At 45.1% G+C, this 144,179-nt stretch overlaps 1 protein-coding gene across 2 annotated transcripts; it reads left to right on the top strand.

The window, feature by feature from the left end:
- Positions 1-40,178: 40,178 nt before the first annotated feature.
- Positions 40,179-136,610, top strand: SELPLG (selectin P ligand). Of its 2 annotated transcripts, none has more exons than XM_085633461.1 (2): positions 40,179-40,547; positions 133,780-136,610. In XM_085633461.1, exon 2 carries the CDS (start codon positions 133,785-133,787, stop codon positions 134,856-134,858), a length of 1,074 nt encoding a protein of 357 aa, XP_085489587.1. In that variant the 5' UTR covers positions 40,179-40,547; positions 133,780-133,784; the 3' UTR covers positions 134,859-136,610. The 2 variants fall into 2 exon arrangements, with proteins under 2 accessions (XP_085489587.1, XP_085489588.1); XM_085633462.1 differs by having other exon boundaries at positions 40,333-40,552.
- The last annotated feature ends 7,569 nt before the right edge of the window (positions 136,611-144,179 follow it).

The following is a 144,179-nucleotide window of genomic DNA, read 5'->3' as shown; positions in this document are numbered from 1 at the left end:
ACGATTTTCACACTTTATAAGTCTATATTGGATTTCTTTCTTTCCTCATGTTGCATTGCTGCCTATTGTGAGAGTATTTTTGGTTTTTATTCTAATATACCTCTCGTCAGAGTGCCGCCAATGCCTTTATATGGTGCTTTTATGCTCTATGACTCCCTGCTTCTTGGTTGTTTCTTGGTGTCGAAAGACGTCCTCTTGGTACCTGCAGGGCATGGTATTTTTGTGATGAGATTCTTCTCCTTTGCCATGTAAGCCCGCCATTATTATTGTCCTGTTCTGGTTGCTGAAAGTGCGCTCTCCATTTTTTGCTCGTTTCCTTATTGCACATTGAGTATATCTGCATCCTCTGGTGTTTCCTTCCCTTAATTTATCTGAAGTGGTGTATTTTGCTCCCGCTGAGGTTGTGTGCTCTATGGCTGTGAATATGGGCCTGTCACCAAATGCTAAAGACGCAAAGGACTCTAAAGCTTCTCTTAAGAGGTCCAAACAGGGGTCTCCTACACCTGAGACTGCTCAAAAAGACACCAACTCCACTCTTGAGACTATTCTGACGCGCCTTAATGAGGTGCATGACATTGCGCAGTCTACCAAGACTAACACAGATTTACTGCAAGTGGAGGTGTCAGCCATCAGAAATGATTTCAAGGCTCTTTCCCTTCGTGTTTCAGACACAGAAGCACGTATCAGTGGTGCAGAAGATACCATGCAAAAGCAATCTAGATCTCTTTGCCAGTTAGAGCGCTCAATGGCAGCATTGCGGAAAGACCTCACTGAACAAGAGGATCGTAACCGCAGATCTAATCTGCGCATTTTTGGTCTTCCGGAGGATGTTGGGAAAGATGCATCTTCTATGATTGATTTCCTTTATCAATGGATTCCTTCTACGCTGCAAATTTCTTTCCAAAGAGATTTTGAGTTGGAACGTGCACACCGTGTTCCCACCTTTCGCCCTAAGTCGGCCACGCAACCAAAAGCGATAATTTTTAAGCCACTGCGCCATCAACATACGGAACAAATTTTGGCTCATATGCAGAAGGTTAAAGCTGTCTCATGGAATGGCCATCGCATTTCAATTTCTCAAGACTTTGCCAGAGACACGGTAATAAGGAGGAAAGGCTTTCTTAATCTCCGGAAGCGTCTCTCTGAGATGAATATCCCCTTCTCTTTTGCTGGCCCTTCAAAATTCTGCATTACTTTCAAATGCCGTTCCAGAATCTTCGATGAACCTGCTGATTTGGCCTCGTTTTTGGACAATCAGATGGAGCTGCAGATGGAACTTCAAATGGATGCCTCGCTTGATCCTGGTCCCTCTGGCACCTGATGCGGTTATATATAACTGCAATGAGTTTTTCTCTTTTCCAGATCTATTAAGTTTGTCTTTTTTAGATCTGCGTGGTGGTCTTATTGTCCACTGTTCTTGGTGTGCTTTTGTCGTTATTTTGTGCTCCCTTCATATCTTTATGGTGTAGTGGTCTATTATCGTCGTTGGATCTACTGTATGTATCTTATAATCTTTCGTGGTATTGTTTCTTGATAGTTTGGCTTCACTTCTGCTCGCTTTTGTCGTCCTTATCACTCTTTTTCTTCCTAGCTTGTTTCTGTCCATATCAGGTCCTGGTTCTTTTCTTATCCCACTTTATGGCTTCTTTTATTTCCTTAGAATTTTTGTGTGTGACTTGGTCTTATCTCTCTTTGTATTTGGTCTTTTTGCGTGATGGTCGTCTTTTGTTGTCTTGTCTCTATGGAGTACGCCATTGTTTATTAACTGTATTGTTGTATAGATTGGTTACATAAATTGATTCATAGATGCTTATTAGATGCTTATTAATTGCTATAAATAGAGTTAATTCTATTTTCTGTATAGTTAGTTTTTATATCTATTTCATTGTTATATCATTGTTTGGTTTGTTTACTTATTATTATTAAGTGTCTCTTTCGACTAGGTCTAAATTTCTATATCTATATTGCACTTTATAGGCTTATGTTTTTTACTTCTATGTATATATATTTAAGATATTCTTGCCTCTTTTAATTAAATTGAGTATATCGAGTTCTATATATTTGTGGACTGTTATCTCCAAGCCTATCTTTAGATTTTACATATTTATATATATATACTCGTTTCTTTTATTTATCTGCCATAGGGCTTCATTGATTGTTATACTGATCTGTTACTTCATGCCTTTCTCTACTATGTCTCATTTATTTTCTTCATAATGTACCATATAGTCTGCTTTGGAATGTATCTCTTTCTCTTTATTCTTTCTTGCTCTTCATGGTGTCTGCTTCGGTTTCGCTCCACCTAATATTAGTGATAGTTTTTAGCTTATTTTTCATCAGTTCTCATTGGTTGCATTAGTTATCTTTCTCTCTTCTGCTTTTTCCACTGTTTTATGATATATTATATGTGTTACCTATTTATCAACTTGGTTAAAACATGTCGCCTTTATAGACTTACATGATGAATTGTTTTTGGAATACTATAATTAATTCTAGTTCATATTTTCAGTTATTTCCACTTCTTAATTACGCATAATCAGCTATGTACTGTTTTGGGGCTATTTATGCTGATTGTTTTTATTCCTCATGTTGGTCCCCTTGATCATTTTCCCATGTTCCCCCTTGTATGAATTTGATCTTTTTCAGACCTTCCTTGTGGGCTCTTCTCTCTCTTCTTCTGTTTACTTTCTTGCTTTCTTTTTCCTCTTCTTTCTCTTTTTCTCTTCGGATTTCCTCCTTGGATTCTCCCTGTTTCGTGTTGGTGTCTAGTGTCTGGTGGCGAGTTTTTATGGATGTTGTAGATCCTATATCATATATGAAATATCATTTTCTCCTGTTAATGGCTCTATGTCTGGATTGAATATACTTTCCCTTAATGTTAAAGGGTTAAATCACCCAGTTAAAAGGTCAAAGATATTAGACTACTGCAAATCGCTTTCTTCGGATCTGGTCCTTTTTCAAGAGACAAAGGTCTCTGCCAGGGAGGCGTTATTTCTGAAGAAAGAGTGGGTTTCTGATGTTGCTTGTTCAGATGCTTGTGGTAAAAGAAATGGGGTAATTACTTTAGTTTCTAAACATTCTGGTTTGTCTATCGTTTCCTCTGAACAGGATACAGAGGGACGTTGGTTATTATCTAAGTTGTCTGATGGTAATACTGATCTCTTTGTCATGAATATTTATGCCCCTAACAAGGATGATCCATCTTTTTGGAAAGTAATCGCCAAAAAGCTAAATGACACACCTCATGCTGGTAATCTTATTGTAGGTGGAGACTTTAATTTACCAATGGATCCTATCCTAGATAGGAATTCTGCCTTTAATTTTCGTCCCCCTCAATCACATAAACAAATGATTAATATGTGCTCTCTTATCCATCTTCAGGATGTCTGGCGTCTTCATAATCCCACTGGCAGTGACTTCTCCTTTTTTTCTTCCCCCCATTCGTCTTTTTCACGCATTGATTATCTTTTGGTTCACTCCTCTCTTGTTCAATCTTCCTCATCTCCGCTTATTCATCCTATTTTGATTTCAGACCATGCCGCGGTGACTTTCACACTTTTGTCTTTTGCTCCTAGGGCGAGATCTCGATCTTGGAGACTAAACACAGAAATCTTACATGATGATTCCCAGGTTCAAGAGTTTTCCAATGATATTGAGACGTTTTTCCTTGAGAATGTTGATTCAGTCAACTCCCCTGTTGTTCTCTGGGACTCTTTTAAATGCACTTTCCGTGGTCAGGTCATCAAATGTATGTCAAGGAGAAACGCTGCCATTAAAAAGGAGCTCACGGACTTAGCAGCTGAGATTAAAAGTCAGGAATCTCTTTTTCGGCATTCTAAGGATAAGTCATGCCTACAATCTATTAAGAATTTAAAATATACATACAATACTATAGTCACTAAGAGAGCTCATATAGGTCTTCAGGCTCAGAAATCTAAGAAGTTGTTGTTAAAAAACCGTGCTGGCAAGATTCTTGCGGCTACATTAAAGTTCCAGGAATCTTCTTTTAAATCTTCCCAAATCTCTTCTATTAATGACCCTCTTGGTAAGAAAAAATTTCTGACTGAAGAAATTCTTGAGGTCTTTCGTGATGTCTATAATAATTTATATACCCCCTCTAATCAATCTTCTTTTGAACAATGCCAAGAGTTCTTAAAGACAGTTCCTGTGAAAACTGTATCGGAGGAAGATAATAACTCTTTGAATGGCCCGATTACCTCTGGCGAAATTGTTTCTGCAATTAAAGCTACTCGCTCCGGTAAAGCTCCAGGTCCTGATGGATATCCTATTTTGTTTTATAAAACCTTTATTTCTGTGATTGTTCCGAAACTTCAATCCGTCTTTGATGCTTTTATTAAAGATGGGTCTGTGTCTGGTTCTGCTGCTGATGCTACTATTGTAGTAATCCCCAAAGAAGGGAAAGATCATTCGGACCCCAAAAATTTTCGTCCTATTTCCCTTCTTAACATGGAAGCTAAGATTTTTGCTAAAATCTTAGCTAAACGCTTAGAATCCTTTATTCCTCAATTGGTTCATCCTTCCCAAACAGGTTTTGTAAAGGGTCGTCTTGCACGTGATAATATCCGTACTTTTTGTCACATTCTCGGTTCAGCCAAGCGATCCAATTTTCCGGCGGCAGCCTTGGCCCTTGATGCTGAAAAGGCCTTTGATAAGGTCTCTTGGCCTTTTCTACGAGCTGTTTTATGTGCACACAATCTTGGTGATTCCTTTATCCGTATGGTTATGTCTCTTTACTCCCGACCTAGAGCTAACATAAGAGTAAATGGAGCTACGTCGTCCTTTTTTAACCTTCGCCAGGGTACTAGGCAAGGATGTCTCTTGTCTCCTCTTTTATTTTTGTTGTCCATCGATCCTCTTCTTAGAATGATTGATTTACATCCAGACATTAAGGGGTTCTCTTTTGGGTCTCATCAGATAAAAACAGCTGCTTATGCGGATGATGTTCTTATTTTCTCTGATGATATTGCTATCTCTGATACGATTTCTATTTTCTCAAAGGTTTCAGGATATACCCTGAACAAAGATAAGACAGAGATGTTCCCCTTAAATGCTTACTGTTTCTCTTCTCATATGGGCTCGGTGGGTTTTAAGTGGCAATCTAAACAACTAAAATATCTGGGTATTTATTTTTGTTCCACCCTTTATGCTACGGTTACTTATAATGAATCTCAAACTATTCTTAAGGTGCGACGTCTTTTAGAAACTTGGTCTCCGAAGCATATTTCCTGGTGGGGTCGACTCCAGACTCTTAAAATGATGATAACACCTATTATTAAATTTTGTTTCTTCTATGCTTCCGGTAAAGCTCTCTGATTCCTTTTTTCACGAACTTGACTTACTTACTTCCAAATTTTTATGGAATGACAAAAGGGCTAGAATTACTTATAAATTCTTGCGGAAATCTTACGATATGGGAGGATGTAATCTTCCTGATTGGGGGAAATATCAATCTGCTTTTCTGGCGTCTCAGGGTGCGCTCTGGTTTTCTTCTCCCTCTATTCATGTTTCAGCTTGGTTGTTAATAGAACAAGAATTGGCCTCCCCTCTTCCGACTGCCTCTTTTTTAACCACGAATACCCTTTCTATTCCATTCTCTCGATCTATTATTTTAGACACTATTGCTGCAGTTCGCAAGGTTGATAAGAAAGTGGCAATTCCACTGCATAAAACTAGATGGTCGTCTATTTGGCGGAACTCTAAAATCAAAATTAATATTGATCCAGAGTTGATGTCTTATTGGTCTGGGAAAGGTATCTCACTTGTTAAACATCTTTATGATTCCAACAATGATCCTCTCCCTTTCTCTTCCGTGGCTCAACAATTTTCTTTATCTAACTTAGATTTTTATACCTTTCTTAAGATAAAGGTAGCACTTGCTAAAGTGCACCTTCCTCCTTCTTCCCCTACGATTACGCTTTTTCAATTATGGATCAGGACTGGTCATGTAGCATCTAGGATTTACAAATTTTTGTCGTCTTCTACACTTCCTTCCCAAACTGTCGTGCAGCAAAAATGGCTACATCATTTCGATCATAGTGTTACCGATCATATCTCTTCAGACACATGGCAAGATATTGGTAAGCTTTCTCTTCGTAACAAAATCACCCCCTCATTAATGCAATCTAAGTTTTTCTCTATTAATCTTCTTCACTGGACTCCCATTCGTTTATATTCGTTAAATCTCAAAGAAGACAATCGGTGTTGGAGTTGTGGTCTTGCATCAGGCGATTTTCAACATATGTTCTTTGATTGCTCTCTCCTCCAACCCTTTTGGGATTTAATTCACAAACACCTCATGATTATCTTTACTATCAAGTTTCAACTTTCTATTCCATTAATTCTTTTAGGCCCGTTGGCGGCCCCGGTCCCTTTGCCTTTATATTCCATGGAATTACAATTGTTGGATCTTTTACTAACTATTGCAGTCAAAGTAATTCTCATGGAGTGGAAATCCTTTTCTTCAGTTTCTTACCATACTTGGTGGGCTTGGGTTTCCTTTTTACGAAGTGCTCATACGTCAGTTGATCACTCTCATCTCTCTCCTTCTATATATAATGGTGTGTGGAAAGCCCTAGATACGTACATGGAGATGGCCTCAGAGGGGTTGGTGGAACAATATCCTTTTGATTTGTCTGGTTAATGTTGTCCTGTGTGTTGGGTGAATCCTCTGGAAATCTTCTCCTCTTCTTTCACTCCGTCTTGTCTTTCTTCATCTCTCTCCTACTTTTTCCGTCTTTTCTTTCTTCCTTTCTTTTTTCCTCTCATCCCTAAGTTAATATCTGATGGTGATACTTTTGATAATCACTTCTGCCGGCTATCAATTGTTTCTTCTCTAATTAACTTATTTATCTGATATCTGCTGATTAATGAATGTTAAGGAGGTGTTTTTTATTGTTTATATCAATCTACCATATTGTGTGTTTTTATCTGATATCAATTGTATCACTTTTGCTTGTATCCTACGTCCTGATTTGCTCCTTTAAAATAATAAAATTCTTTTGAAATGAAAAAAGAAATATCAAATAACAAAACAAAACACAACATACTAAGTAATGGGGCAGATCTGACCATGCCGTAAAAGTTGGGTCTGAACAGCCATAATGGTCCTCATTATGCTTAACATATTGTGTGCACGTGTGGTCTAATAGAGCCTACGTCTGGTGCTTGGCCTTCCCAGGGCTCAGGAGCCAGCAGACCCCCGTTTCTGAATCCTGAGGGAGCTTAGACCCCCGTTTCTGAATCCTGAGGGAGCTTCGACCCCCGTTTCTGAATCCTGAGGGAGGTTCGACCCCCGTTTCTGAATCCTGAGGAAGCTTAGACCCCCGTTTCTGAATCCTGAGGGAGCTTGGACCCCCGATAACATTCTAGCTATACATTCAGTTTCACATTCTGGCTATCCTTCACAAAATAGTGGCTTATCCTTGACATAACGTGGGCACTCAGGATTTCTCAAGCACGTTAATTCCCCATTCTTGACGTATGTGGGCATTATTAGTGATTGTCTGGCTATCCCTTGCATAATAGGATCCTGTCCATTACATGTTGTGAGCCATAACAGTCACCTATTCTTGACATAATATGGGCATTTTTGAAGACTGGTGGCATAAAAGTGGCCCATACTTGATATATTAAGTCAATTCTTGTATCAAATAGGTGCTATCTCAGCTGTAATGGTGTTTCATCCTTGACATAATGTGGGCAAGAATGTGTTGCACAGTAGTGACCCTGACACAATGGTGGCCATAGTTGACATTGTGGGAGTGTTACTGAATATTCTGGCATAATAATAATGATGAACGTTCATGCAAATTGATGGACATCCTTGGTATTTGATTATGATGTTGATAAATAGACACTGTGCCATTAGTACACGTGAATGCTTGATGAAAATGACACACCAACGTTTGGAAATCAAACATGCATTTGCAAAAAAAAGAAAATCTTCTTTCTTCAATTCGGACAAAATAAGCTTATTTAAGCAAAAAGATGTTTTTTATTTCTTGGTGTAATCTGTATTTTAAGAAACGGTCAGGCTGATGTTTTCAGACAAAATGATTACCTACCCGTACCCCTCTGTCAAAATCTTCCCTAGCCACTAACCCTGTCCATATAGAACCAATCACCTCATCGCAGACCCCACCAGTGAGGCAACTAACCCTTGCTTGCTAATATATGCATCCCAGTAGGGGAACAGTAGCACCATGGCCAACGAGGTGATGTGGTCCGTTCTGCCTCCTAGGTCAGATTTCTGTCCTCAGTCAGGGTAAGCTCTACTCAAAAGGCTAACAACCAACAGAGGCCGCTGACAGTTATCAGCGTCCAGAACCTGGCCCCTGGCCATACAGTTTCAGGTGAGGCTCCAATCTGGGGCCCTAGGTAGGCTTCACTTCCAGCTGTTGACTGGCAAGAAGTCCCCTGCGAGCGTCAGAGATCCCTTTTGCCTCTTAGGTTTCCCAGAATGGAGGGCTAAAACCTCAGGTTGCAGACACCCTGATTTCACTCTAACTTCCACCATCTTATGGGTGATGCTCTGAGATTGGCTCCTCACGTCAAGCTCTGAACTCCAAGACTGAACTTATACCTGGCAGTTCAGGGCTTCCTAGGTTGACACACAGACACCCTCAAGGGTGACACATTCTGGTGGTGTCATGTAGGGGGTCTGCCTGGTGCACATCTCCTGTCCCCCATCTTTGAGACAGCACAGCTAGCGCCCCCAGGTGAAAAGTGGCCTCCTCAGGGTTAGTCTTGGGGTGCTCACCTCTCAGAGCAGATAACCCCTGACCTACTTCTCCTTCTACTGTGCCTCCTCCTACCCCTTACACTTCATCTGGACCTCGGTACCCCCTGTTAAGGAACACTAACCTTATTGCAAATGGCCCTTTTTGCAGGGTTATCCCCAAACTTTTTGCTTCGTCCTTCTATTTTTTCCTGACCTATTTGTGTTTGTTTTAGGACTCTGGGCACTTTACCACTGCTAATCAGTGCTAAAGTGCATATGCTCTCTGTGTAAATTGTGTTATGGATTGGTGTTTCCATGATTGGATATTTGATTTACTTGTTAGTCCCTAGTAAAGTGCATTGAGTGTGCAAGGGTCGGTAAATCAAACGCTACTAGTGGGCTTGCAGCACTGATTGTGCCACCAACGTGAGTAGCCCTGAAAAGGAACCTCAGACCTGCCATTGCAGATTCTGCACGCAGTTTGTAACTGCCATGTCGACTTGGCCAGTGCATACACTTGCCAGTCCGTAACCTTCCCTTTTCTTACATGTCAGGCACTACTAAGGTAGGCCCAATGTACCCCTGTGGGCAGGGTGCAGTGTATGTGAAAGTTAAGACATGCCCTGATGTGTGTGGCATGTCCTGATAGTGAATTACAGCCAATTTCGTTTTTCACTATTGCAAGGCTACCTGTTCCCCATTGGACAGAATGGGAAGTTTGTTTATAACATCTTATAGACAAAACTGTCCCGGGGAATTAGCTAGGAAAATAAAGTTCAGTATGCCTGAACTCAGAATCTAAAGATGCATCTTTTAGTGAAAGTGATTTTTACATTCTGTGTTTGAAAATACCACTTTTAGAAAGTGGGTTGTTTCTTGCTTAGTTATCCCGTGTGCCTCTGCTGTAATGTGGATTGCCTGTCTGGGCTTTGGATGACAGAAGGCTGGGGAGCTGGAGTGGCTCCAGATAGTCTAGGTAGGTCAGGAAAGGGCTCAATAGACCTGGGCTGTGATGGGAGAAGGGGGAGGAGATATCCTTGCACCTCAAAGGGCCTGGTCTGCCTCTGACAATGCTGTCTCCACCTCCTGCCAGGAAATCACACCAGAGAAGGCAGAACTGGTGCTGGCTGGGCACAGACACTCTCTATCTAAGAGATCAAAAGATTTTGGGATATAAATATTGGTGCCCAGACCCCTGAACTTCAGAACTCTTTTGGATCAAGAAGACTGCCAAGAAGAAGAGCTAGAGAAGCTGTGATGAGGAACTACCACTTTGCTATGTGCTTTGCTGTGTTGGCCTGCAGTGGCTGCTTCTGACTTGGGCAGTTAAAGGACTGGACTGAACTTTCTGCAATCTACTTTGTGAGTTTCTCCAAGGGCTTGAGGTAGAGCTTGCCCCCTGTTCAAGAAGTCTCAGGAACATCAAAGACTTCAAGCTCTTCTGCTCTCAGCACTGGGGACTGTTTGTTTTGTGCTGCAACAGAAGAAAAGCAGCCCGACTACGTCTACGACCGCTCTGCCGATGCCGACTCCGTGGCACCGCAGAGGGCACCACCGCAATGCCGCACCGCGGCCCTGGTCTCACCAGCACCACCTGCTGACGCCGCCACCGAGCCGCTGCTCGCTCCGCGACCTGTGGACACCGCTCTCCGCACAGCCTCGCTTCACGACGATGCCTTGGCCCCGCAGAACGATACCAAAGGGGATGATGGACGGAGCGCTTGAGCAAATCAAACACTCACCCCCAGTCAACTGATCTGGGTTTAATCCTTCATCATTCTTTAGCAGAGGGCACCACCGCAACACCGCACCGCTACCCTGGTCTCACTGATGCCGCCTGCTGATGCCGCCACGGAGCCGTTGCTTGCACCGCCACCTCTGGGCACCACACTGTGCACCACCTCGCTTCACGCCAACGCAATGGTATCCTTGATGACGCAGCTCCATGGCGAAATCGACGCCGCTGCTTGCACTGTGGTTCGAGGGCACCGCTCGTAAAGTTACGCGACGCACCACCCTCATCCCGCAGCCTTGGCCTATCGACGCCGGCGCCATCGACTCCAGTTCATCAGCCGACGACTGCGCTTCAGCAACAACGCCGCCGCCGCTGCTTGCACCGTGACCTGCCAGCACCGTGACGAGAACCGCCTTCATCTCGCACCGCGACCCTGGTCTCACCGACGATGCCCTCCGACGCCACAACTGAGCCGCTGCTCGTACTGCGACCTGGGGGCACCGCACACCTCACCGCAGCACACGACGCCTGCCAATGTTAGCGCTCCTTACTCCAACAAAGAGAAGATCGACCTGCAACACGTGTGACTTCGAGGACTCCGACGACTCCTGCTCCGACCTCCGGAACTGACGCCTGCGGACGCCGTGCTCTCAGAAGCTCAACGAGAGGTCGCAGATGCCCTGCATTTCTAAAAGGTACTGTTTGCGGGTCTTCCCGACACCGTAGCTGGCCCGCGACGCCGCGGCCAGCCAGACCTCTTTGGATTGTTTGCTTACTACGCCGTGATAGCCCAGGACAGAGCTATCGACGTCAAGAAACTATTTTTAAAGCTTTTGAAGTACTGTATTGTGAATTTTTATCATTTTTGGTCTTGTCTTAAGTATATAAAAATATTGGATATTTTTCTAAACTGGTGTGGTGTCCTTTTGTAGTGCTTACACTGTGTTACTGTTGGTTAAGTGCAAATGCTTTACACACTGCCTCTAAGATAAGCCTGACTGCTCGTGCCAAGCTACCAAGGGGGTGGTCAGGGGTAATTTTCGGAGTGTAACTCCCTTATCCAGAGTGGTGGTTTCTGCCGGGCTTTGGCACATGCCCTAGCCTGCCAAAAATCCCATTTTTTTAAAAAGCCCTAGGATACTTTATTTTTCGGGCACCCTGGACAGCAGCCCCTCTCAGGTCTTTTGTTGCTGGTGGGAGCTCATCACCATCATTGGGCCCTTGCACAAGTACCTGCTCCCTGTCTTAGGACATCATGGCCACAGGATAGGCATACTGCTGCCCAAAGGCCTGTGTTTCCCTACAGACCTGTCGTGGCAGATACTATTCTCGGAAAACCAGCCTAGCTACCACCAAGGTCTGGCTGGAAAAAGTATCCCACAGAGCAATGACAGGGACCCCATTCACTCTGACCTGCTGGAAGTGATGTTTTCCACCCTCAGGGATCACCAGCTTACTTTCTTCAACCACCTCCCAGCTAAGGTATACTAGGGCATGCTCTAGCCTCTCCTCCTGAGAATTATCTATTGCAAGGGCTACACTACTCTCCCCACATGAGCGCACACCTATGGGTGGCATCCAGATACATACAGTGTGCCCACTCTTGTGCCCTGTCTGTAGACATCCATTACACTGGTCCTGTTAATATGGCACCATGGGCTTCTTCCCACCAAAACGACCCTCTTTCTGCTCGGATGTGGTGTGGGAATCCCTCCTCTTAAAACTCTTTTGAACTCCTTTGTGGAATGTCCCTGTATTATCCTAGGTCATCCTCTTCCCTCTGTGGCTGGGAACCTGAACCACTCTTTTTGTGGGCACTCTCAGGTTTCTTTTTGGCACTCTGGTGCTGATCCAGAGATCCACATCCTTCCCAAGCTCTCTGACTACAGTGAGCTTGGAGTCTCCCAGGTGCTGATGTAACTCTGTAAAGCAATTACTCAACATGTGCTCCTTCATAAACAAATTGTACAACCTATCATAATCCTTTACATTACTGCCCTTCGCCCAACCTTCCAGTGCCTTACTAGACAAGTTTACAAAATTCACCATAGAATGGTTCTGAAGCTCTGTCTAGCCCTGAACTTCAGGCGATGCTTCTCTGGGGTTAGACCAAATTTGGTTTTGATGGCCTCTTTCAAGGGGCCATACGTAATTTAGTCACCTAAATCTAGGACCAATAGGGTTATCCCTCCCAGCAGTGGCCATGTGCTTCCATTGGGACCTACGTGCAAATTAAGTCTCACCTTGATGAAGCGGTGGTCGAATACACCTACCAGGTTTGCCCCATTACCAGAGTTTACCTTCTGACTTGGGGCTTCATTTACATGTTGGCAGTAAGTATACTCCATTGTGATGAAGTATACATATTCCAATATAATAGTATGCCCACCAAATTTAGATGAGGGCGGACCTTTGGTTTAATCATGGTGAGATTATTCCATCTCTGCTGTGATTAAACCCCTCCGACTGCTCTGTGGTGTAAGGGTTATTGGACGGAGACCTCTAATTCCACACTCCTAATTTTGATGGGTGAAATGAGAGGTCAGTTTTCACTGCTCGTCACTGCCAGGGAAAGCCTGGTAGTGAGGGGCAGTGAAAAAGAAAATCCTGCTTTGGGATTTTTTTTAAGAATAAAAGAAGAAAACAGTTTGGTGCAGGGCTCCATCATGTAGATGGAGCCCTAAATCAAACTGCAAAAAAGCTCTGCCATGACGGTGGTTTCTGGCAATGCTTTAGCAATGACCACCTACTTGACAGTCATTCCTTAATCTGCCAGGGCGACAGAGTAATTTACTCTGTCGATCTAGTGGAGAAATGGGCTGTCCACCTGGAATTAAATTAGGCCCTTAGTCTTTTGTGTTCCGGTCCACCACAGGAGTACACTTCTAAAGCCCCCCATTCTCCCCGCCACCCCCCCGAGGCGTGGCATGTAGAGACTCGCAGGGTGCCAGGCAGATGCCAACAGCAAGGTCCAGTCCAGGTCCATTTGCCACTGGTCAGCTAGGTACTTCCAGAAAATCGCTTCTTGAAGCTTGTTGTCTCCCTACAGGATGTCAGCCAACTGGGTACAAGAGTGAGCAGGTCATGTCCTTAAGGGCTTCTCTCTGGTCATAGGCAGCAGGTTCAGCTTTCCTCTAAGTGTTCTGAAGTGGGTGCCTGGAGATGCCACATATACGACTGTAACCAGCTAGGAGGTTGGGGTTACTCCAGGGCATGCCCTAAGTTCATGATGCCAGTCCTACCCACTGTTTCAGTAGTTACTGTTTGCCTTATTGCAAACAGACAGACCCAGAATGCCATGTGTCTGAGTATTTTCAAATAGTGAAAGTCTTCAGACACACTTAACTTGGCCTTTGAGGACTGGGTGTGTGTGTGTGTGGGGGGTGTACTATGGTAATCCCATTGTCCTCCCACATTTAACACCAAAATCCAGTTTGAGACAGGCACTGGTCTCACAATACACCCAGAGACAGGGTCTGGTTGGACAAGTCCTTCAGCAACCAGACAGGGGATACACAAGATTTGTCTTGCCTTCCAGTTCTCTCTGTTTCATGTGTGCCCCATGTGTTATATGTGAACCCAGAATACCTGTCAAGTAGGATTTGACACAGTAGTATCAAAAAGATGCACACAGACCCCACTTTGCATATTATGTAGTGTAGTGTTTAGGGTAGTTATATTGCCATAGTCAGGGCAGCTTATTGTTTGCTCCCGAGAGTAATTTCACACATTTTTCACACCTATTCAAGGCTAAACACTGGCTGGTGGAAGTTGGAGAGCCAATGCCAATTAGCCTCCGAGAACTTCAGTCATAGAAAGGGTAACTTTCTAACAGTCACTTGCCCCTACTATTTATTAAAAATCCAACTTCAAAATGTTATTGGATTTTTTGTAACGATTAAACATACATGTTTAAATGTTTTTCTAGCGTGTCCCATTCTCGAGATACAGTATTAATATTGTAATCTACACCCTTGTTTTCTACAAATGACAGCCAGGTCCGCAACAGTGAAAATAGTGTTTTGGGCCTTGTCAATGTAGAGGCATGGTACATTTCTACATGTTTCAAGATTAAATACCATGCACCCTGACTTGTGGGTTACAAGGCTAACATAGGGGAAATGTATTAATGTTTAACAAGGAGGTTTTCTACTGTCAAAAAAAGGTCATTTTGACAGGTCAGATTGCAGGTTTAAAACAGCAGCAGTCAGGTTAGAATGGAAGTCCTGAAGCCATGTTTGCATGCCACTGAAGAGGTTAGCACAATAGCTGCTGCAGTCCACTAGTAGCATTTCACTTCCAGGCCATGTGTACAGCTTGCACCAAATACTAGGTACTTATAGATAAGTTAAACATACTAATTAGGAATATGCCTGTTTGACCATGTTTAAAGGAGGAGCCCAGGCATTTTACTACTGGTTAGCAGGGACAAACTGTTTGAAGGCCAGCATAAATACAGGTTCCATCAAAGGTGAAAAATCCAAGGTCACCACACATAAAAGACAGATTTCCTACAGTTAGCCTAGTTCAAACTGTTAGGCCACACCCCACTGACCGGGAACTCAAGTAACCTTGGTCCGGTTTTAGCCTTTGTTGCGCCTGATCATTAAGGCAGAGTTTAAGATCTATGGCACAGTGAGCTCGGAACCACATCTGGGCATTCCCCTCTAGCTTAGGGAGACTCACATAGTAGAAGGAGTGATGCTTAGAATCAATATGTGAATACATCTCAGCCACTGGTAATCACTCTGGCTGCTTTCAAATCCATTCTTTTTAGCTTGTCTTTGGTATTACAGACAAAGTTCATTATCACAGCACTAGTGAACGAGGCGCTTTATTACACTTTCAAATCTCCTAACAAATGTACCTAACAGAATTTACATATCTGCATGGATGGCATAGCAAAGTACAAAGGCACTCCACAGTTCATATGGACAGTATTCCAACTATCAGGAAACAGCTATGTGTCATGTCTATTAGCAATTGATGATTCCTGTCTTGTGATTTTATGGCAATTTAATTGAATAATTCTGCATATCTTGGCAAAAACATGATGTAGTGAAATAATTTAAGAAAGAAGGAGAGGCTATTCGAAACTGCTAGAGGAAATATGGTAATACTACCTCCTCCACATCTTCCTGAGACTCATATGCTACTCAGCTATTGTAAGAAAGCAGGATATGCTTTTATGGTTACCCCCACTTTTTGCTTGATGTAATACTGTTTCTGACTAGTTTGACTGGGATCCTGCTAATCAGGACCCCAGTCTCTGTGCTTTCTCCACTAAATTGGTATGGTAAGTACTAGGGTACATCCCTGATTGGACACTGGTGTACACTTATCTGTTCGTAGTATATGGTACTTAGGTACCCAGGGCATAGGTACCAGGGGCCCCCCTTGGGCTGAAGCATGTTTTATGCCACCCATGGGAGACCACTCCATTTGTAACTACAGGCCTGCCATTGAAGCCTGTGTAAGCTGGTACTAGCACCACTTATGAAAGATATAGGTTTTCCTATATCTAAGGTCACTGCACTTAAAACCTTTAAGTACCCCTAGGGCAGGCCTTACAATCCTGAAGGCAGGGTGATCGGTTCTAAGTATGAGGGTGCCCCTGCATGAGCGGGACACCCCTACAGCCTACGGAGTCCATTCTCCCGGGTTGTAAGTGAGACAGCCATATAACATATAGAGGGGCACCGCGTCGTTATGTGATGACCATCTCAAAACTGGCTGTAACATACCCTATCATGTTTGGAATCAAACATGTTGGAATCATACCTTCCACACCATAAACTGTGAGAGGTATGATTCCATGCACTGTAAAGCTCCTCCGGGAGGCCCTCAGTGATCCTGGTACCAGTCTTCTAGACCCGGACAGCACAAAATGGATGCTGCCGACCAGAGACCCGATTCTGCTCTCCTGCTGCAGAGCCAAGCTCAAGCAGGGGTAGGCAGAACAATAGGTATCCTGTCACAGGGAGATGTGACCACCTCTCAGATAGGTTTTAGTGTATTGGGGCCGGGTGGGAGCGCTTGCTAGCGCCACTCAGTCTGCTTGAAGGGCACACTTGGTGCCCTCCTTGCATAGTTCAGTTCAAACCAGCCGCTCTGGCGCGAAACTGGACAAAGGACATGGGAGTATGCTCCCCACTGTCCGACCCCTCCCCTGGGAGGGAACCTTGAATCATCCCAACCCTTTCCTTAGGGTATTTAAGGGCTTACCTTAGGGTGGGTCGCTAGATTCGTCGGGAGACAATATTCATTTCCAGACACCACTTCTTCTACCGTCAGGGCACTCTGGACTTCGCTCTGGGCATCAAGGCTGCAACTGGGGAGACTCCTGATGCTCCTGATCTCGTCGCCCTGCTCGTATGCTGCAACGTCCATGCCTGCACTCCATACAGGAACCTTACAAGGCATGTGGGCATCCAAGACACCAGAAGGAATCTCCCTTGAAGTGAAGTAGTCATGTCCCTGCATCTCAACTAAGATGACCAGTCTGCTGATCCTGAGCTCCCACGGACTCCGAAAGGCTTAGCAACACAGGTGGTGGTTTTTCACATCCACTGAGGCCTTCCCTGTCCTCATACCAAGTTTGAGGCCAGTATCCCTCGTCGGAGCCGCAGTAACTGAACCCCTGTGCACCGCGTTGACTTGCAGTAGCAAAGGCTTGTTGGCTTTCTTCCACCAGGATCTTTGGGCTCCAAGTAGCCCCCACCTTAAGCATCCCCTGTGGCCAAGGTCTTTTTTCCTCACGGCATCACTTGCATCATGGGCTTGCATCGTTGGTGAGCTGCTTGAGGTTGTCTCGCGACTCCAGTGACTCCAGCCTGTGGGTCCTCTTGAGGGTCATCTTTGAATTCTTTGGGCTCCCCTGATTGCTCGGGCCCTGCCTTGACTCCCCTGGATGTGGTGAGTCACCTGGACCTTGCTGGTCCCAACATTGCACCTTCTTTGCTTTCCACGATGTTTGCAGTTGCCAAGACTTGTTGGTGCTCCCGCCGGACACCGACCCCTTAACTCTCGACATCCGATGTGGGGCAGTTTGTGAAAGGCTCCTGGTCTACCACAGCATCGCCTGGTCCTCACAGCTGCAGCTCCAAGGTCACCGTCAACTCTTCTGCAACACCCAACTTCAGTGGGCATTCGCCTGGTCACCTCCAAGTGGCCAAGACTCTGTCCCCTCTGCTTGCAGGTATTTCTTGACTTGAATCCTCCTTTGGGTTCCACTGGACACTTTCACCCTCTCCAGCAGCGGTATCTACCTGAAGACCTCCATTGAGTTTGACGATGGTTTTCGACGCTAATTCACACCTATGCACCCGGCTTCCCTGTTGCAGCTATCCCGGTTCCTAAGGTATCCACTGGTGGGGTGAATCTCCAATATTCTGTCTTTCACAGGGTTTGTTCAGGGTCCACTGGGAAGGGTCCTTCTTCTCTTTAAAATTGCAACCGCGACTTACCCATTGACTTGCAATGAACTCACGGTCGTGTTCCCACTCTGCACGCGACCTCCCTGGGGCTCCTGCTTACTTACCTTGGGTGGTTCCTTGGGTCTCCGGCACTTCTACGTCTTCTGGATATAGTTTCGAGTCGTGGTTCGCATACCACTATTTTAGTATATGGTTTGGTCTCCCCCTGGCGACCACTCTGTATTACGTGCAACTTACCTGTTTCTATTGAAAACTATTGTGTATATCTCTGGCTAGGGGACATCTGTATGTGTTAGTGAGTGTCCTATAATAAATACATATTTTTATAAATACACTTTGAGGTTCTTTTTCACTTAATCTCTACCTTTAAGATTATGTTCTGGTAAAACAAGCTGCGTTACACTCCTTCTGGACTAAGCCTGAAGGCTGCTCTCCACAGCTACCACGTAGAGAGCTTTCTAAGATTGTTTAAGACCACTAAAATCACCATAAGGGTTGTCTGGATTGGTGCAAGGTGCCCACTTACATAAGTGTACACCATATACCAAGCCAGCTTCTCACAGCTATCAACTCCCTAGGCAGCACAAAAACAACCACCTTCCCTGGCTTAAGCCGTCGCATTCTCTGTACCAATTTTATAAACCCTAATGGAAGGCGAGGGAAACCCAACGTATTATATGTGCTTGTAGATGGGTTAATGCTGACCCCATTTCAATGTGCCCCATATCTTTCAACAGGGTACACTGGTGAGAAAGAAAGAAAGGTAAGGATATAGACATCACTTAGACTGATGCAAACAATGCAGTTGCCAGGGACACAAAATCAAAACAAGAAGTAGATTGGCTAACAGGAAGTTGCTCAAATGCATCAAGAGAAGGAAGGACAATGAGTCAAATAAAAAATGAAGCGATCGCATGTAGCAGAGAGAGAGCAAATAAAGAAGGTGGCTAAAGGAGAAGAGCAAATGCTAGCCAATCACCTTACATACTGGATCTAAATAAAGAATCCCTGCTACCAACATAAAAATGTGTAAATGAATAACAGACAAAATGACAGGTTGTCTGGTCGATATCCTCTTCCTCATTTTGGCAGAATTAAGTCCTTTCTACATTAGTGGTGGTAAATCTGCCACATTTCCTCACCAAAGAGGCTTTTTCTGCTTTGGGTGGGTCGCGGAGGGTGGCAATTAGGGTCAAAATCCGGCGATGATGGGAGTTACTGCCACCAAATGTGGGCACTAAAAACTTACCCCTGAAGTAGCTCATCATGGCATGATCATATGTATATTTACTAACGTATTTCAGTATACTTCCCAGCATGCTAAGGACAGTAAATTACCTTTATGAGTCGTGACGTGACAGACAGAGGCCGTGTATAGGGGTGCTTTCAGATGAAATGGGGAAAAAAACGAGGTACAACGGAATGCTGAGAGAGTACTAGGTTGTGGGGTGAGTTTCATGGAAGGAAGTCTACGGAGGGGTGACTGGGAAAGTAAAAAAAGGGGAGGGTGAAACAGTATGGATTGGATACAAATGGAACGAGGAGCATGCGGAGTAACTGGGGGACATGGGAGTGGGGGGAGGGGGCTGAGAAAATACTGGTGGAGAGAGATAAAAGGGCGTCACCACTAGTACAGTAAATGGGGTCCCCGGGCAAGGGCACATGTGTGACAAGGAGGGAAGGTGTAAGGTCTGTGCCACGAATTCACGGTGGGACACGAGGCACCCCTGCAGACACAGTACAGAGTGACGGCAGATCTGACGGACATGCCCCTCCCCCTTGTCCTTGGGAGCGTGGCACCCTGTCCTGGGGTGACACCATGAGTTACCGCACTGGGTGACACCAACCCTAGTGACGCCGCTGGCACAGAGGGGTATTTAGTTCTGCCCAATTAAATGCACCTCTTCCTGGGTTTTAGAATTTAGGCCCAGATGTATGAAAACTTTTCTATAATCAGAATGTCTGTGCTGCTCATATAGGTAGGCTTTGCGATTGCAACAACCCACAGAGCAATGTACTAAACGGACACTGTGCATCCCGAAAAGATACCTATGCAACTTGCAGTGCCAACTTTGCAAGTTCTTGAAAGGTCAGATAAAGTAGAGAGGGGCCCTACTTGCCCAATGCGACATAGCACCGTATCAGACTATTCAGTCAATATCAAACTCCCACTGGGTTTATATATACACAAGCTTAAACTCTTACAATACTCCCACTTCAGTTTCATTTAGTCTTTCCTAAACATCCTCAATAACATTAAGGTGTGAACTTCACACCAATATTTCGATGTAAAAATAGTGTATTCTCTTAGCTTTTTATTTATATTTCGAAACTCATACTTAGACTGATAAGAAAACCGTATATCAATACACAATAAAAAAGTCTAAAAACCTATTTAAAAACTCCTTGTTCACAAATTCCTTAGGAAGGGAAAAGTGGGCCTGTTATGTCCTCTTACTATTGTTAAGTACTTTTACTATTATTATTTATTATCGAATACTGTGTTGGCTCCACATTCCATGGAACGTGAAGCCTGTGTCCGGTGTTGGGACAGTTACAGCTGAGGGCAGGTGACTGCCACATAGTTTGTGCTGCTTCTCTGTACCTGCCTGTCTTTTATGGAATAAAGTTACCTTGAAGACAAATCCTCGCAGTGTCCTTCGTAACAAAGAATGGCTGCGAGGGTGGGATCCTCAAGAACCAATGAAGGAGGACGCAACTGGATATTTTGTGTAACTTTAACTCAGAGGAGCAGAGTTGACGCGACGGCAGAGTGACACTTTATTGGCACATTTACTGGTCACCCATCCGCAGTGTGGGAAATCAACGCGGCAACGCTGGTGAGCTACTGTTAGAATTATCCATCAGGCTTTAAACGGTATCTTTCTCTTACCGTTTCAACGTTGGAACTCTCGTAGTTTAAACGGTAGTCACCTAGCAACGTGTCTTTGTGCCAAAAGCTCGTGAACCTGCAATGCGCTGTTCCCTGCTCCCTTGCGACTCACTGGAGTGTTCTATTCGCGCCTCAGACGTCATTACAGATTAGATTTTAAATTGGGAGACTGCCAGAATACATCGATTTTTGTGACTAAAAAAGATTTAAAGCGAAGCGGACGCCAAGGATCATAAAGTCTCGAGATCCATTTCTGCCGCTTCAGGCAGCAATGTACTTCTTCAGGTGATTTTTTTTTTGCAATTTCTTTATTGAAAGTTTTATTTATCTCTCTAAGCACAAGTACACTGTGGTGAAGAAAGGACAGTGTCAAGCTCGTTTTTCACACTGAACAATTCCACATTTTCTTCTGATCTGATTTTACTGGGAAAGCGTTTTTAGGAACAATGAGTCAACAAACCTTTACTTTGTCCTACGCAAGTATTTTGGCCTGGTGCATCTGAACCAGGTATTAAATGGACAGAATGGAAAGAATATTTTTTAAATTATATTTAAACTGTAGACTCTGATGGCAAAATGTCTGCTCAGCACAAGAAACACACCTTATTACATTCTTTAGGCCCTCAAGAACTTAAAACATACAATCAAATGAACAAACCTGTTGCTGGTGGTAGTGATAGTAATGTTTAGGTCTCGCCTAGACAGCGCTTGCGCTGTCTCTCCGAGACATGCAGTATACACTTTAGTGTGGAAGCTTCGAGGAAGCTCTGCCCACTCTCCACCCATCTTTTTCATTGGCTTAGGTCAGTAAATGCTGCCTTCCGATTGGTTCATGGCTTGTTCGTCCCTCCTCATGACGATTATGTCGTCATTTGTATCCTTCCAAGGCTACTGACCCCTTTACTCGCGCACTTTCTTCTGGTGCACGGCCTAATCACAACAGCTGCATGCGATGAGTGCTCTCTTCCTGGCCGGTGTTTTGTCGTTTCCAGCTCACCGTCTGTAAGCACTCCCCCGCGTGTGTGCGCATGCCCATCAGGCTACGCAAGCGCATTCTGCACTTTTAAACCCATGGGGGAGCACATCTAGTTAGAAAACCGGCAAAACGCATTTAAAAACAAGCAATTATAGACTCTGCTGGAGCACGCACTCAGTAATCCCCCAGGGGCACAAGCAGGCATCCACTTCGGTGCTGCCTCGTAGAAAGTACACAGCTTGGTTCCCTCCCACCTTGCTGCTTCACACCCACACGGCGCTTGTTTTACATTAAGAGCGCTTTTCACAAAACATGCGTGACATGCCCCTTACGCTGCAGGTAGTTGCCTGGAGCGAGCGCAATTTGAAGGACGACAGAACAAAAGTTTTCCCCAGTGTGCGGTCACATCTATGGGGACGCGCCAACTCACAATGCTGCTGGCCAGAGGGCAGGCGGTATCACATCTCAGCTCCAGGGCTTTTGCAGACACAGGCAGCCTGTCCTGCGATTGTCAAAAGCTGCCGGATGCTCTTGTGGTAATCACGGCCCCCCAACCAGCAGGGTGCAGGGGCTGCTACCTCCGGGGAATACCAGGCCTGGAAGAGGGTCTTGTGCACCTGCTGCCCCACTCCTTTCCTCACTGCTGGTGGGTTGGTGCTAAGACTGGTACGGTAATGCGGGGTTAGCAGCTCATAGCAGTCCCAGTTGCTGCTGAGATGGGGAGCAAACGGACGGCTACAGACGCACTGTGGATTGTGTGGATTCTGCACATCTTTATTAATTTCTCTGTAGCCTCCCTCCCACCCTTCTCTCTTCAGCATGGCTCACTCTCTTTTCCTCTTTGTCGCCCGTCTCTCCCCAACACCTAGCTGACTGGTGCGTCTTTCCACTCATTTGCCCCATTGTTGCTTGTTTTGTTTTATCACAATGGCGCCTGCTTCACCGGCCACCATGCACATAATTGGACGCCGCACTTAACATTTTAGCATGGTGCCCGCTTATTTTAATTTAATTGTTTCCTGCCTCGGTTTTTTTCTGGCAAAGCGCATTTAAAAACAAGCAATTATAGACTCCGCTGGAGCACGCACTCGGCAGTCCCCCTGGGGCACAAGCAGGCATCCACTTCGGTGCTGCCTCGTAGAAAGCACACAGCTTGGTTCCCTCCCCCCTTGCTGCTTCCCACCCACACGGCGCTTGTTTTACATTAAGAGCGCTTTTCACAAAACATGCGTGACATGCCCCTTTTACGCTGCAGGTAGTTGCCTGGAGCGAGCGCAATTTGAAGGACGACAGAACAAAAGTTTGCCCCAGTGTGCGGTCACATCTAGGGGGACGCGCCAACTCACAATGCTGCTGGCCAGAGCCGGAGAGGGCAGGCGGTATAACATCTCAGCTCCAGGGTTTTTGCAGACACAGGCAGCCTGTCCTGCGGTTGTCAAAAGCTGCCCGGATGCTCTTGTGGTAATCACGGCCCCCCAACCAGCAGGGTGCAGGGGCTGCTCGCTCCGGGGGAAAGCAGGCCTGGAAGAGGGTCTTGTGCACCTGCTGCCCCACTCCTTTCCTCACTGCTGGTGGGTATTTGTGCTATTTCACTGAGGCTGACATCCTTTGGTTCCCTGTAAGATGTTTACATGTATTAAAGTACACGCACACAAATCCCCTGAACTGCAGTACTTGTAATTACTAATTTGCAGCACACAAAAACACGCTTTTATTTTTTATTTTTGCAAAGTTGGTGGCTGTGTTAGCGTCCGTTTTGGTGGAGCTGCAGTCAAACAGTTCAGAGGTCTCCTTTTGATTATATGCTTCCGGAGTGCAAACAAACATATAATTACAAATTTGCTGCTTGGCTTGGTGTTAATGCTGCACCCAAGTACTTCACAGGTCTTCTTGAAATCGTGTGCTTCACGGCCAGAAAGCAACAAATTACTTCAAAGGAGCTGCCTGGCTTCACGTCCCTCTTCTTGGAACCGCAGATAATTACTTCACAGATTTATAAAACACCATGCATATGTTAACAAGCATTGGCAATGCCAATCGGTCTCGCTATTGGGATCTTATATGTATTTAGCTATGCAGCACATTAGCGGAGGGGGAGCGCGACACTCGGCATTTTAGCTAATGTCTTCGGAGAGCTTCTGCTGCCTCAAAAAGCACCTTCTTTATTGATACGCACTTACCCTGACTTCTAGTGGGAAAGTGATTCAGCACCCATGCTAATGTGCGGCATTGCTAAATACATATAAGATCCCAATGGCGGGACCGATTGGCATTGCCAATGCTTGTTTTAGTGTTGCTCTTGCTAATCTTGATAAGTACTTTGCTCCCAAAGTGTGTATAGGTATCACACGCTACAATTCTTTTCAAAGTAAACAGCTCAAAGCAGAATCCATAGATGATTACGTGAACGAGTTAAAGAAATTAGCCTCTGATTGTGCGTTTGGTGGGTTATAAGAAAATTTTGTTCGGGACCAGGTGGTTATGCATGCTTTTAATCCTGCTATTCAGGAGCGTTTATGGATGAATGGGGATGCTTGCTTGGATGACATTCTTGCTATAGTTTGTAAGGCCGAAACATCTAGTAGATGTGCCAACGCTTTGAAAACAGAGGCAATGGCAAGTGATAGTTGATCAATTTCCATTGCCCAAAATCAATGTAATGTTGACTTTATTAGAGGGAGCGAAGCGGTTCGCTACTATTGACATCTGCTGCATATCATCAGATTCCCCTTTCTAAGAGCAGCTAGAAATGTACAGCTTTTATCACACCACAGGGTTGTTTTCAATTTAAAAGGATGCCTTTTGATTCGGCGTCAGCTGCAGCTGTTTTTCAACGGTTAATGCACCAATTATTTCCCAAGGTCCAACATACAGAAAAAAATCAGGACGATATACTGGTTTTTGGGAAAAACAAAATTGAACATGATAAATCATTGGAGGATGTTTTAACCATTTTGGAATTGAATAGATTAACCATTGAATACTCCAAATGTACTTTTGCAAGCAATAATATCACTTATTTAGGACCTGTTATTGATTGAGATGGTATCAGACAAAAGCCCAACCTAATTGATGCTATTAAGTGTTCACCTGCTCCCAAATGCAAAGATGATGTCAGATCTTTCATTGGTATTGCTGATTTCTGTCCTAAATATATCCCAAATTTTGCCTCAAGAACATATAATATTAGGCAGTTATTAAAGAACAGAAACAAATTTCAGTGGTCATCAGAATGTGAACAAGATTTTTTGCAATATTAAGGATTGCATTGCAAAAATCACACCTTTGAAGAGTTTTGACCCCGATGCTCAAAGTGTAATAACAACAGATGCGGGTATAAAAGGTTTGGGTGCTGTTCTTACGCACGTTGGTGTGGATGGTAAAGAACATTTTTATAGCTTATGCTTCGAGATCCGTGTCACCCACTGAGGAGAAGTACTCAGTAATTGAGAAGGAGACGGTGCCTGTGTTTAGGCTGTTGATCATTTCCTGGCATTTATATGGGGTAAACTGTTCAAATTACGTTGTGATCACAAACCTTTACTGGAAGTACTCACTACTGAAGGCACTATTAACACATCTGCACACGTTGCTAGATTATCTTTCCGATTTCAAGGTTATTGTTATAAAATGGAATTTGTTCCTGGTAAAAAGAATTGTATGGCTAATTTCCTTTCTAGAATGCCAAAACAACTTGACAAATGTGACGATGAAGTATGGAACTCTTATTAGGTTGCTTATGTACAGGATTCTGGTGGCAGTGGCATTCTTAAGGATAAATGGGAAGAGGAATACAAAAAAGTATTGTGCAAAGTTAAATTGCATCTTAAACAGTCATGGCCAAGGAAGTTGGAGATATATGAAAACCGTTTTGGGAATTTAGATTTGATCTGTGTGTTCGAAGTGAGAATATTTGGAGAGATGAAAGAGTAATTCCTCCGAAGAGTTTGCATACCTCCATAATTGCTTAATGTGATGAAGGGCATTTTGGCATAGTCAGTTATAAACAAACTGTAAAAACTTCATTTTGGTGGCCTGGAATGAATGGTGACATTAAAGCATTTGTACGCAATTGTGAGCTGTATAAAGTGGCTGATAAATCCTTAGTCACAATCAAACCACCTTTAGGTGAAATGACCAAACCCATGTCACCCTGGGAATGTATTGCTATTCAGATCATGGGCCCCATTGGGAAAGAGCAGAAATACATTTTGGTACTCTTGGATATGTTTTCTAGATGGCCTTTTGTCAAAGTGGAAGGTAGGGCAGACACTGATTCTGTTCTTCAATTTTTAGACCAGGCATCCCAAATGGAAGGCATTCCCACCATTTTTTTAAGCGATAATGATGTACAGTTTACGTAAAATAGAGCTAGAGAATATTTCTGTAAACTGGGAATCAAACATAGAACAACTTCACTGTACAATCCGAGCAGCAATGGCATGGTGGAGCGCTTTAATAGAGTTATAAAAAACACTATCCAGATGACCACTAAGCAAGGTGATTGGGAAACTCATGTGTTAAAAATGGTTTGGGCCTCAAGGGTATCAATTTGTGAAGCTACTGAATATCCACCTTTCGTTCTCATGCGTGGTAGGAATCTTAGAACAAAATTTACACCTGGTTGGTTATTTAAGTCTAACATTGTGCACTAGTCTGAAGACTCTGTAAGAAAAAGAGAAACATGGTGTGTAGGATTCTGTAAAAAAACATGGGAAGGTTTCTAAAGAGGAAATTCATTTTTTTTTACCTTTGCAGGTTGCTGAAGTTTTGTACAATGCAGTACGTCACACTGATGGTAAAGTTTGGAACCTTAAGAGAATATCTAAATGTTCTGAACCTTCTTGTACTAATTTGATTCCCAATATATTTAATTTTGATGATAATTCTGATGTCAGTAATTGTGTAAGTTCACCAGCAATCGTACAAGATAATATTCCAAATGATTCACATCATCTGAGGTCACGTAATTCTAAATGTGAAGTTGAGAGTCTCCTGATTCAGGTTTAGAGGAAACTGTCTCTGACTCCGAGCATTCCAAGCGAGAAAAAAGACCTCCTGTTTGGTTAAAAGATTATATTTCTGAGAATTTTCCATTGTAATATAAACTTTTCATTAATTTGTATTTGTGACAATGTTTATGCATTTGCGGTGTTCTACATTCCATGGTTTTCATGTGAAATGTAAATATTTTTGTTTGTGTGTTTTTTTCCATCGTTAAAAAAAAGGGGAGGGAGATGTGTTATGTCCTCTTAATATTGTTATGTCCTTTTACTATTATTATTTAATATTGAATACTGTGTTGGCTTCACGTTCCATGGAACATGGAACGTGAAGCCTGTGTCCGGTGTTGGGACAGTTACAGCTGAGGGGAGCTGAATGCCGCATACTTCCTGCTGCTTCTCTGTACCTGCCTGTCTTTTATGGAATAAAGTTACCTTGAAGACAAATCCTCGCAGTGTCCTTCGTAACGGGACCCTATTTTACAATAAAATATAATCCATTACAGAACACAAACATAGACGGGGAGAATACAATAAACTACAGTGTATATTTTTCTTCTCACCAATCTTCTTGATTCAATATATACATCAAAAAATGTCACCAAATCATTATCTACAGTGTACTTTCAATGCCCTTCAGATTTGCTATCAAGTTTCTGCATCGATGCGTTTTGGTGGGTACCCTGGATATTAGGCCACCTTCTTCAGGACAAATAAATTCTCTCCCACAATTTTAACAAAGAAAAATTCTCCTAAACAAAAAACAATCAGAATCTAGTTTGCTTTTACATATGAATTTGCATTGTAGACATATAGTTTAAATAGAGAAAGGGAATGCTAATTCCTATTTTTGTCACATGGGTCCAATCTAACATGTTTTCCTATACATGCTAATTATCGCAAAACATCCCCCTTCTCTAGAATGATATCCCCTACCCCCAAATACTTAGAATAAATTTACAAATTAGACATTTGGCATTATACGTGTTAGTCTGAAGACACAAGCACACTATTGCGCAACGTGACGCGAGTGTGCTGAAAAAAGGTATGTGAAGCAAGTATATACCAACCTATAAAATGCGCAAAATATGCGAGTACATGCAGAACTAAGGAAAATGTAGCACCGGTAATATGCCAATAAGGGCTATTTAAAGACCATCATACTATAACTAAATATAGAGCATCAACTCTATCAAATAAGAAAATAAAATAAAACAAGTTTCTTATTGATACTACAAATGAGCATGAAAATGAATTTAAACAGAACATGGTGAATGAAGTATGGATACAAGAGAGATTAAATGTGAATGAGATGACAAACCAAAGAGATGAAGGTGGGGACATTAAGCACAGTCTGTGAAATAAATGGTGGTACAGGATATAATTCTAGAGAAGGTACAGAAGGGGGTGGTTTTGGAACTCACTGTTTGGGATCAAAAAACAAAACCAACTGCCAGCTACACCATGTCATGTGACCCAGGATACAGGTTGCACGCACCAAATGGTTAGAACAAGAAAATGTCAACTTTCTAAAAGTGGCATTTTCAGAATTGTGACTTTAAATCCAAGTTTACTATTAAAGAGGGATTTAAAATACAATTCCCTAGATACCAAATTCAATATCCCTACCTGCTCCCAGTTAAAGGTTAGCACTTACTGAATGTAATAAGGTAACTCAATCTTATCCCATGGAAGAATTAGGCATTGGAGTAGTGGGAAACTAATTTAAGAGTCTTTCACTACCGGGACATGTAAAAGATAAACATACATGTCCAACTTTTTAAATACACCGCACCCTGCCATTTGGGCTGTTTATGGCCTACCCTAGAGGTGACCAATATGTATTTAAAAGTAAGGTTTAGGCTTGGCAAAAGGTTTATTTTGTTATGTCGAAATGGCAGTTTAAACTGCACACACAGGCTGCAATGACATGCCTGAGACATGTTGAAAGGGATACTTAACCCCTTGGATGCTCATGACGGAGCGGTTCCGTCATGAGCATCGGTTGGGCTGTGCTCATGACGGAACCGCTCCGTCATGGCACACAGGGGGATGGCAGCGTAAGAGCTTATGCTGCCACCCCTGACCCCCCCCCCCACCCCCTCGGCGATCCTGTGACGTCAGCGCGCACAGCGCGCGCCAACGTCATCAGGAAGCGCTGGGACACCTGGAAGGCATGTGCTTCCAGGTGTCCGGAGGAGAGGGTGAGTGTTTGGGTCCTCCGGTGGGGCGGGAGGGGGATTTGGAGACACATTGAGGCATCGGGGGAGAGGAAAGAGTATTTCCTCTCCCCTGATGTCTCAATGCAGGGCATTCCTGCTTCACGATCGCGCACAGCGTTGCGATCGTGCAGCAAGAATGCCCCACTAGACACCAGGGATGTCCTTTTTTGTTAAAAGGAAGTGACCCCTTGGGCAAGGGTCGCTTCCTATGGGGGCAAATTGTTTTAAAGACAGATCGGCCGTTTTTTGGCCGTTTCTGGGCCTGTGGGGGGGGGGGGGGGCAGAAAAGCCCACTAGACCCAGGGATTATTTTTAAATGTAAATGGAAGTGACCTCTTGGGCAAGGGTCGCTTCCAGGGGGCCAATTTGCTTAGTTTGGGAATTCTGCCCCCATGGGGCAGATCACCCCTTTTTTGGGGCAGAAACCCCCACTAGACACCAGGGAATTATTTTCAATATAAAAGTAAGCGACCCCTTGGGCAAGGCTCGCTTCCAGAGTGCAATTTATTTTTAATGTGTATTCTGGCCCCCCGGGGGCAGATCGGCTTTTTTATTGGGCCTTTCTGCCCCCGGGGGAGAGCAGAAAACCCCACTAGACACCAGGGACTCATTTTAAAAATGAAATGGAAGTGACCCCTTGGGCAAGGGTCGCTTCTAGGGGGCATATTGTTTTTGTATGTGTATTCTGCCCCCCCGGGGGCAGATTGGCCTGTTTTGTTTGCCTTTCTGCCCGGGGGTGGGGGGCAGAAAACCCCACTGGACACCAGGGACTTATTTTAAATTAAAATGGAAACAACCCCTTGGCCAAGGGTCGCTTCCAGGGGGCAGATTTCTTTATATGTGTATTCTGCCCACCCCTGGGGACAGATCATCCCATTTTGTTTCCCCTTTCTGCCACCCGGGGGGGGGGCAGAAACCCCCACTAGGCACCAGGGATTTTGTTTTGTGTGTAATGGAAGCGACATGGTTGCTTCCTGGGGACAGATCTGCCCCTTTTTTGGCCTTTCTGCCTTAGGCGGGAGGGGGGGAGGCAGAAAACCCTACTAGGCACTAGGGATTTATTACTTTTGCAAGGGGGGCACATTTCTGTCTGCTGTTTTCTGCCCCACCTGGGGGACCGATTGGCCTGGCAGACAACCTCACCCGATCCCTTGGGCAAGATCACCCCCCCCCATTTTTCTCAGCCCTATTTGAAGGCCCATCTGGCCGATTGACCATTTGGGTAGTGACATAGCGTGTTATAATGTTTTTTTTTTTAAAAAAATTCTTTTTATTGGCATTTGTTAATATAAGCATACAGACATCACATTCCGTACAGGTGACTGTGATATATCAGTAGCAGAGTAGACCAACATCAATATAGAGAGTACGTTTGCATCTTATTCTGCGTAAATACGGCCTGTGTTGTAGCAGGTCTTCGCCAGTAAGAAAAACTGGGGGGGGAGAACTAAACTGGGAGGTGCCATGGGGTTCTTAGTAGTTGGGCCAGGCGTATGCTGTGAGTCCGCTAATGCCTACTCGACAGTGCAGCTGCCTCTCGCTTAGGAGGGGGTGGGTGCGCGGGTTGGTGTGGGGGGCCGTTTAGTATGTCAGGCGAGCGAGGGCGAACCCGATGGGTCTAGGGGTGGCGCGGAGATTCGGGGGGGGATCCCCTGCCCTGGGAGCACGTACAGCATGTGGCTGTGCGGTGTCGGGGGTATGTATGTCGGTGACCGGGATCTTCGAGGTCTGGGATTGTCTGAATTGGTGCAATAGAAGCGCCCATTCTAGGGAGATTGGGACTTTGCGGATACCTTTAGCTTCTTCCTCACGTATTGCATCCTCCTCAGCTGCAGCCCATTTAAGAACCGCCCCCACCCATGCCGCAATCGGAGGGCCCGACGGGGACCGCCAGTGCATGGCTATACAGCGTTTGGCCAGCAGGTGGGCTAGGAAAACAAAGCGCATTGGTATTTTGTGTCGCTTTCTCCGTCCGAGTATGCCCAACGCGCAACCCTCCCAGGTAGTCAAGTGGGTCAGCCCGGTGAGATCTCTGAGTGTCGAGTGGATAGATGACCAATAGTTCTGAATGCCCGGGCAGGTCCAGAACATGTGGGAAAAGGCTGCATCCCCCGCTTGACAACGAGGACAGAGGAAGGTCGTGTCGGGGTAGAAGCGCTGTAGGCGCGCTGGCGTTGGGTAGGCCCTATGTAGGATGTGAAACTGTATGTTCTTAAATCGGGCGTTCCTGGATACTTTTTTGGGGAATTCTATCGCTCTTTCCCACTCGCTATCGTGAAATGGTCGTCCTGCTTCCTCCTCCCAGAGGGACCGTAGGGATGCTAGCAGTGGGGGTGTCAGTTCCCTAATCGATTTGTACAGCCATGTGGTAAGGTGGCGACCCAGTCCCATTCGTAATATTGTGTGAAGAACTGGGTGTGTGGGAGGTTCCCCCAATGTGAGGTCAGAATATGGTCGGTAGTGGCTGAGGAGTTGGCGGTGAAGCAGGAACTGGCCTGGGGGCAGGTCATAGTCGTCCATAAGCTGCCGGTACGACCTGAGCTGTCCCTCTTCAAACAGTATTTCTGCCTCTGCAATGTCTCTAGACGTCCATTCCCGAAGCATGGCAGAAGTGAAAATCCCCCGTGTCTAGGCCAGCCGACTAATGGTAGAGTAATGGTGTGTATGGGGGACAATTTGGTGCCATGCTGTGTATACGCTGGACGCACTTCCGGGCAATGTCCACTTGAAGGGGTAGGTTCGCGTGGGGCGGGATCCCGGTAGGAGTAGGCGACGCAACTCTGGTATGGGCATACGACCCGTGGCAGTACATGTTTCGAGTGTGTATTTGTCTGCTGTCCAATATGAAAGCCACTGGAGCTGCGCCGTCAGGAAGTAGGCTTCAAATGATGGCGCGCCAAGCCCCCCCTCTGTTGTGGGTAGTTAGCTTTGCTAGCGCGATCCTGTGCCACCCCTTACCCCATATTAGAGAGCTAAGGAGTGTGTCTAAATCTTTGAAAAAGGAGCGGGGTGGGATTACTGGGAGATTGATGAAGTAATATAAAAGCCGCGGGACCAGTATCATCTTTGCAAGAGCTACCCGACCAATCGGGGCCAACGGGAGGCTCCGCCAGAACCCAATTGTGGATCGTATACCGTAACTCCATCAGGGCGGTCTCGAGTATGGTGAGATCCGCTGTTCTATCCCGTATGTGTATGAGGAGGTCGTCTGCGTACATGGATACGCAGTGCGTGACGTCCGCGAGTGGAATACCCCAGGCTTGCCCGTCCCAGCGGAGCCGGATAGCTAAGGGTTCCACCGCAAGCGCGAATAATAAGGGCGAGAGGGGGCACCCTTGTCGTGTGCCCCTGTGTATTGCGAATTCCAGGGAGATGTAGCGACCAAGGCGGACCCGGGATGTAAGGTTGGTGTAGAGCAGGCGAGTGTAGGCTATGAGTGTGGGGCCTAGTCCCACCCGTCCGAGGACGGCAAAGAGGAACTGCCATGTTAGAGTGTCAAACGCCTTCTCAAGGTCCAAGATCAGACACGCCGCCCGAGGGAATCGATCGCCAATCTGATCCTGGATGTGAAAGAGGCGCCGGATATTGTGAGAAGTATTTCTCCCCGGGACAAAACCGCATTGGTCTGGATGTACTAACAGGCGTATAATTTGTGAGTATCTATCCGCTAAGATTTTCCCCAGGATTTTGCAGTCGGCCGTGAGTAGTGTGATGGGGCGATAGGAGGCTAGGAGTTGGGGGTCCCGGTCGGGTTTTGGGAATGTCACAATCACCGACGCTCTCATGGAGCTAGGCAGTTCGCCGATTCGGAGCGCCGAGTCCAGCACTGTTGATAAGCGAGGAGTCAACTGAGGGGCAAAGGTGGCGTAGTATTCGAGTGGAAACCCATCAAGGCCTGGGGCCGTACCACGGGCCAGTGCTCGTATAGCGCCTGTAATCTCAGTGGTTTGTATCTTTGCGTCCAACCCCTTCTTGTCCTCAGCAGATATCTGGGGGAGGGGGAGAGGGTCTAGGAAGTGGTCGACGGCCCCCGGATCGAGGGATGAGGGGACAGTGTAGACTGCTGAATAATGTTGATAGAATGCCTGGAGGTTCTCATCCTGAGATTGTACCAGGGTGCCCTGGGGATTTATAATTGTGGTGATGGGCCGAACTTCAGTATCTTGTTTAGCGAGCCATGCCAGGAGTGTTCCCGTTTTATCACGGTCCTTGTGCATTCGGGTCTCATAAGTCCGAAAATCGTGACGCCGAAGGTCCATGCACGCCGCTTGATATTCTGATTTGGCGTGGGCGACTTGGGTCGCCGTCGCTACCGACTGGGCCAGTCCCTGTTCCGCCTTCTCAAGGGCCTGCTCCAAGGTCTGTCTTACCCCGACTCTCTGCTGAATACATTCCCCACGGACTACCACCTTGAAGCCGTCCCACTCGACCAGGGTTGACGATGCGGTCCCTGTATTATGAGTAAAGTATTCTTGAATGCTGCGTTGGTGTTCGTGTGTAAAAACCTGGTCTGTGAGGCAGTCCCGCGATAATCGCCATGTGGGGACAGGGGGGTGCGGGGGTCTCCACTGGAGGCTGAGAAGGTGTGCGTCGTGGTCTGAAACGACTCTGCCTAGATAATCTGAGTGGCATATTTGCGGGAGAAGCGTTGCGGTGCATAAGAATCGGTCGAGCCGGACTCGCAGGTTGTGAGGGATGGAGTGGAAAGAGTAAATGCGGGCCTGGGGGTGGTGCAGTCTCCATGCGTCTGTGAGTGACCAGTGTGCGACCCATGCTATGAATCGTTTAGTTTGTCTGTGGGTAGGGGAGTGCGGGAGTGGGGGGTGCGATCGGTCCAGTCTCGGATCCAGGATACAATTGTAGTCCCCGCCTAGTATCCAGGGTACATGTGTGAATTGGGCCAGAGAGTTTGTGAGTCGATCCCAGAATTTATCCTGATCGACATTCGGGGCGTACACACTTCCCAAGAGGATAGCCCTCCCATCTAAAAGTCCCTCCAGTAGGGCGAATCTGCCTTCTTCGTCCACCACCCGTCTAAGTTCCCGGAATGGGGTTCCTGGGCGGATCCATATCAGTGCCCCACGGGCAAACGAGGAGTAGGTTGTGGCGCAGATAAATCCGCGCCATTTTACTCGCAGTTTGCCCACTTCGGTTGAGTTAAGGTGGGTTTCCTGTAGGCAGAGGATAGACGCTTTCTGTCGCTTCGCGTAGGCGTATATCGCATAGCGCTTACGTGGGGTGTGTAGACCGCGTGTATTGAGCGTGAGTATGTTAATGTCTGCGTTTTTCGTCAGCTTCGCCATGAGTAGCCAATGCTGTGTGTGGGTTGGGTGAGGTGCCCATTAGATAAATCATTTAGTGGTCTCCTAGAGATGCGCTGCACCTGGGGGGAGTAGGCGGAGGGGGAGCCTGGCCACTCGAATATTCTGTGGTGTGAAGCTCCATGGCGGAGTGGGACATGTATGAACCGGGGTATAAACAACGTGTGGGGGTGCGGGAAACTGTCCCAATACATAGGACTCATCGTTTAGGAAACGGTGTGTCCAAACTTCCTCCCGTAACACGAGGGGGGATAACTGCTCTATGTGATAGGGGGTGGCGACATGCAAGTGCGAGGCCTCCCGCTGAGTGGGCATGTAGAAGGAGCAATGCACGTCATGTGCAGGGTGTCAGTCCCCGTTTTTGAGACAATGGGTGTGAGGCGAACATTACATATAAGGATACAGTGTGGCAGTCTGTATGCCTGAGTTGCCTCAGGGCGAGGTAGGAGAGGTCGGTCCGTCCTGCAGTCCATCTGCAGTTTGTGGAGTGGCATGGGGAAGGGCCGCCAGGTCTGCCCCCGAGACGGTGCCATCGCTGTCGTTTTCGCCTTCTGATGAGAACAGGTGCGGGGGTCGATCTATGGGTTCCGAGGGTTGTGTGGAGCGCAGATCGATTGCTGCTTGCAGAGCTTTGCATCTCTCTCGCATAATCTGTTCAAGATCGGGCGAGTCGTGGGAGCCGCTCGTTGTTCTTGACTCGATGTTGCGGAGTTTCGTGGGGCGTTTCCGAGTGCGGAAAGTTTTGAGAGGCGAGCCCCTTTGGGGATGAGGATTGAGTGCCCGCGAGCAATGTTGATCTGCCCAGTCCTGTGCGGCTTCCGCAGATGTGAAGAAAAGGGAAGACACGTTGTGGAGGATCTTGAGGCGGGCTGGGAAGAGCAGAGCATATTGATTCTTATTGTCCCGTAGTCTCCGCTTTACGTCCAGGAAGGACGATCTTTGCTGTTGTACTGCTCGGGCATAATCCGGGAAGATCATTATTTGGTTGTTTTCCACCCGTAGTGGCGCCGCCAGTCCCGCCGCCCGGAGCACCGCATCTCGATCCCGGAAGTGTAGGAACTTAGCAAGGAGTGGCTGAGGAGCCGCACCAGGCGGGGGTTTTCGGGCTGGCACTCGGTGAGCTCGTTCTATGGAGAAGAATGCTGTACGGTCTGATGTTGGGGTAAAGGATTTCAGCCATGTGTCCATATAGTCTATGGGGTTTCCACCCTCGACACCCTCCGGTAGTCCCAGCACTCGGATGTTGCAGCGTCTCGAGCGGCCTTCCAAGTCTTGTGCGCGCTCCTCCACCGCGGTTAGACGAGTGAGGACCCACTGGAGCGTCATCTGGTGTTCCTTTAGCATTGGCTGTATTTCCTCTAGTGTCCGTTCCTCTGTGCGCACCCGGTCAGCTAATTTACGGTGATAATCTCGGAGAAGGTTGACGTCTGTCGCCAGGGTGCTCGATGGCGGCGAGGACCTTATCCAGTTTATCCGAGATTGATAGATCTGTGGAGGGTGCCGTACTGGGGGACCAGGTCGAGGTCTTTGACATGTTCTCCGGGGCTGTTTCCGGGACCGCGTGGTGCTGCGCGGGCCTTGATTTCCCCATCTTGACCCCACGTGGGATGGAAGGGCCGGTGCCGTCGGTCAGGTCTCAAGAGCCCTCAGTGGCGCCAGGGGTCCGCGAAAGGAGGAAGGCGCGGGTCCCCACGGTGGTGATGGACGGCGGGAGAGCGGCACCGGAGGACAGCAGCCAGGGCCGGTATTCTGGGTCTCCCTCTGCAGGCAGGGTACAGGAGTCGCCTATGTCAGGCACGAGAAGCCACAGGCAGGGTGCTCCCAGTAGTAGGCCACCCACACGGAGACCACGTCTGCATCCGATGCTATGGGTGGGAAATCACTTGCGTCATCCCCGTGGATTAGGGGGCGCACTCCACAGAATTCGATAGCTATCTTTGCGGTTGCCGCATAGACCAAGCCCCCTTCAGGAGCCCACAGCGGAGGCGAGACCCCCGTAGTCCTTCAGTATGGAGTCGACGAGGTCCTGTTGTGAGTGGTGGGGGAGCTCGGGCTCGCGTCGCACCCTCCAAGAGCCACTGTCCTCTCCGAGTTTCCCCGTGTGTCCACCGCACCCGGTATCTGGGGTACCCCTCTTGTCGCCACCTCACGCCGGCGTGGCCTGTTGCGCCGGCCCTCGCTGTTCCCCGGGGTCCCCCGGGGCACCAGGGGGCTCTCAAGCGGTCCGCTGTGGGTAGGCGATGGGTGGGCCAGCTGGGGGCGTATCGACCCTCTCGGATGCCGCTGGGGAGGCTGTCGCTGTGGTGGCCATGGAGGTAGGGGCCTCACCGGTGGTGCATGGAAGGGTCCGGTGTCCTCCGGGCGGCCATGTTAGAGTCAGGCAGGATCTGCGTGAAAGGGTCGGAGGACCTCCAGGCTGCGCCGCCCCCACCGGGACCCAACGCTCCCCCTCGGTCTCCCCAGGGGTCATTTTTCACTGTGAAATTGTGGTATGTCCATGTTGCGTTTTGCTTCGTTTCCTGTCACGGGCACTAGGCCTACCCACACAAGTGAGGTACCATTTTTCTCAGAAGACTTTGGGGAATGCGGGTGAGTGGAAATTTGTGGATCCACGCAGATTCCAGAACTTTCCAACACAGAAATGTGAGGAAAATATATTTTTGGGGAATATTTTTTAGATTTGCAAGGGATTCTGGGTAACAGAACCTGGTGAGAGGCAGTCAAGTCACCCCATCCCGGATTCCCCTGGGTGTCTAGTTTTAAAAAATGTATAGGTTTGCTAGGTTTCCCTAGGTGCCGGCAGAAGAAATGGTTCAAAACCTACAGCTAGACACTTTGCCAAAAAAGGGTCATTTTTCACTGTGAAATTGGGGTGTGTCCACGTTGCGTTTTGCGCCGTTTCCTGTTGTGGGCACTAGGCCTACCCACACAAGTGAGGTACCATTTTTCTCGGAAAACTTTGGGGAACGCGGGGTGGGTGGAAATTTGTGGATCCACGCAAATTCCAGAACTTTCCACCACAGATGTGAGGAAAATGTGGTTTTTATGACAATTTTTTAGGTTTGCAAGGGATTCTGGGTAACAGAACCTGGTGGGAGCCAGTCAAGTCACCCCATCCTGGATTCCCCTGGGTGTCTAGTTTTCATAAATGTATAGGTTTGCTAGGTTTCCCTAGGTGCCGGCAGAGCTAGGGTTCAAAAACTACAGCCAGGCACTTTGCCAAAAAAGGGTCATTTTTCACTGTGAAATTGGGGTGTGTCCACGTTACTTTCGATGCATTTCTGCCTTCCAAATGAAAGACAATGTGTAAAAAAGAAGTCATCTTGAAAAATGACCGATAATTCTCATGCTAGTATGAGTATTCCCAATTTCGGAAATGTGCAAATATATACTGCTTCTAAACTCTACATTTTGTTCCCATTTCAAAAATACATAGGAGTCTTTCATACCGAATTTTCCATGCATACATTTTCCCAGAATAATTGCTATATACCCGGTACATAATACAAAACCATTGCAAGACGCTGCTCAGTTTTTGGCTCTGGGTTCGTCGGGTTCTTGGTGAACCTAAAAGTCCTATATATCCCCACAACCAGTAAGGTCCAGTGGATGTAACGGTATATTACTTTTAAAGAGCTGTCATAATTAGAAGAAGTTACAGGTGGAAACGTTGACACAAAAGGCTGTTTTTTCAACTAATTTTCAATTTTTTCTATATTTCACTGTTAGTTTCTATAAAGAAACCTTGATGGATTTACCCAAATGACCCCTTGCTGAATTCAGCATTTTGTCTACTTTTCTAAAATGTATAGCTTTCCAGGATCCATTATTGCTTTCATACTCATTTCTACCATTAGCTGGAAGGAGGTTGAAAGCACAAAACATAACAAAAATAGGCTATGTCCCAAAACAATGCCAACACTGTGTAAACATTTTTGGTTTCCCGAGAAAAGTCTGTCATTTCCTAAAAGCTGGGAAAATGGTAATTTCAGCCCCACAAACCATTTTTTGATACCATTTGCAGGAAAAAAAACAGACGCTTTCATTTGCAGCACTTTTTTCCCCAAAAAACTAAATGTAGTTGTATTTTGGCTAATTTCTGGGACCCCTCCAGGGAAATCCACAAACCCTGGGTACCTTTAGAATCCCCATGATGTTGGAAGAAAAGGACGCAAATTTGGCGTGGATACCTTATGTGGTCAAAAAGTTACAGGGGCCTAAGAGCAAACTACCCTAAATAGCCCAAAAAAGGCTTAGCACGGGGGGGAAAGGCCTAGCAGCGAAGGGGTTAAGTGGGTGGAACTATCAATGCTGCAGGCTCACTAGTAGTATTTAATTTACAGGTCCTGGTTACATGTAGTACCACTTTATCAGGGACTTACAGGTAACTTAAATTGGCCAACTGGGTGTAAGCCATTGTTACAATATTTAAATAAGAGAGCGCAAGCACTTTAGCACTGGTTAGCAGTGGTGAAGTGTGTAGAGTCCTAAAGCCAGAAAAAACAGGAGATGGAAGGCAAAAAGCTGGGGGAAACCCACACCAAGGATGTCAGGTACAACCCCTCGCAACAGACAGTGCATGTACTATCTAGTAGAATCAATCTATAAATGCTCTTGTAAAGCGCTTCTATGCTCTTAGGTGCTAGATTGGTGATATGTCCATTGATGAGAAAAAAGGTCTTCAAAGACCAGCTCTCCATAGTTGACATTCTACGATAGACCGGTGCAGCTGCAGGTTAGTGTATTCACACCATCCACAAGAGGGGAAGCCCACTCAATAGAGAGAGGGGTGGGGGTACCTACTTACACTGTTCATGACAGTTCTTCCTGTTTCTAAAACTCAGTTCCTTTATCAAAAAGATCATCTCGTATCGTGTTTAGAAACTATTTAGCGCATTTTCACCATACTCTGTGTTCAAGGCCACTCTATGTGTGTATTAGTTTCACCATGAATGCACTTTATGAATTATTTTAGACATTTTTGCTATATACAATTCATGTTTATTTAATTTCACAACATCAAAAGATTAGAGTAGGCTCAAGCATCAATCCACATCTGAGCAATAAAAAGTGACACATAATTAGTGCTCAATATATACATGTAAAACAGCTACAACTACCATAGTTCATCTACTCCTCCCCACACGTCCATTCGTATCACACTCTAGGGTTTTCAAAGGCTGCATGTTACATCTTTAAAGTCTATAAACTTGGCTAATGTGAGACGCTTGGTCCATCTAGGTTTTCATGTTGTTTTCAGATCATAGATATAGCTGTAAATCTCAATTATCTATGGGCAGGGCTAGTGGAATTATGTAGCAATAGAGTACCGAGTTATGCGGCAAGAAAAACGCAAATATGCTGATAAATTGCTAAATTCTATAGCAGTTTAGTTCTGTATTTTAACTCACAATAATACTGACTGGCAACGTTTTCACCTCATTAGTAACAGTTTAACACCCTAAGATGTCAACAATCAGCAACTGAAAGTTCACATTTAAACCTTTACAAGCAGTGTGCCACTGCGCGCTGCGAAGAATGGCGCTTTCTATTCCAACAACTTTTTATCACTTTGTCTTAGAAACCATGTTTGTTTTGCAGATGGTGAGTTATGCGGCAACTGCGTTGAATACATAATTATGCGGCCACATAATTGCATCCGTTCTGTGACAGTCTATAGGGACCTGTAAGGAAATCTCAGTCTAATAGGTAAAACAACACACCTTGAAACTCGTCTCCCATTCTTAAAGACACTCGACCCTGCTGTGGGTGTGGCGACATGCTACAAACGAACGTGCAAGCCCGGGCCGAGCCGGCCTCGAATTCTGCCGCATGTAGTATCACGCCCAGCCAGATAAGTGCAGCGCAGCGTGCCAGAAGAATGCAGCCTTCTCTTGGCTCGCACTTCCGGCCCCCCAAACACAAGTTTTTTCTGAGTGACGAAGCTGCAACATCATATGTGCCCTACAGCAAATCTTCAAACCACAGCCTCTCTTCCTTTTTTGTGTTCTTTCACATACATTTCCTGTGCTGCTTCAGGTAGCGCCACGAGCCGGCCAGGCTTGACTGAACATCCTTGGAGTATCACTTCGAAGCGAGGAACACTTTGCTTTCCTTACAAGAAGGCCTCCGGCAGTGGATACGATTTGGGGAATCTCTTTGCGGAGCCCAGGGGTCGGGCCAGAGGCACAGACATTTACTCGGCTTCCTTACAGCAACTGGTAAGGTAAAAAGTTTACATTTTCCACTTTTGAAGTTCACAAGTCAGTGAGAGGGTTGGGATCATTCGAGTGTATCTGGTACAGAAACTGTGTGAGTGATGTAATGGGGGTATTGGACGAGGTATACAGCAAACTGCACTACAACCCCCCCCCCCCCCCCCCACACTACTTGAGTGCAAATACTTACAGAGGAAAGAAAGCTGGAAAGATTTTCTTGCAGTCCCATGGGCAATCTGTGTTCAATGGTTGCAAATTTGTTGATGTCCGTCCCAACAACAACCAATGTGTGTATTGCTAAACGCCACGTTTGACACCTGCGTGCCGCTGCGGTATTGCCAATGCAAGATTTTACGACAAAGCTTTCACTACACAATTCTCTTAGTTGTACATCTCTATATGTTCTGTCTGGGAATATAGAAGCCCACACATTTATGATAGTACCTGCACTGTCCTTACATTTTATGTCTAGTAGATGGTTGTTAGTCAGGAAAATGTATTTTATTTCGTTATTTGTGGCATTATATAGTGAGCACTGGGCCCTGAGGGTGTGAGGGCGCTTCATCTGAAACAAAGTCATACATAAGGACATTTTGCAGGATGGTCCAAAACTAGATTACCAATCTAGTAAGGTAAAGTGCAGTAAAAAGTTAGGCGCATATATACGAAAAGTAAGAAATAATAGAGCAAAATATAGAATATAGAAACGCATAGCCAGACCATGTTGCAGATGCACAATTTGACGACACACAGGCCAGGACTAGGAGCCGGAGAATGGCAAAGTCCCAGTTGAGTTTCATCAAGTGTCATGATTGAAGATGATGTTCGAAAAAAAGACCTCAAAGTTGAATTTTTCTCATCCATGTGTCCTTAATGAAATGCACAATCCCTGCGACCGGTGTCATAGTTTGGATGACACTGCATCAAACCAGAACGCACAGGACTGTGGTATCCAGAACCCACAGAAATTGTAAGGTGGAGTAAGACAAAGGCTTAGATCAATTTCCTGTTAAAAGGCTTTTGTTAGAGGTGGTCCCTAAGGTGACGGGTTCTTGTGCCAAATCCCACCAGGGTCTGGGGCAATCCTCGTATATAGATGGTCTGTTTACCTCCACCACCTGAAGTCTAAACGAAACAGTTTCTAAAGTAAAAAAGAATTGCAATACAGTGAAATGATTCCCTTTAAAAGGATAATTGAAAATTGAAATGGACATTTCTATCAAATTCTCCAATATGTGAATGTTGAGCGGTTGTGTATGAGTTGACTTGAAACAAGTAACACAGTCGGCAACTATGCAAAAAAGTATGTGTTTTTCAGATGAAAGTTATTACTAAAGTTCATTCCCTGAAAGTGTCTAATCTCAAAATAATGCAGACATACTTATCCTCAAGTTAACCACCTGAGTCCAGAGCATGATGACCCTAGGAGGTCAGACCTGATTTTATTTTGTCTACACTCTACCGTATTCTCTGTATTGTTTTCATATTGTCCAGCTTGTCAATTCAAACAATAATTGCGGAAATCACATTTCTATTGGAGGGAGTTTAAAATACAGAACTGTGGTACAGTGACATGATGACTAATCAGATATTGAGGTGTGGTGTCTCTTTAAAGGTAAGCCAGATGATGAGCAGTTGTCATCTTCTGGGCAGGCACGCCCACTCTGATGCAGTAGCAGCAAGGAGCCGGTGGCTGTGATCCTGAAGGTGGTCTTCACGGTGTGAGAGGATGGACTGCCATGGGTGGGGGTCTGATGTTAGATGATTAAAACTAATGAAGAAAGCAATGTTAAGGTTGCAATTGTGCATGGTCTAGTTGTAGTTCCAAATTAGGATCGTTCTTATAACCTCATCCCTGTTTCTCTCTCTGTCCCGCGTTGCACTGGATGTGGGATAATAGTGATTTCTGCTGACTTATGTGAAAAGGACGTGAAGCATTGGCTGAATAGAACACCCTCCAAATGTATTTATTTGAAGAGTTTTATATAGCGCTGGCTAGACCCGGAGGCATCAGAGCGCTTTACATGAGGATCAGTGAGATAACAAGTTACAAAGTTACAGTAGTTATGAAGATTAATGTAGGTGCTGGGTATAGTGTAAACGGCCAAACAAACGCTTCACGGTTGCTGCGGTGCGTGAACCAGTAGTAAATCTGCCTTGTAGTGTCAGAGTAGTAGAAACAGTTACTCCACAAAAACCCTGCGGAAATCATGTCCACCTCAGCTGCCCGTCAGTCTTGTGGCTGACAGCACCTTATGCTTCTAGGGCTGCAGAGGATAGTCCAAGGATGGAGGGCCGAAGGGCGTGTGACGGCACGAGGTTGAGAATTCTGGCGATTCGCAACTCTTCAAAAGTATTTTTATTAAACCTTCACACAAAGTGTGAAGTATGCAAAGCTTTTCTTTCTTAAGATAACAGGAGATAGCTCCTTCCTCAGAAAGTAAAATAACATCAGACAAACATGAAGGCCTCTCGCAAGCCACAACACCCTCTTTCCCCACAAATCTCTCTGTTCTCCTCAAACCACGGCACATCTCGCCCCTGATAAAAAATTTTTTTTAAAAAGCTGTGCTTGTGGTTTGAGATCCTCTACTTCATGTATACTCAGGGCCGGCTTTAGAGCTCGTGGCGCCTGGTGCGACAATCATTTTTGGCGCTAATGACTGCCTCCTTGGATTCTCTCACTACCACCAGGCAAAAGTGCCCCTCATCTCTCCAGTCATCCATTATTGCTAAACACAGTGCCCCCCCTCCACAGTGCGGCTGCACCAGTCGCACTGCCCTAAAGCCGGCTCTGTGTCTACTGCTCTCTGTTATTTTATGTATTAACTGTCTCAATTCAGAGCTATTTAGGAAATAATGTGGATTTTTTTTCACCTATCAATATATTTATTCCAGGACCAGCAGGTTTACATCTTTATTAGATGGACAACAAAATCAGATTACAAGCTCACACCTCCCACCATCACAACCTTTTACCCCCTGGGCAGCGGTCTGACCATAAAGCTGTTCTCTCGCTAGTGTTTTCTGCCTGTGAGAGTCTTTTCTCTTCCATCCTTATTATTTGCACACAGTTTGTGTTTGTCATTTCATATAGTCAGGCGTCTGAATATAAGAAATCAAAGAGCCAACTTCCCAATTACTGCTCAATACTTACTCTTATTCTGGGAGTGTATCTTATTCGTTCTTTTGATTAGTTCAAAATGGAGGCACCTTCGGGCGGCTAATTTAATATATACCCAAGGACTGTCATCAACATATCTTAAGCAAAATGTTGCTAGTTAACTGTTACAAATTTAGACCCACTCAATGTGATGCCATTTATCCTGTAGCGTTAGGTGCCAATATGTGGTCAACAGGAGGTACCTCAGAAAACCCTGGTTCCAAGGGAGCAGTCACTCAGACTCCGCCTGGTTTAGAAGTACATTCTGAAGAACCCACAGAAGAAAGTGTGTGTCTGCTGAAAAAGCCAATTGTTCTGCTAAATTGCCCAATTTTATCTGCAGTCATTGCTACTCCCTTGCAGTTATCACCACCATTTATAATCACCAGATAGTTTTCGTGGCTGTGGTTGGCATGTGGAGGAACCTTTCAAAATGGCCTCTCGTGACATTGTTGCTTTTTCTTCTTCACCCCCTCCGCCCGCCACCCCAACCTGCCGTGTAAGAAGGCTCCAATGAGCACAGTCCTGCGGGGCTCAGCACCGAGTGCACACCCTGAGCAAGTTCACCGTGCACTGCTTTGCAATCCTGTTATATCCTCAGTATTACATTTACATGTGAACCAGCCTAGGTCCTCCTAGCTGCTCAGCCAGAGTGTGAGTTGGTTACGGAATGTTGGTGTGACCGTGATGCGTGGAATGCCTGGGTGCCTGAGTGGATGAGTGGTGACAGTTGGAGATGGGCTGAGCAGCTAGGCAGGCTGCTCCAGGTGGGGCTGGTACTTGACCAGAGCTGGCTGGACTAAGAAAGATGTTAACTGGACATGGAACCAATAAAGAAGACTTGGAAATACTACAAGGTTACCTGTGTCTCTTTGTACAGGGTACAACAAATCCCTTTTCACTCGCTCTTGTTGCCCACTTGTACGTCAGTCAGTGTGCGTGTCCCATTTCTAAGCATTTGACTTCTGCAAAGCTCACTCCTCTTGCAGCCGGCGGGCACCTTATACGTTAGTGCTACTTCCTATTGAATGGAGGGTGACAGATGCTGAGGTAGCTGGTTAGCTGACAGATATTCAGAAGAAGCCCCAGGGTAGACAGCTCCCACCTAAATTGTTCTGCTATTTTCAAGCAACGAAGACCAATTGCTGATGTTGCATGTGCTCCACTGCTTTCTTGGCCAGCCAGCCTTCAGTGCAGCAATTACATTTGAGCGCAGGAAGTGCAGTAGCAGGGTTTCACATGGCAGAGTGGTCAGAGGGGTAGCAGCACTGCCAAAACCTTCACCACGACCCACATTCTGAATTGTAGTTGTCACAGTTTTACACGTAGAGAAACCGACAAGAAACCGCTTTTCTACAAGAGCCACTTTTCCATGGAACATAATTTAAGTTTATTTCTAAGCTAAAACATACAGGGATTGACTTCTTACATTTCATAGTTAACTTTTTTCGTATTGCTACTTTAAATGTTTTATCAGAGCTGTTCTTTTCACTTAGAAAATGCATTAATAATTGAAGAGACTGTTCCAATCTAGAATACGCAGCCAGCCTTCTAAGTCTCTGCACAGTCCCATGTGGGCCTAAAGTTCTTGGGTCCTGGATGAACGCAGGACCATTTTGAAAAATATATTTTTATTCAATTTATACCATTGACATAGAGAAAAAACAAATTATTGCACTACTCTTATAGGACGTACACCGGTGGTACAGAGCATCATAAAATAGCAAATAGAATTGTCATAAAAACAATATCAGTGCTTTTCAACAGATAACAAAGAATTGGAAGGATACATCTAAACTATCATATTTAACTTGGTGGTATGCTGTTTGTCATAATCACAGATTGAATACAACCTTTGTATATCCTATATTCCTTGCTAAGAAACGTCTACAACTATGGTCTCCTGTCATGCAGTTTTTAGATAGTAGTGCAAAAAATCCTTTTCTCCCAAAACCTTGGTACAAGAAGTTGTTCAGCCTCCCTGACTTCCTTTACATTGAGAATGACATTGTTTAATATGTTATTTCTGTATTCTTCTTAAGATTACATCTCTCTTGTATATCAAGTCCTTCTTCTTTTATTAAGACTTCCAGGAACCAGCTCTTTGCATTTCTTAAAGTATTTTGTTTCTCTCTCCCAAACAGAATATGTAATGTTTGTGTTATTTCCTATGTAATTTTTGATGTTTAATTGTATGAAGTATTGATGTTTACTCAATTTCTTCCAATAAACTTATTTCTTTGAAACTTAAAAAAAAAACAATATCAGTGATGTAATAGTGGTGAAAAGCCATTGTCTTACAAGTATGACAACCTATCTTATTAGACATTTCTAAGATGCTCCAACGCACGGGGTCTGTGGCCAGGGAGTTCAAGTCTCCCCTTTCAGGGGTCTGTCAGACATTTCATACTATTCTTCTATATCATCAAGTACCATTTTTATTCGTATTTCGTCAGCTAGTAACCATTCACGGGTATCTTTATATCGCAACTATATTGAGGGACCCTGCAGCTGCATCCAGTGTATCATTATTCTTGTTTGGCTAGCAACACCAGCGCCTGTATACCATCACAGGTGACGAGTAGCACTCTCTACAAATCTACTGATTGATTGATTAAAAGAGATAATTGTATAGCAAATTTGACTCTTTTTAGGTTTTGGGGTGTAAGCTCAGTAAAGAGTGTGTCAGAGAGCAATCAACCTTTATCACCAGTATCGTAGTCAAAGCAGTTATCACCCTGTTCCAGCAATCGCCAACCACAGAGCATAACCATACCATTCAACAAAAGTCCGCTGCAACATGGCGGCATCTAGGAGAGTCACCCTACTGTGCTGGGTAGATATTGCTAAAGAATTTGAAGGGTAAGGTAGGCCCGATTTAACATTTTGAATCAGGGGAAACCTGGTATCCCTTGGTACCCATTTATGATACACCAGCGCCCTATTCCACTGTGGGTCAGTAAACGGACTATTGATATCCTGTTTCCATCCTGGTATTATTTTCATGAGTTCATGCACCAGGTCTTGCAGCATTGCTTTTTAAATTAAAAAAATATGTCTTCCCCCCATCCTGAAGTCCCACAACAGCATTCACTGTAAATGATTCTTTGGGGCGTCGCGAAAAACCATTCCAACATTTTCATGCTGCCGCAGTCATTTTAGCAAATGTTAAAAATTGACCAAGGCTAATCAGTAAACTACTTTTGGCCTCTTTGAATGTAATAAATGCTTTCCCTTCATTTAGGATCCCTAGCTCTCTGCATCCTCCCTCTATCCATCCCACTGCCTCTGAGGTTTGCTTCAATTTACAAAAGCCTGGGTGAGTCCATGTACCTTCACCACGTTTTTAGCCAGGACCTTTTCTAAAGTTGGAGCTCTCTCTGCAGGTGTGTGTGTTCCTGCCTTCAAGGGCAGGGACTGGGGCAGTACTGGAGTGCATGTATCTTTCTCTAGAACAGTGAGCAAATAGAACAGCCCCGCTCAGATTTGCCTCGGCTGGGAGGAGACGGGTAGAGCCTTTTGTCCAGGCTCAAGTGTAGTGGAAGCATTAGCAATCCCACTGGCCTGGCTTTAGCCAAGGGTATGATGACAGACTGCTCACCTGAGAGAGATTCAATCAATCAATCAATCAATGATTTAATACAGCACAGCAAATCACCCGTGAGGGTCTCAAGACATTGGAGTTGTTAGCTGCTTCATGGTGATCTGTTCGTTCAAACAGCCAGGTCTTGAGTCCTTTCCTGAATTTCTGGAGTGAGTCCTTTTCTGAATTCCCAGAGTGATGGGGTGGTCCTGATGTGCAGGGGAAGGTTATTACCAGCTTTTGCCACCAGGCGAGAGAAGGAGCATCCACAGCTATTGCTTTGTCAGATCTGGGGGGTGTTTATGAGGAAGAGGGACTGGGAGGCGGATCATAGGTGTCTGGTCAGTTAGTGGAAGGTTATGAGTTTGTTGATGTATTGCTGCCAAGGTTTGAGATTGCTATGTGTGAAATGTTCACCATTTCAGTGTAATTATGAGTGACATTTCAGTGACTATAAGTGACACTTTCTCGTGAGCAAATTGAGACAGTGCTCTAAGTCTACCCAAAACCAGTTAGACCGGCCATGTCACGAATCTTCCAAGACATTGAGCACAGCCAACCTCCTCTAAATCCCCATGGCAGGTCTGCTCTTCCTTGTGTTTAGTGTTCCACCCTTGTTAGGCCCTGCTCTCTTTTTAAAGCACCAGGTTCCAGATCCAGGCCACAATCTGCCGTTCCCTTTCAACTGCTTTAACGCACATAAAAACAGTCTCTCAATTCAATTCAAATTTTTATTGTTTGATTACTAAAAATCATAACAAAATGTTAAAACCATATGACTCAGGTAAACATGTACAAATTTAAAAAAGGAGCGAAAAAAGGACTTTAGTTAGTGCAACAACAGTGCAATAGCCTAACAATAAAAATGGATACAATTTAAAAATTGTCCGAATATGCGTAGGTCTTTTACAGATCAAGCTTGTTAAGTAACCTGACAGTCACGGAGTGGTTTTAAGAAAGTCTAAAAAGGGGGACAAGTATGTATGACAGCTGGTTTTAAAATGCTGAACACAGTGTCCATGTGGGCCTTGCAGAAGGGGGCCAGCGGCTGCTAGAGTTTTTGTTGCAGGGAGGTAGCTGGGTCATCCGGCGAAAGAATTGCTGCCTTTTCTTTCCCCAGCATTTTTGCAACTCTGGCAACGAATTTGGTGAACCGGATGTTCAGCTTTATATTTTCTTGGTTCATAGCTGCCATTATGGCTTGAAGACATGTGCGAGCGCCTAGTTTAATCCACTCCGCTCTCAGTAAGGTCCTTCTGTCATGTAGCAGAGCTGGGCATGCGCAGGCTATGTGCTCCAAACATTCGGAGTAGTAGCCGCATTCCCTGCATTTGATTTTGTGACTAAGGTGCCGCCATTGTGGTAAGTACTTTAAAAAGGACCATTTGCCTAGCCTTTGGGCCATAAATTTGACCTACCAGAAGAGTGAATAAGTACTTGATAGGAAGGACGACTCAACTCCCGGTTTGTAATCAGAGACAACGGCCCAAGCGTGCTTCCTTCTGGATAAATTTGCTCTGTCGAAGTGGAAAGACCAGAGCCGAACGCTTCACATGAATACGCTCTTCAATGCTTGTTGTGGTGAATTTGTTCCCCAATATTCCGAAACTCCGAGGATCTATAGGGATTGATCCAAGTGGTGCCGATGTTTTTGGCTAGATGCGCTGGTCGATATTTCGTTCCAGAGTTTGATCTCAAGACTGTCGTCCCGGGAGTTGCGCAGTCTGTTGCAAAATTTAATAAAGCACCAGCCTCGACACCATTGTGATCTAGCAGGCCGAGTTCTAGTCTGACTTGTGCCGGGGATGAAGACCTCGGCAGACGCCATGCTCGGTTGAAGATTCTGGTGGTTAATTTATTTAGTAAGATGTTTGTTGAGCCCATCATAATCTCGTGGCCATATGATAGGGAATTTGTGATCTTGGCCTTCATCACCATGAGCAGAGGAGTTAGGCTTGGTCCTAGTAGGTGTTTTGAGAGTTTTGCCGACGCAACCTCCAGCGACAGTACCTTAGCCTTGATGGCGTCTTTTTGTTTGGTAAAAGAAGCTCTGGAGTCAAAGAAAATTCCCAAATATTTGTAGTGTGGCACTGTGTCGATGCTTTTGTTGTTAAAAAAACACCTGCTTTTCCGCAGCTTCTGTTTGCTAAAATGAATTATTTTTGTTTTTGACAGGTTCAATACGAGGGCGTTTTCAAATGTGTAAGGAAGAAGTTCGTCAAAAAGCCTCTGCAAACCAACCTTTGTGTGGCTCAATAACACAAGTTTGTCAGCGTATAGCAGGTTGCTGATGCGGGTCCCGTCCAGTTGGGGTGGATGGGAGTTGACCTTGTGAAGTATGGAGGATAGGTCAGAAATAAACAAGTTAAAAAGAAGGGGCGCCAAGACGCAGCCTTGTTTAACGCCGCTTCCTGTTTGGATCTTTTTTGAGACATGGGACCCGTCGCCCAACTTTATCCTTATCCAGGTCTGTGTGTGGAGTTGGATGATGGCTTGTAAGAGAGCTCGGGGTATACCCCAGCAGACCAATTTTTGCCATAGGTGGCCGCGTGGCACTCGATCAAAAGCCGCCTTGAAATCAACGAAGCAGCAATATAGTTGCATTCGGCGGACGTCAGCCTTCTCCATCAATACGGCTAATGCAAATAGGCTACTGGTTGTGCCTGGCTCGGCTACGAAGCCGGCCTGGTTGAAGGGAAGACGCTGTGTTGATTCAACCCAGGATGTCAGTTCTTCTAGAAAGATGCTGGCATAGTATTTGGATTCAATGTAAAGGAGGGCTATCATTCTATAATTTTTTGGGTCGTCTCTTTTACCAGTTTTATCGATGGTATGAATGATGGCACCTTTCCAAGAATCCGGGATGTAGTTGTTGAGCCTGCAGTGTAAGAACAGTGGTGCGAGGAGACCTGACCACAACGTTTCGTCTGATTTAAACAAGGCCTGAGGTAGTCCGTTGGGACCGGGTGCTCCATCTGACCTGCCCTTCCTGATAATCCGGGCAATGGTGTTTATTAAAGTTCCGTGTGTCATCAGCGTCCCTGGGGTGGAGTTGTTTTGTGGCTCCTCGAGTATGGGTATATCCGAGACTCCTTCAACCTTTGTAGTAGGCCCAGTGTTTCCTATGGAATGGTCATCGGTGGGTAGAAGCCGGGATTTGAATGTCGAATGGAGACTAGGGGGCTGTTGCCCGCTTGAGTTTTCTCTAAAATGATTGAATAGAAACTTAGTCCAGTCGTCAGCACTTATGTTTGCGGTGATATGTCCTCTGCCTCCTAGTGGGCCGCTGTTCACAAGTGCCCAAAATAACTTTGTGTTGGACTTTTTGCCGGCATGGACTAATTTCAGCCAGAACTGGTCTGATGCTGATTGTTTGTCTCTATGTACGGATGCCTTGAAAGCTTTTTGTGTGTTCAAAGACTGTTGCAAAAGTACTTAATCACAATTGTACACCCACACATAAAAACCATTAATTTGGGAAACACAAAATGATTTTCCTTTTCACTGTATTTGAATACACATAAATATTACTACAATACAGGACTGACCAAAAAACAATAAATTAAACCACAGAATGCTCAGTGACTAATAGTGCATAATGACATAACAATCAAAGCAAAACAAAATTGACTTCAAAACTACATATATATGCATTGAACAAAAATACACTTTAAACACAGATGATCCAAAATCAATAGCATATAACACCACAACATATATCCTTCAATGTTCAAATGGTGGAATTGCATGGATCAATCAGACAGGTAACGTCGACGTTTCAACCATAAGATGACGTGTAGATTTATACGCATCGAGGACGGGTCTTCATCAGGACAATAAAATATATGTCAGCCTGCAATTACAAAAGATATAATCAAAAACTATGTGCGTGTATTTATATTTTAACTAAAGTAGGTGTGGGACTAATGCTCACCTGAGGACTAGGAAAAGGTGAATTATCCTTGGGTCGCATACGGTGAAATCAGTCAAATTCTCACTCAGTCAGATCAATATATTCTGTAATAAACAATGCAGATTCACAATTGTGTATGGTCTACCATGTAATGATTACCGGTATCGTGAAGCAACACTGTCAGACACATACCTTGAGATGTGTTTAATCCATGCACGGAGGACGGTGCCGTCAAAGCGATCACCGAAATCTATAAACGAAACAGACCAAAGCCTGTCATACTGAATCTTTACATTCGTTAAAAGACCTGACTTGCATAAGATAACCAACGTGTGAATTGATTAATTTTAGGCGCCCATATCCACAAGCCTTAAATCAATGTATCTAAATTATGTCTGGGAACTAACATCCATAACCAATTATTACTTAATTCTAGCCAAGCTCCCACAGGAGGGCTAATGCAAACGTCTGTACTACCCCTTGAATATGAAGAGCACATGTGCCATTCTCGTTAGTACATAGTGACCTCAAATAATGGTTTAAAACATAATGATGATACTTTCAAATTCAAACTTGATGAGCAAACACTAGCAGTGAGGCAACAATTCATACCGCTATTTTGTATTAGCACACACGAGAAAAACTGGAACTACTTAAGAACTAATCTGAATTCGATAGCCCGGTGTCATAGGGACCCTAACTAAGAACAAATCAGGAAGTATCTAAACGAAAAGCTTGAAACACCGCAATGAGTCCAAAGCATACATTTAACGCCTACATGCGGATCTAAACGGTCCTCTCAATTACTTACTTGGAGCGTATTGAATGTGCTTCCAATTTCACATAAGCCGGACAAACAATGACCAAACGCGGGAAATGCAGTCAGCTATTTTATGTAAGCGCGCGCGAAATTGACAACGGCTACTTGGAAAACAAGACATGGATTTTAGTCAGTGCACGAGACACTGACGAAAACTACTTGTAAAACAAGAACTGGATTAAGTATTACCATAGCCCTGAAAACTTAACTTCAGAGTCTCACAGACCCCGGCGGTATCTGAACAGGAGATTCAAGAGATGTGTAACTTACATTGTAAACAAACGGACAAAAAGGTATTTGCAAACCACTCAAGGCCCGCATAAAGCACAGCCTAAACAAAAGTTCACATGGACGAGGAGAGGTAGGCCGTAAAATTGCACATCGGTATTCCTTTCCCGATTAATGACCCAACATTGAGTCATTCACAGGGGAGATTCACAGTAAGGCGAATCTCGAAGTGTACGTAATAGCAGCGATATTTATGCATATTTTTATGTACCCAGACAGTGTCAAAAAATGCGAAAAAAGGAGCTTTAAACCTTATTCGCTCAAAATGAGGCATGGTATTGTTAAACCCCAATGACAAACACAAACAACATGACAAAGCCAACCACAATACGTGGGCGAGGACCTCAACCAAAGAGAAGCCTTTAAAGTGGGGCAGAAAGACACAGGGAAACATCCCAGCCTTGCTCGCATAGTACCCCAAGTCATCCTACTGTACCGGTGGAGAAATTGGATGGTGGGGAAACTCATCCCCAATAAGTAACGAAAACGTTATCAGTCAGAATCAATCCATGCTTACACTAATGTATTGGTATGATGTAATGAATATGTTATGATGACATACCACGCTATCATGCTATAATGACATAGAGTCTTAGATATTCACAATGGTAATAGTAACCATATTAAAGATCATTAGGTATAGCTTGAACATACCAATTGTTGGATTAAAAACAAATGCACAGCTGTATTAGGCAAGGCACGAGTACAGGAACAGTTTATAGATGGAATATCTATATCAAATATACATATTCAGTAGCCTTATTACAGTTCAAACTGATCACAGACTAAAAGGGTATACACTTACAATTTACTCATTTGAATACAGGTCTCCTCATGTTCATTGAGGCCATGATTAACCGCCTCAAGGACATGTATCCAACGGCATTCCTTATAGCTAAGGGAGCTAACAACATTGCCGCCTCTTTGATGTACAACAATTGTTTCAATAACCCACCATTCGACTTGTTCATGAGTGTGACCCAACCTAGTGTAGTGTTCCACAAGGGGAGCTCCTTGTGTCCTATATTTTATTCTACTTAGATGCTGAAGGATTCTGTTCTTAACTTTTTGGGTCGTTTGTCCTACATAAATCAGTGGACATGGGCAATGAGGATGTCGGTTTCCTTGAAATAGTCCCCTCTCCTGCTGCAATTACGACGTAAGCGCAAGAATTGTCCATACGGAAGGTTATCCCTGAGGTTCCTAGGGTGATGTGAGCCAAGCCAAGTTAAGAACGACAAATTCTTATGTATTTTGGGAATAGTATAGATTGTAGGAATCCTCGGATTAGTTTTATTGAGGAACTTACATTCAGGGTCCAAAAGAATCATTTTGAGGATAAGAACATCTACTCAGATCAGAATCCATACATCAACAATATATCAGCTTGGAAGCGATATATTGACGACATTGTCATGTTGTGGGCGGGCACTGTGAATCAATTGATGTCGTTCTAAACTTGGCTTAACTCCTGTAGTACTGACATCCAATTTACCATAACTCACAATAAGGATTCAATTCCGTTTTTGGATTTGACTTTGGAAGAAGAGAATGGCAAAATAGTTATGAATCTATACAAAAAACCTACTGACAGGAACACCTTGTTACAATACAACTCACATCACCCTAGGAACCTCAGGGATAACCTTCCGTATGGACAATTCTTGCGCTTACGTCGTAATTGTAGCAGGAGAGGGGACTATTTCAAGAAACCGACATCCTCATTGCCAAACTAAGGGAGAGGGGATACCCAAAGGGACTCCTCAATAGAGCCAGAAAAAGAGCCTGGTATAGACCAAGGGAAACTTTGCTTGAAATACAACCAAAGATTTAAGAAATGGATAAGTTGGTTTGTGTCACCACCTTTAACACCCGTAGCAAAGAGATAAAAAGGGTTATTAGAAAGTATTGGAATTTAGTTGGTTCCGAAATCAACATGCCTGAGCCACCTTTATTTGCATTTAAACGTGCTAAAAATGTCAAAGATCATGTGGTGTCTTCGTATTTAGAGCCACCTTCCCAACCCGACATCAGATCACAACTTAGTTTACCACCCATAACTGGTCATCATAGGTGTAGCCACTGTAAAGCATGCCGATATACAGTATCTGGAAATAGCTTTGTCCATCAGGGGAAAACATATGGTCTTGATCAATTTACGAACTGCAATAGCCAAAATGTCATCTATGCAATCAGATGCCCATGTCCACTGATTTATGTAGGACAAACGACCTAAAAAGTTAAGAACAGAATCCTTCAGCATCTAAGTAGAATAACATGTAGGACAAAAGGAGCTCCCCTTGTGGAACACTACACTAGGTTGGGTCACACTCATGAACAAGTCGAATGGTGGGTTATTGAAAAAATTGTTGTACATCAAAGAGGCGGCAATGTTGTTAGCTCCCTTAACTATAAGGAATGCCGTTGGATACATATCCTTGAGGCGGTTAATCATGGCCTCAATGAACATGAGGAGACCTGTATTCAAATGAGTAAATTGTAAGTGTATACCCTTTTAGTCTGTGATCAGTTTGAACTGTAATAAGGCTACTGAATATGTATATTTGATATAGATATTCCATCTATAAACTGTTCCTGTACTCGTGCCTTGCCTAATACAGCTATGCATTTGTTTTTAATCCAACAATTGGTATGTTCAAGCTATACCTAATGATCTTTAATATGGTTACTATTACCATTGTGAATATCTAAGACTCTATGTCATTATAGCATGATAGCGTGGTATGTCATCATAACATATTCATTACATCATACCAATACATTAGTGTAAGCATGGATTGATTCTGACTGATAACGTTTTCGTTACTTATTGGGGATGAGTTTCCCCACCATCCAATTTCTCCACCGGTACAGTAGGATGACTTGGGGTACTATGCGAGCAAGGCTGGGATGTTTCCCTGTGTCTTTCTGCCCCACTTTAAAGGCTTCTCTTTGGTTGAGGTCCTCGCCCACGTATTGTGGTTGGCTTTGTCATGTTGTTTGTGTTTGTGATTGGGGTTTAACAATACCATGCCTCATTTTGAGCGAATAAGGTTTAAAGCTCCTTTTTTCGCATTTTTTGACACTGTCTGGGTACATAAAAATATGCATAAATATCGCTGCTATTACGTACACTTCGAGATTCGCCTTACTGTGAATCTCCCCTGTGAATGACTCAATGTTGGGTCATTAATCGGGAAAGGAATACCGATGTGCAATTTTACGGCCTGCCTCTCCTCGTCCATGTGAACTTTTGTTTGGGCTGTGCTTTATGCGGGCCTTGAGTGGTTTGCAAATACCTTTTCGCCCGTTTGTTTACAATGTAAGTTACACATCTCTTGAATCTCCTGTTCAGATACCGCCGGGGTCTGTGAGACTCTGAAGTTAAGTTTTCAGGGCTATGGTAATACTTAATCCAGTTCTTGTTTTACAAGTAGTTTTCGTCAGTGTCTTGTGCACTGACTAAAATCCATGTCTTGTTTTCCAAGTAGCCGTTGTCAATTTCGCGCGCGCTTACATAAAATAGCTGACTGCATTTCCCGCGTTTGGTCATTGTTTGTCCGGCTTATGTGAAATTGGAAGCACATTCAATGCGCTCCAAGTAAGTAATTGAGAGGACCGTTTAGATCCGCATGTAGGCGTTAAATGTATGCTTTGGACTCATTGTGGTGTTTCAAGCTTTTCGTTTAGATACTTCCTGATTTGTTCTTAGTTAGGGTCCCTATGACACGGGGCTATCGAATTCAGATTAGTTCTTAAGTAGTTCCAGTTTTTCTCATGTGTGCTAATACAAAATAGCGGTATGAATTGTTGCCTCACTGCTAGTGTTTGCTCATCAAGTTTGAATTTGAAAGTATCATCATTATGTTTTAAACCATTATTTGAGGTCACTATGTACTAACGAGAATGGCACATGTGCTCTTCATATTCAAGGGGTAGTGCAGACGTTTGCATTAGCCCTCCTGTGGGAGCTTGGCTAGAATTAAGTAATAATTGGTTATGGATGTTAGTTCCCAGACATAATTTAGATACATTGATTTAAGGCTTGTGGATATGGGCGCCTAAAATTAATCAATTCACACGTTGGTTATCTTATGCAAGTCAGGTCTTTTAACGAATGTAAAGATTCAGTATGACAGGCTTTGGTCTGTTTCGTTTATAGATTTCGGTGATCGCTTTGACGGCACCGTCCTCCGTGCAGGGATTAAACACATCTCAAGATATGTGTCTGACAGTGTTGCTTCATGATACCGGTAATGATTACATGGTAGACCATACACGATTGTGAATCTGCATTGTTTATTACAGAATATATTGATCTGACTGAGTGAGAATTTGACTGATTTCACCGTATGCGACCCAAGGATAATTCACCTTTTCCTAGTCCTCAGGTGAGCATTAGTCCCACACCTACTTTAGTTAAAATATAAATACACGCACATAGCTTTTGATTATATCTTTTGTAATTGCAGGCTGACATATATTTTATTGTCCTGATGAAGACCCGTCCTCGATGCGTATAAATCTACATGTCATCTTAGGGCCGAAACGTAGACGTTACCTGTCTGATTGATCCATGCAATTCCACCATTTGAACATTGAAGGATATATGTTGTGGTGTTATATGCTATTGATTTTGGATCATCTGTGTTTAAAGTGTATTTTTGTTCAATGCATATATATGTAGTTTTGATGTCAATTTTGTTTTGTTTTGATTGTTATGTCATTATGCACTATTAGTCACTGAGCATTCTGTGGTTTAATTTATTGTTTTTTGGTCAGTCCTGTATTGTAGTAATATTTATGTGTATTCAAATACAGTGAAAAAGAAAATCATTTTGTGTTTCCCAAATTAATGTTTTTTATGTGTGGGTGTACAATTGTGATTAAGTACTTTTGCAACAGTCTTTGAACACATGTAGTGTTGTTTAAACTAAGCATATTCCCAACAGAACCAATATTTCTGCTCTATGTACTTACCCAGGTTCTGAGGGTTACTGGGTTCCCCCATTATTTCTAATGGTTGAAAGCTTTTTGAGCTTGCTTGTAATAGTTAAATAAAATTACGTTTCCTGGGCTTTTTCTGGTCCGGCGCAGAGCAGCGTTTCTTAGTTGTTTTTGGCGTTTTTGTTGCAGGAAAAATCCGAGGTTGAGGAGGATCTGGCCGGGAATGAGATTTGGTCGGAAATTCGTTTATTAAACTGTTCACAAGCGCTTCCCATCCGTTGATAATAGGCACGTCTTTTTCACCTTGTGAACGTAGAAGATGACAACATTTCTCCATAACAGTGGAACAACGTTTGTAGACCATTTAATTCATCTTAGATTCTCCGTGTGACTGTCTGATATCGTGTGAGCAAGTGCGTGATGGTAAGAGATATCGAAGGATAATATTATTTGGGTTCGATTATCACTATTTTCTTGTTTTTGGAAAATATTCCCCCCATCTTGCACTGCACAACACGGACCCTCACAGATTTCAATAAAAACCTGGCCTGCTTGTGTCCTAAGGCAGCTGACGACCGTGCCACACGCTAAGCAGAAGAGCTATCATTTATAAAGCACATTGAAGGAGAGTGAGAGATCCGTCACTCCAGGCACTGACTCACTTACTTTGTGAGGCGAGCAGCAATTCGGTATGGGCCAACTCGTGCCCGCAAAGACTCATATGGCAAATCAACACTACCCGGGCATGAGAGACTCTCAGGCTTAGCAGAACTGCACAGACAGTGGTGTGCTAGGGGCTCCATGGCCGCCACGGTCCATAAGTTCGGGTCGGGACTGGTCGGGGTCACTAGGATCGTTCGTTTTGATACTCTATAAACTGCAGTGCGAGCAGCGATGCCATTGCCACTGCAGCCTCCCACAACTTTATCTCATGAACTCAAGTGCAGCCACTCTGTCACCTTGCTGATGGTTCGGTAGTAGCCATTGGGCACTGCCTCTCCTGATGTCAGTCATGAATGTAATCAGTAATGCCGACATGGTGAGGGAACGGTTGTTACATTGTAGCAGCTAGAGCTGCAAAGCAGCTCAGCCAGCACTTCCCAGCCTGCTGGGAGTAGCACACATGGCGCCTGGCCACTCCAGCTTTAGCATTGGTGCATGATTAGTACTGCTAAGTACAGCTTGACAGCCGAGGAGGCACTATGCCTATTATGTGGAGAAGTCCGAAGTCCTCATTATGAGATCCACTCCCTCAGCGTGGGATGACTCCCGGTGGCCCGCCGCATTGGGAACCCCACCATCCTCATGGATCACACACAAAACCTCATACTGGACTTCTCGCTCACAATGAATCGCCAGATCAACACTATATCCTCATCACGCTTCCACACCCTTCGCCTGCTTCAAAAGACATTCAAATGGATCCCCACCAAATCCAGAAAGATGGTCACCCAAGCACTCATCAGCAGCAGGCTCGACTACGGCAAAGCACTGTACTCCGGCGCCACCCAGAAACTCCTCAGGAAACTACAGAATGTTCAAAATGCAGCAGCCAGACTGGTCCTCAAAATCCCCCGCCGCAGCCACATCACCAACCACCTTCGAGAACTCCACTGGCTCCCAGTCAACAAAAGAATCACCTTTAAGCTCCTCACTCACGCCTACAAAGCCCTCCACGATGCAGGGCCAGCATTTCCGAACCATCGCCTCTCATTCCACTTACCCACCATACACCTCCCCTCTGCCCAACTGACCCTGGCCACCGTCCCACAGATCCACAAGACTAGAACCGGAGGAAGATCCTTCTCCTACCTCGTCGCCAGGACCTGGAATACCCTGCCTCTCCACCTCAGCCAATCCCCATCGCTGACCCAATTCAAGAAGGATCTCAAGGCCTGGCTCTTCGACTGAACCCCAGCACCCAGACGGATCAGCAGCTCCCCACCCCCACTAGCCGTGCAATACAAACCCTTGATTGATTGATTATGCATGATTTTGCATTTTATTGTGGTGAGATGGCCCACCACATTGAAATTCGTTAGTCTAGTGCCCGATGCATGGTACTTTATCAGGGCTGTCTTCGTTATGCAGGGCTTTGTATGCGTGGGTCAACATCCTGAACCTGCATCTTTTTTGGAACTGGTGCCAGTGTAGCTTCTTGAGGTGCAGTGTGATGTGAGTCCATTTAGGGAGATGGAGGAGTCGTCCTGCAGCTGAGTTCTGCATTGACTGTAGTCTCTTTAAGAAACGTGCAGTGATTACTACTTAGAGTGTGTTCCCATAGTCCAGCCTGCTGGTGATGAGGGCCTGAGTGGCGGCCCTTCTGATGTTGACTCGGAGCCACCTGAAGAGGTTGCGGAGCATGTGTATGGTGTGGATGCAGGCAGGTCAGACTGCATATAACTGTTTCTTCATAGATAGCTTGCAGTCCAAGATGATGCTGAGGTTGCGGGCGTGGTCTGTCGGGCGGGGATGGGCAGAGTTCAGCAGGTCACCATGCGTTGTTCCATGGCGAGGTGTCGTTCCCGAAGATAAGGACTTCTGTTCTGTCTTGTCTGGACTCTAGTCAGTCCATAGAGACCAGAAGACCCTGTATCCTCCTATTTATGGCCCACCTTACAAAAGTATTGCAACCTCGAGAACCTCCTATAGTTCCATAACCCGAGATAGCTGAGGGTTACCCAGGTCTTTCCGATGGGAACCTTGATTGTAAGACTGTTTTTGTTTGCAGAAGTTAACGTGATGCAATTCGGAACCTTTCAAAACAAATGCAACTTCCACTTGAACAATGTTGTGTGTACAAAGAGCTGTGATAATCAGGCTGCAAGAAATTGAATGTGACGCAAGATGTCCTTGTTACACATACTTCAAACCCCTTAGTCTTCCGATGGGCACTTTGCTTTGGAGCAATTTTAATTAACAAAGATTTCGTTGTACACTATATAAAAATATATATTTAGCATACGGTTGCATTGTTCCCCTCACATTGTCCCTTCTTCCTGCACTCACACACCAGGCATCAAAACGATAAAGGACACTGTGATGAGGCTAAACGAGGAAATATTCAATAGGGAAGGAAAGCATAATATTGAAAGTGTGGCCAGAGAGAGAATATACACAGGAAGAGGATGAACCAACATACAGTCTTTAGAATGCAGAAGTCAACAAACAGAACCTACCCTGCAGCTTTGAAGACGGGCCAGAAAATGATCTTACCTCTTTGTAAGAAATAATAGAATAACGCTCCATGCTAACCAGCTGACCAAAACAACACTAGTGAGTTTCAAACTACAAGAGAAGTAAAAAGCATTGATGTAATAGAAATTGACTAACATCTATATTCACGTAAAGTGAAAACATCAAACAAGGATTTACAAATACAATAGGTGTTACCTTTCTCAACCATCTGTCTAAACCATGGGCATTAACATATCTGTTCATGTGTTTCTAGAGAAGATGGGCCAATGGCCTACACCAGCATACAGGTTAAATATGTTCACATGCAGTTGTTTCCTCTCTTCTCTAAGCATGTTCGAACTTTAATATGTTCAAATGTGTATATTAATTCCTGGGCGCCATAGTACCATTGATCAACATAATATACCAGGAAATACCCCCATTAAGTAAACACCAGCATTAAGTCAACACCAGTGGTATACCATGGTGGGCATGGTCATGCCATGCGTGCCTACAATATGTCATGAATTGCATTGGAAAGCAGAAGCCAGACTGGAAGCAGATTTGGATACCATGGATGCCCACAACTTAGCACAGAAAGCCCTGTGACATAAGCATTGGAGAGATGAGTTGAAGGCAGGCTTAGAATGTTGAGTTTTGTCTTACATGCAGCAGAATTAAGACACGTAAAATTACTCTCCATGTGTGGTGTGGCTATTGGCGAGTACCTGGGCTGGCAGGATGCTACAACTGGCAACGAGATAGGGACTATGTAGTTCATACACTGAAAGCGCTCTTCCAGAAAGTTTGCCGTGGTCCAGCAAAGAGCTTGTGCATGTCACATGTGCCGCAGTCTTAGTGCAGAATCGACACTGGCACCGGTGAAGTCTCAGCACAATGCCAGCCTGTATAAAATGCTTGAAGATAAAGAAAGTGACGTTGAAAATCTATGTGGCATTGGCCAGGAATTGAATGAAATGGTCGCAAATAAAAGGTGCTGTGCCATTATGCAAATTATATATAGAGTAAGAACGCTAAAGGCTGATGCAAGCAAGTTACAAGAGCAGCGCACAGCAAAATTTAAGTACAAATCAAATTGAAATTCATATGCTACGAAGAAGAGATTAACCAGGTGTTTGTGAAGAAACATTCAAGACTAATGCTATCTGCTTTCATGGATTTGTAGTGTACAAACATTTATCTACTTATTGAAACCATTAACGAATCATTGTGCCACAACGTGCTGCAGAGGACCCAGAAAAGGTGTCAGAGGGGTTGTGCTTGCAGAGCTGTTCCTAGATGAAGCGGCCCACCACTAAAGCTGCCACATAGGGGCCCAGAACAACTCCACAGACCACCATCAAGTAAAGAGATCCAATGGAGAGCCAGGGCAAGATCCAAGCTCCAAAAATCATTAAGGTTGACCTCAAAGCCAGCACGTCACAAGGCGCCAAAGAAGCTCTGTCTGATCAAGATCCACAGGAAGCGCCTGAGAGACCACTGCTGTCCACCAATGTTTATACAGCTGTTGAATTCTTAAAACCACTATCTGCATTTAATACTGCCAATAACACTATATTGGCAATAGATGGGCGGCATGCATAGAGACTTTTGAAGATTTCATAGATGAAAAAGATTATAAAAAGATTATAAAGTATCTGAAGAACATGGCTGGTAAAGGAGTAAAAGAAGCCATGAAAAAGATACCACAAGATGGTGGTCACGTATTATCAAATCAAAACAGCCTTGAAAATAAAATGAAATCCAGTGCAAAATCTGGAATATGAAAGATACATATTCCATCAAGAATGCTAGAAACCTGGTGAAATCATCGTTGAGTTCGTTAAGAGACTGGATGTTCTGGTGAGGTACTGCAAGTTCAATTAATTTAACGACGAGGAAGCTACCTGCCTCAGAGTAAGCAATGGACGTCTGTCAGATTCCTTTTGAGGACGAATGTTGAAGGAAATGCTGAGCTTAGAACAAGTCCTCAAGGCTGCTCATGCTGAAGAGCATGCACATCATTAAGCTACTGACATGGAGGCCAGAGGCACTGAAGGTGCGTCAGCCATGAGCATAAAAAGTAAGCCACGATACAAGGCCAAGGGACACAAAGAGATGTCTCCGCAGAAAAAGTTGTTTTGACACAAAAGTAAATGTCCCGCCATTGGACAGATATGCATCAGCTGTGGTAACGCGAACCATTTGGTTACGAATTGCAAGGCGTAGAGAAAAGTAAGTGCATCACAGGGTGAAGACAAAATGACGAACCGAACGCTACCTCAGCGATGTTTGACGTGATCCCCCAAGGCCAAGAAGTCTCATCAACTGAGGCAAACCGACATCAAACGAAGTCATTGTCATCTAAATCATCGACAAAGAGTTCCTCAGTATCAGTTTCCAGTGAAAGGGACAATGACAATTGTGCAATGTCGGTGTTTACTTCAGAAAGGCATGCACATGTTGGACTAGTCAAATGTGAGGAAAAACTCAAGTTGAAGAAAAATCAACATGAAAAAGCCCCAAAATCATTAAAACATTGTCCAAAGGCATAAACAAATGTTCAATAGCATTCATAATTGCCAGCGGTGTGTTGATAAATATCATGCCTGAGGAGAAGTATTAAGAAGTATCTCCATTACCACAAATAATGAAGTCAAAGACTAAAGTATACACATGGGCTGCCCGAACGCCCTTAAAAAGTCAAGGTTTGTTTGTAGCCACAATGAAACATATGAAAACTGCGGTACAAGCGCCTATTTATGGACTTCAAGGAACAGCTTCAAGTGCCTGTTTGCTGAGGTTCAACACTGCTGCTGATATGGGACTGATATCAGTGAACTAAAATATGAATGCTTATCATGATATTGTAAGTCAATTTCCTTCATTAGTTCATGGGTTAGGAAAACTCAAAACAATGAAAGTAGAGTTCCAGATAAATTAGGATGTTTGCCCTGTTGCTCAAAGGCACAAACAAGTTTTGTTTCACTTGCAAGAAGCTATTGAAAAGGAACTTAATTTGATGCTTAAACATGATATCATTGAACGCTCCACTGGTCCGACACCATGGGTTTCTCCCATTGTAATAGTGTCTAAAAGAAACAGCGAAGGAGTTTTAAACATATGCATTGACATGCATCAGGCCAACAAGGCAACTGAGCGAGAGTGACATCCCGGTCCGCACATTGCTCCCATGATAAATCAATTGAATGGATGCATATATGCAGCCACGTCCCACCATACTTAGGTATACCGGTCGCAAACGGGCCATTCGCAGAATCGGCCCATTTGCGACTGGTAAAAAGCCATTCCTGATGCATCAAACCTCAATGCATTCGCAAAATAGGTAATCGCAATTTTTGTGATTACCTATTTTGCGAATGCATTTAAGAAATCGCAATTTGCGGATCCCTAAATACAATACATTAAGCATTTTAAAATGTGCGACTTTGCATTAAGGATTCGCAAATTACAATTAACTTCAAGTTGATGGTAATTTGCAAATCCTTAGAAAAATACACAAAATTGCATTTTTCATAGTGCGATGTGGTGCATACACATGCCCTTAGGGCATGTGTGTGTGCCACATGTGCACACTTACCTTTTTTGGGGGGTGCTAGCACCCTTGCAATTGCATTTGCAATTTGCTATTACCTATTTGGTAATCGCAAATTGCGAATGCTTACCTATTCATTCCTATGTGCCTCTAGGCCCATGGGAATGCATTCCCTAATGGCGAATCACAATTTGCGATTAGCTATTAGGGAATGTGTAGGAATCACTATTTATTTTGCGATCCCTACATGTATAAGGAATTGAGACTCCTAAATAGCGATTCCTTAAAAATCGCTATTAAGGAATCACAATTCCTTATCTTGATGCATGTGCCTCATAGTACTGAATCCCTACAAAGGTGCAACAGAGGACTTGCACGTACAGGTAGATCTTTCACTGAGCCAGAGCTGAGTTCAAACATACATAGCGCTGAGACCCTGGACGGACAGAGCAGAACTTGTGCAAGTATGCAGCTGAGCTCCATTGTAAACAGAGCTGAGATCCTGCACAGACACAGACATAGACTCAGGTGACATAATTCATGTTCAGAGTTGAGCTCTTTCAGCATTCATTCCTATAATGTAAAAGCTGAGGATCTATGGGCAATAAGAAATGCAGGCCACCTAATTTTTTGTGGGAGTATCATACATCTCTCACGGGAAACATTGTTTACATCGCGGTGTTTACACCGCAATACCTTTACAACGCGAGTATTACAACGCAAGTCATTACAATGACTTGCGCTGGATGGCGCTCCAACCTAAGGAATAGTATGATTTACTATTCAAACACCTTCCCTACTGTACGTAGACTGGAGTTGGAATAGTAAATCATACTATTCCTAAGTCCAGCGTCCTCCAGCGCAAGTCGTTGTAACAACTTGTGTTGTAATGCCTGCTTTGTAAAGGTATCGTGGTGTAAACACCACAATGTAACGTCGTATATTCACCTCTCACCCAGGTCAATCTTGCACACGGCCTGTTTCTGGTATTGAGTGAAGAGAAGGTGGAAGGGAGGATGACAGTGAGAGAGAGGGGATTGAGAGCAGAGATTGGAGAGAGAGAGGCACGGTAGACACTAGTGAAGGAGAAGTGATAATTTGTGACATAATATGAAGTGAAAGGTGAGAGAGGAATAATGGACTGAGATGGGAAAGAATAGACACCGAAGGGCCAATTACGATGTGGCCTGTATCGTAATCGCCCGCTGATTTACTTCCTGACCGCCGCATACAATGCTGGCGGTTGGGAAGTAAACCAGCCGGTCATTCAGGCTGGCTTACAACAGGCTCATGGAGCCCATTGGCCAGTCGGAGCCGGCTCGTAATCCCAAAGGAGGGGCCTTTTCGCCCTTGGGATTACGATGGACACATAACAGATTCAGGCAGATATGTTTTAGAAGTGTACATGGTGGTCTAGTCAATTGTGAAATTGTCATTTCATGTGACGCATCCAACATAAACCCTTGACATATTGAGGGACTTTGCCATTTTATATATACACCTTGCTGGGCTTGGCTGAAGCAGGCATGAGTGGATGGAAGAGTGAAACATAATGACTGTAAGAGCAGCCCAACGTCAAGGGTACAGTAGGAGGGATTTCTTGCAGAAGCCTCAGTTGGTGCATGTGCAAACATATTGAATGTATTGCTTGGGGGCACCACAAAGTGGAGGGTTCCAACCATGGGGTCTCAGTGGACAACAGCTTAGCACACTCCTCTATGTTGGTAACTATACCTTCCATCTTCCTACAAGAAAGCACCAGGCATCTGTTCAGGCAAGAAACATGAGCTCCACATTGGCCAGGGTGCGTCGTTGTGCACAAGCTTGATCTACATGTGAGCCCAGTGAGAGGATTGTAGCAAGGTTATGGATATGCACACACTTTCCTACATGCATGGGTCTACACACAGGTCTTCTTCTGGCTATCTCAATCTAATCCTACAGAACTGTTTCATGCTGTTGATGCTCAACATAACAAGAATATATCTAATTTTTACTTGTCTTCAACTCTTCCACTAACATGGCTGCCAAGAATACTTCCCAAGATGTAGTTCTGGTGTAACGTACGTGCTTTTAAATCTGTGCATCTGTGTTCAACTTCTTTAATTTGGAGAGAAATAATTGGGACTAATAGCAAGTTTGACTTAGGCGTAAGTGTGTATTTAAACAAATAAAATAAACCTAGCGCTAACAAAATGGGAACTGGCTTTATAGTTGTAATTTACGATATTGCCTCATTCCTCTCACAGCAGTGCGAAGCCATTTGAAGAGTGTATTGCAGGCCCAAAAACTGAAAAAAGATTCATACACTACTTAAGATGGCTGAAAATACCACATTAAAAAGGTTCTTATCTCCAACACAATCTCTGCTCCACACTGATGGGTGCCATGGCAAAGAGGTTGCATCTTAAAGAGAAAAATGCATATATTACATGTTTTGTTGCTTTTATTATATAAAAAGGTGTGGTATAAAAACAATGCACAAGGAACCATGAAATAAGGAAAATATTTAATGGTTGTTTGTGAAATACAGATTTTGTCATCACGATACTCCCCAAACCACTCTGCAGAGATTAAACATTGTCAGGGTTAATAGGATTATGAAGTGTGGACAACCAAGGTTATCAAAAGTATGTGGCAAGAAATGCAGGTTATGTGACACATTGCCTGGCAGCATTATTTTCATCCATTTGAGTTAGAAACAACATTTTGGTCAGAATCTGAAAAGTTTGGAAAATGTTGTTGCAAGCGATAGGGCAATTCAGGAAATCCATAATTATGCAGTAAAGTCTCCAGCCAAAGATGTGCATACATTCACTAACCTCACCATTACACATAGTTTTATCAAGAATTTATTTGTGACAGGTAAACAAAACCTATACATTCTAATTTCAATTAATGTCCATTGTTAGCTGCACTTTGGACAAAACTGCTTCTAAAATACAAAATACAGAAAAGGGTGCCTGGTCATTGTCATCTTTAGGGTCTGGTGACATTTATGAACAAACAAAACACAAAGAGATGATGGACGAAGTGCTAAAACTTTTCAGACATTCACTCCAAAACACAGATCTGTGTTGAATCCATCATCGTTCCTTAGGTCACTTCACCACCCCAGTTCAGCCCGAACTGCCAAGCCAGGTCTTCTCTGGACCGAAAACAAGCATCCTGGGACCGGTTTCGGGGTAACACCCCTCATCAGCCAGGCTAGCTTGAATCCAGTGGCAAAGTGAGCAAGGGACTCACGTCTGGGCATACCCTGCCAACTTAGGGCAAACAAAGCAAACACAAGAAGATGATGGACAGAGCATGGAAACTATTCAGACACTCACCCCCAGTCACAGATCTGGGTTGAATACATCACCGTTCTTTAGCTCACTTTGTCACCCCAGTTCAGACCCATCCATATGCAAATCAGCCTTGAACCTGTTCCTCATGGGAAGAGTCCAAACTGCCAAGCCAGGTCTTCCCTGGACCAGTAACAAGCATCCTAGAGCCGGTTTTGGGGTAGCACCCCATATCAGCCAGGCTAGCTTGAATCCAGTGGCAAAGTGAGCAAGGGCCCACGACTGGACATAACCTGCCTACTTGGGGCGAAAAAAGCAAACACAGGAGATGATGGACGGAGCGCTGAAATTTTAAGACACTCACCCCCAGTCACAGTTGAATCCTTCATTGTTCTTTAGCTCACTTCGCCACCCCAGTTCAGACCCAGCAATATGCATATCAGTACTGACCCTGTTCCTTATGGGACATTTATGATCTACCGGGCCAAAGAGATCACCAAAACCCCTCAATGACAATACTGCACCAAATTACATAGTTACCCATTATGTATCCTGTAAATGTACTCATAACTTTAAGCTATTGTGCATTTGTAAATAGACAAACCTGAACCCCTCCTCCCCCTATGATATATACATTTTGGCATCCTTTTCAATCGCCTTCCATAATGTGCAACTCTCTTGCTCTCCGGCTAGGGCTGTGCTATGTAAATACCAACACATGAATGTATTTACATTGTGACCAGGTATCCAGCTAATTATTCTTTGTGGATATCCATTCCTTTTTGAGCTCTTCGTGACCTTCAAACCCTCATTTGGTGGCATCCAGATCGAAGCACCCCATGTTTTCCTTTATCCCAATTTATTCTTCACCCCACAATGGAGACTACTCAATGTCTGGGGAGCACTTTTTCAAGCACATTTGGAGATTCCCCCCACACAAATCATCTTGTACCTTGAAAACATTTATTCATTATGCAGCTTGTGTTGCTTTTATTAAGAAAAGACATCTTTCCAGCATATTTTTTGTGTGTCACACATACACAGTACCAGTGCTTAATTTATAAAAAGAAAGAATAAGTGCCAGGGCCCTCGTCAGATGCCACTTCAGCTCGCACCACCGATAGCCCATGCCACCTCTGCCAGTAACAATACAAATACAACTTCTAACTATCGCACTCCTACAAGTGTGAAAATTCAGACTATTCCAGGCCCCCAGAGCTATTACAATGGCTTGGATATTGGGTATTAGTCATTTTTAACATATATTCAATTTATAAACATTTATTAATGAGTTGTTGTGTTCATTTCTAAATAAAATAAAAAAGCACGACCATGTGGCAGACTGGCATAGGTGCCGGTGTTGAGAATTATGTGCTGGTGTCAAGCACCAGAAACCACAGGCTCAAATTAAGCACTGCAAAGTACTAACCATCTTGCAGACATAGGATACTCGCAGGTCTGGCGGACAATCTGTGAACTCCAACAGTGCTCAGTATCCCATTGGAATGCATTGACAAAGCCAAGAGATCTGACTTTAATGTGCTACAGCATGAACGAACAGCAATGTATTTATGCTGTTTGCATGCGCTAGCACATTAAAGTCAAGCCGATTGAATTTTCCAATGTGTATTCTAATACTGGCTTTGAGGATGTCTCGCCCTGACTGTGTCAAATGTTAGCCTCACCACCACTGCTTCAAGTATTAGCTGTCCAACCCCCAGACGTCGGGTCCAGTTGCAGCCCTGCTACCTCGGCATTTTCTAGGCAAGTGTATTCGAGCAAGATTTCCTTCAGTAGTTAAAAGTCACATGTGAGCAAAAGCTACACAAGGAGTTACTGGTGTGCAACAGTTTCACACTACTCTTGCAGAAAAAGCACATCCGGTTTCAACAGAACTCTGGGAGCAAGTTCACAAACTAAACAATGGCCAATAATTGGGGAGTGGACACCATGGGGCATATGCAGAAGCCCCTATCGCCACCACAATGTCATCTATAGTGACGTTGTGGTGGTGATAGGGGCTGAGCCTTATTTACAAGGCAGCGTTAAGCCACATTAATGTGGCTTAACGCTGCCTTGTAAATAAGGCTTCCTTTCACGCTATGGTTAGCATGAAAAGCGTGGGCAGTGGGTGTTGCGGTGGCGTTCCACAGCAAAACCCATTCATTTTGACGCTGCCCCCTATGTACAAGGGTGGCGTACATAGGAGGCAGCGCCAAAATTAAGACCAGGTAAAACATGGTCTTAAGTTGGTGAAACGAGGAGAGATGCATTATTTCTCCTCGTTTTTGCTATGTCCATGTGTGCTGCATGGAAAAGGCAAAATACCTTGGATTGTTTATGTACAGGAAGGTTCCCCTTCCTGTACATAAACAATCCTTTCAAAAAAATCCCATTTTGAGACTTTCATGTGTGCTGCATGAAGCAGCATGCATGAAAGTTACAGAAAGGCATTGTGGGATTGTTTATGGGCAGGAAGGGACACCTTCCTACACATAAACAATCCTCCCCTGCACGCAGACACCCTTGCACTATGGTGCAAGGGTGCCTGCATTGGCGCCAAGTTGCTAAACTTAGCGCCATCGCAGGGGGAAACGCGAGGCTGCTCCATATTCTTGTAAATATGGTGCAGCCTTGCGTTTCCGAAGTGGTGGAGATAGGTGTTAAGCCAGGAATTCTAACGACTCTCTCCGCCACTTCCTTGTACATATTCCCCCATGAATCTTCACTTGTGGAATAAAAACTGCGCAAACCCACTCCAACCATGCCCAGGCTCCTACGACATCACGTAACCCCAATTAGTTTAATTGGAACCTAGCCTATATTGCCTTTGGCATTGAAAAAGCACATCAGTCTTACAGTAGGATGACATAAAATGTTGCTGACTTGTGGCTTGACTTTACAAACCCTGCTTACAAAAAACAAATCGATTCAGGAAAGTAATGTTGAAAGTATATTCCTGTACGTTTGCTGTTTACCGGCAAACTGTGAAATGTGGACAGATTTGTACTTGGCAAAATTAGTTGCGAAATGGTGACTCACTTCTTGCTATTTCAGGAATGTGCTGCTACCTGAGAACCTCTGTTCTGACTGGCAGTGACAGCTCGTCATCGCCCTGAGGGAGAGGCGAGTCTTTTCACGCTCTTTATATCACTGCGTCACAGACCAGAGCTCAGCTCTCCGAAGAGAAGCCAAGGATTGTTGACAGATGATGGAATATGGACAAAATAGATCTCCTTTAGTTTATTAGGATTTTATTTTACCCTTAAAATGAAAATATTTGAGCACACATATATAGGGAAAAAAAAAGAGTGAACTTGAATTCTTTATTCAGATCGGCCTCTCGATTCTGAAGACTTAAAATAATGTGTGTATTGTTCAGTACTGGGTACAGCACTTCTGCTGCGTCTAAGCACTGTAAATGTTTACTGATCTCGAAAGGATGGAAGGCTAAACTGGCCAACATCACTGATTTATAGGCCAATGCCGACCTCAATCATATGCATTAATTTCAATCACCAGCTGCATATCAAGGCCCACATTTCAAGTGCTAACTGTACCACTAGAAGTCTACAGACAGAGATTACAAATCTTTAAAAAAGAAAAAGGGCAGAATTGTCAGATGGTTGCAGATTAGAGGTGGCAAAAACAGAAACAGCCCATGGACAGCACCATAGGATTAATTCGAATCTGGTCTGCAGCAATTCTCTATAATAATGGATATTGCATTCAGCATATGATCTTGGCCACTGGATTTATGCAGCAGGAGAGCACCAAATTATGTGACAGGGATGACTAAATTATGCGGCAAGCAAAGGAAAACTATGCAGCATAGTGCAGCACATTTTGTGTCAGTATTATTTTATTATTTCGTCATTTTTAACCATGTTAACAGTGCCTTAGCAAAGGCTTCACCTCTTAGTACCAACTTAACACCAAAATACAGACATATGCTACTGTAAAATGACAAATCAACTTTTGTGAATGGCCTTCCACTGCGCAGCAACACATGTAGTTTATTTTCTAGTAGCTTGTGATGCGTTTGAGTTGGAAACAAATTGTTTTGTTGCACATCTCCAAATTATGCAGCAGATGATGGATTATGTGTCAGATTCGGCAAATCCATAGTTATGCGGAAATCGCTGTGGCCGCAGGATCACATTATTCCAGTGGCCCTGCATTTAATCAGGGCCACTGCTTAGTTTGTGAATTTTTATAAAACAATTGCTTCTGACGGATCAAATACACAAAGCACCATACATGGTGCTGTGTAGTGGCAACCCCATTACAAAGATTAACTGGGTACCTTTCAGTTGTTAAATGCTGTGTTCAAGTCTTAAAATAGTATTATTGATGTGACACTTTTGCCTCAACATTATTAATGCATGCTAAAAAGGCAAACTAGTGAAATAATTCTGCCACATAATTGTTTGTCATGTTCTTCATAAATTGCGTTTTCTTACAGAACTATTTAGTCAACTCTGCCACATAATTAGCACCTCCACGGCACATTATTCCAAGGCCCAACCTGTGAGCAGTGTATCGTATTGCAATTGTAGCAAACCAAGGGGCACTTTTATCAACAATTTGCGCTGGTTCAAAGTCACAAAAAGTGACGGAATCTGTAAGTATTTACTTTACAGATTTGCACTGCAGATTAGCCGTAAACGTTACACAAAAAGCTCTTTGTACCGCTTTGCGTCACTTTGCAAAAGGATACCACCCATGGTGTTTGACACAAAGCCATAGCTACTATAATTGGTACAGGACTGTGCTCCAAAAATAAGCATCCTTGAGGCAGGTGCTAACAAGGAGAAATGCTTTTATTTCTTGCACACATTTCAGGTGTAGTTCCCTGTACAGCACACGTACAATGTGGGACTCGTTTTAAAGTATGTCTTATCAGAGTATTTTGCACTGGAAGGGTATCACGCGTAAACCTTAGCACTATGGTGCAAGCGTGTGATTGGCGCTAGGAAGCCTGAGAGTGCCAGTCCTGGGCAAGAGAGCACCAGTACTGTGTCTCAGTGGATATGATGTGGCGCTAGGAAGCCTGAGAGTGCCAGTGCTGGGCAAGAGAGCACCAGTACTGTGTCTCAGTGGCTATGATGTGGCGCTAGGAAGCCTGAGAGTGCCAGTGCTGGGCAAGAGAGCACCAGTACTGTGTCTCAGTGGCTATGATGTGGCGCTAGGAAGCCTGAGAGTGCCAGTGCTGGGCAAGAGAGCACCAGTACTGTGTCTCAGTGGCTATGATGTGGCGCTAGGAAGCCTGAGAGTGCCAGTGCTGGGCAAGAGAGCACCAGTACTGTGTCTCAGTGGCTATGATGTGGCGCTAGGAAGCCTGAGAGTGCCAGTGCTGGGCAAGAGAGCACCAGTACTGTGTCTCAGTGGCTATGATGTGGCGCTAGGAAGCCTGAGAGTGCCAGTGCTGGGCAAGAGAGCACCAGTACTGTGTCTCAGTGGCTATGATGTGGCGCTAGGAAGCCTGAGAGTGCCAGTGCTGGGCAAGAGAGCACCAGTACTGTGTCTCAGTGGCTATGATGTGGCGCTAGGAAGCCTGAGAGTGTGCCAGTGCTGGGCAAGAGAGCACCAGTACTGTGTCTCAGTGGCTATGATGTGGCGCTAGGAAGCCTGAGAGTGCCAGTGCTGGGCAAGAGAGCACCAGTACTGTGTCTCAGTGGCTATGATGTGGCGCTAGGAAGCCTGAGAGTGTGCCAGTGCTGGGCAAGAGAGCACCAGTACTGTGTCTCAGTGGCTATGATGTGGCGCTAGGAAGCCTGAGAGTGCCAGTGCTGGGCAAGAGAGCACCAGTACTGTGTCTCAGTGGCTATGATGTGGCGCTAGGAAGCCTGAGAGTGCCAGTGCTGGGCAAGAGAGCACCAGTACTGTGTCTCAGTGGATATGATGTGGCGCTAGGAAGCCTGAGAGTGCCAGTGCTGGGCAAGAGAGCACCAGTACTGTGTCTCAGTGGCTATGATGTGGCGCTAGGAAGCCTGAGAGTGCCAGTGCTGGGCAAGAGAGCACCAGTACTGTGTCTCAGTGGCTATGATGTGGCGCTAGGAAGCCTGAGAGTGCCAGTGCTAGGCAAGAGAGCACCAGTACTGTGTCTCAGTGGCTATGATGTGGCGCTAGGAAGCCTGAGAGTGCCAGTGCTGGGCAAGAGAGCACCAGTACTGTGTCTCAGTGGCTATGATGTGGCGCTAGGAAGCCTGAGAGTGCCAGTGCTGGGCAAGAGAGCACCAGTACTGTGTCTCAGTGGCTATGATGTGGCGCTAGGAAGCCTGAGAGTGTGCCAGTGCTGGGCAAGAGAGCACCAGTACTGTGTCTCAGTGGCTATGATGTGGCGCTAGGAAGCCTGAGAGTGCCAGTGCTGGGCAAGAGAGCACCAGTACTGTGTCTCAGTGGCTATGATGTGGCGCTAGGAAGCCTGAGAGTGCCAGTGCTGGGCAAGAGAGCACCAGTACTGTGTCTCAGTGGCTATGATGTGGCGCTAGGAAGCCTGAGAGTGCCAGTGCTGGGCAAGAGAGCACCAGTACTGTGTCTCAGTGGATATGATGTGGCGCTAGGAAGCCTGAGAGTGCCAGTGCTGGGCAAGAGAGCACCAGTACTGTGTCTCAGTGGATATGATGTGGCACTAGGAAGCCTGAGAGTGCCAGTGCTGGGCAAGAGAGCACCAGTACTGTGTCTCAGTGGCTATGATGTGGCGCTAGGAAGCCTGAGAGTGCCAGTGCTGGGCAAGAGAGCACCAGTACTGTGTCTCAGTGGCTATGATGTGGCGCTAGGAAGCCTGAGAGTGCCAGTGCTGGGCAAGAGAGCACCAGTACTGTGTCTCAGTGGCTATGATGTGGCGCTAGGAAGCCTGAGAGTGCCAGTGCTGGGCAAGAGAGCACCAGTACTGTGTCTCAGTGGCTATGATGTGGCGCTAGGAAGCCTGAGAGTGCCAGTGCTGGGCAAGAGAGCACCAGTACTGTGTCTCAGTGGCTATGATGTGGCGCTAGGAAGCCTGAGAGTGCCAGTGCTGGGCAAGAGAGCACCAGTACTGTGTCTCAGTGGCTATGATGCGGCGCTAGGAAGCCTGAGAGTGCCAGTGCTGGGCAAGAGAGCACCAGTACTGTGTCTCAGTGGCTATGATGTGGCGCTAGGAAGCCTGAGAGTGCCAGTGCTGGGCAAGAGAGCACCAGTACTGTGTCTCAGTGGATATGATGTGGCGCTAGGAAGCCTGAGAGTGCCAGTGCTGGGCAAGAGAGCACCAGTACTGTGTCTCAGTGGCTAAGATGTGGCGCTAGGAAGCCTGAGAGTGCCAGTGCTGGGCAAGAGAGCACCAGTACTGTGTCTCAGTGGCTATGATGTGGCGCTAGGAAGCCTGAGAGTGCCAGTGCTGGGCAAGAGAGCACCAGTACTGTGTCTCAGTGGCTATGATGTGGCGCTAGGAAGCCTGAGAGTGCCAGTGCTGGGCAAGAGAGCACCAGTACTGTGTCTCAGTGGCTATGATGTGGCGCTAGGAAGCCTGAGAGTGCCAGTGCTGGGCAAAAGAGCACCAGTACTGTGTCTCAGTGGCTATGATGTGGCGCTAGGAAGCCCGAGAGAGCGCCAGTGCTGGGCAAGAGAGCACCAGTACTGTGTCTCAGTGGCTATGATGTGGCGCTAGGAAGCCTGAGAGTGCCAGTGCTGGGCAAGAGAGCACCAGTACTGTGTCTCAGTGGCTATGATGTGGCGCTAGGAAGCCCGAGAGAGCGCCAGTGCTGGGCAAGAGAGCACCAGTACTGTGTCTCAGTGGCTATGATGTGGCGCTAGGAAGCCTGAGAGTGCCAGTGCTGGGCAAGAGAGCACCAGTACTGTGTCTCAGTGGCTATGATGTGGCGCTAGGAAGCCTGAGAGTGCCAGTGCTGGGCAAGAGAGCACCAGTACTGTGTCTCAGTGGATATGATGTGGCACTAGGAAGCCTGAGAGTGCCAGTGCTGGGCAAGAGAGCACCAGTACTGTGTCTCAGTGGCTAAGATGTGGCGCTAGGAAGCCTGAGAGTGCCAGTGCTGGGCAAGAGAGCACCAGTACAGTGTCTCAGTGGCTATGATGTGGCGCTAGGAAGCCTGAGAGTGCCAGTGCTGGGCAAGAGAGCACCAGTACTGTGTCTCAGTGGCTATGATGTGGCGCTAGGAAGCCTGAGAGTGCCAGTGCTGGGCAAAAGAGCACCAGTACTGTGTCTCAGTGGCTATGATGTGGCGCTAGGAAGCCCGAGAGAGCGCCAGTGCTAGGCAAGAGAGCACCAGTACTGTGTCTCAGTGGCTATGATGTGGCGCTAGGAAGCCTGAGAGTGCCAGTTCTGGGCAAGAGAGCACCAGTACTGTGTCTCAGTGGCTATGATGTGGCGCTAGGAAGCCCGAGAGAGCGCCAGTGCTGGGCAAGAGAGCACCAGTACTGTGTCTCAGTGGCTATGATGTGGCGCTAGGAAGCCTGAGAGTGCCAGTGCTGGGCAAGAGAGCACCAGTACTGTGTCTCAGTGGCTATGATGTGGCGCTAGGAAGCCCGAGAGAGCGCCAGTGCTGGGCAAGAGAGCACCAGTACTGTGTCTCAGTGGCTATGATGTGGCGCTAGGAAGCCTGAGAGTGCCAGTGCTGGGCAAGAGAGCACCAGTACTGTGTCTCAGTGGATATGATGTGGCACTAGGAAGCCTGAGAGTGCCAGTGCTGGGCAAGAGAGCACCAGTACTGTGTCTCAGTGGCTATGATGTGGCGCTAGGAAGCCTGAGAGTGCCAGTGCTGGGCAAGAGAGCACCAGTACTGTGTCTCAGTGGATATGATGTGGCACTAGGAAGCCTGAGAGTGCCAGTGCTGGGCAAGAGAGCACCAGTACTGTGTCTCAGTGGCTAAGATGTGGCGCTAGGAAGCCTGAGAGTGCCAGTGCTGGGCAAGAGAGCACCAGTACTGTGTCTCAGTGGCTATTATGTGGCGCTAGGAAGCCTGAGAGTGCCAGTGCTGGGCAAGAGAGCACCAGTACTGTGTCTCAGTGGCTATGATGTGGCGCTAGGAAGCCTGAGAGTGCCAGTGCTGGGCAAGAGAGCACCAGTACTGTGTCTCAGTGGCTATGATGTGGCGCTAGGAAGCCTGAGAGTGCCAGTGCTGGGCAAAAGAGCACCAGTACTGTGTCTCAGTGGCTATGATGTGGCGCTAGGAAGCCCGAGAGAGCGCCAGTGCTAGGCAAGAGAGCACCAGTACTGTGTCTCAGTGGCTATGATGTGGCGCTAGGAAGCCTGAGAGTGCCAGTTCTGGGCAAGAGAGCACCAGTACTGTGTCTCAGTGGCTATGATGTGGCGCTAGGAAGCCCGAGAGAGCGCCAGTGCTGGGCAAGAGAGCACCAGTACTGTGTCTCAGTGGCTATGATGTGGCGCTAGGAAGCCTGAGAGTGCCAGTGCTGGGCAAGAGAGCACCAGTACTGTGTCTCAGTGGCTATGATGTGGCGCTAGGAAGCCCGAGAGAGCGCCAGTGCTGGGCAAGAGAGCACCAGTACTGTGTCTCAGTGGCTATGATGTGGCGCTAGGAAGCCTGAGAGTGCCAGTGCTGGGCAAGAGAGCACCAGTACTGTGTCTCAGTGGATATGATGTGGCACTAGGAAGCCTGAGAGTGCCAGTGCTGGGCAAGAGAGCACCAGTACTGTGTCTCAGTGGCTAAGATGTGGCGCTAGGAAGCCTGAGAGTGCCAGTGCTGGGCAAGAGAGCACCAGTACTGTGTCTCAGTGGCTATGATGTGGCGCTAGGAAGCCTGAGAGTGCCAGTGCTGGGCAAGAGAGCACCAGTACTGTGTCTCAGTGGCTATGATGTGGCGCTAGGAAGCCTGAGAGTGCCAGTGCTGGGCAAGAGAGCACCAGTACTGTGTCTCAGTGGCTATGATGTGGCGCTAGGAAGCCTGAGAGTGCCAGTGCTGGGCAAAAGAGCACCAGTACTGTGTCTCAGTGGCTATGATGTGGCGCTAGGAAGCCCGAGAGAGCGCCAGTGCTAGGCAAGAGAGCACCAGTACTGTGTCTCAGTGGCTATGATGTGGCGCTAGGAAGCCCGAGAGAGCGCCAGTGCTAGGCAAGAGAGCACCAGTACTGTGTCTCAGTGGCTATGATGTGGCGCTAGGAAGCCTGAGAGTGCCAGTTCTGGGCAAGAGAGCACCAGTACTGTGTCTCAGTGGCTATGATGTGGCGCTAGGAAGCCCGAGAGAGCGCCAGTGCTGGGCAAGAGAGCACCAGTACTGTGTCTCAGTGGCTATGATGTGGCGCTAGGAAGCCCGAGAGAGCGCCAGTGCTGGGCAAGAGAGCACCAGTACTGTGTCTCAGTGGCTATGATGTGGCGCTAGGAAGCCTGAGAGTGCCAGTGCTGGGCAAGAGAGCACCAGTACTGTGTCTCAGTGGCTATGATGTGGCGCTAGGAAGCCTGAGAGTGCCAGTGCTGGGCAAGAGAGCACCAGTACTGTGTCTCAGTGGATATGATGTGGCACTAGGAAGCCTGAGAGTGCCAGTGCTGGGCAAGAGAGCACCAGTACTGTGTCTCAGTGGCTAAGATGTGGCGCTAGGAAGCCTGAGAGTGCCAGTGCTGGGCAAGAGAGCACCAGTACTGTGTCTCAGTGGCTATGATGTGGCGCTAGGAAGCCTGAGAGTGCCAGTGCTGGGCAAGAGAGCACCAGTACTGTGTCTCAGTGGCTATGATGTGGCGCTAGGAAGCCTGAGAGTGCCAGTGCTGGGCAAGAGAGCACCAGTACTGTGTCTCAGTGGCTATGATGTGGCGCTAGGAAGCCTGAGAGTGCCAGTGCTGGGCAAAAGAGCACCAGTACTGTGTCTCAGTGGCTATGATGTGGCGCTAGGAAGCCCGAGAGAGCGCCAGTGCTAGGCAAGAGAGCACCAGTACTGTGTCTCAGTGGCTATGATGTGGCGCTAGGAAGCCTGAGAGTGCCAGTTCTGGGCAAGAGAGCACCAGTACTGTGTCTCAGTGGCTATGATGTGGCGCTAGGAAGCCCGAGAGAGCGCCAGTGCTGGGCAAGAGAGCACCAGTACTGTGTCTCAGTGGCTATGATGTGGCGCTAGGAAGCCTGAGAGTGCCAGTGCTGGGCAAGAGAGCACCAGTACTGTGTCTCAGTGGCTATGATGTGGCGCTAGGAAGCCCGAGAGAGCGCCAGTGCTGGGCAAGAGAGCACCAGTACTGTGTCTCAGTGGCTATGATGTGGCGCTAGGAAGCCTGAGAGTGCCAGTGCTGGGCAAGAGAGCACCAGTACTGTGTCTCAGTGGCTATGATGTGGCGCTAGGAAGCCTGAGAGAGTGCCAGTGCTGGGCAAGAGAGCACCAGTACTGTGTCTCAGTGGCTATGATGCTGCCCCGCTCTCCTCCAAGCACAACACAGCAACTTTAGTGGATTCTGTTGGTTGTGTTATGAATGAGTAAATCTCCCCCTAAGTTCTCAACAACTCTGACTAAAACCTTTAGTGAAACCAAAACTGCTAGAACAATGATTTTTGTAATGATTTATGAAAATATTTAGAGGTTATTATTTTAAGGGTTGATCGTGCGGTCCTTTTTCTCCAGTGAACTGTTAACCCACTGACCTGCTTTGGAGAATACTGAGGAGCAAATCTACTAAATTGTAGCACAAGGTAGCACAGCAGCCAAAGTTAAACTTAATATTTGCTGAATATGGACTGCTGCTGCTTACTTCCTCTGAGCTGGTGCAAAAACAGGCTGTCCAGCACCATGTACGCACCTTTGCACCATGGTTTCCTGGCTTGCCATTTAAGGGGTAAATATTTTTGAGTATATAACCACATGCATATAGTCACTTGGCTAATGAAAGCGAGGGGTGTGTGAAGTTCCCTAGAATTGTTTTGAAACCTTCACGAAGTTCTATGGAAAGATTGGAGACTTCATGATGGTGGCAACAATTTTCACCCTACCACTTGTGCACAGAAAAACTCTACAAAAGAAGGAACTTGCAGAGGAAAAAATGGGAGCATATGCCATTCTTGTATAGCGAACAATTGCATGAGGGTACAGTTAGAGTGAAAAGTGTGTTTCTGTAGGGTGAGAGCGACCATGCAACACAGAAAAAAAGCTTGCAAGTGCCAAGGTAAACCTGAAAACTGTGTACCCTTCAGAAAAGAGGAAAATATAAAACTTTCCAAAATTTGCTGTTGGGGAAAAAAGAAAAAAACCTTTTATACCATTAATGAAAAGACAGCGTTTTAATGTATCTTGGCCCACCAGCCATTCATCCCTGATGATGGAAAGAGAAATTCTTTCCTGGAACTGTCCCAGACTTGAACACTCCAAACAGTGACACCACTCTCAGCCTTGAGTCACAGGCCAATGCCCACAACCATTGTGCTGCCTTCTCTGTCCCTTTTCTGTCTCTAATCTTGGGCCAAAATTGACATAGATTTCAGCCGACCCAGCAGTACATCCAAAATTGCATTGCAGCATTGTGTGAAAAGGCAAGCACAGCTTGTATTGTGCTATTGTGCTTACCTGAGTGATTGGAGGCTGATGGGGACTTCTTCGCTTCGGACTTAGGCCTTCGTCTAGGCTTGGCGCGGTGCCTGCTTGAGGTTGAGTGTATCCCACTGCGTCCTGTGGCCTCCAAACCATCCCGGACATCACCAAAGCCTATGCCCTGGCTGCATTTAAAGTGCTTCTTGTCTGAACCTGAGCACCTGTTATTACTACTGTGCTTCCCTGAGTGATTGAAAACAGCTGGGGACTTCTTGGATCCAGACTTTGGGCTTCATCTCGGATTGGAGCGATGCCAGCGTGGCGTTCTGAGTCTCTCCAATGACGTCCCGTGGCTTCCCGCCAATCCATAGCATCAGCTGAGCCCACCCTTGACTACCTAAGGAGTGTTTCTCACCTGACGCCGACCACTGTTTTTTAGTGTTGTGCTTACCCGAGTATTTGACGACAGCTGAAGACTTCTTGGCTCTAGACTAGAAACTTTTTCCAGGCCTGGTGCCGTATGTGAGGTTCTGAGTCCCTCCAACTCTCACCTGCCCATAGTTGATATAATTTGACCACATCCGTGGCTACTTGCCAAGTGCTTCTTGCCTGATGTGGAGCATCACTGTGCCGCCGATGGACGACCGACAGGACAACATGCGAAGGCGAAAGGCCAGGAATTATACATCTTTCAGGCGAGGCATAATAATCCAACTATTTGCTGGATTTGTTAGCTACATACTATAGAATGTATGCCTTTAAGAACTGGTAAATTACTAAGGAGCAGGTACAGGAATCAAGAATTAACTATTCTTTCATCAAGTTCCATCTTGCCAAAGGATGTGGGAAAAACAACGCTAATTTTAGCCCCTCCCTATAAGCAGCATCAACGGACCTCCAAAGATACAAAATCCCAAACCTCATTAGCCTAATTCTGACTGTTTTATACAACATTCTTTGGTTGGCTGAGTGTTATCTGTTATCAGAGACTGACTTCCTGTTCTAGTACGGGGTCTAGTCCCATGGTCTCACATGATTCTTGAGTGGGATACTGAACGGCCCTCATTCAGCTCTGATTATACTCGCAATCCCCATACGTCACAAAGTTAAATGTTGCAGATACAGAGCTACAGTCCTCTCATAAAGCTATATATATAGATTTGGATGAGTGGATTAAGAACATTACTTGCACTACTTCATTGTTAACATGCATGCTGTTCCTCCAAAACACTGTGAAGGGTATTCTGGATACATCAATTATTGATAATAATCAATATTCACCAAGAGCGGTCTTAGTGTGTATGCATGATGGCCTGCAGGCAATACATAATACATTGCCAGAGGACGCTAGTGAACCAAAAATAAATAGGAATCACGTAGCGGATGAGAAATCTGGGACCTCTTGTAATACATATACCGTGTATCTCTCCAGATGGCTTTCTAAAGTGTTAAGGATCCACCAGAGGGACAGTTATTATAATGACCTACATTTTAAAGACCTGGCTTCAGACAAAAATAAAAGTAATCTTATGTTCAGGTAGAGCAACACTAAAACACACACAAAAATCCAAACATTTGAAAAACCCCATCTAAAATAGAGTGAATCCTCGATATGCCTACTCCAAAGCTTCAAAAGCTTCCAGCAGCAAAAGGTCAATGTGAGATAAGAACTTACTAGTAAAAAAAGTGAATAGTGATCAATGGACTCTAGTTAATGCCCTCTTGTACAAGTGCATTTCTTTGGTGAAACAGAGCAGTAATGCCAGGTATAGGTCACTTGAAAAATAGTCAAATCTGCCTTGCGTAAACTACGATTTATGTTAACACTGCAAGAACGGGGAAGCTTTCAACCATATTTTGATGCAGTTTACCTATCTTCCCAATTTAAAATCTATTGTGTCTTCCAACATCAAATGTGTAGGATTTTTGAGATCTCCAGAGGGTAAAGAAATCACTAAAGTCGAAGTTTGTAAGAAAAGGGTGAAACTACCAAATATGAGGTTATTCTTGGTGGGTGAAGGGAATATACAACACAAGTTTGTTCCAACTTTAGGAGGAAAAATACGCTGCCAAAGGCTCTTTTTCTAATCAGGTTATTGATATGCAACACATATTTGCACTAATTCCGGGAGCAAAAATACGTTGCCAAGGCATTTTTTCTAATTACATCATTAAAGTTTTTCTATGAATAAAGGGTGTTTAAAAAAAAAAAAAGAAAATAGTTCAAACTGATGTAAATGTGCGCAATCCATTTAACACATTCGACTTGAATATTCCCCCTCTTCTAAATTCCAATCCAATTTGCCACCTAGGAATAAAACCTTTGCACCGTATTGGAATTGTGGGCGGACCATTGCATTAAAGGCTGATAGAATTGGCGGCAGGGAAGGGCCTCCATACTTCTGCTTACATTGTTTAAGGCCCCATACTGAAAATAGAGCCTTTGATTTTAATGACTGTATGTGATCCCTTCAATTTAACCTACTGTCGAACCACATACCCAAGTATTTATATTTGTCCACTTCTTTGACTCTGACTTCTCCCAGTTCCCAATAAAAAGAGCTCTTTCTTTTGCCCAGCACCATTATTTTAGTCTTTTCTAAATTAACCGTGAGGCGTTTTTTTTAGACAATAGTCGTAAAAAGTGTCCAGTTTGTTTTGCAGACCCAATTCTGTCATGTCTGTTATCACTAAATCATCAGCGTACAGTAGACATGATATATGGGTCCCCCCCATTTTAGGGCTTAATCCACCAGCCTTATTCAGTATTTTTGGTAAATCAGAGAGGAACAAAGAGAATAACAGTGGGGCCAAAACACAGCCCTGCCGCAGTCCATTCTTTATCTGAATTTTCTTTGATAAGGTTCTGAGAGTATCCAAAATTACCCTGACCCAGTTCAGTGAATGCATTTCCTGAATTAATGAAAGTACTGTCTTGTTGATTCCGAGCTTTGCCAGCATAGTCCACAGTAGATTACGATCTACTGAGTTGACGGCAACTCGGAAATCAACAAAACAGCAGAACAGATTGCCTCGCACTTCCATTGCCTTTTTCCATTGCCCATAGGCTAAGGCAATGGTCTATGGTTGATTGGCCCACCTTGAACCCACCTTCCTCTATTGGTATCAAATTGTACTGTTCTGCCCAGGACTTCAATACGCCTAACAATATCTTAGAGAATACTTTCTCCCCCACATCCAGCAGGATTATAAGGCGATAATTCTGGGGTAGTGTGGTGTCCTCCTTTTTATAAATTGGTCTGACAATGGCCCCTTCCAACTTTCTGGTAAAATCCCAGAGGTTAAAATATTTTGGAAGCTCACATGTAGAAAGCTTGCCCACCAGTCAGTATTATTTTTTTAATATAATTGCTTGTAGGTTAACTATCCCTGCAGCTTTAGTTAATTTTAAGGATCGGATGGTTTCTTTATATTTTGAGAAGAGAAGTAGGTTTTTTTTTTTTTTTTTGGATCAGCATCAGCATTTGCTGTTGGTAATGGGTTCCCATTATCCCTTTTAATAAATTTATTTTTATTTTCAATAAAATAAACAATAATCAGGAGGCACAAGGTCAAAGCATATAGACATCCAGATATTCCATCATATATTCATCTCGGGTTTTTTAAAACATCTATCGAGTGGGTTGTGAACTACAGTCATCATTGTGTCGTCCCCCACATGCACATCACACCCCATAAGCAAATCACAGTATTCTGTTACACATATCTACTTCATATCATTCCTTCAGGGTCTTGTGCTATAATCGGTAATGTTCATAGCTCCCCCCTGTATATGTTTCATCCTTTCCACAGCCGTATCCATTTTTTCGGGCACCCCCTGTGTACATATACAGTTTTTTCAGCTACCATAGCTATATCTATGTCTTTACACCATTCTGCGAGTGTGGGGGTCGGCCGCTGCACCCCAGTGTCTTTCGATATTCTTTTTTGCCATCAACATTCCCAAGGTTGCCCATGTTTGTCGTGCGATAATAAGGTCTGTGGGTTCCCATATGTTTAAAAGGCAGCGCCTGGGTTCGGGCGGGACTTGGTTACCGCTGAATCGTGTGATTTTTCCCATTACCAATCTCCAATACTTCACTATCACAGGGCATTCCCAGATAGTGTGGAAAAAAGTGCCAGGTGCCCCACACCCCCTCAAGCAAAGTGGAGTGTCCGCTCTCCCCATGTAGTGAAGTGTCAGTCGTGTGTAGTACACTCTGTGTAGGATCTTAAGTTGTATCAGACGAAGTTGGGATGGGATTGCCACTTCCCTGGGTGAGGCTAATGCGTCCTGCCAGTCTGAGTCGTCCAGGTATCCCAGCTCAGCGACCCATTTATCACGGAGCTTTTGCATGGGATCAGGTGTGTTACTGATGATTTTCCGATACGTCATGGAAATTGCCCTTTTGTCCATATGTTCTGTGAGTAACCTGTCTTCTAGCAGGTTGGTGGTGGGCGGGATTGCCGCCTCTAAGGCGTGCTTTATTTGATAATATCGGAAAAGCTCCGTTGGTGCCACATCATATAGTTGGATTGGAGTTGCTCGAATGTAATCATTTTCCCCCGTATCCAGAGGTCCCCGACCTTGGAGATGCCGATAGCATCCCTTTTGTGGAATCCCTTGCTCTTACTCAGTCTACCCAGTCTGTCCGTGACCCAAAGGGGAGTGGCCTGTGTGATTTTTTTACTGCCATCCCAGTTTTCTATGTACTGTTTTCCATATTTGGAGGGTGTGCTTTGTCGGACCCAGCAGGGCCTGGAAGTACGGTTTTAAGTGTTCTACATCCTTAGACCTTATTTCTAATGCCCTCTTCATCCTCTTACCATTATACAAATTACTCAGATGGTTAACCCAATCATCCTCTCCCACTAAATACTGCATTTCCCCTTGTACGTTTCCTTCTTTTACCAATCGCCAAAATAATCTTACATTATTTGTGTTTATTACTTCTAACATTGTTTGCCAATTTTTGGACATAGATTCTATTTTCTTTTCTCTCAACTTATTTTTATACACAAGTTTTGCCACTTGGAGGCTTTCCATTGTTTCCTTGTCCTGTCTTTTTCTTAGCTGTCTTTCCCATTTTCGCACCCTCAACTTTAAATTCCTACACTCATTATTAAACAAACCATTTGTTCTCTCTTTTATCCTTGGGTGCGGACCCTGACCTTAATTGTATCCTTAGACAATTTACAACCTGCTCAATTACCTGATCGTACCATTTTTTTTAATATACTTTTATTATTTCCAAAACATAACAATACAATCATTATCAGTATATGTAGGCAAGCTGGTGCTCATATAATGACAATATAACCTGGTCGCATCCAGGGGCAAGTGACATAGCCATAACCAACATATATTGTGTACCGCTCTTCAATGCAATAAAGCCAGGTACCAACGAGACCTTTGATAAACAAATGTATTGATAACAGCCAATTGTCATCAAGGATAATGGAAAAGACACCCTAGCCGCTCATTTAAGATTACAAAACGAACTTCCCCCCACCCTCTCGTCCCTCCCCCCTCCTCGGCGTGTCGCACAACAAAAGTAATGGTAATATCAGGGTGTATCACAAAGGAGGACAGTAAAGGTATATTACAGCGAGTGTCAGGGAGTTCCTCGGTGTCTGAGGCGAGTGTAGTCAGGGATATAACAGGTATATACATCAACTTATTAGGTAGACAGTAGTCAGGGCAAAACAGCCGGATCACCCAGCCAGAAGGTCGTCATCCAGATCGTTGTCTGGCACTTTAAGCAAGCCCACTAATGCTTCCCAAGCCCTTGCTGCTTCCACAGCTTTCTCACTTTTTGCTCGGTGAGCGAACTGTAGTCTAACGATGCCCTCACACTCCGCCCACTTAAGGAGGTCAGCCTTCCACCTATGAACACTTGGGCCCCTCTTAGATTTGCAATATGCTGTAATGTCTCTTTTAGCCAAGAGAAGGCCCAGGTCCAAAAATGTACTAGTGATCTTGTTCTTGGATGTATGGGGGAACCAGTGCAGCAGACAAAGGCCTATAGTGGGTTCTAATTCTCTCTCAGTGATGTCACGCAATAATGTAACCACCTCTTGCCAATAATTTCCAAGCTGGGGGCAGCCCCACATCATGTGGCAAAAATCCGCACCCTCCGTGTTGCAGCGCAGGCATAATGCCGAATCCTTGCTAAAATATTTATTAATTTTTGCTGGGGTAAGATATGCAAAATAAAAAAATGCACCAGTTGGAAGCGGGCATTTCTGGTGCTTTTCCACGCCCGTTCGACTAGTTCAGCCCATACTCCCTCGGGAATCTCTTCACCTAAGTCCCATTTTTGCCATAGTGTCAGTAATGGAGTTAGTGCCTCACGTGTCATACGGCTATAAAAGCAGGTGACTGCCTTAAAGGTTCCCGCCGCTGATACCACGTACTGGTAGACCATTGTGGTTTGCGGTTCAATCAGCCCTTCTCTCCAATGCTTTTGAATGGCCACAGCGAGGGCTGAGTGGAGTAGTGTTGTCTCATATAAGTTCCCCAGTGTAACCAGGCCTTTCTCCTTCCAGTCAGTCAGCGCGGACCAGTTACCCCCATGGGGTAGGGTAATGCACATGGCCAAAGGGATCTCGGAGGCATAAGGACATGCAATCTGCGCTCTCCTCTGACTCCTGTACCAACAAAGCTGAAACGTCCGTAATTCGTTAGTGAGTGCTTTAGGACGTAGTGGCAGTTGTAACATAATTCGGGATAGTACCTGCCCGGGGGCCTGTCTTTTGTCTTGTCCACCCAGCCCTCTAAATTCCAATGCTATTGCTTGGGTAAGCCACTTTAGTTGGGCTGTCAAGTATTATGTCTCAAGCTCAGGAACCGCCAAGCCACCATCAGCCTTTGGCCTTTGGTCTCATTAGTATTTTTTACCTGATCGTACCATGTTAAAATTTGATCTCTTTGCTCCAAATTACCAACAGACGTATAATCAATTATAAGATTATTAACCAACTTCAGGCTGTCCTCGGTTATACTGGTGGTTATGCGTCTAGGGTGTTCTATCTGTAAAGGGACCACTCTTTCTCTTTCCGACTCCTGTTCTAGCTTAATTAGTAATTGTAGAGGCCAGTGGTTGCTGCCTTCACTCTGCAATGCCTCAAATCGTTCTACTTCCTTAAAATACCAAGCATTTATAAAAGCATAATCAATTGGGCAATTCTGGTTCCCTATGTGAAAGGTCTTTCTTGCAGGGCGGTCGGTGTTTGCCCGTCCGTTGGCACAAAATAGCCCTATGGATCCGAGAAACTTTGTTAGGTATTTATCTCGTGCCGAACTACCTGCTCCAGCAAAAGTTGCTGGGGGTACCTGTGCCGTGGTTAATAGGTCTTTAAACAGTTTATCGCTAGGGGAAGGGTCCAGTTTGTGATTAAAGTCTCCTAGAGTCATTTTCAGTTGTGATGCTTTTGTTATACAAATGAACTCCAGATCTTCCTCTAGCAATCACTGTTGCTCTTCATAGTCTGGTATAGCTCCTGGCTGGATGTCATATTAATCAATATTATTTGTCTTATTGCCATCGTACCATTATAGAGCTCTACCTGACTAGCTAATAGCCACCTACATTTCACTTTTAATTTGGTTACTTTATTGGCTATTTTAGATGATACCAACATAATCAGCCCCCCTGAGGGGCGCCTTAAATTCATTCGTACTGCCTCTTAAAAAAACATCTATTGGTTCGGGTATCTCGCACAACCAGGACTCCTGCAGACACAATATTTCATAACTACCAGCATTTCTCTAAAGGTGTCTTGGGATAACGGTCTCTTATATCCCCCTATATTCCACGATAATATCCGTAGGCTGTGCGAGGACCTCGATTCCTAATCAAACTCACTCAACCCTTCCATCAAATTGTCATCCCAACTTATTGAAGATTCAAGTAGTGGTTCAAATCGATTGCTCAACACTGGACTCTTTACAGTATTCGCTATTGTTACAGTTAACCCTCCCTCATTTTTATCAGAACAAATTCTTCTATGCTGGGCGCCTTGTATATCATACTGTATTTGCTCCGGACGTAGTCCTGCGTGGTAGGTGAGTGTCCCAGAGTTCCCAGGGTTACTCCCTTCTATAGCCAATTCGCTATCATGCACGAGTCTTATCCCCTCCTTTTCCAAATCTCCCCCTGCCCTTACCACCATCTGCTTTACAAATTCTGAATAGAAGAGGACCTTTGTTACCCCCTTTGTTACCTTCTTTCCTTCCAAATTGGTTACACACCCTATTTGCCTTATATCATCAGATGTGACTTCACCCAATGTGGGACATTTAACCAGTATTTGTAGTAGGTTTGAGTGATTTAGGATTTTTACTTTCCTTTGCTGCTTTCTCCCTAACCTTGGCCCCCATGGTTCCATAAACACCCATAGGCCATCTCTGTTATTGTACTCCCTATTACTCCTCCTGGCTATAGTTACGATCTCCAGCTTTGGGCAGACTCTTATCCTGGATTGATCAGAGGAGGGCTCACCCCTTATTCTTATGCCGGGCGGCTCACCACCCGCCCTGCTCTCTCTTCTTTCCTTTTAATACTCTGTTCAATTTTCAACTATCCCTTCGCAGATCAACAAGTTCTTTTTTCTGGTCGATGAACCATTAGTTTAATCTAGTTGATGGCGATAATTAACATAAACTAACTATTTTATACCATAAGTAAATCACCACAGACTCAAAATGTTTTTTAAATCTTTATCTAGCTTTTTAGATGCATGTGAATAATATCAATACAGTGCAGTCACCATCATTCATAGGAGAGAAAATTCAATTAATAAACACAGTGCATTTATCTCTGACTCACGCAATAATTGATGCTGGAAAGAGAAAGGACAGAGAGAAAAGATCAAAAAACTTTAGCAAATAACAGAAATTTATAATTACCAAAGATGGTTGGAAGACCAACCCAGTGGCCAAAGGGCTGGTGGGGGTCCCCTGAGATAGATTCAGGAGACAAAGACTTCAGGACAGGATAGTTACCCTCTCTAAGATACCGACGGTTGCACCGCACCCCTCTCTGGCACTCTCTTCCTCCTCGAGATTCTTCTGCAATCTTTAAATCTGACCAAATTAAATTAGGATAGAAATTTCTGCTTCATGTTCTGCAATCAGGTCTTCGTCAGCAATTCAGCATCTCACAGCAGTCAGCTTCTCTCCCCGACAGCACAGTTTCATCATCTGCATTCAGCAATTCTCCATCTGACTACCTAACTAAAGCGATCTTAATTATGCGTTTCGTTCTGCATGTTCCACCCATTAATGTTTCAATATCGGGAAAATATGAAATCTTATTGGTCCGGCAAAGGGGGGTCTTCATCACACAATGCTTACATGTCCCAAAATTCAGTTAAACCATTGTCCGTAAACCCAACCCCTTACTTATTATTCATACATTTTATTCCCATATACTACTTGTATCAATATTGAAACATTAAAACATTATGATGAATAGAACTTTTCACAGTTGAACTCTGCAGCATCCTGTTCCCATGCAGTAGCACTCGATCTTGGCTCCCTTTCAACTGCTGTGTCATGGCCTTCATGGCTTCCCTCAGTGGGTATGCGCAGACTTCGCGTCATTCAGCTCATTCAGTTATGCGAGAAAGGCCCAAATACGCACTAATGATAAAAGTCAAAAGACAGGTGTCAATTTCTCAGATAAAGTGTTTGCACTGCATACCATCCACCTCTACTCTATCCCATTTTATTTATTAGACTTATCCCCATTAGCATTAGTAAAATAGCTTGTTTTAATTTCAGATAAGCAGGTGCCATGCATGTGAGTCTTCAAGCCGCCATGTTTCCCTCCAAGCAGTAACTCATCATACTACGTAGATGTAGTTGACGCATGCGCAAAACGGATTTCCCGTTTAAAGCGGTATTAGTCCATCTTCAATGTTATCTGCGTTAGTACATCCATACGCAAGCTTCACTAACCCACAAATGTTCATGTAATTGCGTAGTAGTTTCCACAAAACTCTATTAATATCGTGTTAGTGATTTAAACGAGCGGATTGCTTACGAGCAAGTCTCTTTTCTCCGAGACCTTGCTCCATCACTACAATGCCTTGAGATTGCATACTTCCACATGAGGTGATCATCCTCTTCACGGTTCTTATTTCATTTTTATTTGAATTCCCCCTTGATCCCTTTTTACATCTGGTTCCATCTGTCAATCGCCTCTCTTGATCTGGCCCTTTGCTCCAACTTGGTTGTAATTCCCTTATGTTTTTTCAATATTTTATGCGGGTTCCTTCTAATCTGATGCTCAGGTATATACCTCTTAAATCTCCCATAGGACCTCCCCTTTATTACCAACATAGGGCACTTTGAGATATATACCGTCGGGGATTTTCGGTCTAAGTTGATTCACCCTCATCAGTACATGATGGCACATATGCCTCCTGATCTCTCTTCTCTATTACTGGCCGCACTATAGTAGGCATACAGTTATTAATTTGTTTTAACTCCTCTGCGATCTGCTGTAATTGGGCTTTATGGATTTTCTCTTGTCCGTTATGCTCGACTAGAGCTTCTAGTATTGCCTGAAGGGTCTTTTGCATTAACAACATCACCTTTAGTAATGACGAGGCTGAGGTAGCTGACATATCAAGTGCCAAGGACGACTGTGTAGTATCTGGGGGATAGGGCCTTACTGGGGAGTATCGGTTCTTTTCCTCCCCTGCCTAATAGCTGCTTGTTGCAACACTTTTTTATCCACTGTGGGCTATCAATTCCACTACGGGAAAGGCGGGGTGATGGCGATAGCCTAGGTTCCAATAAAAACAGCCCCCCTTCATTTCTCCCAGGTTCAAATCTGGTAGTAGAGAGTCTGTTGTTACACTCGTTGCGTTCCTTAGGCTCCCTTTTCGGTCTTTTTCTTGTGTTACCCCTGACACAGAGGAATGATCACAAAAATCAAGTTTCTTTTTAAAATATTTTCCCACAAATTATTTTATAGATTGGCCCAGGGAAGACCCACTCACTTCTTCTGCGGGGAGTAACAATGTATCTTGCCTACTAGCTGTCGACGTTTCTTCTAGGGGATCAACGATAGTATTCTCTGATGACTTTTGGTGTTGGTCCTTTTTGCACTTTCTTAGTACAGCAACTTTCGGTCCCTTTTTAACCCCACATGATTTCCCTTTTGGTGGCATTTCCCTTGTACCCTCTGGGTTTGCAGCATTCAAAGTAGCCCGTGACACACCCAGGTCTTTTCGTTTTTAACCTCTGGTGCGGTCAACCACCGATGTCTTTCTATCCTGTTCTATTTTGAACTGTTAACTAGAGGAAAACAGCAGAAGCAAATCAATCGCACTTTGGGATCTTCTTTTGTGGCGGAAGGCACAGGGGAGATTAAATGATTTGCTCCGAATCACAGGATGTTGAGTTGACGCAGAGACTGAAACCTGGTTCCCCAGTTCTAACGTCGGCAGCTCAGACGCGAGCCTTCCTGTGTGCAGGCAAAATGGCGGCGTGCAGTGGAATAAGAATCGGCTCGCGGACGTAGAGACCCCGAAGTGAACTGGTTCCTTCATCCTAACTCCTGCGGAAGTGCAGAAACAGTGAGTGCCCGTTTCCGCTGCTGAAAAGAAGTGTTTCTGATCATCCGCGGGGAAAAGAACACAAAACGTGAAACTCCCTGTGCAGGCAAAATGGCGGCGTGCAGCGGAGCAGTAATCGTCCCACGGACATAGAGACCCCAAAGAGAACCAGACCCGCCATCCTATCTCCTGCTGGAGTGCAGCCATAGTGCGTATGCTGCGGAAACCAACTGCTGCACAAAGACAACGCTGGCAAGTGTTGAGCGATGCGAGCAGGGGAGTTAGCGGCATGCTGAACCAATGCTGGCTGCCTCATGGTGTGGCCTTGAGATATCTGCACCCAAGCTCCTTGCTGCAGTGCTGTGCTAGCGCACTCGCCTCTTAGCTACAAACCTGCCTAACTTCTGCATTTCGGGGGTAACAGACGGCCGATGCCACGACTCATCTCCCCCACCTACCGATACAGCGTAAGGCCGCACGGCGCGGTAGATGCATGCAAGATATTGTAAACGCAGGAAGAAGAAAGCGGTATAGTGACCCGTTGATCGCTTGCTCCCCTGCTGAGCCCTGTAGCGTATGAGTGCCATCCCTGTGAGAATGTGATGTTCTGGGTGTTTCTAAGGGCAACGGCGACGTCCACTGCACCATCGGGAGCAATGTTCGCATTGCCTCCAGTACGCATGTAGTACAACCCATCAACGCGACACTTAAAGGGGTCATCTCTATGACCCTCGCAGGCGGCTGCGAGGGCTCTCCTCAGTAAAGAACACCGAGTGTATCGCCGAGTCCTGTGCCTGACTTCAAGATGGCGCCTGTTGCGATTGAATATGGATTCCTCCGTGAAGCCTGCGAAAAGGACCAGGGAGACGCATTGACTATCCCACGCATCTCAGTTGATGAGAAGAGGCCCCAGAAATCTCACCTCCTGACCAGACTGAAAAAGACAAGATGGCGCCTCGGGACTCCGGTGACGTCCTTCGAGACGACGTTGAGTGGGGAATCCATGTAATTACCCAATGGGTCCATAACTATCTCTGGAGGTGGACTGGACTTGCCCCTGTTACCATAGGGCTTTCTCCTTTCTCTAAACAATTACTGATTCCCGCCCGCGCCTGACCCCAACATGGCACCCAGGCTGCTTTTGCTTAGGGCAGGACCTTACGGCTCTCTCCAACTGGTGACCTCCGCTCTGGATCATCTTGTAGTCTCCTGGTTGACCATAATCTCTATCCAGGGAACTGGCCTGTTTTTTAACAACAAAAGACTTGCACAACACTCAGCGCCTGACCCTAAAATGGCTGCCACTGATCTCACATGGACAAGCCTCTTGGCTGAAAACCCCCAGCCTCAGAGCTACAGTGATCAATAACCTTGACCTACCCCTGTGAATCACCCTATGCCGGCGGAGTCCGAACCGCATGGCTTATTCCCGGTGGAGCTGCTCCGACAGCTATAGGGGAGACTGGCTCTGGCACACCGCTTTGGCCTTCACCTACCCAGCCGGTTTTCTGACATTTGTCTTGTCTTCTCCTCCGCTGCTGTCTCCTTCCTTTGGACTCCCAACTCTCCCTGATCTGTTTGGATGCTGCTTCTCGTTTTCGCTAATAACTCCTGTACTGAAGTATTCTCCCTCTTACCCCTTTACTCCACCCCCTTTCTCCTTTATGCTCCATTTATCCCTCCTCTTTGCTCCTTTCCCGTTGAGACCTAGCTGTTTGGCTGATTCCCAGTGGAGCTACGTGATAGCTAAAGAGGAGATGGGCTGTAGACTTCCTCCTCGCCCGTCACCTACCCAGCCGAACTTTGAGCAGACTCTCCTTTGTCTCTCCATCCTATCTACCTCCTACCCCTTTTCCCCACCCCTTTAACCTTCTAAGCTCCATGTATTTTGTCTTCTACTCTCTTGAAATGTTTTTCTAGTAACTGATGTAACGTGCAACTGATGTAATTTTGTAATTTCTGTGGAACCTTATGTAAAGCGCTCTGATACCTCCGGGTCTAGCCAGCGCTATATAAAACTCTCAAAATAAAATAAAATAAATAAATAAATAAAATAAGTGTCCCTCGGCAGTCACACCCCTTGCCGCTACTCCTCCATGTCATTATCTCCGAGGTCCTAGATGGTTGTTGGTCCAGGAAAATATGTGCCGTGTTTAACTCCCAACACATGCAAGGTTCCTTTTCTCCCCCTCTTTACCTTAGGAAAGCTAGTCAAGTATGCAAGTTCACTGGCCAAGGCTGAGCAGGCTCAGCAGAGCGCGCCAGGTCGACCCACAAACTGCACCCAGACCTAGCTGGGACGTCCCCGCAGGAGGCCTAGGCAATACTCCACCAAGGGGCACTACGCCCTCCTCACTCAGACTCACTCAGACTCTCGCCCTCTTCACAGGCTGGACAGGGAGGTTAAGCGTAAGCACCAACAGCAGTGGCCCCAACAAAGGCAACACTTCAGAACCAGACCGAGGAGCCTCCACGGGCTCCTCTGTCCTGCCTCTATGTGCAGGATCCGGTACAAATTCAATACAGATGGAGAACTCCTCTCCACTCTCAAACTCTCAAACGAGACTCCTCTCCTCTGCCCGTCTTGCAGATTCCGGTGCAGATACCATTATCAAAATTCAAGCTCAGTAGCTCTATAGAGCTCAATAAAGAGGAGGCGAGTTTACTACTTAGTAGTAAATGTGGGAGGGATGAGGGAGTGGCTGGAAAAAGGGGCATACTTACAACTGAATGTTAAGGGGGAAGTAAAGACGGGATTAGGAAGGATTAGGGAGACGTTTAGGGAGGGAGATGCACCTGCCCACAAAAGAGTAAGCCCATTGCTATTCACAAACGGCACTTGTAAATTTTCTACAGCCCCAAAAGACTGCAAATCACTAGTAAGTATACTCCAAATCAGAGCTGCAGTAAGCCCAGTGCAACACATGGTCAATCATTGATACTCCATCAACTTCTCATAGAAAATAATAGAGGTAGGAACTTAGGGCCTGATTATTACTTTTGCGGTGTGGGAGAAAGGCCGCCGCACCACTCCCACACCGTGGCCCTGCTCCCACACCACCGACCACCCACCAGAGTACTACTTTTCCTATTGTTTCGCGGGTGGTCTTTTGGCGGTCCCACAGTGGTGCCTTTGAAAAATGGGAGCACCAAAGCTGGTCCTGTAGGGCCCCCTTAGTTCCCTCACTGCCAGTCTTTTCATGGCAGGCTCACCACCATAAAAAGGCTGTCAGTGAGGAAACTCGGAATATGCTTGGCGGTGCCACAGCAGCACGGCCCGCATAGTACTGCATCACACCGCTGCAACACCGCCGGGGAATGGCAGTTCCCCAGCGGTTGCACCTGGCCTGCGGAGGTCTGACCACCAAACTCTAAATAGGGCGGTCGGAACTCCAGCGCGCTGGTAGCCGCCGTGCCACTGCGGTTTAGGCAGTCCTATGGACCGACAAACTCGTAAATACCCCCTAGATAAAACCCTACTAATGTTAAAATTAATTAAATTATTTAAACTATAGTATAGGGAAATGTAAAAATGTTTATTAAACTTGGAAAAAATTTCAAATATATTTTATGTAAAATGTTGTAAGATAATGTTACATATGTATTTTAAATTCAGAGCAAAATAAAATATATGCTACAGCACTATTAACTTAATTTTGACTTAAATATTTAATTCATGTAAATGTATTAAATTACATTAACTTTGTATTTTTTTAAATCTCAATAAAGAAAAAATATGTATTTATTACGAAAATCTATGTATAAAATAAATTTACATTAATGTTATTGCTTTTCTTTTAAATGAAGTTGCATTAATTTTTAAATGTAAAAAGTTATTACAATATATTATCATAACATAATATTTATTTTTTAATTCTGTTCAAGTTTATAGATATCAAAAAAGTTTATATAAATTAATTTAATTAAGCATTATTTCCTGTGGGATTCTGTTTTAAGCCCCTGCCTCCTTTATGTTCTATGGGAGGGAATTACAGTATCAGTGCTTCGTCATGTGTGGTGCTGGACTTACTCCTGCTCCTTTTTGGCAGTAGTAATTTACACTCGCACATTTGACTCCACACTGTTTCAGGCAATGGAGACATACAAGTCTACACTTTTGAGTAGCTTTACACTTGTAAATGGTGAATGGACAGAAGTAGTAAAGTTACTCAAAAGTGTAAGAGAAAACATAAATGTGTAACTTATTTTCAAGTGTATGTTACCTTTGTGAATAGTCTTCTTAGTAATCAACTCGGTGTTACCACATTTCAATTCAGCGAAGTCAAGAGTCCAATTGATTATGTTTTCATGATGGCTGATTTGTTTATGTACTGTAATAATTTTGAATTAATGCAGGAGATGGAAAGTGATCATTACCCTTTTGAGCTTAGATTCTTCACTAAAATAGAATCTACATCAACCTGGGTACTGGATCTTTTTTAGATTATCCACAAAATCTATGCACTAGTTGTACTCAATCTTCAATTAATTTGATTGAACAGGTTTAGGTTAGGTCACCCAGTCTTCCATCATTTCTGTCGGATTCCTCTTTGTTGAGGTACTGCTCTGTGTTTTTTTATCTGTGAGTAGTTATGTTCATACTAAATCCAAGAAGGCAATTATTTTGCCTCTTCAGGCTTTATAAATAATAACTAGTTTGACCAAGTTCCGAAAATAGAGTGGAGATCACAGCGTTGAATATGGAAAAATTATTATTTAGGTACATTTATAGAAGTAGATACTACAAGGAAATTGTGTTAAGAAAAATAACTACTATATAGGGCTAAATGTTGGGACCTGCTTCTAGAGGTTAGTCGGGTTATCTAAGACATTTTTGGTACATAGTGCATAGAGGTGCCTATTCCCCTCAAATGAGTTTAGACTGCTGTTGGAAATGGTCCTTTTTGCAGGGTCACCCCCAATCATTTTGCCTTCCTCCTCTCCTTTTTGCTTAATTCGGTTCTGTTGGCTTTAGAACTCCGGGGAATTTAACACTGCTAACCTGTGCTAAAGTGCATGTGCTCTCTGCTTAGAACATTGCAACACTGCCGATTGGAGTTATCTTTCTGGGGTTATGGCTAAGACCCGCTTAGGGCCTAAGATGAAAGCTTTTATTTATGACAACTTCCAGAATGCCAATGCCAAACTCAAAATCAACACCTTCATCTCCCCACTAATCGGGCTTACTTGGGGCACATGGCAAGGATGCCCCTTATCACCTTTGATTTTTGCTCTCGTGATGAAGCCTTTAGTGGGTAAAATCCAATCCAACCCTGCAATATATGGCGTGACAGTCAATGACAGGGAGCATAAGCTAGTTCTTTTTGTGGACAACATCCTCAGTTTCATTACTGACCCTGACTCCTCCATCCCGGCATTGATGGAAGAGCCAGATTCCTTCTCCCAGGCATTGGGTTTCAAAATCAACTTTTCAAAATCACAGGGCATGGGAGTAGCAGACCCCTAAATAGCCTCAAGGACCCTGTTCAGGACATCGGTTTCCAATGTGAATCATCAGCCATTATATACTTGGGTATTCAACTCCCATCTCACACACGAAACATATACACTAGTAACAACACCCCTTCCTCCCTTCCCTCTTCAAGAAAGCTGGAGATCTCTTGACTGGGCAGGCTTAGCAGCCTGAAAATGAACTTCATGCCCCATCTCTTATATATATTGCAGAGCCTTCCTCTGGTCATTCCTCAGGCGACCATGCTGCTGATTTGTGCAAAGAATGCTTGATTTCATGAGGGGAGGTAAGTCCACGAGAGTAGCAAAGGCATCTCTGTGTACACCTGTAGTGGAGGGCAGGCTGGGGCTCCCAGATGTCTTAACACACATTCTAGCTGCCCAACTACATCACTCCCTAGACTCGAATTATGACCCCGATGGTAAGCCCTGGGACCAGGTGGACCAGGCCTTCGCCTCCTCATCCCGTCAGGGTTCCTGTGGCTTCCACTATCGGTGTGGATAGATGCTCCCCAACTGCTGCCCTTGACGTTTACACTGCTGGCTTATTAGAGGGAGGTGCGATAGCGTAGGGCATTTCCGACCTACTCCTTTCAGCTTACGCCTTTGACACACAACCCACACTTTCCTCCAGGCAAGATCAACCCTGATACCTTCAACTGGATACAGGGCTGATCCCCTAACACCTACAGTAAACAGGAGCTTAGGTGTGAACTGTCTTGATGGGGGAGGGCAGAGCTGAGCACTGCCTCACTTACACCTTAATAAGATGGGCCCTGTACACACACACAACGGGCTTCATGCCCCCGTAGTGAGTCTGGAGCCACTGTGCACTTCAAAGGCATCTCTTTGAAGTCTCCCCACTTCAGAGGCACAACTGTGTGTAAGTACTGGACCTCAGACACCACCACTTCAATACACGTCTGGACCTGAGGACATTCTGCCAGGAAGAAGGACTGCTGTGCTGCTGAGAGAACTGTAACTCGGCTGGATTCTGCTGAACTCCTGCTCTGCTGACCTGCTGCCTTCTTGCCTGGGTGAGAAGCACTATACCCACATCACTTGAACCCAGAGCCCAGAGAGTAACTCAAAGGGCTTGTCTGTTTTCCTCCTGTTCTGAAGTCTCAGGGACATCAAAGACTTCCAGTCACCCTGCAACAGCTCATGGACTCTGCCATCAGTGAGTCTTACCCTGCCACGTGGTGCCAATTAAGTCCTGGGCCTTTGGAAATGGATATAAAGTGCTGCTCCAGCAGAAATCCACACATCGACGCTGTTGCATCCATTCCGAGCGGCGCAGCTCCATCAACGCAAATGCATTGCCACTGCTGCGAGTTTTGAGGGCATTGCTTTCCCGACGTTATAACTCCGACTTTGCATGGCTCTGAGCCGACGCATCGCCTACATCCTAAAGATCGATGCTGATGCATTGCTTCCTTTGCGCCTTGAATCTTGTCCTCGATGCAACAGCGAAACAAGGCATTATTTCAGCAGGCCAAAACTGGTCCCTGTATCCGCCCCACGCTCCATCGTGGTGGGCCTGAACTTTGGTTATACTTGTTGGATTTTGGTTGTTTTGGTATTATTTTGTTCATTAAATTAAGCTCTATTTTGTTAACCAGATGTGGTATCTTTTTGTGTGGTGTTTTCACTGTTTTACGGTTTGAGGTTTTGCACAAACACTTTACACATTACCTCTTAAGTTAAGACTGACTGCTCTGTGCCTAGCTACCAGATGGTGAGCACAGGTTCATTTAGGGTGTGTATCCGGCTTACCCTGACTAGGATTGTGGTTCCTGCTTGGACAGGGTGCGTACCTCTGCCGACCAAAACTCAATTTCTAACAACTGCAAATAAAAAAGGCAAAATGGGAGAATAATATTCTGGATCTAGGGAATATTCTGGCTCTACAATGGTCTGGATCTAGGGACACAAAGTTTAGAATTGTGCGGTTGACTTACTCCTATTAGAATTCATCACATCCTGAAGCATTGACATGCTTATTAAACATGGAAAATTAACTCATGCCGTCTGTCCCGATAATTTACCAGAGGTTATAGTGACGTTGTAGTGCCAGGTTATGTTCCTTTTTAAGATGGGTTCTGAATATGTGACGGTTTGCATTGCTTGTCTTGTGCCAGTGCAAAGCCTTCGGAAATCTGGCCTGGTTCTCTTAAGCTGTTGTGTCCGCATTCTCTGACCCTTGCCCAGCTTCTCTTCCAGCACTTTCAGAAATGCCTGCACTTCTGTTACCTACACTGCATTTATACTGCGTCAGCACAGAAGCTTGCACTGCTGTTTATGGAGTTAGGCCCGTGTCTTTTGTGTGTAGCTGATGCTGCTCTGCTGGACCTGTTCTGTGTTTAAGGAAGCTTGCACTGCTGTTTATAGAGTTATGCCCGTGTTTTTTGTGTGTAGCTGATGCTGCTCTGCTGTACCTGTTCGGTGTTTAAGGAAGCTTGCACTGCTGTTTATAGAGTTATGTCTGTGTTTTTTGTGTGTAGCGGATGCTGCTCTACTGTACCTGTTCTGTGTTTAGGGGAAGCTTGCTCTGCTGCTGTCGTGATGCGCACGAGAAACGTGCACTTCAGCTGCACTAGCCGTGCCTTTTCAGTGTGTGTTGAAAAAACCTCTTCACTCTACACAAGCCAGAATGATGGTCTTTGTCAATTGCTGCATTTGAAAAGACACGGGCTGCGTTTTCTCTCTGTATCGTGGGATTATCTTTGACGTCGGTTTGTATCCTTCCTCCCCCCTGTTCCGGGCACAATAAATCACCCTGGTGACCGTTGGGGACAGGAAATCAGCAAATAACTTGAAGCTTTCTTGATTATCTCTAAAAACAGCAAAACTGTTAACTAGATAAGAGATCATAGATACGTAGGAGCGCCTTCAGATGTCACACCCGGATCGTTTGCACGGTGGTGATGGGAGAGGGCCGTGTCCGAGCCTCGCGCTTCCGGCCATATTGTCACTATACCAGATGCCCGTTTAACTGAAAAGTACTAGTTTTTGAAGGTACCCATAAACCACACATAATGTTGCATAGATGAAACATGGTGCCAATGGGCTTTTCAAAGCTTCAGTGCGCCTCACCATGAACATACATGTGCAACCAGGGGCAGTGGAAATATGCAACAAGGGAAGACCACATTGTGCAGCAGGGTAGATTAAATGATGCTAGCAGCATTGTTTCACAACACACCTGGACAAATATTACAGCTCATTATTACCAGTTTAATGTCTAAACCGAGCACTTACAAACTAAAAGATGACTAGTTAACCGTTGCAAAACAAGAATTGTAAAACTAATAGGTCAGGCATAGGCTAACAGCCTTTTTGGTCTTTGTCAATGCTTCTTTTATTTAATCATGTTTTGTGTAAACCTTTCACCAATATAAAAGAAAACATGGATACATGCACAAATATATTTTGATCTCAAAAAGCACACATTGCCATAGCAGTTCCTGGCATTGAGGACATATTTCGAGTGCTGATGTGGTCCTTGTAAAAGGCAGAATGCTGTCACTCACAGTGAAGTTAGCCAATGGCTGAAGTGGGCTGACCTACTGCCCCATAGGGTATGCTGTATTGGCGGATGGGAATTGCCAGTGACACAACAACCAATCAAAGCCTGCTGGCTGACTGCCCTAGAAATCATTCTTTCGTATGCATCGTTTCGGTAAAATCGAAAGGTCGTGGCTAACACTTAAAAGAGGTCAGCAATTGAGGAACTCCATCTGCGGCTTTAAAAAAAAACCTTTTTAATTCGTTTGGGCAATAACGTTTTTGTTATAATTTGCCAATTGTGCAGCAGATGGTTGACTATCTTGTATGAATTCGTACCTATGCGGAAGTAGGCGTGTCTGTAGAATCACGTTACTCTGGAGGCCCTGTGTGTAACTCAGTTGGTTCATCGCCTAATCTCGGTCCGGAAACCGAAAGTCACATGTTCAAATCTTGTCGTGGCAGTTGGTGATCTTTTAAAGTGATAGGGTGCATAATGGCTGTACTTAAATTTAGTGAGCAAGCCAGACTTCCCCTATGATGGTACAGTTTGGGAGGGATGTTGAAGAAAGGGCTGCATCTCTACCTCGGAAAACATTTGAAATTACTAACCGCGCCACATTGTGCGTGATAGCATAGTATACATATAAATAGTCTAACAAAAGCCAAAGTCCCAGGTTTTGCAGGCTGTTCTCAAAAGGCACTCAATGAAGGGAAATGCTGTGCCCCATTTAGGTTTGAATTTAGACCCCTGAACATACTATGCTACTCTGACTACTTCCTAAGCGGCTTGAGTCACAGCCGCTGACCCAGGTCGCTGCAGTGATGGACACCACTTACATGCCAGTGGTCACTGAATTCAAGGACTTGCTTTGAATATGGAAGCATGCTCATTTTTGAGGACTGTCTGACTGATTCGCGGCTGCCGGCACAGGACTTGTAATCTTGGATTTCCAATCATACCTTCAGGCCTACCGGATTTAGGCAGGTTAGATAAAGCCTCGGACTGGCTGAAAGTGTCACACAACAAACTGCTTCAATCCAGTACTGAGGTCAGTGGATGAAAGCACAGGAGGAATTTAGAATCTTTTAACAAGCACTGGCAATGCCAATTGGTCTCAGTTTGCCAGTGCTTGTTTGCTGCCAGCATTGACTTTATCAATGGTTAAATAATTGTGCTTCAACCACTGGCAAAGCCAATACCAGTAGGCATCCATCTTTGTTTGCTATTGTGTATAGTTTCAAGATGACTATCACATTGAGCATAGACTCAACATGGAACCCACCTTGGAAGTATAGAAAATCATGTTCCAAGATGGACAAACTATTTTCTGTGCTTCCCAAAAATGCCATGATGCTACATCTAGATGCAATGTGGCAGCCTTCTTGGAAGTATAGAAAATAATATTTGAAAATGGCCAGACATTATTTTCAATGCTTTCAAGATAACTGCCATGTTGTATCTAGATGCAACACAGCCAGCATCTTGAAAAATAATGTTTCAAAATACTTCTAGTGCCGCTATTGGGTTTGCAGCTGCTTGTAAAATCTAATTGCAAGCACTAGCAAAACCAAGAGCAGTGGGCAATGATCTTGGAAGATTAGTTTCTGTAGTTTGAAGATGGCTATCACGTTGTGTTTATGAGAGGTCTTGTCTTCCCAACAGGTTTGAAATAATCTGATCTACATACATTAAAGACTCCTGAGACCCATTTGGAAAAACAATGAAGAACCATTGTATTCATCCTCTTAAACGGAAAAATAGGCACCATCCTCTGATTATAATATTAAGCGAATGCAAAGTGTAATGAGAATCAGCTTGCTTGTTAAGGCTTAAGGGAAAACTCAAGATTTTGATGGCCATATTTCTTTGAGAGATGTAGAACCATCAGCACAACTCACATCTGAGAAGGTCCCCTATGCAAGAGAATTACTTAATGAAGCTGATCACTAGAGGATATTGACCTATAAAAGAACCTGTAACATTAATTCAAATTAATAAGTTAGATATCAGTGCAAACAGGCAGTTTTGTTTTTTAGAGGGTCGCTGAAGTTTACATGGCAGTGAGTATTTCTTCTTAAACACACACTAGGAGCAGGGATCTTTACTATGTTCTGTCAAAGACTGACTGCTGACTCTGAACTTACAATGATGCAACCTACTCCCAGTGGAACACTGAAACCTCACTTAGGCACTCTATTAATGTTATGTTAATATAACTTATATAGCGCATGAACCACTCTCAAAGGGGTATCTTAGCGCTAACGAAAAGTACAGTCAAAACACATAACACCGTACTTAAAACAGTGCAGTTTTAAAAGATGTCCTGAAACAGACAAAGTCAAAACAAGTTCGGACATGGAGTGGCAGATTGCTCCAGTTAAATGACACCAAGTAGGAGAAAGACCTTCCTCCACATCTAGTCAAGCGAATTTTGGAGACTGACATTAGGATTTTTATCTTTAGAACATAAGTTCCTGGTAGGGCAGTAGGGTTTAAGTTTCTGGGCTAAGTAAGCAGGACAGAGACACATTAGGGATTTATAGATCAGACAACAGATTGAAAAAATTGACCTTTTCCTAATAGGTAACCAATGTTGTGATTTCAATAAAGGTTCAGGGGCGGAGGTGGCAAGAAGACTGCAAACAAGCGGGGTGGCCGTGTTTTGGACCACTTCCAGTTTCGCTAATAAAGTCTCATTCGCAGCGGCAAGCAAAGCATTGCCGTAGTCCAATTTGCTAATTATCAGGGCCTGGGCTTTCCTAGATGAGGGTGGAAGAAAAGGGAAAACCTTCCTCAGCAGACACAATTTGTTAAAACAGCTGCCGCTAATGGCAGGGACATGGTCTTTCATAGAAAGAGACTAGTCGATTTGTATGCCCTGGTTGTTGGGTACCTGCTTAGATGTAGGGGCCAAGCCAAGATTAGACAGCCACCAGCCTGGAGTCCAAAATATCTGGGCTTTGCGGAATAATACAATCTCTGTTTTGTCGGCATTTAATTGTGAGTAGTTGGTAGCTATCCAACATGCAATAGCCTTCATGCCATTGGAGAACTGCTCCGTGAATATCTGCCCGTTGTTATCAAAGGAGATCATCAACTGTTTATCTGTGGCAAATGATATAATATCGAAAACAAAGGATCTGGCGATGGCAGCAAGGGAGATATATAAATGTTAAATAAAGTAGGGCTTAAATAATAGCCCTGTGGCACCCCCTTATCAATTAACATAATACGAGACTCAAAGGAGCCTAACGAAATAGTCTGTGGTCTATTGTTAAGAACATCTTGAAGCCACTTGAAACGTCTATCACAGGGATGACTTATACCCAACATACACTAACAGGCACATATATCACAGAACTATAAAGAGTACAGCCACCTTATAAGATTGCTGGCAATAAAAATTCATTGTGTATAAAAAATGATATCCTACCAAAAAGAAATATCTTACAGAAAATATATCAAATCTGTCCTTGAAATAGCCAAAACGGTTTCAGACCACATCTACTATACCAGTTGGACCATCTCAACTGGCTGTCGAGTCATCCTTCTGAGTTGTAGGTGTAAAAGAACAACTGACAATGCAAAAGTTTGAGTACCTCTTAAAATCCCCTGAAATCCTCCAGGCTGCCTGGAACAATAACATGTAATAGTTCTGTGCATGTTCACCATGAGGGGCAGTTGATATTGAATAACAGTTGTATGATAGAGGCACGCATGGCTAAACCATGTGTGACTCTACCACGCAGGCCAAACCATGAATGCGTCTTAACCACACATTCCTTTGCCATGCATGCCTTTACCACGCAATTTCATTGTAAAGGCATGAATGGTAAGGGAGTATGCGTGGCTAAGCTCGCCAATACTCTGACCCCCCTTCCCCCGCCCTAAGCCCTAAATTACAAACCCCCTACCTGACCCCCCCTCCTTCCTGCCTTGAGGCCCAAAACCCTGCCCCTTAACATACACTACCCGACCCACCCTTGCACTATCCCTAAAACTATCGCAACCCCTTCCACTGCCCTAAGGCCTAAAACTCTAACCCCTAATTAAGAAAGCTACCCTGACCCGAGCTCTAAAGACTATCCTTAATCCCTAAAAACTACCCTGACTACCCATTCCCCTCCCCTACCCTGAGTGATAAAAGCCTGCCCTTTAACATACACTACCCCACCCTGCACTGTCCCTAAAACTACCCGAAACCCCTTCCACTGCCCTGAGGCCTAAAACTCTAACCCCTAATATAAAAAAACTACCCTGATGAACTACCCTAAAAACTACCCGCCCTCCCCTAAGCCATAAAAACGACCCCAACCCCAACCACAAATCCTATAAACTTCCCCAATCCCCCGTGCCTGAAAACTAACCCCCAAACCTTACAAACTAGCCCCCACCCTTGCAAACTACCCCCAAAAGCCTGGCTCCAGCTCAACTTTCCTCACCATGTTCTCTCCCGATCCTTCCTGCTTCTGCCCAGCACCAGCTTAACCACTCAAATGCATGGTCAAGGAATATGCGTGGTTAAGGCAAGCATGGTAGTGCTTGGGTTGTCGGAACACACGTGGCTCTGGCCGCATTGTTCCAACTGTTTCCCTTGAATAACAGATTTGTTTTATTACACAATCCAATGGTACTCATTTTATTGACTTCTGGAGGAGTAAACACTAGGGGGCCTATTTTTCAGCTAGAGTGGCGGAGCGTGGCGTTAAGCCAAGACGACGAACATCGCGCTCCGTCACTTTAGAAACTCAAGCCTGCACTGTATTTACAACAATACAATGCAGCCCTGCGTTTCTCTGTGTGCTGGTGCTAAATTTAGCTGCCTAGTGCCAACGCAGGTACCCTTGCGCGATAGTGCAGGGGTGCCTGCTTTGTGGGAAATATTTGTTTATGTACAGGTAGGTAGGTGTCCCTTCCAGCACATAAACAATCATAAGTGGCGATTTGTAACGTCTATGTGTGCTGCTTGTACATTACACATAGAAGTTGCAGCTCGTCATTTTTAAAATTATTGTTTATGTGCAGGAAGTGACATCTTATTGCACATAAACAATTATACATGGCGTTTTACTGTTTCTATGTGTGCCGCACAATGCAGCACATATAGAAACAGCAAAAACGAGGTGAATTATAACATTTCTCCTCGTTTTGCCTGTTTAAGACTAGGTTTCCCCTGGTCTTACTTTTGGCGCTGCCCCATATTTACGCCACCGTTATAAATTTGGAGCAGCACCAAAATCAATGTGTGTTGCGGCGGAATGCCCACCCCAACACCCATTGCCCGCCACTTTCACGCTAAGTGTAGCATGAATGGGTGCCCTATTTACAAACCTTGTGAATGAGGCGAAACCCCTATCTCCACAGGAACGTCGATAAAAGTGGCATTCTTGTGGCGATAGGGGCTTGTAAATATGCCCCTAAGTGTCCCCACAGGGATCAAACTATGACCATGAAGTCAAACATCTTCCTAACACGTATGTATAAAGACTGCTGAGTCACCAGACCAGGCTTAATAAGCTTTCCAGAAGCACTAAATAAGGAAAACTATGCTTGTTTGGCTGAAGGTCGAGTGCAGAGGTAAAACGATTATCGATCCATATGAGGAGCGGAAAAAGCCATTCATACCTAGACTGACCGAACCACTGGCATATCAGGACTTAAAACACACTGGGCCTCATTTACAAGAGGTGTGTGCCGCCAAAGCGTCACTCCTTTTGATGCTCCCATGGCACAGGTCTCTCAATTATATCTGTAGGACGACTCAAAGCCACCCTGTGTGGCTTTGCTTGGCTTCATAGATATGGAGTAAGGCACTGCAGTGCAAATCACTGCATTGCCTTACTCTGCATCAAGGAAGCATTCCATGGGTGTTGCAGGGGGTTTTCCCATGCAACACCTATGGATTTTAAGCTGCCCCAGATTTACAAAATCATGTAAACCTGGAGCAGCGCCAAAACCGTACGCCTCTCCGGAGCAGCCGTAACAAGCAGAAATAGTTTAATTTCTCATCGTGTTTTCTTCTTTCCGTGTATGCTGCATTCTGCATCACACATAGAACGAGGAAAAGGCCTTTTGTGATTGTTTTTGTGCAAGGAGATGCCCCTACCTGCACAAAAACAATCATGCCAACAACGCAGATACCCTGGCACCATGATGCAAGGATACCTGCATTGGCGCAAGGCATCCAAATCAGCTCCCGCGCCGTGGGAAAGGACAGGAATGCACTGTGTATCTTTTATACAGTGCATTCCTGTCCTTTCATTTTGATGCAGGGCAGCACAGCAAAGTGACTTGCTGCACTGCCCTGCGCCAAAAACTCATGAAATCATTTCAAAAGGAGAAAGGGCATAATGTATCCCTACCTTCTTTTCTGTATCCACCATGTACTTGTAGATCTAGCTGGATGTTCATCTGGCCTTGCACAGAACCATTTTACAGGCTTGGTGGGGGATGGGGTTAATGAGGTTGAATGGATTGACTACAATTGCCAATTTCTCACATTTCAGAGGTCTGTCAAAAAAATCCACTGTTGCAGTGCTAGTTCTTGCAATAAGAGCTGCTAGTATTGATATCTCTTTACAACTGGGCTGGGGAAACATGCCTACTAATGCCTCACAGGGGGTTATTGTTATGCATCACTAAAAGAAATTGGGTTATTAGTTGAGAGGGGTGAGATCTCCACTCAAGTAATCACAATCCTTGTCAGGGTGAACAACACGTTACTAAATTAACCCACTTAACCTTCTGGTAGCTTAGTACAAAAGCAGTCAGTGTTAAGTAGAAGGCAAGGTTTAAAGTATTTATGCAGTACTCAAAGACTAATAAAGTGAAAACACAGCACAAGAAAAATCCCTCACCATTTAGAAAGCTAGAGAAAATATTAATAAATGAAATGACACCAAAATTACAAAAATCCAATTAGTAGAACTGGAGATATGAATTGTTAAAGTTTTCAGTGGAAATAGCACCGAAAGACACAAGCAGCAATCAGTTATCTGGTCACTCTGGACCTGCTGAAAGTCACAAGTTAAGGCTGACAGTAATGGAGCATGGGCCGTAAACAAGGCCTAGGTTTGTCCCAGTGGAAGGTTTATCTAGTTTCACGCGAGAAGGTCGTCGGCGATCAGGCTGCTGGCTGGAACCAAAGTGGGAAATCACTAAGAAAAAGAATATTTCTCTACCTGTATATTTCGATATGTACACAGTATCATCTATTAAGGCATTGACACTATAACTGGACCAGCAAACAGACCATTTAACACGAAAAAAAGATATTTATTCTTAAATTTTATTTTTCATTTTTCATGTTATATTATGGTCAGAATTGATCAGTTCCCAAATAATTATATGGACACAATTTATAATAATACATTAAAGTGACAAAGCGTTATATGTACAACAGCGTGAATCAAAATACAGAAAAAATATACAGAAAAGGTCCCATATAGAGTCATTCACAACACACTCTCAAACTCACACCAATGTCATACAGCACCATCAATACATACATCTCACTTATACCAACAATAGCTCAAATCGAAATAGAGGTCCCGTAAGTAAGAAAATCAAAATTCAAAGATCAATATATAGATATTTCGTACAGTGTATAATCACACAATTTTTTTAAATATATATAATATATATACTTTCAAATACAATTTCAATCCTCAAAGAGCAAACAAAGAAAATTGTAAGGAGGGCCTCATTAGATGCGCGACGCACGTTTCGGTGACCACACCCTAATTCGGGTACCACCTTCCTCAGGGCGTACAAAGACCGTAAAAACGGACTAACGATGTAGTGGGACCTGTGTAAAATGAGAGGAACTGATCAGACTGTAATAGGCTAAAATGAGGCGGTTCTGATCACCACCGGGCCGTCGAGAGTTATTAAAGGATCAAATCGGCTCATCAATAAAGGTGTATGAATTGAACATATACTGAAGAGTTAAAGGATACTCGGGTTCCGTCGAGATGAATTAGGGGAAACACTCGAGAAAGTTCAAAGAAAATCTCTTAGAAATGTTAACAAGGCAAGGTCTGTAATAAACAAGTTTCAGCGGTGATAGCTGCTCTTGTCTCAGGAGGCTGATTTGCACGGATAATATCCAGCGGCCGATCAAGGGAATCTCTGGCTATGGCATCCTTCCAAATGGTGTACCGGAAAAAGTTCCAAAAGAACCAAAGTGGGGTTTATCGACCCCAGGTTGCTGAAGTCCTAAGCCTCGGTCAGAATCTCGCCTTGGCAGGAAACGCAGGGCAGTCATTGTCTATACAAGCAGGTGAAATCCCAGGTCTGCATCCAGGAAGGTTTTTTCTACAGTCAGATGCAGCACCCGTGTTGACCTCTGAAAAGTCCATTCGCGAGGAGACCAGGGATGATTCTTTTCGACTTGAAGTGGCCAGAGCCTCTGGTTTTTCACCTGGAGTCCTGTGCCCGCAGTTTGAAGCTGTAGGAGTGCATTCTAATACCAGCCAAAGGTCCAGGACCTGGGAGTGCAGCTCCTGGGGGGGGGATTCATTCCAGCAGAGGCCAGCAACAGGGTGCAGGCAGATCCAGATGTTGCTGATCAGCTGGGCAGTTGTAGGGATGGTCTCTGGAAGCTAGTTGTGTCCCTGTAGCTCACATAGGAAGTCAGCCAACTGACACGTGGAGTCACTTCTGGGGTGCTGGGTTCAAGACAAGCAGGTCCAGTCTTGCTTCAGACAGCAGGGCAGTCCTTAAGAGTCTACACAGGTTGAGGGGTGTTCTGATGAGAGGTTCAGAGGGTGCCACTTTATACCCAGTGCCAGTCTGTGGGCGGGGTTCATCCCTTTTTTCTATTCCTGATCTTGTTCTGGTCACTTCTTCCCTTCCCCAGGGGTCTGGCTCCAGCTTGGCTAGTGCAACAAAGGGCAGCCAGTACCAGATGTGAACTGCATTTGCCAGTGACATGGCAGGCATCTTCTGAAGTCAGGAAGGGGTGGAGTTCAACCCTCAGGCTACTCTTTGAAATTCAGAAAGGAGATCGGTACAACCCCCAGGCCATCCTTCTCAGGAGAGGAACACCTTCTCTAAACCCAAGGCAAGTTTGTCCCCTGTCTGGGAGGAATACACATCATACCACAGGAGAGTCATTAACAGTCATATGACCCTAGACAATGGCAGAAAGACCTGTTTAGTTTAGGCAGATAAAATGCCAGATTTCTAAAAGGGGAATTTTTGAAATAGCAATTTAAAATCCGACTTTACCATTAAAGAGGATTTTAAATTATAATTCAAATGAGTGGAAGAAGTATTTCTATAGCTGTTCCCTAACTAAAGTTATCACTTATTAAAGGTTATAAGGTAACCCAGTTTTAGTCTATGGGAGGCTAGCCTTGCCACAGTGAAAACTGACTTTGGGAGTTTTTCACTGGTAGGACATGGAAAACATAAGTACACATGTCTTAGGTTTTAAATACCATGCAGCCTGACCTGTGGAGTTCTGAGGTGACTTGAAAAATCCTTTTAAAATACAGCCCAGGGTCTTTTACTCCTCATACTAAATAGTCACACTAACACTCTTCCCAAAAAAAGATTAAACCCTTGTTATCCTGCTCTTTCATGTTTATTGCTGGCCAGAATAATAAAAGCAGAACCTGTCTGGTGACATTTAATACACCAAAAATCAGCTAGCAATTCCTACAAACAGATATTAGAATCAGTTTGATGTAAAATAGGTTAAAAAATGTTGTGGCGAGATTATTGAGAAAAATGCAAAGATGCTATCCACCCTGAAGTGACCTATAGCATGGAAAAATTAACATGGTACCATAATAAACATGTCCTTTTTGTTGATCACTATTTTTCTAATTTTGTCTGTTTAGAAAAACATATCAGAAGAAGAAAAAGTAAATTCTTGTTTTCTTGTTTTCACTGCTTCTGTAATTATGGTCGTGACCTGCATTTCACCCTCGCTGCTAGGTCTGGGAGTGGGAATTATGTCATCAGAAGTCAACTGTAAAAACTTATTACAGTTATGTTGCTATACCATTTCTTTTTTACGGCTGACTTTGGATGTCACAACTGGACTGTCATAAAGAAATTTGGGACAGGCATTTGCTCATGGATTGCAACTCCTATGCATTATAAAGAAAAAATATTTCATTTAGTATACATTAATTAAGTATTAAATCAGTAAAATATACAATTGCTCTACAGTAGGTTAATGATAAAGTGAATCAGTGGTTAAAAAATGTCTTTAAAAAATACAGTTAGTGTGATGTCTTTGCAGAGATGTAAGCAAGACTACTATCTGAGGCTAAAATTAGCAGGTATAGATCCTGGCTAGCTAGTGGCAGAACAATGAGGAGCAGATTTTTCAATGCTTTGAATGGTCACTGAGCAGGAGGCTGAGGGCATACAGTGTAGGTACCATGTATTAGGTTCAGGTCTGGCTCAGTCAGTTTTAGATGATATTGTTTATGTTCCTCTGAGCTAGTTTTGAGGCTTAAGGTATCCAATGATGATCTTACAGATAATTTCATCCAATCAAATGAGCTTTTAAGAATTGCCTACAGGAGAAAAAATACCTTCTTTTTTTGGAATACATTTTATTAGTTTGCATTTGAGGCCGCCCGTACTTACATAATCTCTCCACCTCCCCGTAATGTCCTAACTTCTTCAGTTCTTTGGAGTTGGTTTATCCGACAGACCGGTGCCAGTTCTATTCCCCTGTAATTCACCCACCACCTTTATATTTTTTGGGTGCTTTTGGAGGCAGCCCCTTGCCTTATACAATGCCATCTTCAGTCCCATGCAGTAGTCCATTCTCTTTTTCCATACCGTCAGCGACGGGGAGTGTACCGCCTTCCAATCTCTGGTTATATCATGTTTGGAAAGTGTCAGTCCCAAGGTGAGCAAGGGCAATTTATATTTATTCCGTCCCACATATTCCGTAGGGTAAATAAGAGCTCAGACTTGGATCTCATGGGATCTGCCAGGAGAGGACTTCATCCAGACAAGTGATCACCCCCATTAAAAATTGACTAGTGCTGGACAACTTCATACTATATGGATGAAAGTAGCCTACTCCGCATCACAGCAAAGACAGGCCGGGGAGGTAATCACTCCACGTGAGAGCCGATGACATGCAAGGTAAACCCTGTGTATGTACCTGAAGTGAATCAAACAAAGTCTGGCTGCGATCAACGCTTCTAATGGGGAACATAAAATCTCCGTCCAGTCCTTCGTTTCCAACTCACCCACATGGGCATCCCAGGCCGTGCGAAAGGTGCCAAAGCTGTCCGGTTGGTTAGATATACGCGTCTGGTACATTTTTACGACTTTATGGTTCTCTAAGTCCACCATGAGGACGTTACCCTCTAAGGGATTAAATTCGGGGAGGTCTGATAGTGTTTACATAGAGGTTCAAGGCATGGCAGAGCTGGAGATACCTAAAAAAATTGGCCACAAAGTAGTTGGAATTACTTCTGGAGGTCCTGGAAAGATTGAAGAGCTGTGCCCTGCATAACATTCCCTAGGGTCGAGATACCAATGAGATCCCATTTCTGAAATCCTGACAACGTGACCATCTGTGGAAGTGTGTTCCCATACCATAGTGGTGTCTGCTCTGTTAATCTGCCCCAACTTTTCATCCGTTGAAGCACTGACCACCATAATTTAAGGACAGTTTTTGTCACTGGAGGGTTAGTGTATTGACCTGCACTGTATAGATAGGTGATCCGTGGGGTAGTACCTATTGCCCATTTGTCTAGTGCATATGCCAAGTCACCCTGCATATCATACCACCAGTCATTTACAATCAGGAGATGGGCAGCTAAATGATAGGATTCGACATCTGCGGCTGCAATTCCCCCACAATAGGTGGATTGGAAACATGTGTTGAGGGCAACCCAGTAGTTCCTCCATCACATGAGAAGGCATTGATGATGGAATTCAGCTTACAAAACCATTGTCGAGGGATGTCATAAGGGAAATTCTGTAGTTGATGGAGGAATATGGGCAGGGAGACCATTTTGAAGATCGCAGACCATCCCAGTAGGGACAGCGGGAGCACCGACCAGATTTTTATATCATCTTTAAGGCAGGCGAGTACTGGCTCAACATTTGCACTCCATACTACTGCCACATCTAGGGACAGAAACACCCAATATCTGAACCCATTAGTGGCAAGTCGCAGACCCGACGCCTATCTCAGTTTGCGGGGCCCATGGCCCACCGCATAGACCGTAGATTTTAATGTGTTCATATATAGGCCTGAGGTTTCTCCAAATATACGTAAGATCTGCAGCAGTCTGGGACCCATCATGTCTGGTGATGTCAGACAGAAGAAACCGTTGTCAGCAGATAAGACAATCCTATCTGACAATCTATTCCCCATTCAAAGCCCCGGACCTGTCCATCCATCCTCACTCACACCACCACCAGCTCATAACGAGAGCAAACAGTAAGAGGGACAGGGAGAAACTCTGCTGTGTCCCCCGCTGTATAGGGAAGGAGCCTGACCGGGCCCCCAGCACTCTCATTGATGCCGTCAAGTCTGTGCATAACAATTGAAGATATGAAGTAAACCACGGACCAAAATTGAGGCACTGAAGAAGGATGAATAGGTACTCCCAGCTCACGAACTCGAAAGCCTTGTCGATGTCAGCTAGAAAGAGCATTGCTGGCTCCCCCAGTCTATCAGCCAATGCAAGTGCATTATACATGCAACTCTATTGTGGCGGGACACCCGGTGGGCATAAAAATTGACTGACCGGGGTGAACCAGATCCGGCATGTGTGTAATAAGTCAATTCACCAGTGCCTTAGCAAATATCTTAACCTCCAGGTTTACTAAGAAGATAGGGCGGGACGACATGAGATTGTCCGCCAGACAACCCGTTTTTCGAAAAAGCAGGATCTCTGCATGACACAAGTCCGGCAGCATGGCTTCTATATCTGAGGTGGACAGAACTGTGCCCAAAATATTGTCCCGGAGCCTGGGCATGTAAGCATTGAAGATCTCACAGGGGAACCCATTTGGCCCGGGAGCTTTGCCCGAATTCATACCGGCCACGGCTGAGGCAAGTTTCTCCCTTGTGAGTTTCGCGTCGGGCAACTCGCGGGCCACAGTAGAGAGAGTCCGGAGTGGGAGATCCCTCACACACTCCTCAACTTGCGAATTGGACACCACCACTCTTTTGGCATGGACCTCCTTGAACTGGGAAGTGAAACGATGCACTATCTCATCTGGGGCTGTAAGTAGTGTGCCCGAGTCCTCTTTAACCAAAGGAAAAGGAGGTGTCTTGTGGATACCCTGGCATAATCTATGGAGCATCTGACTGAGAAATACCTTCTTAGTGCTCATTGGGATGGGAATCCATCAGCAATACTAGAAGAGTCATACTAATTGATTAAATCAAATATAACAGGAGGAAAAATAAAGAAAAGAAAAAGAATATTATATAAATATGTGGTGGAATGGAACATATTCATACACAATATGAGAAGACATCTTAGAATCACAATTCTTTAACCAAAAGTGCATAAGGAATATTTGTATTTTCAGTATGCTCTATATTGTCCTCTAATATGTTAGATATTAATATGCTAATATATTAAGTGTAAAACACTCTTCTGTCCCTTAGTAGTGCAAGTGCTAAATACCACAAATATATAAATATTACGTGAGACAAAGCACCCAAAAGGGGTAGCATATACCACAAATAGAAAACACAAACATGCTCATATTGATGGGCAAAGATTTATCAAATGGGCAAATTTGTTTGATAAAATGAGCAAATTGAATACCATAAGCAACAATTGCAAAAAGTAATTGGAGAAATATAGATTTATTTAAAATGAATTTTGCATATTAGAGAACTTTAATATTCTATAATATTCTGGCATCTCTTAGACTGAGGACCTGATTCACAAATGTTAACTTACACTTGTGTAAGTTCACGTTTGTTTTGGAATTCACAAAACTGCATTTTAATAGTAAGTTTACAAGTGCGGAGACTTCGTAGTCAGAGCGGAGAACTCTGCACATAAAAAGATAGGCATGTCCTATGACTGCGGAGCCTCTGCACTTGTAAACTTGCTATTCAAATGCTGTTTTGTGGATTCCTAAACAAACGTAAACTTACACAAAAGTGTAAGTTTACCTTTGTGGCCTGAGTAATTAGCATGCAAGCTTTGTACTTTAAAACATTTTTTTTTAATTTAATGTGATGAGTTGAATGGAGTAGTCTAAACTGCCACTACCCTCCTCAATCTTTGCTGCCAAAAGGCAAAGTTTATGACTGAAGTTGGTTACGAGACAACAAAAGTTGATACAAGTAGAACACCAGGTGTCTCCTGCCCAGCATATGGATCGAAACAACCTTTGCCGTTTCGCCATCTCTACCTGTAACGCTGAATGGTAACCAATCCATGGCAAAACCACCCACTTCTCTGTAAATCATAGCCATTGGCAAAACAGGGATCAGATGATTCCAACAAACACTCCCTTGGTTGAAATACCAGAATATTTATATTGAGCAAAATAGTTTAGAATGGTGAATTGAACTAATATCATGAAATATGATCTTATTTGATCCTTGATGCTGAGGTATACTTGTAGAATATAGAAGGATAAAGGATTACTGTTCATTATGTGACTGCAAGATGTACTTACCATGGTTAATATGCATGCTTTTTTCCCCTTTATCAGCCATTAAACATTATCCGGAACATGAATAAAATGTTTTCGGACAGTTGGAGAAATATAGATTTATTAAAAATTAATTTTGCTATTGTTGCTCAGACGTTTTAATATAAGTTTCATATTTTTTAAATATTTATTTTTTGGTATTTCAAGGCCACATGGTACTACACATGGTTACAGAGCCACTTTAACAGCATGGCTTAAACAACTGAAGAAACAAAAACAGCAACAGGGTTGCGGAAATGGTGGACATCTTTTTTTGTTTACAAACTATTGGGCACGTAGCAAAACACAATATCATGGGTCCAAATTATGCACAATATCAAACCAATACTACAGTCAGTAATGGTGGTCTTGGGGGCTACCGCTGCCTTTTACTCTTAGAGCTCAGGGTGGTCACATATTATTATTTTTTTTTTTTATAAAAACCTTTATTCGGATATTTCAGATACACAGCTATTCAGCCGACAACCCGGAGGTTCGGCAGCTCGTCAATCAACATATGTAGTCTTCTACAGCTGTAATGCAGGAGAGAAAAAAGGTTTCAATTTTTAAAGAAAAACGTAACAAGCAAGGCAATGTACATCATGTGTTCGCGCCAGATCCCACCGATGAGGCGGCCCCATATCCACCATCAGATCAGCCCTCAAGTGTGGAGGGGAGGGAGAGGCAGAGGCACTAACTTTCTATCAGATTTCATCCGCAAAACTCAAGTCGGAAGTGGGGCTAGGGGGAAAGGTGCTCCTCTGGCGGGTCAGTGGCAGGAGGCAGGCAGATGTACCCCCTATACTGGTTCCACCCCCCCCCACACCTTGTGCCATTTCTTGGGCCTCCCCCGTGCACAATACACTGTTTTCTCCCGAAACATGCACCAGTCCATGTTATCCTTCCATGCATCCAGGGTGGGCGGGTTAGGGGATCCCCACAATCGTGCAATATCCCGCTTGGCCACCATATTGCCAAGGGTCACCCATTGAGTCTGCGCAGCGTCGTAGTCTGTAGGGCCCCACACGTTCAAGAGACAGCGCCGCGCCTCTGAGTGCAACACAATACCCGTGACCTCCTGCATCACAACATGAATCTGCTTCCACAATTCCGCAATCACACCACACTCCCATATAATGTGCAGGAAGGTGCCCACCATCCCGCAGCCCCTCTTACAAAGCCCGTCCTCGGAGAAACCCATGTGGACCAACCGGGGACCAGTGACATAGACTCTGTGGAGTATCTTAAGCTGGACCAGCCGCAGCCTGGCGGGGATGGCAACCTCTTTCGGGGAGGAGACAGCGCACTGCCAGTCCTCATCGTCCAGCTCAAGACCGTCTCTAGTCCACTGGTCCCGCACCCCCAGGAGGAGATCGGTACGGACGTTCACCAGCTTCTTGTAAATGAGAGAGATTGTGCTCTCCGGCACATGGCCGTCCAAGATCCGGTCCTCCAACGGAGAGGATTCAGGCACCTTCTCCCCCTCAACGAGGACCGACCGGAGCGCATGACGTACCTGCGCGTACCGGAAGTATTCCGTGCCCTCTAGCGCATATTCCGTCTGCAGCTCTGTAAACGACTTAATCCGCCCCTTGGCCAGCATGTCCCCCACCCTGGAGATACCAATCAGGTCCCATTTGTCGAAACCCTTAGAGTTCCAGAGTTTCCCCAGCATGTCCGAGTCAAACAGCGGAGTGGCCAGTGTGAGTCTATCCTTCCACCCCAGGGAGTTCGTGACTGCCTTCCACACGTGCACCGCCACCCCGGTCGGCCCCGTGAGGGATCCAGCCGGGGCCCTTGAATAAAGTGCCCTATAGTAGCCACCACCCCGCAACAACCACCGGTCCATAGCAAAGCCGGGGCTAAGCGCAGGACCGTAGACTCCGTGGTTGACTGCGCTCAGTTGGGAGGCCCAATAGTATCTCCGGATGTCGGGAAGCGCGATACCACCGTCATACCAAGGGAGAGTTAGTTTTGCTATCGCTATACGCGGGCGGCCGTCCCACAGCAGCGAACGCTGTAGACTCTCGACCTCCCGAAAGTAACTGGCCGGGACCAGCTCCTGGGTGTTCTGCAGGGCGTAGAGAAAGCGGGGAAGCGACATCATTTTAAAGAGCGCCGCACGACCGAGGAGGGAAAGCGGCAGCCGCCTCCAGCCCGCCACGTCCCGCCGCAGGCGCGCCAACGGAGGGAGCAGGTTTCGCTCATACCGTACCGTGGGGTCGGCTGAAATATAGATCCCAAGATACTGAAAGCCCTCCCGGGCGATCTGGATCGGGCAATTCCGCGGGGGAACCGGAGCGTCTCCACACAGGGCGTACAGATATGACTTACCCCAGTTGATGGTGAGCCCCGAGTTCCTCCCGAAGGAAGTCAAGATGTCGCAGACAACTATAAGGGACTTCCGGGGTGAGGTAAGATAGAGCAGAATGTCGTCGGCATAGAGGGAAATGCGGTCCTCGTGGTCGGGGGACCAGCGAATCCCCCTCACGTCTGGGTGCCACCGTATCCATGCCGCTAGCGGCTCAAGGGCGAGAGCGAACAACAGCGGCGAGAGGGGACAACCCTGCCTGGTACCCCTTCCCAAGACGAAGGGATTGGAGGCCCTCCCGTTAACCGCAACTTTGGCGAGAGGTCCTTCGTATAAGAGCCTTACCCAGCCCACAAATCCGGGCCCGAAGCCGAACTTTGCGAGCGCGGCCCACAAATATGCCCACTCAACCGTGTCAAATGCCATCGTTGCGTCGAGCGCCGCCACCACGGCCGGTTCCCGCATCGTCCCGACCCTTGCGATCACACCATGAATGCGCCTAAGATTCAACGCAGTATTCCGATGTGGGATGAATCCAGATTGGTCGGGGTGGATCAGGTCACCGATCACCCTGACTAGCCGGTTTGCGAGGATTTTAGCAAGGATCTTAGGCTCAGCGTTAAGGAGCGAGATCGGCCGGTATGAACTTCACCTGTCTCTAGGCTTGCCATCTTTATGGATGACCACGATCGTTGCCAGGCGCTGGTCGGGCGGGAGGGAACCCGTCGCCCGCGCCTCCACAAACATGGCTCGTAGATGCGGGGCAATCTTGTCCGGCTGGAGTTTGTAGAGCTCCATGGGCAGGCCATTCGGACCCGAGGCCTTGCCCGGACGCAAAGAACGGATCGCCCCCGCGATCTCATCGACCGTGATGTCGCCATCAAGGTCGTCCCTGTCCACGTCGGAGAGGCAAGGCAGGGCGAGATCGCGCAGGAGTGCACATGAGTCCTCCACAGGCCTGTCCGACACAGATGTATAGACCGTGCGGAAGTAATCCGCAAAGCACTGGACTATGTCCTCCGGCTCCGTGACCAGGACGCCAGCCTCCGTCACTAGGTCCGGCACCACTCGATTGACCCTCTCCTTCTTGTCCAGCCACGCGATCAATTTCCCGGCCTTGTCCCCGACGTCGTACAGACGGCCCCGCTGTTCCCTACTCAGAGCCTTGGCTGCGTCAGTCACGAGGGCCCTGTACTCCGATTGCTTAAGGCTCAATTCGTGCAGCGCCCCCTCCGTGACCTCACCCTCCAGGGCCAGCCCTAGTTCTGCGATCTCCGCCTCAAGCTGGGCGACCTCCGCGTCCCTCCGACGCTTGGCCGCTGTAATCAAGGAGAGGGCCTCACCCCGAATCACGGTTTTGAATGCTTCCCACAAGGACACCGCCGACGTGACCGAACCGAGGTTTTCTTGAAAATAACGGTCGATCGCCTTAAGTACCGCACTACGAGTCACAGGGTCTCGGAGATGCCACGGGTTAATTGGGGCCACCCTCCCACACACTCCTCTGGCAACATCCATACAGATCCACACCGGAGAATGGTCAGAAATACCTCGTGCCATGTGCCTGGCCTCAGTGACACTAGGAGCGTGTGCGGCCAAAGTAAGGACATAATCAATTCTGGAGAGACTGCCGTGCGCACCTGAGTGGAAAGTGTACTGCCGTTGTGTGGGATGCAACATTCTCCAACAGTCAACCAGCCCTAGGGTGTCTATGAAATCAGGAAGCCACTTCTGAGCCCCCCCCGAAATCCTCTGCGGGTGCCTGTCAAGCAGGCCTGAGCCGACTGCATTAAAGTCACCACCCACCACCAACACGCCCTCTGGGAGACCCAGTAAAGTCCTCTCTAAGTCCGCTAGGGTAGTGGGCTGCAATGCAGGGGGGACATAAACCGACACCAGGACCAGCGTCCTGCCCTCCCACCGTCCCGCCACTGCCGCGAAGCGCCCCCTATCGTCCACAGTAGTAGAGTCAACCTCAAATGGGAGAGAGGACCTGACTAGTATTCCCGCCCCTCTGGAACCCGAGGTGAACCCGGAATGCGCAACAAACTTATAGCCTTTACGATTGAGTGCATGGCACGTGTTGCCAATCAAGTGCGTCTCTTGCAAGAGGACAATATCAGGGGCACATCTCTTCAGAAATTGCAGTACAATCCCACGCTTAATACGATCCCCCAGGCCATTCACATTCCAACTGAGTATTTTGAGGCCCCTACCCCCCATCCCAGCATGTAAGGAGACCACCACCACCCACGCGGAACCCGACCCGAACCACAGGAGCTTGCATCATGACGCCTTGCAGAACCAAAAACAACAACAACCCCAACAACAAACCCCCCCCACCCCCCACCCTGCACCCCTGCGTAAGCTCTAAAGTGCCCCCCAACTTGCAGTGTGCCTGTCGCCCCTTATAAAACTAGTCTACGGAAAGAACCCCAGAGGAGGAAAGGCTCCCCTACCGCCCCCGCCACCCCCCGGACTGTCAACCTCCCGGAGGGATCGGAGTCGTGATACTTGAGTCCCGGGTCAATGTTCATCACCGGCACCATCCGCGCCACCAGAGCGTTCCACGCCATGTCGCCCTTGGGGCAGAGTGTCCAACCAGTCTCCGACCATGTCGGGGGCCTCGAAAAAGAAAGTTCGCTCTTCGAACACCACCCGCAACCTTGCAGGAAAGAGCATGGCATATTTTAGTCCCATCTCACGCAGTCTCCTCTTGACCGCCATGAAGCCTTGCCGCTGCTTTTGCACCATCTGAGTGAAGTCCGGATAAAAGCTTACAGTAGTGTTCTGGAATGGCAGCGGGCCGGCCATCCGCGATGCTTGTAGTATGGCATCTCGATCCCTGAAATTAAAGATCCGGGCGACAATCGGCCTTGGTGGGGCCCCCACCTTAGGCCTCCCGCCAGGGACTCTATGGGCCCGTTCGACGGTGAAGAACTTGCTAAGGCCTTTGGGTGCCAGATGGTTCACCACCAGGTCCTCCACGAACAGGTCCACCGACTGCTCCTCCGAATTTTCCGGGACCCCAATGATGCGGACGTTGTTGCGCCTAGCACGGCCCTCGAAGTCCTCCAACCGGCGGGCGAAGTGATCATTTGCTGCCCGGAGAGTACGGACTTCCTGCTGGAGGCCGGAGACATCGCCCAGGAGGCCGGCAGTCTTGAGGTCCAAGGACTGAACCCGCTCATTAGTTTTGCCGAGGTCGGCCCGAACCAGGTTGACATCTATCGATATGGCATCCACTTTTTGTGCCAGGGTCTCAAACTGCTGCCCAATCGAGGACTTCATCCCTTCGATGGCCCCCATGATGTCCTGCAGGGTTAATTCTGTGGAGGGGGACGCCGCGTCCTTCGAGGCTTCCGACGTCGGGCCCGATTCTCCCGGGGACCCCCTCTGATGGGCATAGCGATCCATGGTATTAGTCTGGGTGGAGGTGCCCCGCCTGGTGTTCTTGGGCTTCAGCTTTTCGGCGTCCGACCTGGTCGACATCTCAATCCGCCGTGTAGACAATCTCCTGGCCCGTGCAGGGTAAATGGGCATGCAACCAGTGGCTGGCGCCGCGCACGCCCCGTCCCGGGAGCCCTGGAGACTGGAAGGCGAAATCGAAAGCGAAAGTGAAGTCCCCTCCACCTCCGACGACTCCTCCCCGACCAGGCCGCTGTTGTTCAATTAGGGCACGGGCACTGTGCCAACGCAAGTCCCGGGCACCGTGCGGGGATTAGGCCCCAAACTTCCAGGCAGTATAACTTCGGTCTCCGGTGGGCGATTTCGACCCGGACAACGGTTCCCGCCTCAGCAGCAGATCCTCTCCAATAGTCCGGGCATCAAGTACAGGATAATAGACAGGATAGATGCCGGAGGGAGCGAGGGTCTCGGGAGCTCTAGGCTCACGCGGCCATCTTGATCACGCGCTAAGCTCCTCCTCCCGTGGTCACATATTATTGAACGAGCAGTGCTTCAGGGTCACTGGTGGTATATTGCCCATATAGCCCTCCAGGGGTTACTGGCGAGGTGGATGTGGCTGCTTCTCTCCGTCTGAGCCAGGCTTGAAATGGAGCCCAAATATGTTTTTGGCCTAGATGTAAGCGACATGAGTTCCCTGAATGTGGGCAGTTGTTCTTGACAAAATGCGACATCTTTAATCCAGGAGTCAGTGGAGGGGCCAGTATGTTTTCCCCGGTACACTGCTACTCTACGTTTTGCCAACAGCAGTAACATTGCGACCAACCGCCGGTGAGTGGTGGGAATTTCTTTGACATATCTTAGGAGTCCCACTAATAGTGTGAGTTCGATATCCACCTCTGTAATATCTCGCACAGTGTTGAACACTTTGTCCCAATATCTCGCTATCAGTGGGCAGTGCCATGCCAGATGGAGGAGTGTGGCATCTGGCATCTTTCATTTCCAACAGTTACTGTCTCTCCTTAGACCCATGTCAAAGATCTGCGAATGCGTTCTGTACATTTGGTGTAGGAACTTGAAATGGATGGGAGGCAGTCTGCACTTTGGGGACAGAAACTCCAATTGCCCTCAGCAATAGAGCCACTGTTCGGCTGTGACCGGGGATTTAGGATCAGAGTTCCAGGCACCTAATGCCTGTGGATGAATTATTGGGTGTGCTCGTTGCGTAACAGTGTACAGTCATGTGATTAATTTGCGTGGTGATGACTCCGACAGTATATGTTCCAATGTGGTGAGGGTGTGGAGTGGAGCCTGGAATTTATTGTGTAATTTATGGCACATGGCTCACAGTTGGTAGTAAAGAAGAGTATCAGATAGATTGAGAGGTGCACCTTCTCCGAAATGAGGGGGGCAAAAATATTTGTCTAGGTAGAGATCTGAAAATTTGGTGATGGTAAGGTTGCTTGCCCACCTGATTGCACCATTATCATGTAGCATGGGGAAGTGAGGATTTTGTGCGAGTGGGATGGATAGGGCGTGTAAACTGGGGAGACACACTCTTTTCCTCAATCCATTCCACGCCCATCTCAAAGTCTCCACCGTGTTTACCTCCCTTACCGGGTGCTTGTATTCCTGGTATAGTACAGTGGAAACAGAGTGGAGCAGCGCTATCCCATGCTATGGCGACGTGCGGTTAAAATGGGATTGGGTACAGCCAATGGTGCATGGACTGGTCTTGTGCACAATTAGCATACAGGGTGAAGTCTGGTGCTTCCAGCCCCCTTGACGAAGTAGTAGTGTCAGAGCTTCCCAGGCTATTCTAGGTTCCTTTCCTGCCCAGACCAAGGTGATCATGTTAGATCCGACTTGTTTAAAAAATGCTGAGGTGAACGGTATGGGCAAATTAACAAACAAATACATAAGCTTGCGCAGAAAAATCATTTTTGCAATGTACAATTATTATTCGACCCACCATTCAGATGGGCAGTTTTATCGATAAGGGTATTCTCTCCTCTAACCACATGATCATAGTTTGTCTCCCATAAATTTTTGTGTCTTTGCTAATCCAGATGCCCAGGTATTTGACTGGGCCTTTGTTCCACCGAGTGGGTAGTCTAATGTAAATGGCTGCGTTGTGTCTGTGAGGGGGTGTGATATAGACTTGGACCAGCTGATTTGTATACCTGAGAACTGACCGAATTTTAACAGTTATCATATCATGGGATTTAAGTTGTCTTTTGGATCACTAACATATAGTGTAATGTCGTCTGCATATAGGGATGCCAAAAATCGTATAGTTTCAAATCCAAAGCCTCCATGGGCGTGGTGTTGATGGAGTCTTGCAGCAAGGAGTTCCATTGCTATAGCAAACAACAGGGTTGACAATGGGCGCCCCTGTTGTGTACCACGGGAGATTGCGAATGGTGTAGATATGACACTGCTGAACCCGATCCATGCCCTGGGGCCTGTGTACAGCAGGCGTATTTGCCATATGAATTGTGAGCTGAACCCTATATGAGCCAATAGTGCCAATAAATATGACCACTCCAAGGTGTCGAAGGACTTTGTAGCATCTAGGAGGGCGGCAAGTGCACACACCTGAGGGTACAAGTAATGTAACACTGCAAATAATGTGCATAGGTTGTGAGAAGTAGACCGTCCAGGAATAAATCCGGATTGGTCAGGCTGAATGATTAGGGGTAGAAGTGGCTGTAGTCTGGAAGACAGCAGCTTTGCTTATATTTTATTATCTACGTTTATCAAGGATAGTGGGCGGTATGAATCACATTTATTTTCAGCCTTGCCGGGCTTGAGAAGTGTGATTATTAACACCTCATGCATAGACAGGGGCAGTGTGCCATCTCGAGGGCTTCCTAATAGACTTTAGGAAAGTGTGGTGCCAGCAGCAGAGCTTATGCCTTATAGAATGAGGTTGTAAGGCCGTCTGACCCTGGGGCTTTATCGCCTGAATGACCTTGAATCACTTGAATATTATTGTCCGCGGTGAAGGGTTCTCCAGATAAGCTCTACGTGCCCTATCTAACCAGATGAGGTTGTGTCCAATTATTCATTTAGTGTGTTTGCTTTGTAGGAGAAGCAAGAGCTGTATCATTTTAGAAATCAGTGATGATGTCTGGGAGAGTGGATGGGTCCTGTATCTGATTGGAGTCAGTGTCTAATAACTATGTGATGTATGTGGACGAATGGGGGGTTTTAAGGATAGTGGCTAGTGTTTTACCCAGCCTATCCCCTACACCGTATTTGCAGGCTCATGTGAATCTACCCAAGAAGCGCGTTTCTCTGTCTGCTTCTTCATTAAAGTCCATTATCTATTCCCAGAGTGTGGTGAGAAGGCTAGGTTCATTAGTCTATTGGTATGTTATTTCCGTGTTGTGTATTTCTTTCTCACTGTTTTTTAGCGTGCGCCTTATATCTTTTAGTACCCCAGCATGTTTGGCTATGCACCCCCCCCCCCCTAATCACCACCCTGAATGCATCCCATAAAGTTACCGGGGATTGCACTGAGTGTTGGTTAACTGTGAATTAGTCAATTATCTCTTTGCGGAATTCTTCTTTAAAGGCCATATCTAATAGCGCCTCCGGGGGCAGCCGCCACATAAAAGCTTTCAAGGTTGTCTGGGAAAGCAATATCTGGAGCAGGACAGGTGCATGATCTGACAGTGTGTGTGGCAAGTGCTTAATATCTATTGTCCAGGAGGCAACGTCCCTAGTCACTAACCAAAAATCTAATCTAGACCATGCCTTGTGATGCGTGGAAAGGCAGGTACCTTCAAGAGTGCGTTTGCCTCCAGATGTCTACCAAGCAGCATTCTTTCATAAACGTCTGCAGCTTAGCCATCTGGGATGCAGACAACGGGCAGCACCCAGTCTTTCCAACGTGTCGCCCCAGATTCTATTGAAATCACCTCCCCAGACCACTGTGTCTCCTCCCACACTTGTAACCCTTGCCCAGACCCTACAGAAAAATGCAGGGTTGTCTATGATGGGCCCGTATATTGCCACCAGCGTGATGCGCCTCCTTCTGATGTGCTTACCCAGTATGACATATCTGCCTTCTGGGTCTGACAGAATTTGTACAGTGGTCCAACCCAGGTCCTTGGTGATCAGCATCATCACCCCTCTGCAGTCGTTTGAGTATGTTGCTCCATAAGTATGGTCCCAACACATAGAGTGTAGCCTGGACATTCACTCAACAGTATGATGGGTTTGCTGTAGGAAGCATTTGTCTATTTTGTGTCTGAAAAGAAATTTCTGTACCAGTTTCCTGTGGTAGTTTGGACCGCGAATATTCCAAGTTAGGCACATGATTGATCTTAAGACATTTGATGCGTGCTCCCCCCTGAACAGTACCAATAGTGTGTTTGAGGCCATTGTGCATGTAATATATATTAGTTATGACCATGGCACCCATTTCCTGGCTAATATGTACGTTGAATGTGCATGATGCATGCCCGGGCCCACAATCTTCTTTGAATAATAGGTTCTTCATTTCCCGCATAGCCCCAAAACATCTTCAGGAACTTTCCCCCCACCCAACCTCCCACAACAACCCCCCAATTAGGCTGTGCCCAGTTCCCACCACCCGCCCAAACATAGCCGCATACAAAGTTATGCACAAACGGGAGTTCTCCCTGGGGGGACTGGGTGTCACCGCCAAACTACCTCACCATAGTCGGTGAGGTGGCTGAGAGTTTCAGGTACCCGGTGGGAAACCTGTGGTGGCCACAGCCAGTACAATATCATTGAGAAAAGGAGGCACCACCCACGTAACGTATGCTTTAACAACCGACAACAGGACAGGGTCTCATGATTTCTAGCTTACAGTATTAGCACGTTTCTCAGAGCGCCTGTGGTATTAAGGATCTACATAATAATGGTTCAGTCATTGTCACTCATGTTGGCACTTGCCACCGCTCTGGGTGAGGCTGAGGAAGAGGGTTTCGGACCACCAATTTGTTTGGCAAATTTCAATTTCAATGCTGATTTAGCATATGTAAAGTAGTGCGGTTTTCCCTCATAGGTAATATGTAATTTCGCTGGGTAAAGAAGAGCATAGAGGGTGCCCGCCTGTTGAAGCAACTGCTTCACAGGAAGAAAGTCACAGCTGGTGGCCTGCACCGTAGGGGCAAAGTCTGGGTAAAAGGACAGAGTGTCACCTTGGTGTTGCGTTCCCTTGATAGCCGTAGAATGACTTCTTGGTCTCTATAATTGAGCATCAGAACAATAATGGTCCTAGCAGTGGCGTCGACCATGGGCTTAGGGCCCAGGGAACGGTGGGCTCTCTCTACTATGAATACAGTGGACAAATCCGTGCCAACAGGGACTCCACAAAGTTTTCCATTTTCAATATAGCAGTGGTTTCTGGCACTACAGTGATGTGCAGGTTGTTTTAGGGGGATCGTGCTTCGATGTCTTTGTTCTTGACCCTTATAACTGACAAAACTTTCTCCATTTGTAGCATTTGTTCTTTGGAGTCCACCTGGTAGTCAAGTGCATCCTATGCTCTATTTCCAAGCACATCCAGTCTGGTTTAGTGAACATCCACTCTTTTCTTAACTTGGTCCAGGCCGGCAATTAAGGCATCCAACTTCCCGTCTATGGTTTTGTGACTGGACTGCACCTTCAGTAGAATATTGCGGAGGTCTATTTCTGGTTGCACGGTGTCCTCTCTAGAGGATGCGTCATTGTCCGGCACCACTTCGGTGTGTGTGCCGGCTCAGCCTTTTTTCATCGAAGCTGAGTTTGGATTGTTTAGCGTCCGTTTTCTCCATTGTATGAGTAGCGCAGACACAGCCTTGTTTATGCTTGTTCTCTGGTAGGTTGCAATGAGGTAGATTGCTGGTTGTAAGGAGGGGTTGGCTCCGCCCCGCCTGTCCAGGCCGGGCAGGCAAGAGCAGTCCAGAAACCCCACCTCCCACTACCCAAAAGACAATCCACACGGCTAACCCGCAGCCAGGAGTACTGATGTGCGGGATGACCTTGTGCGGGTGTTTCTCACTGCTGAACAGGGATTATAGGATCTTGGAATTCAGCACATTATTTGGCTATTGCAGGCAGTTCAGTGTACTTATTGTTTAAACGCCAATTGTGCGTGCACAACAGCAGGGCGAGCATGTACACAATGCACAAATCTCCCGCAACCCCCAGATTAACGCCTCACCTGGTGTAACGCAGCTCGACTCGACTCCGAGGCCCAGCACAATTGCGGCACCAGCACTCCCACCTAGGTCTGCTTGCGGCCTGACACAGTTCAGCACAGTTCTCCACTCAAGCGCAGCTCCAGCCAGGCCTGCATCCCAGTCCAGCGTTTGAGGCTTCAGCCCCAGTTCGTGGGCTGTGCAATGGCAGCCAGACCAGGCACAGTAACCGTGAACCAGGTTGGGGGGGAGGGGTTACCGCTCACCATTCTCATCCGCGCATTGACGGACCAGACCTCTCCACTGTAGCCACCGGTCAGCAGGTATGTGGCATAGTCAGCCTCCTCCTCTAGCCGCTCAGACACCGGGCTGTCACTCAGCTCCAGCGGTCAGCAGGATACCCCGCAAGTCTCCACCTCACCTTGTTTAGGCCTGCAAGGCCTAAATCATGTGCAATGGGACCAGAATGCCGTCAGCTCTCCCTGCCCAGACTCCTCTGGATTTTCACCAGGATCTGCAGCACCGGAGTCGGTGTGTCTGATTCTTTGGGTGCCACTAGGTGATGCAGATTATTGTAGGATTTTGCCTCATCCGGCAGACCCTCTCAATGAGGGGACATCTTGCTGCTCGGCTAAGCCAAGCCCCCCCAAATACCTAGATATTTAATCTTGACATGGTTGAAAGCAAATTCAGACCCTTCAAAGATGACCTGCATAATTTGTTGAAGGTCAGGACTTCAGTTTTGTTTCATTAACGTTTATAACCTGAAACTTGAGCACAGATTTGGTTCTCATCCAAAAAAGGCCTTATTGAAGAAGTAGAATTTGACATATACAATAAAATGTCAGCTGCAAATTCTGAGGCTTTACATTCCAAATCCTTATGATTAAAACCCTCAATAGCAGAGTTGCACATTATCCATCCGAGGAAGGGTTCCAAACACAATCTTAATAACAATGAAGAATGTGGACATCCTTGTGAGTTCCAATCTTTAAATTGAAATAAGAGAAGAAACCATTATTAAGAAATATGCCTGCTTTAGGTAAAAAGAAGGACAATTGTATATAAGAGATAAACTGAGGAACAAAAACAAACCAATGAAGGGTTTCAAACAAAAAGATCAAATGCTTTTTCAGAATGAAGGCAAAGCAATACATATCTCAAATTTGCAGCCTGATGATATATTATTATCAGAAAGCATTTGGGCATTATCAGCAGCTAATCTACCCTTGATAAATCCTGACTGGTCTGTTTTAATAAGATAATTAATTACCGACTCTAAACTTGAAGCATGAATGTTTGCATACATTTTACAATCATAATTTATCAATGATATGGGCCTTCAATTTTGCAATACATTGGATCCTTATTCAGTTTAGGAATAATAGTGATAAGTGCCCAAAAGAAAGAGCTATCTGGATGAACACTATGGAGTACCAAAATATAACGTTTTAGAAATGTAGGTGTAAAAAAGAGGAAACATTATCAGTAGGTTCAAAGGACCCTGGAGTTTTTGCCTTCTTTAACAATGTTGTGCTTGCAATGCCTTCTGAAAAGAAATATGCTATTTTAAGATTATTATAATCTGAACCTTTTTTCCAGTGTTAGGAATATTTGGAAACAAATTTATGAAAATGTTGTTTAAATGGATGTATGTCATCTAAGTAAAAGGAATCATTACATCTTCAAAAAGAAGCACTAATATTTGATATAGAGTGAACCATCCACTTAATTAGGAATGCTACCAATTAACTTGCACTCACTCCGGAGTTTTAAACAACTAGCCAATATTTTCTCTGCCTTATTTTGACCCTCATCAAATTTGGACTTGTTAGAAATGGGGTCTCTAGTTGGCAGAGGTAGGTACCTTTGACCAAGTAGGGGCACTTGCTTCTAGTCAGGAAAAGTGGTGTACACTCCTGAATAATCCCTGCTCACCCCCTCGGTAGCTTGGCACGAGCAGACAGGCTTATCTCAGAGCCAGTGTGTGAAGCATTTGTGAACAATACAGTAATACAGTGAAAACACTACAAATGGACACCACACTAGTTTAGAAAAATAAGTAATCTTTACTAGACTTAACACAAGACCAAACAACAAAAATTCACAATACTGTAATCAAAAATAAGTCTTTAAAATGGTGGAAATAGCTTAGTTCAATGTAGATGGTAAAAGCGACACTTTACTCTCAAAGTATCTTGGATGCAAAACACACAAAAGGATCGCAGGGAAGGTGATGCGTCGGTTCCTTGCTTCAGGGAAGGTGATGCGTTGGTTCCCTACTGCAGGGGAGGTGATGCGTTGATTCCTTACCGGAGAGGAGGTGATGCGTCGGTTTCTTACTGCGTTCCGGTTACGATGCTACAAGATGGCACCTCTATGTGATAATCCGGTGCATTGCGACAAAATGGTGTCTTTGATGCGATGTGACAACTTGGATGCGATGCGTGCACGCCCAACGGCCGTGCGGCGACACGGTAGACCCTTGAGCCACGAAAGGCCCTGCGACACGCTTCTCCAGAGATGTGACAGCAACCTCTGTGGCGGCGACGCACTTCTGCGGTGATGTGACACGCTTCTTCGGCGATGCGATGGCAACTGCTGCGGTGGCAACACGCTTCTTCCTCGTTGCATCGCGCTTCCAGCTGTCAGCGACACGCAGTCTTCAGAGGGCCCAAAACAACAGCAGGCACCTCACTGCAGGTAGAATTCCCAGCAAGGAAATTCAGGGGGAGCTGGTGGTGAAGTCTTTGTGTCCCTGAAACTTCAGAACAGGAGGCAAGCTCAACTTCAAGCCCTTGGAGATCTTCCTAAAGATAGTAAAAGTTTACACAAAGTTCCTTTTCGCCTTTCCTTGGCAATAAAGTAACCACTGCAGGCCAACCCCAAACAGCAACAGCACAGGGGCAGTAATCTTCCTTCAGCTTCTCCAGTTCTTCTCCTTGGCACAGGGTTTGTCTTGATTCCCAGAAGTGATCTAAAGTTCTGGGGTCTGGGCCCAAATATTTATACTGAAAAAATCATTTGTCCTCTGAAGGCAGAGGGTGTCTGTGCCCAGAAAAAAACAGTTCTGTCCTCCCTGTTGCAGCTTTCTGGCAGGAGGTGGAGACAGCATTGTTGAAAGCAGACCTGGCCCAGGTGGCTGAAAGGAAAACTCTTCCCCATACTCTCTATTCTATAAAGACTCCGGTCAGTGAAAGGAAATCTCCTCCCCCTACTCTCTGTTCAATGCAGGGCCTATTCAACCCAGCCCTGAACCATCAGATTGCTGGAGCCAAGGCCCTCTCCAGCCCCCTGTCACTTACAGACCAGACATGGAATACACAAACCTAGCAGAGGCATGCTGGATGGTTAGGCAAGAAAATACGTACTTTCTAAAAGTGGAATTTTCAAACACAGAATGTAATAATCACCCACACTAAAATATGTATTTTAACATTCTGAGTTCAGGCATACTAAACTTTATTTTCCTATCTTGTTCCTAGTGTCACTTCGGATTATAAGATGTTATAATCAAACTGCCCATTCTGGCCTATGGGAACAGATAGCCTTGCAATAGTGAAATACGAAATTGGCTGTAATTCACTATCAGGACATGCCACACACATCAGGGCCTGTCCTACCTTTTCCATACAATGGACCCTGCCCTTGGGTCTACCTTAGGGGTGACTAATATGTAGAAAAGGGAAGGTTTAGGGACTGGCAAGTGTGTGCACTTGCCAAGTCGACATGGCAGTCCCAGACTGCACACAGGCTCTGCAATGGACGGCCTGAGCCATATTTTACAAGCTGCTTCTGTGGGTGGCACAATTAGTGCTGCAAGCCCACAAGCAGCATTTGATTTACAGGCCCTGGGCACACCTGGTGCACTGTACTAGGGTCTGACAAGTAAATCAAATCAGCCAATCATGGAGTCACTGATCCAATACAACACTTTACAATAGGCTGCACTTGCACTTTGGCACTGAATAGCAGTAGCAAAGTGCCCAAAGCATCTGGACCAGCAAAAACATAGCAAAAACATAGGAGGCAACAGAGAAAAAATGGAAGGGAGACCCACACCAATGGTGCCAGGTCTAACAGGACTTATATGAGCAATTATGTATGACAAGGTTCACCAATGGTATAAGTGTTAATTTTGATGGAATTAGCTCCTGTAGATATAATAAGACATGGTTTGGCTTGCATATCAACAGAACATTTATCCAGCGCACATAACGTTTGGGTCTTATTTAGTCCCAGATGGGCCCTTGCAGACCACATCTCACGACATTTAGAAATCTCCACCTGCCTGGTGGGGTACTGTGCCTTTAGAGCAGCTGCCGCCATGATGTCTTAGCAAAAGGCCTCACAGGAAAGCAGGAGTTTATTTTTGAAAAACAAAAAGTAAGTCTCCCTAACATGCTGGGGGTTCTCGCCCACTTTGTATGGGTCATTCCTGTTTTTTCTGTTTGGGTCCCTCAGGCTTTCCCTGTTAATCTCAAACAGGAAGGAAGTACTTCACAATTAAATAGGACAGAGAGTTTGAGATAACTTTGACCAGTAGTCCGATATCAGTTGGGCAGTTGGTCAAAGGTGTCCACTGGCAGAAACATAACAGTTTGCCTGCCTCTAAATAGAGCAGGTGAAGAAGAAGTTTGGCAATCTGATTTCATAGTATGCCCGTTAACTCATGTTCAGGGTAAATAATGAAAATTTAATGTTTTGGCACATAGACAAGATTATTAAGTACTTATTCAAATGGTAATGTAGAAAAGCAAAGTGTTATCACTGGAATTAACAGCACAATTATAAACTGCCCGGGCACTACTGGACACAATTCAGTTGCACAGAAAAAACATCATTGAAAAAAGATGCCACTGCAACTCTGAAGTTGTTCTACCATATGCTATGAGGTCACCTGGTGTTATAACACATTTGTAATAATAATGCAATGCACATGTAATGATTATTTAGCTGTAATGTAATATATGTTAATTTAGTGATATTTAAGCATATCCTGATATATAAACATTTAATGCATGTTCACCTTCTACACAGTTTGCTTACCTATATATTTGCTTTTAAAGAAAACTAAGAGTGCAATGCCTTATGGAATATCAGTGCTAAAATTAATGGCTACTGTTTTTAACAATAAAATAAAGCATTTCCAAAACTTTGAGCAGCAGCCTAAAATTACCCACCATCTGTTCAGAAACGTCACCTGCCCTTTGATTACTTCACATATTTTGTGCAAACCTATAGGAGTGACAGCAAATTACAAATGTGTATCTGTATCCCATGTTCTTGTAATTTCAGTATTAAACATCGAATAGTAAAGGAACAATTAGCACAATTAATTATTTTATTCTCCGCAATGTAAGAATAAAGGCAATGTACCTTTATTTCCGTCCATTCATTCATTTGTTCATCCAACATTTAACATCCAGTTATGTTTTTCTCACTGTTTCTAGATTGAGCAATTGGTGTTGGATAAACTGTTGAATGAATGGTAAAAATGTAATTGGGATTTTAGAGGGTTGAATGGGGTATCTAAAAAGGGGGGAGCCATAAGAAGTATATCTAAGAAACCTCCACAGGAGGCCTGACTATGTGTGTAAGGGTGCAGCCTAAAACATATGTCATGTGCATTACGTAATTCATAAATAGAGATTACTAGAGAAAGAATAACCAAAATCATTATTTAACATTTTATAGAACCCCATTTCCCTGGGTCATAGGCAATAAAATGCTTGACAAGGAAAATATTAAGCAGCAATAACTTGGTTGTTCAACATGAATGGAATAGTATTTTAGGCCCTCAGACAAAAGTCTTAAATCACAATACTGACTGTGTTGCTTTGTGTCTATGTCACAAAGAGGACTTCTTATGTCAGTCGCAGAGTTGTAGCTCTGACATGTGACAGTCAGGAAGTTACATCTTCAGAGGACAGAAATACAGGGTCCCATAGGGCGGTGGGTAGATTATTGTTTTTCTTTGTTAGGACTCAGTTCTGGCAAGCCATGGCAGGTGCTGGCCCACTTGAAGTGCGGAGTAAGGTCCAGAACAAAGGACATGATACAGCATGGTGGTAAAATGCAACCTGTCAGGTTATTGCCGGTTGTAAATACATAACCACTGGTGGTAGAGCCATTACAAGTAAGTGATAAACACATTAATGCCAGAAAAACTCTTTAGAGTAAGGGAGTGCAAAATTCACAAAAGTTGCTTTCACATAATTCTATAAAAAAAATTACAAATCGTGAAACTACACATAATTACATAAAATCCACCATTTAGTGCTATATTTTGGATGAGAGGACACAGTTTGCGCTTAAGAAATGGTGCCAAAAACACAAGTACGATGAATTACCTTTGCTCGTATTCTTGTCGTATGCATTACTCTCGCGCTCCTGCACCATATATGTGCCACAAATGTAATGTAAGTACACAATAAGGGCATATTTTCAGGAATTTAGTGTAACAAGCATAATGCAAAATTCACAAAATTATGCAGATTACAGCAGCACAATTGTAATTTCGCTCAGGCCTACTTTAGAGGGAAATATTATGCCCAATTGTTGTAACATTATTTATTGAAAATATGAACAGCTGCCAGTTGGGTCTAAATAGGGCAGAGATCAGATAAAGTTGCCATTAGCTAAACTACAAATTTAGATATGATCAACAAACCCTCAAAGAAGGTACAAGTACAAAGGACAATCTGGAGACATTACTGCTTGGTGGAGCACAAATCTTGGAAGATTAGTGATATATCATTGATGATATTGGATACACAATGTGACCCACTTGGCATTACTGACAACATAATCAACAAGCATTAAACTTTTACCCTCTCTGGGTTTGCCTTTCAGTCCAACTTTGTGTAACAGTTCCCTGTACAGTGACACCAGAATAGAAAGTCTATGTTGTACTTATTTGTTGTATGGCGGCAATCAATTAATTTTTTTCTCTCCTCTAGGCAAGATGAATATAATTTGGATTGCCCTACCATTGGCTATTTTGAATATTTCATACAGCTACAAGATCCCAGGAGCAGAGCTGAGAGCCAGCAATAATGAAAAAGACCTACTGCCAAGGCAAGAGTCCTTGATTTCCAGCTCTCTGCCTGCCATGCTGTTTCAATGGTTATCAGAGCCGCCTTCCAGTAATCCAACGATCTTGAACCTGAAACCTTCCAAGGTGCTGCGGGTAAAAAGAGACACAACTGATGATGATACATCACTAGAGGAACTGACTACAGATGAAAATTTGGGAGAAGAGCTCACAACTGAAGCAGTAACCAACAAAACTGAAGTTTCAATTGGTAATGTTTTGACCACTCCTGAACTTACACATCAACCAGCCATTTCAACAATCCAAACAGAACTAATTGAGGAAACTACTCCAGAAATCATCACAGTTCACACCACCCCTTCAAGTACTATTCATGACACAACAACCAGTTCACAAATGGCTATTGCAGAGACTGTTAATGAAACTGTTTCTGCCCAGACCTCTGTCCCCACTCTTGTCACTGACCCCACGCTAACTATTGCTACCGAGTACAATACAACCACCTCTTTCAGAAACCTCATAGACCCTGAAATCGGGCCATCAATTACACAAACGTCGGTCCCAGCAGAAACGATAACATCTTCTGTAAATAATCTGAATCACACAGATGTATTAGAATCCACCCATGCACCAGACAAGCCAGATGTGACCAACCGAGACGACACTCAGCCGGAGAAACAAAACATCATGCATACACTCATGGGGCAATGCTTGCTGGTCATCTCCATTCTAGCATTCATAGCGACTGTCTTCATCATCAGCACTATAGTCCTTGCAGCTAAGCTCTCAAACCTAAAGAACAGGTACAAGCTGCTAAACAAGAACAGCACAGAGATGGTGTGCATCTCTTCTCTGCTACCAGACAATGAGCAGGTGAATGGAAAGAGCAAAGTCAGGGCCAACAAACTGAAGACATTTGCAGCAAACGTGGAAGACAGCGATGGAGACAATTTGACGCTAAACAGCTTTTTACCAGATCACTAACAGCGACCATTAATTGGCATATTGGTATCCCACCCAAGATGTGTAATTTATCAGTGACCCTCCATTGTTTAAAAGTCCATGTGAATAGAAAGATTATTAGATGCCATCAATAGATGTTCTTTTTGACTTAAAGTTAGTTGGTTATGGACATCAGTCAATTGAGATTCTTTCATATCACAGACTTGGATGGATCACTGGTTTGAATTGTTTTCCCCGTGTGCTTTACAGTCGAAGGTCAAAGTGAGCATGTGGAATACTGTATGAAATGAACCATTAACAGAATATTAACACCAATGGGTATTATTTCTTTTATTTCAGTTATTGTGAAAAGTGTCAATTTCACAGTACTGTTCTCTCAAATTATGCAAAGTGCACGATTTCCAGGATATCCATATGAGATATATTTATATAAATTAATTTCAATGGGAATTATTTACATAGTCAAGCCTATCTAAAATGAATGAAATGAGTGTAGTCATCGTGAACCAACACTGGAAACTCCGCCCATGCTGTACGATTACCCATAATAATATGCAGCGGGATCACACTTTACCTCCATCCTTCATCATAGTGTTTTGATTTTGCATTTGTTTTCCTTTGAGGTTGCAGGGGATCAGTCATCTCTCATGCTTCATTATTCTCTAAGCGCATCACGCTAATGAGATCCAGTAAAAAGCGTTTATCATTTGCGAAGATCTTTCAGAGGTATCTATCTTTGCTTGATACTTAAATTTAAAGTGGTACTGTCGATAGGTTATACTATCCACCTGATTAGAAATTTTTTCATTGATTCTAGATATTGAAACTCTATTGTTCAAATTTGCAAACCATTGTACTGATTTTGTTTGGCCTTCATCCTAGGATTAAATGCCCGAGTGGCAAGGAGAAGGAGTGAAAAGCCAAGTATGAAAAATGTTAAGTGGAATTAATATATTTAATGCACATTACAGTGGATGTTTTTCCAATTGTCCCTAAAATGTATTAATAAAATCAATGAACCTACCTGACATTCTTTACAAACACAGTTGTCTCAAGATATTAACAACAGATGTTACTGTTATACCACACATATTTATTCTACACCTACCCTGGAGTGCTGGCCAAGTCATTGATCCAGAATTTCAACTTGTGTCCTACAGACTGCACAAAGAGCACTTCTGCAGCTGTATCAACACACTGAGATATCTTACCAGTTTTAGTTTGATATGGTGACCTGCCGAACTGAAATGTCAATTTCCTCATTATAGAAGAAGACATATTTATGATCAAAGCATACCAAAATGATGCTCAGACCCCTTTCCTTTCACAAGTTCGAACTTTACAGAAGAAACACAACCTGGGACACAATGAGTGGCATCTGACTGATTGTTTAGCTAGCTATGCAGTAAGTCTCACAACATTCTAAGGACAATTGCATTTTCTGTAAATGCGGTTCGTGTTTTTCTTTTGGTTGGATAATTTACATATGTTTTATCAAACTTTATCATCTTGCTTATACAATTTCTGTCAGTTTGTGGCAAAGGCCGATTAAGAGAAAACTCTCTATGTTTAAACATGATTTCAAAATGTTTCTACTGTAAATAATGTAACTGGTTTGATCTATGGGCTATGTTTGTATAATAGCATTACAAAATTAAGGTGTACACATTTTCTAGTTTATAGACTGGCCTTTGAATTCCACAAGGGGTGACGTGGGTTGGCAAACAACAATACGAAACGCAAATTTGCACTGGAATAAATCTTTCAAAATCACACAGAGTTCAACGTGCAATATTGCAATACTAGTATGAAAATCTAAATCGCACAAACAAAAATGTATATTTAGAAGAAAACAAGAACTGTCTATTGGCTATTTTTTGTGACCAACATGAAAAATTAAGAAGAAAAGCAAAATGTACATTTAAGAAACGGTGGCCTTATCACATTGTAGTACAACCCAACCTTAGCCAAGCCCCTAAATAACAGTTCACACTCCTAAAATATGTGATGTCCCTTGGCTTACAAATGTATACTTGGTTCCCACACTGCAGTTGTACTTCCATGAGACAAATTTACATTGAATTATGAGGCGATGAATGACAGAAAAAAATTAAAAGAGAGACATACATTCCCCAGGTCCAGATTCACAAAGAAGAATGGATATGAGAGCACGCGGTGCAAAGGGTAGAAACACATTGCATATGTTATAGAAGTTCACACAAAAAAGAGCAAGTGGCTCCTGGAGCGAAATTAGTTTAAAAAATGGTTGTGAATTATGCAAATTAAAATGCACTAGCTGTTAGGTGTGGCCACTTGTATCCAATACAGATTATTTTTGTTAAGAAATCTCTTGTTTAAAGGACCCCTCCGCCACCGACGTGACAGGAAAGTGGAGAAAGTATCCACGCACACAGGAAAAAAATTTAAATGATAAAAAACTCTTTTTTTTTTTTTTTTTTTACACCTTTCCCTCTGAGGAATACCTGACATATCATGTTCACATCATGTACTCTTCTTTTGTGAATCACCAAGTATCTTTGTTGTTGTTTTGGCAATTCAATTTGCATGTTATTGTACATCTGTGTCATCTTAAGGATTTTTTGGGAACCTGGGCAAGGCATATTTTAAGGCTACCCTAATTTAATTTTCTTACAACTTTTCTGCTAAATCAAGCCGGCATGATGCTTACAGAAATAGGGGATACAAAAACAATTTAAATATTTCCAGGGGCCCCAAAAATCCTTAAGATGACACTGTTCATAAGAAAAGGACTTCAGCTGTACAAAACAACAAAAACAGATAACAAAGGTCAAAGAGAGACACAGTCAGAGTAAGAGATAGGCAAAGAGAAGGAGAGAGGTTAAGATAAAGAAATAGGCAAAGGTGAGAGATAAAATAAAAGTTCCCTTGCCCAGGGGACCCATTGGAAGGAGGAGGCCCTGGGCAATTGCCCACTTTGCCCATGCCTTAAAACGCCTCTGTCCAGCAGCAAGAGCCAAAAATATCAGTAGTGTTGTGTAAATTTCCCATGCTAACCATGCTACTATAAGTTATTCTCCATCTTTACAAGGCAACCTTTAAATTCAAGCTTCCTAGGACCGGTTTCTGGCATTTCAGCCGTCTTCAGCCAGGCATCAGAACCAATCAAACACTCACACCCAGTCAACAGATCTGGGTTTGATCAATCACCGTTCTAAATGCCAGAAACCTGTCCTAGGAAGCTTGTTTCCAGTCCAGGGAAGACATGGCTTGGCAGTTCGGGCTGGACTGTTCCCATGAGGCACAGGGTCAGACTGATTTGCATATGGCCATGTCTGAACTGGGGTGGCAGAGTGGGCTAAAGAACGGTGATGGATCAAACCCAGATCTGTTGACTGGGTGTGAGTGTTTGATTGGTTCTGATGCTCCGTCCATCACCACCCCCTTTTGTACCCCTTTGTTCGCCATAAGTTGGCAGGGTATGCTCAGACGTGAGTCCCTTGCTCACTTTGCCGCTGGATTCAAGCAAGCCTGGCTGAAGAGGGGTGAAATGCCAGAAACCGGCCCTAGGAAGCTTGATTCCAGTCCAGGGAAGACATGGCTTGGCAGTTCGGGCTGGACTGTTCCCATGAGGCACAGGGTCAGACTGATTTGCATATGGCCATGTCTGAACTGGGGTGGCAGAGTGGGCTAAAGAACGGTGATGGATCAAACCCAGATCTGTTGACTGGGTGTGAGTGTTTGATTGGTTCTGATGCTCCGTCCATCACCACCCCCTTTTGTACCGCTTTGTTCGCCATAAGTTGGCAGGGTATGCTCAGACGTGAGTCCCTTGCTCACTTTGCCGCTGGATTCAAGTAAGCCTGGCTGAAGACGGCTGAAATGCCAGAAACCGGTCCTAGGAAGCTAGTTTCCAGTCCAGGGAAGACATGGCTTGGCAGTTCGGGCTGGACTGTTCCCATGAGGCACAGGGTCAGACTGATTTGCATATGGCCATGTCTGAACTGGGGTGGCAGAGTGGGCTAAAGAACGGTGATGGATCAAACCCAGATCTGTTGACTGGGTGTGAGTGTTTGATTGGTTCTGATGCGCCGTCCATCACCACCCCCTTAAGTAATCAAAGCAGCGCTATGCACCGCTCTACCTACTTTTGAGTGTTTTCCAGTGCTAAACAAGTTTAGAGCTAGAACGTAGATTTAGCATCATTTTGCATCGCTTTTGTGACGCAAACACGGCGTTAAATCTTAGTAAATAGACCACAAGTGTTTCAGACTGTTTGCATTTTTGTGGTGTGCTCATCTTTAAGTGTGGAATTCATTTATGACTGTATCAATTAGCCTGTTTCTATCATGTGATACACCACTTGGATCTATTTTCTTACCCTTCAGTGCACAACAATGTGCAGTGTCTGTTCTAAGGGAAAAGCTATCCTATCAGTCAGGGCCGGACTGGGACCCGATACTGCCCCTGGAAAACTGCTCGGCCGGGCCCCCCTTTGGGTGAGGGGGGGGGGGTGCAGCTAGGCTGTTTGCTGGGGCCGGTTTCTGAAGATTTTGTAACAGGGGGCCGATATTGCTGACCCCCAGTAAAAAAAGCAGCCCCCAGGGGCCCAAAACTGGCCCCCACCCTGGCAGCCCACCGGGCAAACGTCCAGTGCCCGCTACAGCAAGTCCGGCCCTGCTTTCAGTCGAGCAATAATGCAGGGGAGGATGGTGACGATGAAGGAAAAACCATCTTTGAGAAGAGTACAATCAGACAACAAAGGCTGCTTTACTCATGAAGTTCAGAGATCCATGATACTGTCATCTGATCTAGAACTGAGTTAGGGCGACATTAACATTTTGATGCTTAAATTACTGGCCCAAGATGTTAAAGTTCAGATCTTCCTTGGCATGAACACTCCACTGCCAACCATCTCATATAACTCTGGCTAAATAGAGTCCCCCTCTCCAAGCTGATTGACAATGTAAGGATGGGAATATTTCAACTGTGGTGGTCTTGGAGCGCCTGGAAACACAGACGCCCAGATTTACTATAGGCTTGCTCCTGGTACTTTTACGATGCTAAATGGCACAAACCTCAGCATTGATCAACTTTCTTGCACTAAAGGTTGACCCTCACCTGGGGCCAAAATGAGTTTGCTCTGCAAAGTGACAAGCTCCCATAAATGTATGCGCAGAAGGTGTGTCTAGGACAACCCAGAGCAAACCCTTGAATCTGACGTAAAGCGTGATCATCTACAATACACAGACCTGGCTTTTCATCAGATCCACATGCCAAAGTCGGCGCAAACATGCAGTATATTGGTATACCGACCTATCCAGAATATACAATGCAGTTTTGTGCAACAGGAGTCAACCCAAGTTTGAGATGTTCAATACAATCTGGCATACCCACGAGCAAGTGCTTAATTTGGGGACCGGGATTCATTTTTCATCATCAGACTTTGACCTGGAGCAAGAGAGAGAGAAGTGCAGAAACAGGATGAAAACTATCTATAAACATAGGTTGTGAGCCCTGTGCACATTCAGGATTGTTCACAAGAGTTGGGTGAGAAGTAATTCCTAACCTGTGGGTTGGAAGTGCTTTTTGAAGAGATGCATCTTAAATATTTTACTGAATTGTGAAAGGTTGGATCAATTGTGTTGTCGATTGAGATAGTGCTCCAGATCATAGGTGCATCTTTGTAGGGTTGAGCTTTAGACATCCAGTGCTGGACTAGCTTGAGGCAGGTTTTGAGAAGATGAATGTCAAAGATTGAAAAGATCTAGATCTAAAGATAGAGTTAAATGTCATTGTGATATTAATTTTACTCAGTGTTCTTGTCCCTGAGTATTATCCTGAGGGGTGCATTTTAAAGTTTGAAGATGACAGGAGAGAGAATACATCCATGGGGAACACTACTGCACAAGAGGCATTTCTGCAGTCCTGAGGTTCCCATTTGTTTGCACTATTGGCTGTTGGTGATGTTAGAGGAAAGCCTTTGCAGGACTGTGTTTTCTAGGGTGTGGATTAGTGCCTCATGGCTGACCATGTCGAAGGCTGAAGAGAGGTCAAGTAATGCAGGAGGAAAGGATTGTTTTTGTCACTGATGAGTAGGACATTATTGACTACTTGAAGAGTGGTGCTGTAGGGTTGGTCTGAAGCCAGACTGGTACCTTGAAGTAGTTTTCTTGTAGATCTACTCCTGTTTTTGGGCGAAGACTGCTTTCCTACATATATTTCTCTCACAGGCTGCCGAAGGCATAATCACATTAACAGCAGCACTGAGACTGGTTCTGATTAGCGTGCAGATGCCTTAAGTAATAGAGCTCTTTGCTACCAGCCTGTCTACTATGGACTCATGCTTCCAGATGAAGAAGGGAGACGAACAGTGTAAGGTACTGTGCACCACCTCCCTACCAGTCAGGTGGAATTTTAGATAAGCTGCCAGCCAGTAGCTAGCCAATGGGAAAACACAACTGAGTAGCGGCAAATCCGGACTGCTGATGTCATGGAGCCCTTTGTGCTCATGCCCCCTTTCTTTCTCACTCTCCCGGTGTCACTGCACCGCTGCTAGTTCCAGCTCCATTTTAGCGAACGCTACCTTGCGGCTCACATTCTTCAGCTTTCTGTTATTTTTTAGTCTCCCCAATCCTGTTGCTGTCACTGCTAGTCTGGTGACATCTTAGCCCTAGCTTAAGTTACTTGCAATGGTTGGGGTGGGTCAGGGCGGGCCGACACGTTGGTCCACTGCTTGTCCAGTTCTCTGCAGCCTGTAAGTTGAGCGCATTGTGTGGGGGTGAATATACACTTTGGAGTCAGAGCATACGTGGTCTGGCGTTTTGTGCTCTATGTTGGTTCAATCAGAGCCTTAGTTACAAGCATTAACATGCAGATCAGCAGAATTATTGGATAGTACGACACATACATCTCAAGATAACAAGATGTACTTCACAATCTCCCTACTCTAGTAATGGTGGCAAAGCGCATAAAATAGAAGCTGCACGCATCCAAGAAAAGGTAAGTAAGGCAACTACAATTTAAATTCCGTAGACCACACAAGATATACCGGACGAAAACTTATTGATTAATTTATCTGAGCATCCCTCACCTATATTATCAAAAGATAACTCTTCTAATATTAGAAATGACCAAGGAAATGATTCAACATTCTAGTACGAATTGAATGCTGCACTTAATGTAAGGATATCTGCCTTGTTAAAAAGATTCCCCTGCAATGGATAAGCAAGCATCTTTCGAAAATTGAAGGTTATCCATCTTCAATTGATGATAAAATGAATAAGCCTAATTCAATAATAATTTGGGCCCCAGAAGATGTAAAGAAAATTAATGGTGCGTGTGTGTGTACATATGTACTTTACACATTGCCTCAGAAATAAGCCTGACTGCTCTGTGCCAAGCTTCCAAGGGGGTGGGCAGGGGTTATCTTAGGGGTGCAAATTACTTACCTTGACTAGAGGCAGTGTCCTTACTTGTTCAGGGTGCAAACCATTGCCAACTACAGACACCATTTCTAACATTGGTGATCAGCGATGAGGATAGAACTTGTATTTGTACATTATATGCAGTGACTGGTGTACACTACTTCCATATCGCAGGCCATTACACCCCAACATACTGTTTTCCTCTTTTTGTTACTCTTGAGTTTTTGCCACAATCATGTCTTAGTCTGGAGAGCCATGAGCAGTACCTGCAGAGTTGGTGTTTGAGCAGGGAAGGTTGGAAATCTATACGGTGCCTTAGCTCAAAAAGTTCTGCAAGGAGCTCAAATGTCCTTTTAAAGGCCTCACTATAAAAGAGGAGCTGCAAAAGACGCTGAGTACCTGGTTGGCAGCCAGAGAGGCTGATGAGCACATAGAGGATGAGAATGATATTGTGGATACGGAGTAACAGAGCCTGCATGGTGATTTTGTGAATCAGGATCTGCCTGGGGGAAAGCACCCTCCAGGGCAAGCAGGAGTGTGTCCTCCAAAGGTCTGTCCCCGGAGGAGCTAGAGGACAGACGGGAAGCTAGAAAGCACAAGCTAGAGCAGGAAAAGCTCAAAATGGAGCATGAAAGGGAGCTAAAGTTGAAACTAGCTAAACGCAAAAAAGAAACAGAAAAGGATAAATTGGCCATGGAGAAAGATAAGTTGGCATTGGAGGAGAAGAAATGATTTTAGCTCAGGAGCTGAGCTTGAAGGCACTGTATTTGAAAGCCAGGTTCAGCACAGATGGTGGCAGCATAGCTCCAGTGCAGTCCGAAGGGAGGGTACACATACCCAAAAGCCTTGTGAAGGATTATACCAAGGAGAATGGCATAGATCTGTGGTTTAAGGGTTATGAGGCAGTTTTACACATTAACAGGGTCCCTGATAGAGATTGTGGGGCAGGTTTGTGGAAGCACTTTGGAGGGGAGGGATATTCTGTTGGCTTTAGATGCCCCAGAGCAACTCACCTACCACAACAGGAAGGCAGCCCTCATCAAGAAGTATGGTCTTACCCCAGAGAGGTATAGGGACAAGTTTAGGAAGAGTGCCAAACTTGATTCACAAACATGGCTTGAATGTGTTGATTCTTTCTGCAGAACATTGTATGGTTAGCTGAAGGGCAGTGAGGTAACATATTATCAAGGGATGTACAATTTGATTGCATGGGAGCACTTGTCTAGTAATTGTTTTTTTGAGTTTCGCCAGCACTTGATTTACAGTAAGCTTACTGATCACAGGAACCTTGCTCGGGAGGTGGATCATTGGCTTAGCACCAGGGTCCACAAGAGATTGTATAGAGGAGTCTCAGCTAAGGGTGGGCAGGGTCCCCGGCATCTTCCACCTTCGCCGCCAATTCCCTCGATATGACTGTCAGGGAGTCCATTTTCTGTTGTAGGGCTGCGACTGAGACTTCAACACTGGACACGTTTCGTAAATCTGACAGAGCAGGGTGACATCAGAGCTCACTGCTCCAGTTTTAGCACCTAACATATCTCTGGACTGCATAATTGCTGCCAGTAGTGCAGTGTTATCTGGGCCAGCACCGACCGACCCTCCCGACTTGGGGGCTGCTGCGCCAACGCTGGCGTATTAGTCCATGGTACTCTGTTTTACAGTCATAGAAGGTAGTTTATCCTTAGTCATGGTGGGTTGCAATCTTATCAGCCTGTCCCGAATCGTTGTTTAACTTTGCCTGTATGCATGACCCGCCAGACCCCCGTATGTGTTCCTGGGAGTGGCACGAGCAATCGGCAGCCAGCAGTCCTACACCACAACCCCCAACAGACAGAAGGGGAACTTGTCCAAGTTGTGTGGCTATGTCATGACTTAACCACAACTACCCCAGCCGTGCCAGGCATGGCTGTCGATCGGGGCCACTGCAGCCTGCCCC

The sequence above is a fragment of the Triturus cristatus genome, chromosome 11 (assembly GCF_964204655.1).
Source record: "Triturus cristatus chromosome 11, aTriCri1.1, whole genome shotgun sequence".
In the NCBI taxonomy this organism is placed as follows: Eukaryota; Metazoa; Chordata; class Amphibia; order Caudata; family Salamandridae; genus Triturus; species Triturus cristatus.
Note: the sequence above shows the minus strand (reverse complement) of the source record. Positions and strands in the feature narration are given on the sequence as shown.

Bases quoted from the DNA above. Each gene is read 5' to 3' on its own strand.
- SELPLG (XM_085633461.1), top strand. From the start codon at position 133,785: ATGAATATAATTTGGATTGCCCTACCATTGGCTATTTTGAATATTTCA.